We start from the raw sequence: 144,179 nt of genomic DNA, 5'->3' as shown, positions 1-144,179 counted from the left end.
ACCAGTATTACAGAGGAGAGTGAATTATACTATTTAACTGATGTTGGGATTGAAAGTAAGTCTGTTACTAGAAATAACAATGAGCCATCTGATTTCCTGTCATAATGGCCCAAATATATACATATATATATACCTTGCTCTAAATCACTGAACTATAAGACAGTAAACTGGCTCTTCCACGGGGAATTTCAGCATTCTCACAAGTGGTGGTGAACTCATGGTATTTTATCTTTCAAAGACAAGGTTCCATCTCTGATGCGAATGCTTCTGTCCTCACCATGAGTGAGACCACTATAATTCCTGGTCTATTTACTGTCTTATAGCTCAGCTGGTTTAGAGCACGGCATGAACTGATTCTAGCAGTAGGCAGAGAACAGAGGCAGGTTTACAAAATCTGAAAACTCAAGTCAATCCTTCATGAAGTCCTTGGTGCAAATCCTGAAAACTATTTCAGGAAGCACGATATCAGAGATTTAAGTGATCTTTAATTTCCTCGGTAGTGTTAGGCTCAGAAAAATGCCAATGGTAAGAATGGAAAATGTTAAATATTTGGTTTCTATCAAAGTGTATCACCTGAGACCGGATTTCTACTTGCCCAGTTATCACTCGCCTATCTGGAATGTCTTGGATTCTAATGGACAACCCACTGCATTATCCCATGAAAAATGCATTCAAAGGAAATAGAAAGAATAAGAAACAGAAGATTTTATGACATGAACTGAGGATAAGGTAATATTTTAGAAGCCACCAAAATAGGAAAAGTCACTTCACTTTCCTAAAAGTATGCATATGTAAAAAGAATGACAGGAATATATATATTTTTTTAAATTCAAGTTTCCTTACCTACAAAGTATCTTTGAGAAAGCTGTTTAAAAAATTAAAACATCAGAAAAATCTCTAAACACATGGTAATTAAAAATCACACTCCCAATAATCTCTGGTTAAAAGAAGAAATCTCAAGGGAAATTTTAAAAAATACAATGCTAAGTGAAAACAGAAATATCATATATCAAAATTTATGGATTGCAGCTACACTGTGGCTTAAAGAGAAATGCATAATACCAAATATTAACTACAAGTTAAGGAAGTTCCCAATTAGATAATCTGTTTCAACCCCCAAAAACCTATTAAAATAAATAGCAAAATAAATCCAAAGCAAGTAGAGTGAATGAAATAAAATAAAAGCATTGACATAAGAAAGACAAATTGAAGGCTGAAAAGGAAAAGATAAAATAATCATGATCACCAACAATACTACAATCAATACTATCAATATTATCAAAACTATCACTATCACCAATAACACTACTAAACAATACTATCTATTTTTTGGTAAATACTACTGATTTCCCAAAAAACAGGATCCTGGATCTAGTGAGTTTTACTCTAGCAGGTTGCAGAATTCAAGACTGACACAAAAATCCATCCTATTCCTTATCCTAGCAATGAACAACTGTAAGTAAAGGAACAACAACCAAACACAGTACCATTCACATTTTTCCAAAAGGATGAAATACATAAGAACTTGTCTAACAAACATGAACAAGAAGTGTATGCTGAGAACAACAAAATCCTGATGGAAAAATTCCATGAAGACCCAAATTAAAGGAGAGGCATCTCCTTTTCAGTGGACTGGAAGACTCAAAATAGTAGAGATACCTTCTCATCAAATTGCTCTTTAGATTCAACACAAGTCGTCTTCTACGGAGTTGCCAACAGTGATTTTTGCTCATCTAGACAAGTTTATCTTACAATTTATATAGAAAGCAAAAGAACTAGACTAGATAAAGAGCAATGTTGAAAAGGACAGATGAAGTTGGAGGACTCATATGACCTATATTTAGACTTTCTGTAAAGCTACACTAAATAATAGACTATGGTATGGTGGTAAACAGACATACACATCAATGGAAAGAATAGGAAATGTAAAAATATACTCACACAAATATACCCAACTGCTATTGAGAAAGCAAGTAAAGGAAAAAATAACAGACTTTTTCAAAAAATTCAGGCACAGCGACTGGAGCCAAAACATTTCTTCTCAATGCAAAATTGACTGAGCCACCCAGGCACCTCTAAAACTAATATATGTGAGCTATATTTCAACTAAATTTTTTTAAAAAGTAAAAAAAAATAAACTCAATAGAGATCATAAATATGGTAGTAAAACAAAACTATGAAATTTTCTTTTATAAGGAAACGTGGAAGAAACCTTATGACCTAAGGCAATTCAAAGAGATTGTAGAATTAACACCAAAAATCACAATTCATAAAAATTCTACAAAAGATGGAAAAAAAATTTAACACTTTTGGTATGTGAAAGATACTGTTAAATGAACGCAAAATAAGCAACAAGCTGAGAAAATATTTGCCCATCACATAACTGACAAGACTTGTCTCTTGAATAGGTAAAGAATTCTCTAAACTCAACAATGAGTCAATAAAAAAACCCAATCAGAAAGTGGGCAAAAGGCTTCAACACACATTTCATCAATATATATGGTGTAGGAGACAGCCACTCACCACAATGAGATATCACTTACACATCTATTAAAATGGCTAAAACAGCAAATACCAATAATACTTAAAGCCGGTGAACATGCATCATTGCTGGCAGAAATCGAAACTAAAACAGCCACTCTGAAAATTAATCTAGCAGTTTCTTGGATATTTAAACCCAAATATATTATATCTTCTAGCAATTATACTCTTGTGTGTTTATCTCAGAAGAGGGACACTTAAGTTTACACGTAAAAAAGACTAAGACATTTAGAACTCTGGTAAATAAATCAGAAACTCAATAAAAAATAATATAGGGGGCGCCTGGGTGGTTCAGCCAGTTAAGCATCCGACTCTTGATCTCAGCTCAGGTGTTGATCTCAGGGTGGTGAGTTCAAGCCCCGCATTGGGCTCCATGCTGGGTATGGAGGCTACTTAAATAAGATAAGATAAAATAAGATAAAAAGAAATGAAATAAAATAAAATAATAAAATAAAATAGAAAAATAAATAAATAAATAATAAACAAAATGATGTGAATGAATGGCCTCCAAAGATTGTGATTTTAAGTATATGAGTTAAAACACCTATAATGGGAAGAATATTCTCAAAGTAGTATTACTGATGTAGGCTCAACCTGGGATCAATTAGCAAGATATGGAATGTACTTAAGCCTGTTGACTTCCAAAATGAATGTAACAGTTTCAATATTCAAGATATTTCATAATTATCCATAAAATTTACAGGAAAGGGTTGAATTACAGGCATACTATCAGGAGTTTTTTTTTTCCCTCAATGTAATAAATATTTTGCCTTTGTGGCCATCAGACCACATGCTCAGCAAGAAAGTAGTCACAGACAAAATGCATATGCATCATTTTATTGTACTGTGTCTGTGGATGTCCATCTTGGCGCATTCTGAAACTGATACTTATAAAATATCCCATAGGATGGGCACCATCAGAAAAAATTTCAAGTGGTGGAGAATATTCCATGCAGAGATAGACATTATAATGTTCCACCAGAGGATTATTCACCTATATTCTCTAAGGGTGACTCCCAAACTTTAAACCATTCTTTCTCACCGTTACCCCATGACAGCCATGGCGACAGTCAATCTAATATTTTTTGCCATTTTGTTCACATGCTTACACATGAGAATGACATCAAGAGAACCGCAACATCATCTTCTCCCTCACATCAGAATTATGAACATGGAGAAGAAACTGCTTATGTTTCAACCCAATTTCTCTCCTAGAAAGCCAAAGTTTGAGGCCTTGCCATTCCTGCTCATCATATTACCTCTTCTGCTCAAGTGTTACTGAAAATTGAAATGAATTGATATAATATGCACTCCACACATGTGGGCTTATGCAAAAAGCTGCCTCCTTTTAAGGTAAACTGACATTCTCTTGATATACAGCTATCTAGAAAAATTATGGGCATAATTTATAAATTGGCATAATTACGCCTGTAATTTTTCTAGATGGAATCAGTGGACCATGGCAGCAATTTTAGTATGGGTTGATAGCAGATGTAGTGGACAGAGAGGAGATACAAGCCAAACGCTATGGAAGCGTCTTCATTATTTTTCGTAAATTTTTAAGCTTGTGTCACATTTGGAAACAGCAAAGGTGGTTGTCTATCTCCATAAGACATCTGAGTGTTTCCTAATGTCACTAAGAACACTGGGCAGCTACAGACATTATGAGCATCATAAACATGCTGGTGTTTGGTAATAGCTTAAGATAACCCACTCATAGGATTTTATGAATTCTTTAAGTCGGTGGCTTGGAGTATGACTTTGTTTGGGGTATCTTTTGTGATACCAAAATTTAATTCTTTTTACTGTATTTTATAGCTTGTGCTTTTAAGGAGAGAAAAGTCTCTAAAGAAACCCAAAAGAGGTACACATCTGCTATCTTCTAAGAATTACTATCATTTTGTTTTTCACCCTTAGCTCTTCAAATCACCTTGAAGATATTTTGGGGTATAATTTGAACTAGAATCTACTTTTAAAAATATGGATAGTCGACTGTACAATCCCAGTTATTTCACAGTCTAAGCTCTTTTAATGTATTTCCAATACTGTTTCACTGACCTTGCAAATCTCCTTTTTTTGGTAAGTTTTTATGTTCTTTATTGTATCCCCCCTCTCTCTCTCCTGTGACTACAGAGCTCCTTAACCAGATATTAAGGAAGCTGAAGCCCTAACTTCTTTATGATCTTTGCTTTCTTAGCACATCTTATTAATTGCACTTCACACACATTTGATAAAAGTGAGAATCTAGTCATTCTACATCCACTCATTCTGAAATTTTTTCATGCACACACATATTGGCATGAGACATTCTATATTCATATATTAATAGTTAGTGTTTCCCCATTTGAACATGATTTACATAAGAAAAAGAACTTGATTCTTTGTGATTCTCCATTTAGAGAGTTAGGGCATGCTGGACATATTTTCTGTGAGAAGTTGTTTACATGGTAAAGACTTCTGAGCAGAAACGTAAAATCAGTTGGACAGTCAGGCATGTGCGCATCTTGAGGAAGGCTATCCCAGCAGAGTGAAGAGACCCTATGAAAGTTTTTTTGAAGGACAACATGGTGTCATGAATCAAAATCAGAAATAAAGCTATACTTTAATGAAGAATTTCCAGTCGAATCTCAGAATAGCTAAACTAGGTGGTTACAGAAATTTGGAGCCATTTGGTAGAGGAGGATGAAGAAGATCCGCAGGCATTATCTGAAGCTTTATTAGTTGAGATGATAAATTTACCATAGCTGGAGGTGCCCTGGAGCAACATGCATAGAAAATGATGTATGGCGTTAACATAGTAAGATCTCTGGAAAATGTACCAAACAGGACAATACCACATCAAGTGCCTGGATAAGAATGGTGAAATTATCTCCTGCTGAATTTCAGTCAACTCAGGAAATGAGAGTGATCAATGTTGGATCATTTCCTTCTTCTTCCTTACAACGGGAAATGGCATAGATCAAAATATAAAGGGTATCTTAAAAAAAAAAAAAAAGTCTGAGGGGCGCCTGGGTGGCTCAGCTAGTTAAGCATCTGCCTTTGGCTCAGGTCATGATCCTGGAGTCCTGGTATTGAGCCCCACATAGGGGCTCCATGCTCAGCTGGGAGTCTGCTTCTACCTCTGCCTCCCCCCACTCACATGCTTTCTCCTTCTCACTCTCAAATAAATAAATAAAATCTTAAAAACAAAAAAGTCTGAGTCTGAGAGCAGATGAAAAGAAAATTAGAAGGAAACAACCAGAATGAATATGAGTCTTGGCATTTTGGACAGTAAGGGGACAAGGGATAAATTTAAGCAGGGCAAAACATTATTATTCTGTTTTGTTCTTTGTCTTAGTCCTCTTGGAAGGTCAGAAAATAGATGCATGGAGTGATTCCAAGGCCCTGATGACTCTTTGGAGGAGGATCTTGTGTATGTCAATACTGTGGAATCCTATCCTCATTTCATTTGCAAATTATTCCTCATACAACCATGTCCGTTTCTCACTGAGGAGAGAATGAAACGCTCTTTGCCCGATACTACATGAGACAAAAATAAATAAATAAGCAAACAAGGGCATACAAAAGTAAGGCTGCAAATTATTCTTTTTTTTCCAGTTTCCATTAATCCAACTTGATCTAGAGATAGGGCGGATATTTCTCCTCTTTTAACTTTCAGAAATTGGGGCGATCACACCGCTTTTCACGGTGAGGTGGGCAAAGAGTTGAGTCCATAGTGAGTTGAGTATATAGTGTGTTACAAATTACAGAATCCTGGACTGATGTTCAGGAAATAGGAACATCCACAGAACTTGACTGTATTTCTCATTAAATTCAAAAAAAGTGATGGATGGTGGCAGTGGCACCACGTGACCCCAAAGAGGCTGCTTTGGAGGAAGAAAGAGAACTGTAAATCTCTTCTCCTGAGATCATAGCCTCAATGTAATGATCAAATTTCCTGCATTCATTCATTTTGGTAAGTTTTTATGTTATCAAACATAACATGGGCGAGATGTCTCAGTCTTGACTGAACTGTTAAGGAAGGGAATGGAGAATGCATGGGAAATCATGGAGATTCGTCCAAAAAGTTGGCCATAGGGAACTGCAAGTTTTGTGCTTGTTTTGTTAAAAATGAGTCACTTGGATTGAGAGGCGTCATCCTCCTATTCTTCACATAGACTCAAGAATTCTTTCCTTACATTTAATACTTGTCAAAGCATGAGTAAAGAATCATAAAGACGCTTCGTCCTTTTTAAGAGCTTATAAGGCTGAACAGTAAGCTGATTTATGTGGGAAGAAACGGGCATCCGGGCTTCCCCGAAATAACTTTGTTATTCTTAGAACTGGTTTGCTGGCTTTCCTAATAGAAAATATGTAGCTTTTAGAGGATTTTCTCTCTGCCAAGCATATAATCTTTATATTAGCACTGGAACTAAGTTATATGAGATTATACTATATATATATATATATATATATATATATATATATATATATAGTCTTGGCATTTTGGACATATACTATATATGTGTGTGTGTGTGTGTGTGTGTGTGTGTGTGTGTGTGTGTGTGAACTCATCTCAAACAAAAACAATTAGAAAACCAGGTTTGGGGCCAAACAGAAGGTGGAAACAGAGGCAGGCTTCAACAGAAGGGTCCCCAAAATATCATCTCCAAAGCAGCATACGCTTGGGCAAGCGTCACACTCTGTTCTAACCGTGGTGCATAACTCTAGACTACCTGCTGACTCCCCAGGGCCTCGGCATGGCTGCCTGAATCTGGATGCTGTTCTGGCTCAGGGCGTTCTCCGTTGTGTGTGCCGTTGAGCCAGGAACATAAAGGAGGTGGGCTGAGGCATCTCTCGTTTGTCCACTAAGGTCGTCGGCCTTGAGATCTCTGTCTTGAGAAGGAGTGGAGGGGGAGGTTTGTCAAAAACGGTGTGTACCCATCTTCCTGAGGCACGATGGAATGAGCAAGAACTGTGGGTGTCAGCTGAGACATGCAGAGTCGTTTCCAGCCCAGGACGTGACTCTCGTAGCAGCAACCAGGTAAGAGACTACTCCCGGAGTTAGGATTCTGCAGTGGTCACACAACAGGGCAAAGTGGAGTCAGCTTCACATGCATGTTGTCTCTCAAATCCCAACTGACCTGGATGCTGGAAATGTACCCATGTGTTGAGTGATTTGGTATCTGTCACAAAACCTTTACATTTCTACGCCATGGGTTTTCTTAGCTATGGGGATACTGACCTTTGGAGTTGAACAATCGTTTGTTGGGTTTTCCGGGCAGTGTAGAATGTGGAGCAGCGTGCTTGGCCTTGACCACCAGATGCCGGTGGCAACCAAAAACGTCTTCGGCCATGGCCAAACATCTCCTGGGAGATGGGCCCTCTTGCCCCCCCGTTGGAGGACCCTGCTCTAGTGTCAAACAACCCAGTGTGGTAGCCTGCATTATGGATGGATTCTTGACAGAACCAAGTACCAGAAAACAAAGTAAAACAGAACATCTCTGTTAACAGAGAATAAGATCCAGGGCGCGTGTACACACCGTGATAGGCTTGAGAACACGGACTAAGCAGCCGACTGGGAGTTTCGTGTCTGGCTTTCTGCGGGGGCCGACGCGCCCCTATCCCGTGGTGAGTGGTGAGTATGAAGGCTGCGCACGGGAGCCCTGTGTTCTGGGCTTCGGAAGACCACAGGGGATGGATTGTTGGTGCCTCCTTTCTCACCCAGGAGTCTCTTCACACGCAGCTCTGAGCTTGCCTCCCCACCCTCACCCCAACTGCAGTCCGTCACCGTTCCTGCGTGGACCACCGTCTCAACATTGGTTCTGTGGACAACGGTTTTGATTTCTACCATTCGTCCTGTTCCAGGACTATTTCTGCAGCCAATATTGTGCAAGCTGCTCTCTTTCCAAAGAAACAACGAAACGACGAGAAGCAAATTCAGTTTTTGGATTCTAGTTGTCTAAATGGTACTACTCTTTACCCTTGTTATCAGTATACAGAAGACTCCAGCACTGAGATCTCCGGTGGGATAAACGAATCTGGTCACTGCATCTTTATATGACCTTTTCTCTCCGCTCATAAATCCTGCGTGTCTCCTTCCATTTCTTACAAGTATGCCCGCCATATTGCATTAGGGCCCCACCCTCTGACCCTATTTTAGCTTACTGTCTCACAGGCTCTATCTCCACATATAGTTACTTTGGGCATTAGACAGTCAACATATGGATTGTGGGGGTACAGAGCTCAGCCTGTTGCTGGTGGTCTGTGACAAGCCCATGGTCAAGGAGGAGTCTCTACATGGAATTGACTAATTCCTGGGTGATACTGGGGCAAACTGTCGAACTATCTTCTGGGAAGAGTGTTGCTTTTTCAAAGCTAGCAATTCAGAGAGACAAAGCAAAAGGGAGAGAGGGAGGGAGAAAGAGAGACAGACAGAGAGAAAAGAAACAGCAAGAGAAAAACCTACAAAATTGTACAATAGGAACATGCTTGAAAATAAGTGAGGGACTGGATTGGCCTTTTGCAGTTGCAAAAAGGATCTTGTCTAGAAAGGGATGATTTTCTTCTTCTTGCTGTTTCGTACAATTCTTGCTCTCTCCCTGCCCCAGTGGTTTTGCATGTGGTCAATTATTTTTGGCTCTGATTTCTGTGTAAAACTGAGTTTCAAATCTGGGAGAAGAGTGAACAAGCCACTTGTGCTTTGAATGGCATTTTTCTCAAATCTGTGCAATGTCAACACTAACATCAGACTTATTCTAAAAGTTCGGGAGGATGATACAGGGCATGATGTGTTGATTGGTGTAACCTAATGACATTTTCATGGTTGTATCTGACCGTGAACTTGGATCGGCTTTGTTTTCCGGGGACCTGACGCGTGGTCTGGAAAGGGGCACGGAGGTAACCGCGTAGGAGGCCGAGCGTTATCGTGTTACCGCCAGCTGCGAGTGCACGGTGCAGACGGGGAAGGGCTTCAAACAGGCATCTGCATGGTGGCGTTCCCGTCCAATTTCTACTGTGAATTACAAGGACTAATGTTTCTGGCACAGTCCCGTAATCTTCCAATGACTCATGCTTTCTTCTTCCTTTTCAGAAGGGTGAAGGACGTGACCATTACAGTCCTACGATCTTATTTACTCTGAGTCACTAAGAACATACTCCAGCATAGTCATTTCATTTGATCCTGTGACATAAAATAGAAGAACTTAAAGCCACACTAAATTTTCCCATAATCTAAATAACGAGTCATGCTTTTTCCCTTTCATCACATAAAGAGCTATTACACTAGAAGCTGCATTTTAGGGTAAAATACGGAAGGAATCACTTGATCATTTTTAAAGCTTATGATAATCTTAAGAATATAAAACACGTTTTATATGTATTTGGCACTTTTATAAACGCAGTGAGGCTATTCGTTCAATCTTTCCATCTTTGGTATAAAGAAGATGTAATTATTTTGTGTATATTTCATGGCTAAAATAGCCAGGTCTCCAAACACGTGATAGAAAAAATTTGAATGTGTGCAATGGGAGGTAGCAATCCTTACCACACATAAGAAATTTTAAAAGGTGAAAAATATGCAGAAAATATAGAAAATACATATAAATAAGAGGTATGTCTGACGTTTTGCCGCCTCATCGTTTCATTACATTAAGACCGGTTCTGTTTTCTTATCACCCAAACTACAACTTCACTTCTGTTTTGGATTCTCCTGTTCCTATATTATATTCATACATATATCATATATTATATTCATATATACATCATCACCCTTCTTTAAAAAACCATCTATAGATCCTTTCTCTTATTTTTTTCTCCTTTATCTGGATTTTTGACAGCAACGCAAGGAAGGATGAGCCAGACAATTAGGCGGTGTTTTATTTTGTAAAGATCTTTCTTTTTTTTTTTTTAAAGATTTTATTTATTTATTTGACAGAGAGAGACACAGCGAGAGCAGGAACACAAGCGGGGGAGTGGGAGAGGGAGAAGCAGGCTTCCCGCTGAGCTGGGAGCCCGATGCGGGGCTCGATCCCAGGACCCTGGGATCATGACCCCAGCCGAAGGCAGACGCTTAACGACTGAGCCACCCAGGCGCCCCCTTGTAAAGATCTTTCTTTTTTTTTTTTTTTTAAGATTTTTTCTTTTTTTTTTTTTTTTGAGAGAGAGAAAGAGATAGAGAGCATGAAAGGAGGGAGGTTCAGAGAGAGAAGCAGACTCCCCGCCGAGCAGGGAGCCCGATGCGGGACTCGATCCCGGGACTCCAGGATCACAACCTGAGCCGAAGGCAGTCACTTAACCAACTGAGCCACCCAGGCACCCTGTAAAGATCTTTCTTAACTGGGAACTGCCAACTCCCCAGATCTGTTGGGGAACACGTGATATGGATGAATAAGCTACTCAAACTGAGTCATTGTTGGTAAGAACCCCTTCCATGGGATCTGCCCTCCTGTTGAATGTTCAAGTGCACAATATTGGTAACTGTATGCACGGAGTTGTACACCAGATGTGCATGGAGCAGGCTACGCACCTGCTCATCAGCAGGTACCCATTTCTGTCTCCCCCCTGCCCGGTCCCTGACAAGCACCGTTGTACTGGAATCAGGGTCTCTAGGAGATCTGTGTCCAGTGCAGCGTGACTCACGATAGCCAAGATGTGCTAACAACGTGAGTGTGCCTTGTAGGAGGATAAAGGAAAGGTGCGTATGCACACGATGGTGTATCAATCAGCCTTAAAAAAGGAGATGTGTCTACACATGAAGACATGGATGTAGCTTAAGGACACGATGCTCCAGTCAGAAGGATGGATTCTGCATGATTCCACGTACAAGAGGTATCTAGAAGAGCCACCAATTGCTGTGATTTGTACCAAGATACCAGCCAGATCCAGCTCCGTCCTGCCCATTGAATCATTTCTTCTAGCATCGGACCTCCAAACCCTGTCCTCTATTAAACCACGATCCTCAAGTGTGCATGTTAACATCCCAGAAATTCATCTAAACTGAGGTCTTAGGTGTGCCCAGAGTGTCTCTAGGGACGAAGACCCAGAATGTGTTTGCGTGCAGTCTTTATGCGAGGTTGGGGGGTGTGGAAAACAGACGTTGTGCTCACATACTGCTTGTTGAAAGGATTTCCGCGGAATGAGAGATGGGGGCCCGACTGAAAAGACAAAGTCCAAGGGCTGATCCGTTCAGGGCCCTCACCGTGTGACTCAGAGAGAGACGGATAATGCAGTTGAGCAAGTCAGAGAAACGTTTACCCTCCCATTGCCGGGAGGCAGGTGGATAGCCTGGGTTTATGAGAAATGCAGAAGGCGCTTCTTGTCCCACCCTGCAATACACCCACATGTGGGGAATCGGGAGACTGGTTCCAATGCCCCAGGTTAGCATTGTCAGAAACAAAATCTGCTGAGTACCTATGACCTGATGCCTTCTTTTTAAGCAGGTTATTTTTAAAATTTTTTAAAAGATTTTACTCATTTGACAGAGACAGAGAACACAAGCAGGGGGAGTGGGAGAGGGAGAAGCAGGCTTCCCGCTGAGCAGGGAGCCCGATGTGGGGCTCGATCCCAGGACCCCGGGATCATGACCTGCGCTGCAGGCAGATGCCCAACCGACTGAGCCCCCCAGGTGCCCCCTAGCAGGTTATTTTTATTTAAGGGTAAGTGCATTGTCTGCGTTGAGAAGAGAACAAAACGTGGTGTCTTGTGGAGACTAGCACCCCACGTGCTTGCCGTAGCACCACAGTTCTGTTGCGTTTTCCATTAAAAACGTACAAAATACTCAAAGTGTCACTATATAATATGACATATAAACAGGACGTTCCTGGATGCATAAAGAAGCACCTGAACACAAAAGTCGCCTAGCTGGTAACTAATTGCTGTCCTTGGAAAGTCTAAGACTTTGTGGAGCATCGTCACTCCGTCCGAGTTACGGAGTCACATCGTAACTCCATAAAGTTAACGGGATTCCGAGGAGCGCCATCCGAGGCTGGGATACTGAAACAATGCCTGATGACTCGGTGTGTCTGAAAGCAAGGGAGACTGGGCACCAAAAGGTTAATGGGGCCAACGGCAGCCCCAGACTTCCGTAAGCTCGCCTGCAAGTCTTTACCAGATCGTTTTCCTTCATCTTTCAATCTCCCTGACCCTCCTCGGTGGGGAGGCGGACTTAAGGCATGCCCTCCCCTCTCCTGGTTTGGCTGCCTCTGGAATGCACCCTTTCCTTGCCACATACTGCGGCTCTTTGTGTATGGAACAAAGTTGGGTTGGCTTGTAGAACGGCAGGTCCGAACTGTCCAGGACACATAAAGCACATACGGTCGTCAGGAAAGCATTACACACAGCATCACAGGCATTTGTGAGTATGAAGAATTCAGTGACGCAATTTACAGAATCCTAACTGATATCTGTGCAATATCCTCGGGGCATCAAGTCCTTGCCTCTGTCCAGTGGGTCATATATAGGCTCCTGTTCATATATTTGTTTTCTTGCTGGACTGTATATAGTTTAGGATAACATTCACTGGAACATATCAATATCCTAAGAGTAGAAGTTAGAAAGATCATGCTTTTCCCTCCATAACAATGATTGACTTTGGTATTGTTTTCATATAAACACTTTTTTTTAAACTCCTGAGAGCTAAGTTTATGTCAGGATATTCTAACATATTCTGGCATAATTTAGCATATTCTGCAGGAAAACAATTCTGTAGGATGCTCTTCAAAGAAGTGGCCATTGGTCAAACTCCTCTAGGAAATTCTGTCTATCATATCCCTGGATTGGCCAGCATTCGATCTCTAAATCTTCAAACCCTCAATTGATAATATGAATTATTAGTACATTAGGAGCCTCAGTGTACTCCCAAGGCAGCTGAAAGTTTTTAATCTCCTGATGTAATTTTCCGACGACATGAAATAGGGTAGCTTTCTGTATTTCGAAAGATCATTCTGAGACTCGGAAAACAGCGTTACGCCGATGTCTTCTCGGTTCCTGACTTCACGTGGAATGAAGTAAAGGGATGGCCGAAACACAGAGACCCACGATTGTCTTTTTCCCTATACTTCACATCTCTCCCACCCAGTTCGCAGAGGGGAGTGTGTTCTGTCTTGCTTTGCTGTCCTACACTGTATAGCGAGGTCCTCCGACTTCCCTCGTGAAGTTACGATGAACGGCAGGTAACAACTTACTAGATGCCTAAGCTACAGATGGGCGACCTCACCTCTTGCTGTAGTCCAACTCAGGGCACTGGTAATGCGACAGGTAAGTGCTCCTACTGAGTTAAAGGTTTGATCCTCTTGTACCAGCAATTTGTGCATGACTGCAAGTGAAAAATCCACTGCAATTTAAATAGAAACAAGGAATCCACAAGTGGAGACAGTTTATAGGATCTGTTTCAGATTCAAGTATTAACGAATGTGTGTAGTCCTACAGATCGAATGTCTTCTAACAAGTGTCTTACGAAAATTTATCAGACTAGTGACTTTTGTACTTCTTTAGGACGTGTTTTGCATAAAAGGAGAAAAATGCAACGTGTGAAACTCTTTAGACTCCTGACGTGGTACCATTTCTATCTATCATGGACGCGAAGATAGAAAATTCAGGCTACGGGTCAGACGTACAGCTGTGTCTGTGTGGAGATCACCTAACAAAGCAACACCACGCGTACGAGGTGGAGCATCTCCCCCCTGCAAACCGGGAGGCTGAAAACTGGAGTATTTTGTTAAAAGACAATTAAACTCATTACTGAGTTGGTTTCCACATCACTGGAGCAGGCTTGCAAGCTGTTAGGGATTAAATTCGCAGCGGATTTTTAGAAACATTCTTGCAATGGTACTGACGTCCTAAGAACGCCTGAGATGGTGATTTATTTATTTATTTATTTTATTTTTTTGGTAACTCTGGCTTAAGTATTTCTTCCTTGTTGGCTTCAGCATTGCTTCTGCTGTAAGTGAATAGAAACAAGAGATCGAATATATGGAATATATATGTGTACAGAGGAGAAAACTGGCCAGGGACAGCACCGAAATTTTTGCATTAGCAAATGGGGATTTGGTGTTCAGTGTTTCACCTTTTGGGGGCAATGAGCAGAATCATGGTTAACCAGCAAAAAAAGGCTGAGAGACTCACCTAAGTGCAGAAGTCTACAACTGTCCACCTGAGTGAGGCAAATATTCCCAAAGAATTGCCATACTCAAGGATGATAGCAGACCTCGTGTCTTTGTGCTGGGGTCCTACAGACAGGCAGACACCCTGTCCGGGAACTAGGGGCTCTTATTTCTCATATCACTGAACAGGGAATCAGAGAGGCTGAGCCAGAGTGACAGCACGAGCCAAGTCTATGACCAGGGAAGCCCCCCTTCCCCTCCCACAAACCATCCTAGGTCTTGTCACCAGGAATTTTGTCAAACGTAGCAAAAGGAGGAGTGGATTATACGCCCCATAGAGTGAACAGTGTCATCCACAACTGATTATTTCTCATTAATAATTTTAGCAAATTCCATTGCCCTTCCATCATCTTTTCTGCAGGGGTCTTCCTGTGTTAGAATTTCAAGCAACCATTGCGGATAGTTGTGTGAAAGCTAAAACTACTTTTAACCAACCGGATCTATTCATTGTAGCTCACTGTGTGCCACGGATTGACTTCATCATGAAGAGCTGATCACATTTACTTCACAGAAAAAAGCAGATGCATTGCCCACAATAAGTGCTGAGCTCCTACGTTATATGCTCTATTTGAGAACTAAAATGACCCATATGTTCAACCTCAGTTTCTGCCTCTAAAAAGTTCTGCCCCTTATGCTCTTGTTTTCTCTGTAACTAAAAAGTATTACAACACAGGATGTCAGCCGTCTCTTACTCTACACTGCCTCTGAATGGGTGAGGTTAGCACAGATTTAAACACATTAATTTATCAGGTTGTAGAGATACAGGAAAAAAGAAAGGTACTCAAATAATAAGAATACGAAAGATATTTGAATAGGAGTCTGAATAGTCCAGGGATCAAACCTCTATTTTAAAACTAAGCAAAGTCAATATCATAAGCCATTCCTTAAAAAATGATGTTCAAGAGATACACTGAAGTACCATGAGATTTAAAAATAACTTGGATAAAAACTGATGAAAATAAAATACATTATTGTACTGATGAACTGAGATATCAAAATATTACTATTTCACACATCTTTTTTTTTTTTTTAAAGATTTTATTTATTTATCTGCGAGAGAGAGAATGAGAGAGAGCACATGAGAGGGGTTAGGGTGAGAGGGAGAAGCAGACTCCCCGCCGAGCAGGGAGCCCGATGCGGGACTCGATCCCGGGACTCCAGGATCATGACCTGAGCCGAAGGCAGTCGCTTAACCGACTGAGCCACCCAGGCGCCCAATGAAACTTTATTTGTTATTTTTTTATAAAGATTTTATTTATTATTTGACAGAGAGAGAATGAGAGAGAGAGAGCACATGAGAGGGGGGAGGGGCAGAGGGAGAAGCAGACTCCCTGCCGAGCAGGGAGCCCGATATGGGACTCGATCCCGGGACTCTAGGATCATGACCTGAGCCGAAGGCAGTCGCTTAACCGACTGAGCCACCCAGGCGCCCTCAAATAAATAATCTTTAAAAAATAGTATTCTAACCCTAAATTGTAACCTATGTAGAATTTTTTTTTTAAAGATTTTATTTATTTATTTGAGACAGAGAGAATGAGAGAGAGAGCACATGAGAGGGGAGAGGGTCAGAGGGAGAAGCAGACTCCCTGCCGAGCAGGGAGCCCGATGTGGGACTCGATCCCGGGACTCTAGGATCATGACCTGAGCCGAAGGCAGTCGCTTAACCGACTGAGCCACCCAGGCGCCCAATGAAACTTTGTTATTTTTTAATAAAGATTTTATTTATTATTTGACAGAGAGAGAATGAGAGAGAGAGAGAGAGCACATGAGAGGGGAGAGGGTCAGAGGGAGAAGCAGGCTCCCCGCCGAGCAGGGAGCCCGATGCGGGACTCGATCCAGGGACTCCAGGATCATGACCTGAGCCGAAAGCAGTCGCTTAACCAACTGAGCCACTCAGGCGCCCCGTCCTATGTAGAATTTTAAATGTCCCCGAATGATGTCAATCTCTGGCATTTTGTGCTGAAAATCCACCCACTTTCACACTCAGAGACTGTGTTTTCCACCAGATAGAAACATATTTTCAGTTCAGATGCCACATGCGCATTTGGGTAGACCTCTTCATGCTTTGCGGGTCGCGTCTTCTTCAAATGCCATCTTGCTGGTCTTCAAAGACACGCAGCCCTGCATTTATACGTGGCTTTCCATTGTCCACCGCACACAGGCTGATGATTGCTCTTAAGCTGAGCGACATACACACGTGTGATGCTCCACGCATGTCCTCTCAGCAACAGAGTCTCGCCAGATTTGATGTGCTTTGGGTCATTCTTCCACCGACCCAAAGACTTGTTCGCATTTTGTTTACAGTTGCTATCGGTGGAATGAAACATTTCATACAAGCGAAGCTACTCTTAACCACTTGCAAGACTGATTTCCATTTCAATTTAAAAAAATAAAAAAGCAGAAAGAGTGGAAAATGAAGATATGGCCATTTCTACAATGTGAGAATATAATGATAAGATCCAACAGCCATTTATGATTTGAAAAAAAACCAAATTTTAGGTCATGGTGATAGAAGACACTCTCCTTAATGCAATAAAGAGTGTCTGCAAAGTTTGGTATTCAGATAATTGCAATGAATGGGGAAATATATTTTTGTAAATCACTAAGAAAAGGTGAGCCACTCCATTCATCCATTGATCTAGACACCCTTCTCTATGAAAGAATGCACGGAAAAACCAGTGCTATCCATATATATTAGAAAGAAACGTATAAAAGTTTCACTGTTCAGATGACATTATCCAGTACATAGAAAATTTAAAAGAATCTACAAAGTATTGGAATTATTAAGGATTCTGCAAGATTGTGAACAAGACTATATTTCTATAACCCAGGGAGAAACAATGAGAAATTTCAAAAGACCCTTTTACAACAACGACATCAAAATGATCCCATGGCTGAGGATATATGTGATAATTCTGAAAGAGCTTAAACATTAATGTAATGGAGGGAAATCCTGCAGTTTTGGGTTTGGGAGAATGAACTAACTTGTGCCGCAATCTTTATAATATATGCATATATATATATATATATATATATATGGTGGACATGTGTAAATATATATTTTTGTATGTATATAAATATATATAAAATATATTCCAGGCCACCAGAGTCACTGACCAGGGAAACAAGGAGGGTCCCTGAGGATCAGTGTTTCTAGAGACAAGATTCCTGCTTTTTTTTTTTTTTTTTTAAAGATTTTATTTATTTATTTGAGACAGAGAGAATGAGAGAGAGAGAGCACATGAGAGGGGGGAGGGTCAGAGGCAGAAGCAGGCTCCCTGCCGAGCAGGGAGCCCGATGCGGGACTCGATCCAGGGACTCCAGGATCATGACCTGAGCCGAAGGCAGTCGCTTAACCAACTGAGCCACCCAGGCGCCCAAGATTCCTGCTTCTGCTCTATGTTTTCCTTCCAGTGCAGATCTTGCTATTTGGAACAGGAGGAGAGAGAAAAGTCTGCCTGGCCCGGGCTGTCCGCCTGAACAGTATGTGCATCGCACACACCGTGAGCTCATGCCACCTACCGGCCACTGCCAGAGAGCAGCCCTTCTCAGAACTGGCGCCAATGCAGAGAAGCTTGCAGGATGCCCAGGGGAGAACGCAAGCAAGACCTCCGGGACTTGAGAGCCACACTCAGGAGCAGGAGACTCCGCAGCAACAAGATCTACAGCTGGCATGGGATTCGCCATGAAGGAATCAAGCCGAGGACCCCATTTTGTATCTGGGTTATGCAGCAGACAATGTTTAGCGACTAATGCAAAAACGTAAGCTTGGAAAACTCTGTTAAGAGGTCCATATACAGAGTTGCAAAAGAGACAAGACAGAAAGGACAGGTATACTGAGATTTCAGAATAAGGAAGCCATGTATTGACACGGGAGGCTTAAAAAATGAACTTTCTCAATCTCCTTTTAGAAATAAGGAAAACAGGGAAGCCTGGGTGGCTCCGTCGGTCAAGCGTCTGCCTTCGGCTCAGGTCATGATCTCAGGGTCCTGGGATCGAGCCCTGCTCTGCTGGGAGTCTCCTTCTCCCTCTCCCTCTGTGCTTTCCCCTGCTTGTGCTCTCTCTCTCTCAAATAAATAAAATGAAAATCTCAAAAAAAAAAAAAAAGTAATAAGGAAAGCAACACACATGAAAGCAACAGAATGAAGGTGATAAGCAATGTGACGGGACTTTCTAGATTAGTCTGTAAGCAGACGCACCCTGTACCCTTTCCATTTGCAACCAGATTCATTTTAGAGAGATTGTGACTGTGTCCTTTTTGCTGGTGGAGAAATTTCTCAAAAACGGTAATTATATCTCCAAAGCTGCAACCAGGCTCAGTAACAAGGCAGGTGGTAACTAAATACGTGTGCATTGGGGTATCTCCCCAGAAACATCCTTTCATGGCCCTGAGGATGCACTTATGTAAATGCTCTTTTAAAATATTCTGCAGAACACTAACCTCTCCATATACTCTGCAAGAAAATGTTTCCAAATATATATATGTTCAGATACCCTGCATAATGTATACCCAACATGGGATTTACTTACGTCACCAGACAGACTGAAAGTCCAGAGAAGTTCGTAATTACAAACCTGGTATCACTGATTAATACTTCATTAAAAGCACTTACCCAAACACAGAACGCTATTAATACCCACTCATTTCCCAGATCCTTACATTTCATTTACCAGTAATAATGTTAGTGTTGCTGGGACGGTTCTGTAAATCAAATGAGTCAAGGGACTACTTGCAATTTTTAGGTGAGCTGTAATTACATCTGTCATATACATATAGCACTTACATTATATTTCCTAGTGTTCACTGAAAGTCAGCTTCAAACTAACATTATTAAATCATGATCTATTAAAGTGTCAGATGCTTTGCATGGTTTCAAATCGCCCGTACACGAGGGGGGTCAAAACTCCTTACTAAATTCTCTGTAGTGAACAGGACTCTAATTCCTTGAGTAACTATGAGGAAAGCAGTTTTTGTGAGTGTGTGCCAATTGTCTCTGTTTTGGATTAAAAACTATGGGGACAATTCTGTGGTTGGTGGAAATCGAAAGTTTGAAATGAAAATCATGCACAGCAAACACACATGGTCCACTTTAAAGACGGACTAATGCGTGATTTATGAAGGAGGGATTCCTTCCCACCACAAAGGATTCAGACTTTCTTACACTTGCTACTATGTCATTCTGCAGAAACAGTTACCATGTGGTGAAAAATGTTGTCATTGATACTGTAACGACACGTCCTTGGCAAAAAGGATTCTGCAGAACATTTGCCATTCCTGTCACTGTATTGTGCTACTGAGTTCTGCAAAGAAAAACCGTGTTGATTATGCGGGGTCTATTAATTACTCGAAATGCAGAATATTTTGAATTCGAAACCATATTCAAATGCTCGGAGAGGGGACGGTGGCCCCACATCTCCCAACTCTGAAATTCTTCTCCGTGGAGAAGGGGCAGATAAATCGCTGAGAGACATTGGAAAGTGTGTTCCACCCCTGCATAGGGCTCTCTTCCAGCACACGGAGTTGAGGAGGTCTTCTAGGACTCAGAATTGAAGATAATATGGGGCACAAAGGGTGTGTGTGTGTGTGTATGACTGCATCCTGTGACCTGCCTTCCTTCTGTGGGTCCTCATCATTATGGACACCTGTATTCGTCTTTGTCCAGACCCCACACTACCGAGTCTTCCCAACTGTCCTTGGGGATTAGTTCTGAATGTCCTTGTGAGTCCCTCCGGCTTGGTCCAGCGTGCTGGGACGTTACACGGACTATATGACCAGGACTCCTGTGCTCATGAGGCCCCTCATAACTCTCCCGCCAGAGACCCTATTACATGAGTCAGCAACCGCCTGCGTTCTTGAAGGCCTGACTCATTATATTCAGGTTCTGGGTGCACACATTCTGGCCGATCCCACTTGCTGACTCCTATCGGTCATAGCTGCCTTCCTCGGGAACATGCATACACACACACGTCTGTATTATGTAACTATTGATGTTTACCCTTCCCTATATTATATATAAATACGTATGCACTTATGTGATGACTCTGTAAATAATAGTTACAATTATGCTTATCAATTAATAGATTACATGTTTGATATAATCTTATCTCAAATATCCTGCTTATCTAAACACATTTGACGTATTACATATGCTCTCTCTTGATTCATACATGATAATGAGTATTAAATACATTAATAAATTAAATATACATGACAAGGAGTATTAAATAAATCTCTAGGTTTATACGTGATAATGTGTATTAAATACACCATGGAAGGGGAGCCTGGGTGGCTCGGTGCGGTTAAGTGTGTGACTTGATTTCAGCTCAGGTCGTGATCTCAGGGTCATGACATTGAGCCCCGTGTCAGGCTCCATGCTGAGTGCAGAGTCTGCTTGGGATTCTCTGTCTCCCTCTGCCCCTCCTCCCCCTGCTTTCTTTTACTCTGTCCCTAAAAATAAATAAATAGATAGATAGATAAAATATACCATGTAATATAGTATAATTTTATGGTACAAGCAATTATTTATAAATATTTAAATTAATTTATATACAAATTGCAATGCATACTTGTAAATAATACGTTATAAATGTGTATACAGTTGTATATATGCAATCAATACTTAATGTAATAACAATATATAATCGTACTTATATATACCTAATGTTTAGTTAATTCTGTATAATTAGGGGCAGCAAACAATTAAATTCATCTAAATAAACAAATACACCTGCGCAGGTTTATATACTTCATGCAACTTGTAAATAAATATTTCTTTATTTTAAAGGTTTTATTTATTTATTTGACAGAGAGACGCAATGAGAGCAGGAACACAAGCAGGGGGAGTGGGAGAGGCAGAAGCAGACTCCCTGCCCAGCAGGAAGCCCGACTCGGGGCTCGATCCCAGGACTCCGGGATCATGACCTGAGCCGAAGGCAGACGCTTAACGACTGAGCCACCCAGGCGCCCCATAAGTAAATATTTAAATGTATTTTCCATTCATGTATTACACAGCTATAGAGATAATAGTTATTGATAGCATTATATATGGAATATGGTTTACGACACACCCTAAATTTATCATGTATTATATACAGAGTATCACGCTATTTCCAGTGAGTTGCTAAAGAGAGGGCAGGAAAAGTGACATCCATTGTACTTGTCACTCCCAGAGTCTGATGGCTAATGGATAACCCGGTCCCGTGTCACTGAGACCGAAAGAAACGGTTTGAGCCACAAGCAAAAGGAGGGAGGCGGGAGGGTATGCAATCACAACAAAGCCTCATATAAAGAACTGAGCAGCCCGATTCTGAACACCGCACATCTCAGGGGGTTCCCCAGGGTCCCACTGTCCCCGTTAGACAAACAGTAACTGTCGTTAGGAGAGCGTCCTCTTCACCTCTTCACCGGAAGAAGGGAAGGACCTACACCTGGAAACCAGAATCTCGGTGATGCCCTCAGGCGATATCTCCTCTACAATTAAACGCATGCCTTCGCTCTACCGAATCGAATAAATATCCACACAACAGACTGGCCCACAGGCTTAGTGATACAGCACACATTGCGACTTTTCGTTCAAAAGCCAGGTGAGCATGGTCTAGTGCATCATTTCCCCTCAGGCAATAAAGAACAAATTCGTACAGGCTTCTTGCCCTTAAATTGAGAAACTCCGATGCCAACCGACCTCCTGGACCTCGTTCTGTAAGTCACACCACACTTCCGCCTGCACACAAACTATCCATCCCGCTTGAGTGGACTGAATACTTCATTTACTCTTTGCCTGTTGGCACCATGTTCTTCCGTGTCGTGAGCAATGCATTCTTCATGTCTCTTGTAGTATCTTACCTGTAAATTTTTCTAGTTTCTGTCCTACACAGACTACACATTTCTTAAGGTGAGGAATGGTGCTGTGGGTTCTTTGCTATACAAGTTTTCTCAATGAGACTGAATATTTCAAAGCATTTATTATTATTATTTTTTTTTTTTGCAAGGGAAACAAGAACATTTAAAGTATTCATCGGAACAGAATAGGAGTTTCTTCTCCGTCACTGTCAGCGGCGCCTTATTAATGGTCTGGGATTCCTGCTCTGAATTTCCGTTTCTCAAACTATGCCTATTGTCTGAACATCATTCTTTCGGCTGGAGTGGTCTTCTTCAAATGGAAATCCACAGCAACATTTTAAAATTTAGCATTATGCACGATTTAATTAGTGTATGATCCACATCAAATGCAAAGTACTTTAAAAAAAAAAAATCCAGAATTTGACTTAGGTATCTATGTGCTGTTTTATTCCCTGGATACACTTTGCTGGCAAAGTCTATAGAAACATGTGTACCTTGCACGGTTCCTATCTCTGAGGTCTTGGATGAGGCTGTGCACCCCCATCATTTGAAATCAAGAGCCTAAAGATAGGACGCAATAGGTCACAGGAGAAATGTAGCCAAAACCACAGAACCTAATAACAAATAATGAAGCTTTGCTGATTGACTTAGCCGTGGCCGTGCGAACAGAACCGGAATTCACGTGTTAATCGTAAGCACCGTTTCATTTTGTCTGCGAGCTGGTTCCTCGTTAAAATAGCACATGCTGTCATTCATTTCGTGACAAGTCCAACCTGGCTGCCTCTTACCTCGTTCTTATCACTTCAGAGTTCATCAATCAACATTGAGATAAACTGAACCCAGGTGCAACCGATATCTCTTCTCCAAAATTTGATCGATATACTGTCAATTCAAGGAAGGTCCCTGCAAATAATTTTTGAAGATAACATTTTTCACATGGTTCAGCATCCCTGCCATCTTTAACCATACGGTGTCCAAGGTGGACGTGGTCATTCAAACAGCAACCATATCACTTAAAATCCTTAAAACTATGGTAAGGGCTTGCATCACCGGTAAACTTACAACCATTCTAACTCATCGTTTAATACCAACTGTACAAACCTTGCTTTCACTCAGAGAAAGGTAAATCCCCAGTGCAAACACTTTGAATCACGTGTCTTCCAAAAATCCTTTAAGTTTTCTTTCTTATATCTGTTCATCATAATTGAGGCCTCCACCCCAAAAATTCTAAGTCTTCCCTACCTTTTAATAGAATTAAAAGTATTCTTCCATAGCTTAAATTCAATTTTCTTTTCCAAGGTTTTTGTGTAGTTTTTCGTGTCCCTGATTTAAGCCTTCTAGTCATACATACATTTTTTTTTTTTAAACTCCTAAATTACCATGGCTGTCCTGTGATATGTTAACAGTCACTGTATGGGATTCATTTTTTTGTAATGTAGGCTTCTTTCTCTTTTCCTATACCTCCGCCCAGCTTTATTGAGGTATAACTGACAAGTAATACTGTATGCATTCAAGGGGTATGACATGATGATTTGATAGACATCTACACCATAACATAATCACCACAATCAGGGCAAATAATACAGGCACCACCTCGCACCGTTACTTTGTGTGTGTGTGATGAGAATGTGTAACATCTACTCTTAGCAAATTTCAGCTGAACATGCAGTACTATTAATTATAGTTACCATGATCTTAAACTTGTAGAAGCTTTTTCGGGTAATTACAATTTGAAAAAAAAAAAGTGGGTTTTTTTAATTGAAGTCACGGTAAACTATTTTTGAAGCTGAATGTTTGCTTATGTGGGGTACTCTGCACGTCCTAGGCCGTGACCCCGCAATGATTTATTAGAACCCGCCGAGTTGCTCACACGGTGGGTATCTCGACTACGTGGCTGCCCAAAGAATGCACCCTCATGCAAAAACGATGACAGTTAACACGATAGTCTGACAAGTACTCCCCTGTGCTTTCCATGTGATCTGCACGTCTCCCAGAGTCTTGGGGAAAAGGCTGTTTGTAAGAGGGTGACCTTGGATCTGGCTCAAAAGCGTAGCAAAAATCTCATCTTGGTGTTTCTGATGGCCCCTTGGAAAAACTCCGTAGGAATAGATATTGTTATAATTATCTACATATGTATCAGTTACATCATTTCCACAAGTGTATGAACTGTAAACAGTTTCTGTCTTTGACACTAATTTGTTGAAGGCTGTTCTTAGCATGTCTCAGGAAATTTGCATTTTCCTCCTTAAACATCAGAATTGAATACATATTTTCTGGTATAAGGCTAACTGATCCATTCCGAGGTCAATCTTCTAGAGGCATTAGCTCTCTATTCTAACAAACCAAAGACATCTAATTATAAAATATCCCATTTAGACGTGTTCCAGTGTCTATCAGCAAACGTTTCCGTTTGCTTCACGTTCTCCCCCAACCATTAACTGCTTGCCTGGTTCAAGAGCAAATAAGACTCTGTCAAAGTTCATTTGGCCATCTACCGCAGGTTAGCTCCTTCTGCTAAGTGTTCTCTAAGTGGCTTGTAGAGAAGGCAGTTCGGCAATTAAATTAATAAAAAGCTCCCCAACTTTATAATCCTTTGTGCAGAGCACAGAATCAGCCTGTCAACGGCCGGGATAAAAGACACAGGTTATTTTTTCGTTTTTTGGTTTTTTGTTTGTTTGTTTTGTAATTTGTTATCTCCAGGGTGAACAATCTCTTCCCAGGGTCGTAATAAAGAGAAAGTCAACGAAGAACCAAAAAGACAACAGTAGGTGCCTGATATTTCAAATGTTAGTATGCTTGCTTCCTCCCCGCTCCCACCCTGAGTCTAATTTTCAGTAGCTCCTTGCATTGAAGTCATTGAAAGATATAATTATTTTTAAAGATTGGAAATAACAAATGTTTTGTAAAACATCTCCACTGAAGCCTAAAAAATTAGTTTTTATAGGTTCTCTCTCTCATGCTCTTTGTACTAAAAAAAATGCTCTTTCTCAATAATTTCAGCTTTCTGAAAAATCAAAATTCCTTTAAATTTCTATCAAATTTCCTGACTACTTTATTTTAATTCTGTAGTAAGTCTAGAAAAACGAAGTTCATACAAAGTCAACTGTCACCTAGAGGTGCCTAATAAGTATTAGTGCTGACTTTTCAACTGAGTCAATTTTAGTTAATTAGTGCTGAATTTTCAACTGAGTTACACAGACTTTTGTGTGTGTGTACAACACTTTTCTTTCTATTAGTTTCAGAGGTAGAGTTTACCTAGTTCCTAAGGTCCTAATTTCCAGGAATCTATCAAAGTCTTAATAAACCAGTCTTCCTCAAGTGAAAAAAGAATGTGATACTAGGCAAGCTAGTGTCAGACGATGGAACATTTTCTGTTCAAGTGATTGGGTGAAAACACTTCTACTTAAATGTTCTGCATTTTTCAATTTACGTAAAATCGCTTTAAAAATTTAGAGTCTCTACATCATTCCATAAATCGTGAGTACACTGAAAAGAATTAAAAGGAAAAAAGTATAAAATCTGTATGTGTGTATAAATATGTAAAAGACACAATACATAGACTTATATATATATGCAGGAACAGATAAATGATATATGCATATAATACATGTGTACATACAGGAACGTACATAACATATGTTCTAATATATGTACGTATTTCTATCCCTATGTATGTATATATTTATATAGATAAAAAGTGGGTATTGATATATACACAGAGACATAATATACACAGAAATACATATATATGCATACATATTCCTGTCAAAAAGGTTTAGAATTACACTATACATATAATTTTCCTAAGTTTTATATACTTGTGAAAAGAAGATTTAATATTTAAGATTCATTTTTCATAAACATTATTTAAACATTCCCCGAGGTCATCTTTATTACTCTTCTATTGAGTTCAAAAAACTTGAGTCAATTGAATACCGTACAGAAGTAGGCTATTCTCAAGAAAAATACCGTAATCAAGTGGTTTCTATGTAAATGTATGAGAGTTCTTGCATGCATTCCTGTAATTTTAAATACCCGAAACTCCTGGAATTCAAGAGAAAGAAACACATCAAATATTGTTAATAGTTATGTAAACTATATTGTTGCAAGCTGCAATTTATACGAGATTACTAAACTCAGTTGATACAGAGAAATATCAAGTTCTGTGTTGACTTAGAAAGAAAGTGTCCTCCAAAGTATAGAAAAAGACACATATTGGCTCGGTGTTATTGGAGGTGAGGCTAAGCATGGTGACTGGGTCTCCTGCATACCAATGAGTTTTCAACGGCACCGGCCGCCGGGGAAGAAGCCTACCAGAGTAGAGACGAATCTATTATAAATGAGAAGAATCTGATAACAGAGCGTAAGCTAGGACCTAGGTCACACGGAAAATCTGCTTTCATGCCGGGTTCCAAAGTTTTCACCACGCTGAAATCTCAGGGCAGACCAGCCGCTATAATACTCTTCTTTGTGAATTAAGGGACCTGTCCAGTTAACAGACTTTCACCCTGACGTGGGAGGTACGGGGGGGAGCAACGTTCACGGGAGGAGCAAAGAGAGGAGATGACGTGGTCAGGAGTTCATGCAACAGAAGAGAGAAGACAGTTACACTGTCTGATTCCAGTCACCCTCAGAGATCACAGATCACTTGGAGTTTAAGTCAATGACATTCCAGTGAGATTAAGTCTGGAGTTTCTTTCCTGCTTCCCAATGCAATTCAAACAACATATGTTTGGAGTATTTCTATCAAATGTCATTAAACTTGAAATTATTTTACAACTTCCCAGCAGGGAGTGGGGACGCTGCTGGAACCATGCACAGGGAGCGGGGGGAGGGTCTGTTACTAAAAGCAAGGATGCTCAGTGACCATAAAGAGGGGAGGGGAGGAGGGTCTCATTACTCAGAGCAGGACAGACGTACTTCCTTTTAATGGTCCTTTAATGGTATGAAAACTATGGCAGCAAAAGGCAGAATATCCACCCTGCAAATCGTAATAATGACATCTAGACAGCCAGGATATGGGCAGGAAATGCAGCTTTTTACCTCAATCTTTCATTTTTCTACTCTCATCAGTGCATATTTTGTTTCAGAGTCACCCGGAGGTGAGTTAAAGTGAGTTTCAGGAGTGCTAGATAAGAGATGAAGACAGAGAGAGAAACACAGAGAAGGAGAATATCAAAGGGAGGGTCGAGTGGAGTGTTTTTTTTTTTTTTTTTAAAGATTTTGTTTATTTATTTGACAGAGAGACACAGCGAGAGCAGGAACACAAGTAGGGGGAGTGGGAGAGGGAGAAGCAGGCTTCCCCCGGAGCAGGGAGCCCGATGCGGGGCTCGATCCCAGGACCCTGGGATCATGACCTGAGCCGAAGGCAGACGCTTAACGACTGAGCCACCCAGGTGCCCCAAGTGGAGTGTTTTTTAAATAAACACTGTTCTTCATGTTTTCCCGGTCATGAAAAAAAGCATGTTTTTGATTGCAAATGTATTTTTTTCTTATTTTCTTGAAATAAAACCACAATATTGTATTATAACTCCTACCAATATGACTCATTCATATGAAGTTGTCCTCATTATTCCAAATTCTTCATTTAAAGACATGCTATTTATAAAATACCTATAGACCATGCCTTAGTTATAACCCATTATAACAATTTTTAAAAATATATTTTATATGTTATATGCAAACAATGAATCACGGAACACTACATCAAAAACTAATGCTGTAATGTATGGTGATTAACATAACAAAATAAAATTTTAAAAAATTATTTATAAAAAAACATATTTTATAGATAATCACTACTGTAGCATTAATATGACATTTCAGACGGACTTTTCCCCTTTCCTTTCTTATTTATTATAAAATAATATAGGGGCGCCTCAGTGGCTGAGTCAGTTAAGCATCCCACTCTTGATTTCGGCTCAGGTCATGACCTCAGGGTCATGAGATGGAGCCACGGGTGGGGCTCCAGGTTCAACACAGAGTCTGCTTGAGAGTCTCTCTCCCTCTCCCTCTGCCACTCCCACCTTCCACTCATGCACACGTTCCTTCTTTCGCTAAAAAATAAATATTGTTTAAAACTTAAAAAATAAAATAATATATACCTTCTTTGCATAAACATAAAAGTCACGCAACTGTAAAGAAAAAAACAAGAGTCTTCCCTGCTCTAATGTTCTCAAATCCATATAAACAGTGTGGCTGTTTGTCATCATACAGATTGGAGAGATAGGGACAGAGACGGAGATCATAATGGGCATTTAAATTAAGATTTCTAAACAGATATATATATATTTAATGACTGCAGTTTTACTCAAGTAAACATACACAATGTAGACACACACAAAGATACAGTATGGTAAGTAAGTATGGTAAAATCTGATGAAGATTTTTAAATAAGAAACCAGTCCGGTAAAATCATATTTAGGAAGCATTAGGACAGATGCCATAACATTGAGAGCTATGATCGATTTAAAAGCGGGAAAAATGAAATTTGAGAGTCTATCAAGGCCACCAATGAAGGAGAGGATAAAGGACGTGTCAAGCAATTTAGTCAATGCAAAGTTATGAAGTGACATTTTTCAACAATCTTCACACAAATAGTTCAACTCAGTATTAAAATATAAAAACCATACTATTCTAATCCCGCCTGAAATTCCTCTGGAGCAAACCTTAGCTGTCTTTGACAATGGACTCATTGTCATTTGCAAAGACCCAAGTCCACACTTACGCATTAATGCGCATATTAAATACAGCTTGGGTGATGTTGGAAAATAAGGTCATGCATGTCCTTTACAAATCTTGCAAGGTAGTGTCTTTTTATTTTTAATTGAAGTATAGTTGATATAATATCATATTGCCTTCAGTCAAGGTACCCTCTTGAAAAAGAACATGCTCATATCTCTGAGCCCCTAGATTTATTGTTTGTAGCTTAAAAGGTGTGAAAAACAAGTTTTTATCAGCACACCAAAATTAAATATTCTGTAACATCTTAATATTATTTTTTCTCAGTGACCAAGACGTAGAAAGGACTTCATGTTCAAGGATTAATGGCACATCTGATGAAAGCAAATTTTGACTCAAGATGCTAAGTCCATTGCATGGTATTCTTTAAATACCATTGAAAAAGAGTATGCTATTGATTCATTAGAAGATTTTTTATTACACCTTTTCTAGACGTGAAGTGACACATTTTCTTTAGTCCAGGCCCTTTAATCTTGAGCACAGGACACATAAGACAAAGGACAGAATTATAGACTGTTTTTCTGATCTGGGTATGCAATGAAGCTCACAGATCTCAGACTAAAGTATGTTTAGAAATGCGGTTATGTGTTAGGTTTATGCTCTTTCATTTTTAATCCTCTGTAATATCATACCCCCTCTTCTTTGTGGGTAATTATCTTTTTGCTGGGTATACAAAATGTGTCAAATTCGGTAGATAGAAAATGGAAGAGATTCATAATGAAAGGAAAAGTACTGCCCACAGGCAGATCTACGCCAGAACGTAGATACTTACAAAATTTATTTCTAAAAGATAAAACACCAAGTATACATTGTTAATATTTAGAGGGACATAAACTCTTACGGATTTTTCATTAACGTCTTATCAGTATGCAAGCAGGGAGAGGATTGTGTTTGAAATTAGAAGATAAGGCATTTATATTTGCTATACCAAGATGATTTTTTTTTTGATTAGACTAATTTCAGGTATAGAAGTTCAGACTAATCAGAGGAAATGTGCATGTTTTGTAGTCTCCAATAAAAATCTAAATTTATCCTCACAAAGCAAGAGTAATGCATGTGGTTTCCAGTACATCAATTATGTACACGCAGTCCAATTCTGGTCTTGATCGGTACAAATGAGATAATTTATGTTGCACGTATTCATTTTTTTGTGTGTGTCACACTGCAAAATTGGTATGTATTATTTGTTTCCTGCTTGGCTAGTTACAGAATGTCGACTATATTCCTCATCTCCAAATAAAGTAGTCATGCCCGAGGGTGAGATGGATTTCATTCGTCTTTGAGGCCCTGTATTTCGAGGGCCACGGGAAATAGTCAAGATCCACAGTGTAAGAATTTCTGAAACAGGCTCCACCAAACCTAGCTTCAGAAGGTGTATCATGGGGAGGAAAAAGGGTGCCGTGCACAGATATGCTGGGGAAACACTACACTCCAAATTCCAACCTTGAAGGGCCTTGATGTGTACACCTGACAATAAATCCCAAAGCATCAGAGAAAATAAGCATGTCTGATGGGCACAGCTTGAACCGGTGTTTCCCAGACCCATTTCATTACAAATTACTGAATTTTTTTTCCTAGCAGTATCTATTAACATCTGCGAACACTTTAAGAAACATTGCTTTAATATATTAAATTTTCTAAACTTGGAGTTTAAGTCAATGACATTCCAGTGAGATTAAGTCTGGAGTTTCTTTCCTGCTTCCCAATGCAATTCAAACAACATATGTTTGGAGTATTTCTATCAAATGTCATTAAACTTGAAATTATTTTACAACTTCTCAGCAGGGAGTGAGTGATATGTGAGCCCTGGAAGTGGTATAATGTTTACATATACCAATTTTTTAAAAACACAGATATGTCACTAACATGACAAAAAGGCACATCTTGTTTAGTTTACGATTTACGCTGATTTTGTGCGTGTATGTGAAAATATACATACGCATATGCATGCATACACAATTATGGGAAATAACTGTCAGCAAATTCCTAAGCTATATTTGTTCCTATAGCCCTGTTCTAAAATATCACCTTAATTCCCTTTTTATGTCTTGCGCTTTCATGACAAGGGACAAGGCATTAAAATAGTAACTGAAGGTGGAAATTCAGTAAGATTTTTCCGTCATTCTTAACTAGTATGGGCTGAATTGTGTACCCCCCCAAATGTGTATGTTGGTGCCCTCACCCCCAGGACCTCAGAATGGGACTGTATTTGGAGACGGGGTCTTTAAAGAGGGGATTAAGGTAAATTGAGGTCATATGGGTGGGTGTTAATCCAATCTCACTGGTGTCCTTGTATGAGGGACATAGATACGCACAGAGCCATGACTACCTGAGGGCACCGGGAGAACACAGCATCTACAGGCCGAGGAGGAAGGTCTCACCCCACCTGGATCTCAGCCTGCAGGACTCAGAGGATACGTAGGTGTCTGTTGTCTGAGGCACCCAGTCTCTGCTGCTGCTTATGGCGGCCCCAGCAAATTCACACACTGGATATAAAGAACCATTAAGGAAGGAGACAATGTTTTAGATCAAGACATTATAGTAGGCTTGTGTTGGGGTTCCCTGGGAAAGTCTCTGAGGGGCACTCTTGGATACATGTGAGCCCCCAAGCAACACAGAATCGGGAAGACAGAGGACTCTGTAGAAGCAGGTTTACCAGATGCCCCATCCAACATTATTAATTCTCTACATCTGGAACAAAGCCCCCCAAGCTGCTGATAAGGTTCATCATCACCAAACTCGAGGGGTCCCAACACAGCCACCACCGTGTGTGCAGTGGTACCATTCTTCCAAGATACCGTGCATTGCTTTCGTTTTAAAAGTCTATGATCCTGAGTGTCTCTCCGTAACATCGTTCACATTCTAAGACTTCCCTGTGTTGATCACAGAGGGTGGAACCCCTTTGTCAACCCAGCGGGGAGACCGTGTGTCTCCCTTCTCCCTGGAATGCTTCTTTGAGAAGGAAGCTCTATCCCGTCTCGCACGCAGGGGAGTGCACGACCATGGTTGACAGCGTCTCTGTGTGATACAGCAGAGACTCGATGCTCCGCCAGCCAGTTTCTCCGTGTGCAGACAGAAGGAAGAAGAAGTACCACTAGACACAAGATCCATGCAGAGCATTCTGGCATTGCGCTCCCACTCTGAAAACGTCTTCACTTTCCACTTAAAATGAGAGCCTCTCAAGAACAGAAGCGGGGAACAGTCCTGAGATCGTCTTCCTGCATTGCCTAAGGTAAAACATCCACGAAACAGGATTCCGCACGCCTGAGGGGGTAGGTTGCTGTCTTATCGCCATGGCTTTGGTTCACCCTACGCATGCCTCTAAATACTGCCCCGTTCTGGAGCGTGGCCATGTTTGATTCTCCCAAATGCCCCAATACGGATGCTTGGCCACTACTGTCATCCGAGTGAAGATGCTTATATAACCCTAAGCGTCTTACAGGTAAACCCTTCTATGTACAAGCGCTACTTGGCATTTTCAAATGATTACAAATTACCCTGAACAAGCTAACCACCAATTTTATATTCCAGCAATCTGCCTCTTCGTGTTTATACGACGTCTGAAATAATTTTTACGAGACGGCTGAGTGGTTCCTCGTGTTAGGTCTGTGTGGGTCACGGACTCGTTTTTGAGATATTTACACTGGCAAGAAATTGCAGTCTACCAGAAGTTTCTGCCAGCACAAGAAAGAACCGATATTAATTATCCTTCCTTAAGATCAACAATTTTTAGTTTATTAAGAAATGTAATCAGATTACAGTAACCACTGGCCAGCAATTAGTTCCAAACATCGCGTCTTCTGCATGTAGGATGAACGGAAGACGGGGATATTTTTAGTATTTAACGGAGCGTATTTTCGTGGTTCTTCAGTTCGTAAAGTTCACGCAGACGTTTGCACGTGTGAACAGAGCGTCTGGATAGCATCAACAAACGAGCCTGTGTATTAGTGAACATGAGTGGCCTGCTCACTAACATTCTCACGTGGCTGTTTTAATCATGCGTTGGAACTGGTGAATTTAACCAATTGATGTAATTTGTTGAGTGTCTACCGTATGCTGAATGTTAAATAAATAGAACCAAGCTATGGTCATCTGGGCTGAGTACACAAAAATACCAGAGAGAAGGAGCATTGCCGATTTCACCATAGGAATTTCTATTCCCAAACTACAAGGTTCACAACTAGCACATTCCATTGGCAAAGCAAAAATCTTCATCCTCTTAAGCATTTCTTCTTTAAGGGATTCTTAGGGGAGCCATTATTCTAAAGGACAGAGGGCTTCCGATTTATTTTTCAGAAGGGACTGTTTCCAAGTCATGGTGTGAAAAAATAAGCATCCTTTCTTTTCCTTAAGCTCTTGTTTTTGCTACAAGATTATAATACTCTCTTGAATATTAAACATCATTTTCTACCCCAAATCAAGAGGATTTCTACCATAAAGTTAAGTGAACCTATTATTCCGTATTTACGATATTCCAAAGGAGCCCAAAAAGAGTTGGAACCACTATCTACAATTTGCATTGGCTCTAAATTTTAAATGGTAATCCGTTCTTTAAAAGGTGGGTCCTTAAACGTCTTACAGAGTTTCTGTATATAATATGTACTAACTTGCATGCTGAGGTTTGGAACACACGGGCCGATGCACGTTATCGCTATGTTTCTTGTGACAGACTCTTTGCGTAGAGGTCACAAACACCGTGTGAGGGAGTCCTGGGGGTGTCCCGTCCCTTCTCCTGAGATTTATGCATCTACGTGTTGCAAACTTTTATCTAGTAGTCTCTGATCAGAGTAAAGGATGAGGATACACGTTTTCCCTTTCTTTCCAGGAGAACAGTGCTTGTTAATACTCTTTAGGACAATGGTCCTCTGTCAACAGTGACTCCCAATGTCTACGCTGGGAATGATTCATCCATGCAGTGATTGGATACATTGAGAATTGTGAACGGCACACATGCTCCATCGTTTGAGTCAATGCCAACTCTCCCCCCCACCCCCCAATTTCCTACAGTGCTAATCCATTGCCCTGTGGGAGTGTAACTCTGGTATTACTTTCTGGGGAGAAGAATCCAGTCACAATTTCCAGACTCTCTCTCTCCACCTCTCTCTCCCCATCTTTCTCTCTCTGTGCATTTAATCTCACATCTAGAGAAAAGAAATGATCACTACGCTCTGTTTCATTTCAAAATAGTATAGAAGTTACTTGTTTTTATAAGTCCTGCAGCATGGAGCTTGAGATAATCATACATGAGAGCCCATATGGATTCTGAAATATGAACACAGGACCTTAAATTCTTCCTGCTCCAAACCCACATCAATTCATCCACAACCAACTTCATCGTTCCTTTATCGTGTCTCCGAAAATAGGAAGTGGCCCAGTTCTAGAACCAACAATTTCAGACAAAACACAGACTTCCTAAAAGAAAGTTTTCGAAATTATAAAAGAACGTCTTCTCCCTGAGCCTCCTTATTAATGAACCAACACATGCTCACACCCACCCCCGAAAGACAATAGCTAGCAATACTGAGTTTCCAGATAAGATGATGTGCAATTTAGAAACCTATCAGGCCAACCCCTTTTATCATAATTAATTTTAAATTAGACAAGCACATCCATTTTTAAACCTTAGCTCATTTCCATGCAGATCATATGTATATATATGCGGAATATGTATTATTTCTTTCCACTTCAAATTCTGTTAATTTATAGCAGCATATTTCACTAAGCTAGACTTTTTTTACTCAAAGAAGAGCACGATTCAATTAAAACTCTGCTCTACTCCTCACTAGAATAAGCTTTTGAAAAGCATCCTAAAATCATTCCTACTTCCACTAGGAAGCTAATAAAATATGGATCCAAGACACACACACACACACACACACACACACACACAAATCTAACAAGAAAAATGCTTTAGGAGAAAAAAAAAAGTATTTTTATTACTTTTTGATTAGATTTAATTTCTCCCCTTAGAAGTAATAAAGATTATTCTTTTTATTCATTTTCAAATTTATTTTGCTTTAGAAAAGCACAGACTTCTGTATTTTCATGCCAAGAAGAGATCTTGGTCAGTTCAAAGTGTCATGCAATACAAAATAATTACACTGCATTTGGAGAAAAAACAATATTTATATGATAATCTCCTACCCCGAAAATTCAGCACAAGGAAGATTTCATCCCACTAGCTGCAGGCATCCAATTTTGATTTGGGGGAATAAGCTGTTACAGATATTGTCACTTATTCCAATGAAAACTTTTTACAATCCTATTATTTTTATCTTTTCCTTATTTCTCTGTGTTTAAACTTTCAACCTAAACTCTATTCTTGTATTCTTGAAGACAATAATGGTTTAACAGTGCTTTTTTTTTTTTTTTTTCCCAGAAATCAAGTTGCTCTGAGCAGAAGGTCGGGTCTAAATAACCTGTTCGAGCACATGAAATAGAAGAAAACCCACTGTACTGGGATCTTAGTTCTGTCCATTCAATACAAAGGATTATCATTTCCCAGACACCACTAACAGGAGCTCATGCTCCAATAGGGTTTATCTCCAAAACTGTGTACAGTACATTAATATATTCCATTACCACCTGACCACCCCTGATTTCATTTATAACTTGACGTGTAAAAATAATATACTTGGTAATAGCATCGTGCCCAAAGAAATTTATTTTGTAGCTCTAGTTCTTCTTGAAATACATGGACTGATATAAGCTGCCTGCTTTCTTCTGGAAGCTCAACATGAACTCCTTTGATTACATGTGAGAATCAGGATCTGACACTTCATTTCAGTCAGCACTCATCCACGTTTAGCATGGATGCTACACTTATAGAAGGAGATTCAATAAAACGAATATATGTTTCTGGTCCACATTGTAAGAACTATTGTGTTATGGAGGGGGGCAAGAGATCTATACGTTTTGTGTTGTCTGTTTAACAACAACAACCAAAAAGGGGTTAACCCAAATTACCGTGGGTGAAAAGGGATTACCAGGTTTAATTTCAAGAAATTATGAAATAATGAAGGAACAAATTGGGAAGGAAATTAAGATCCAAGAATATGCATATATTGCATATATTGTCCATAAGACATTAAATTTATTTTATTGATAAGTTATAAATATTTAGAATTTATATTTATACATTATATCATATACAATTATATTATATATTACATATGCAATATGATACAATGTAATATAACAGTGTAATGTATTACATATTATACTTCTAGTAAATATATTACATATAACATGAGTTGTTTGATATACATCATACATATTATATATAATACATGTGTTATATGACATTATGTGTATAACAACAGGTATATGTACAACTACGTGTTACAGGTTATAGTACATGTTACATATTATATGTTACATATTCTATATTGTGTAATAATACTCTATATTATATGTTATATTATATGATATATAATTACATAGCCTATACATTACATATTCTATATTACATATGTTATATAATAATATTCCATTCCATATTCTATATTATGTAATATTTTATATATATTATGTTATATGATATATAATTACATAGCCTGTATGTTACATATTCTATATTATGTTTGTTATGTAATAATATTCCATATATTCCATATTCTATATTATGTAATATTTTATATATATTATGTTATATGATATATAATTATATAGCCTATATGTTACATATTCTATATTATGTATGTTACGTAATAATATTCCATACTCTATATTATGTAATGATAGTCTATATGTGTTATGTTATATGATATGTAATTACATGTAATTACATAATTATAAATATATGATTATATGTTACAACTACAAATTCATTATAAATATATAATACATGATCTAATTATATATATATTGTATAACATACATATGTTGGAAATGTTTTCTGCCTAGGCCTGCTGTCTATCCTTTTTATACAAAATTGACTGATAAGTTATAATACAATAAAGTTGCAGTCAAAGAGTTTGGGACCGTAATTATGCGATAGAGTAAGGAACCGTTCCTTCAGTCTTCTATTACGACGAACATTACAGCAGATTACTACTCTGCATTGTCTACTTGCTCTGTGTGCCTGGAACCCCTGTCCCATGGCTGTATGGTGGGCTAGCTCCTCCTTTTCCTATGGATCTGCCCCAATCCCACCGTCTACATTTCCGTGCAAACATCTCCCCTCCAGGACTCACCAGGCCCTGCTCTACTTGCCCCTTTACTTAGCACACATGCCCTTCAAACACGTGGTTATTGATTACTTACATTTGCTAGAGTTTATTAGCCATTCTGATTTTAGAATTGCATTCCAGGAGGGCAGAACTCTTGGGTTTCTTTTATCCACTCATGACTCTCAGGTTCCAAGAATGCTTCACTATAGTAGCTGTTCAATAAATAACTGTTTAATGCATAATTACAATGGAAAAGAGTCAGTTTCCAAAAACGCACTTGTGAGTAAAACAGCATGCAGAGAGGATTTAAATCCTCACTGCCAATGTTAAGTTCAGGGAATTGGGGGGAAAAAGTCAAGTGCAATTATCACTTGACTCTAGGTAGTTCTCACTTTATTTCCTCTGTAATGCATTCCAGATTGGAGTGCGCCAACGTTTTCTCCATTTTCAGTAGTTCTTCATGTTATTTCAGTTACCCGCTTAATAGCAATGCATATAGGGCTTTCTTTGGTGTCAATATAGCAAGCCTCAGTGCACACACTTCTGTGAGCATGAGCACACTGGTGGTCTCTTGTCTAGCTACAGTTGTATGGCAATCCCCCCCACTACTCAAAGCACTAAAGCTGCTTCTGGGGTGTTTAGACCAGTCTCTGAAATCACGGATTTGCAGGTAGCTAAGTCTTATGTGTCTTAATTAGATGGATATTTCCATGTGAGCACAAACAACGTATCTGAAGAGTAAAACTACTTAAAATGTATATAAAATATACATATATTATACATAATATAGCATAATGCAGAACAATGTAACTAAATATATATATTATATAAATATAAAATATAACTCAATATAAATATAAAATAAATATAACTAAACATATACATATAATATAAAGATATAATATATAAAATACAATATAAATATATAACATATAAAACATATAAAGTATATATTTATGTGTATATAATAACCCTGACTTCTAGGCCATCTCATTATTTGATTCATTTTTACAAGTTGTAGCAATTTGCCCAAATAAACTCATACCTCGATTAAAGAAAAAACAAATTCTGGTATCTAGGAAGATTTATTTCCCAAGTTAAAAACTTTATAAAAATGTTTTCATCTAACAGGTGAGCGGGGTGTAACGGTATAAAGTTGCAGTTATAAGATGAGTAAGTCCTGGGGAATGTGACGGACAGCGTGGTGACCACAGTTAATAATACTGTATCATATACTTGACACCTGCTGAAGGAGGAGATCTGAAACCATAAAAAGATGAGTCATGGTGATGGGGCCCCTGGGTGGCTCATTTGGTTAAGCGTCTGGCTCTTGATTTCGGATCATCATGATCTCAGGGTTGTGAGATCGAGCCCCATGTCGGGCTCCATGCTCAGCACAGAGTCTGCTCAAGATTCTCTCTGTGCCCCTCTCCCTCGTCCTCTCTCTCTCAATACGTAAATAAATAAAATCTTTGAAAAAATAAAAACCATAAAAGGACGAATCATCATGAAATTAAAGCTGAGTGAAGTAACAGAAATGGGCATATGTGCGTATGAAAAGGCGTATATGTAAATGGTCACGGCAGCAATATTCGCAAATAGCCCCAAACCTGGAAAAACCGAAATGTCCATCTACAAGAAAAGACAAATCAATGTTTGATGACTTCATAGAACTGGAGACAAACCGTGAGAATGGATGATAATTAGAATGCACTAAAAATACATATATAAGACACAGATGATTCTCAAAAGGATCAAGATGCATCTATGGTGGTGAAGATCGAAAGTAAGGTTACTAATGGGTAGTTGCTCAGGTGGGAGAAAGGGGGTTTCTCAGAGAGCCTTACTGTTGTGTTTCTTACCTTGGGATGATTTTGTTTCAGAGTTTGGGTGCTTTTTGCTTTGTGAAAACTGCATTCCCTGGTACATCGGTCCTCCTGGTTCAGTGGGGACGATTTCCCTGTTTGCATAGGGTCTCCGTGACGCCTCTGAGGGTCTTGTGCTAATGTTGCCTCTGGTGTTTTCTTTCCAGAAGCCAGAGACGAGGATATGCGAGCGAAATCATGGTGCCCTCCGGATGGAGCTTCACACCTAAGTACCGTCTGAGTTTTGTTCTCGAGCCTGTTTTATTCCTCTCTACCTCGGCTGTCCTCGTCGACACCGTACCTACTCATCTCATAAATGCCACTGGGCCCCAGGGTCCTGCGGCCTCATTTATTTCTTCCTTTTGGAAACGGACGGCATTGTGTCACATCGTGGCCAAGTGGAAGTTCATTGTGGGGCAGTTAGATTTATTAGTAATTAAATGTAAAAACAGAAACTCAGATCAGCTCATTATAAATGGAAGGAAAAGGGGGGAATTAAAAAAAAGATCTCTCACATACGCATTCAGAACACCATTTTCTCCATTCAATATTTTTATGATGCTTATATTCTTTTTTTTTTTTTAAATAAAGAGTTTGGTTTTTTATTCAACAAATGATTTTAAGGTTTACTGATTTGGGTAATTACCTCATTTGTTATTAACTGATTGATCCATTTGAACTCCTTTTATCTATTTATGTTTTTCAAAGACACTGCTTTCCATGCCAAACTTGCTCCTAACAGAGCTGGGGACCATGACATAAAGGATGTTCCTATAAAGGACGTCCTCAGTCTGGATCTGGATAGAACCATCACCAGCTTTCTCAAGAGACAGAAAAGGCAGTGAACCAATGAACTGAAATTTGTGCATCGCACTTTGTGCAGGAAGTGTTCAGCTGGCTCCAACGTCATATTTTTTTTTTTCAATCATGAGTACATTAGAGCAACAGAATAAGTTAACCACCAAGTATCAGCATCATATCATTAAGGAAGGCTTTTCTTTCTTTTCTTTAGTGTCTTCTAAAAAAAAAAAAAATACAGCTACATTTTGAAAAACAGTTGCTTTGTAGAAGGGATATAATGGGCGACTTGCACTCTCCACTGTTTCAACGTGGAGTGGGAGCAAGGAGACAATGTACCAGTTCAAAGGGAACAGGAACGTTGACTATGAGGGGTTTTGTGATGAAAACGTATTCCGCCTTTGAAAGAGCACAGTGTGTTTCCTTGGAAACATTAATGCTCATAAGCAACTGAACGAGGGAGGCAAACCTTGTTTTAATCATTTTAATTCTCACTGTTTTTGTTTTGTTTTTTTTTGTGTGTGTGTGAATGTCTCCTAATTCACTCAAGGGTCGTGGGGATGGAACACTGGTGGCTTCCCAAATTATCTTCCCGGCCAACCTGGGGAGACGGGTTTTACCTGCAGTTTCCCCATCTCAGGATGCTGCAAACAGCTCAGCGTGACACAGCAAGAGAAATTTCAGTCTTAAAAAAGGCACCCATTGCTGATCTAAATACACACAAAAGAGACTTTTGGAGAAATATGGAAACCGCACGTCGAGAAGTGAATTTAGTTGGTTTACCATCCTTCAGAGCATCTAGTTTAGTAGAACGTGAGCTTCTGCCCTCAGTTATGTGTTGACTATTCATGCCTTTCGGGGAGTCTCTTGCTTTCCACCCTATCAACATTTCTATGTGAATTCTGAGCAAATGAGTAGGAAGTATCTCTTGTGGTTTTGCATAACAGTGGCTATCTTGAGGTTTTGATGGAAATAGCATGAATCTAAGCTATATGGTTTTTCATTGATTCGTTTTTCTTTTCCTGAATGGATCATTCATGCACAAGTTAGCAAGTTCCTACTCCATTCTCAAGGCTGTAGTGGGTTTTGGGGTTCTATCAGTGAAGCAAACTGTCAAAAGACATCCATCTTACAGAGTGTACATTCATGGGGATACGGACAGAAGAAAAATAAAACATCAATCAAGTATGCACAAGCTGACAAAATTATTAACTGCTACCAAAATAATAACAATAATCTGGCCTATCCTTGGATCCCGTAATCATAAATTTTCGTAATTTTTCCATAATTTTGTAACATAAGGACAATTTGTGAAGTCTAACATGATACGGTCAAACATTGCTGATACTTCCTATCTTAAAACCCTAAAATGTTTCCTGATAAGTGAGATACATACCTTTAGAACTAGTAGAAGCAACAAATACTACATAAAGCATTTTTTAAATGGAATCCAATTCCATGTCCATAGTAAATGAATTAATGACAAATTAAATTGGCAAATTTACTGTTTATTAATCAGAATTAATAGAGAGTTAGAAATAGTGCTGTAGACTAAATGTAGCTATTCCATCAGAATTGATGTTAAATCCTCGTGCCAAATGGGATGGGAGTAGGAGGTGGGGGCCTCTGGGAGGCGATTAGGTCCTGAGCTGGAGCGTCACGAATGGGATGAGTGCCCTTATAAAAGGCACGCCGGGGAGCCCCCTCACCCCGTGTACCACGTGAGGACACAAAGAGACGTGGGTCATCTATGAATGGGAAGAGCCTGCCCCGGCCGCTGAATCTGCCGATGCTTTGATCTCGCACTCCCAGCCCCCAGAAGGGTGACACATTGATGTCTGTTGCTTAGAAGCCGTGCAAGTCTAGAATATTCCGTTACAGCAGCCTGAACGGACAAATGATGCTGCTAACATTGTATTGCATACTTAAATTAGGATAGGAAACCAAAACGCGCAAGCTGCTTGCAGCTCTGATTCCATACACGTTTAGATGGTGTAATCCACGTTATTGCACCATTCATTTTCTTTAATGTACATGCCAAGAGTCTCTAAGGAGATGCCTTCCAGCCTTAGTGAGACAGAATCCCCTTAAAAACAGCACGTTCCCAGGCCATCTTCCAGATGCTCTATAGGGCTGGGAAATCGCATACATAATCTGGAAGGGATGAGAAAGCCAACAATGGATCCTTCCAAATCTCACACTCTGGACGTCATCTGGAGATCTCATCTGGCACCACTGACTGCCAAGCACTCACATTTTCAAGCAGAGATTTTATTTTTAATTGGATACACCCCACACATAGACCCAGTGGATTTCACGCGGGATTCCCCCGCTCCCCGGCTCCCACCGTGAGCAGCGACCAAATCCTGTCCATTGTGCACAATCTGTGTCTCTAAAGCCTGACGCAGACCTGGGCGTGTGACTGCACTTGGGTCATCTGCACACATTCTGGGAGATCTGTGGGAACTTGAGACCATGAAGGCTGTCTTTGCACCTGACAGTTGAGTGGATATAAAGCTAGAGGTGGTCATGTCACCACACGCAGTTCGGAATAGCTCACCAAAAAGTAAAGCAAACGTTAACAAAGTGCAGACAGACTGACAGGAATGAGAGACGAGCATGTTCTAAGGAACATTTTGGGGGCCACTGGATGGACCACACGTGAATCCAGTGGATTTATTCTTCTCGGTTTGGGGAGGATATCCTCTCTTTCTCTCTGTCTCTGTCTCTCTGTGTCTTTTTCTTTCTGTCTCTGTCTCCAGGTTGAGTGCCTTTTCCCACCCCTGCAAAACCGTCCCGATTAGCCCTGACTCTGCCATGCACGAGGCTACTCCTACAGGGTGTTGCGGGTAATGCAGGGAACATTGAAATACATGGTAAGAGACGGTCCCTGGCCACAGAACAGACACAGAATGAAGATGTCACATCTGCCTGTCACCCATCTGAAGACGGAGGCAGCAGGCAAATCAATCTCAGTGCGATGAAACGGGGCTCAGAGGAAGAAAAGCATGTTATGTTAGCAAGGAGGTAGGAGTGATCCACTCTGCCTCAAGGAATCATAATTAATTACATTTCTCCATTTCCATGACAACATTAAGAAATTATCGAGCCCGATACAGAGCCCTCGAAATAATATTAATTCCTCTGTAATATTTTGGGAAAGAAGGAAGCATTTTTCGTTATTTTAAAGGTAAAGCTCACAGAAGAATAGTACATTATACATATAATACATTCCATATGCATGCATATATGTGCATATATATATTCTGTAATCCACATTTTTGGACCATTCGTTTTCTTTCAAGTGATGCATGTGAGCTTCGTGAAACATGAGACAGGTCTCCACATAAGGAAACGTAAAGTGAGGTTTCTGCAGGATGTAATGTTTTGCACTGCAGAATGCATATTCCATCTCTGGTTCACCGAAGGTACGGCCAGTTGGACGTAAATGGTTCCAAGCGCGAGAAAAACAGAGCAACAACGACTTCACAGATTTCCTTGCAGGTGTGGGGACTCGGGTAACAAAGTGATTATGGCTTGCTTGCAGAAAAAACTGGCCCTCGCTACGGCCTGAAAGAGGAGCCTCTGGTCAAGTACGGTGCATCTTTCTTCTCGGGGCCACGTCAAAACTAGGAGTGGTGCTCACCACTGCACCATCCGACGGGCTAGCACGAGGCTAATCACTCAAGAGCAGGCCAGGACATCACGTCCCTCACACCTCCTTCCGTGACTCCAACAAGACCTCGGCAAACAGACTTTCTAGACATCATCGGCATTCTTTCTCCTGACCTTAGTGGCCTTTTAGGTGACGGATAAAACAAAATAACATGGGTTTATTTCGTATAAAAAATCATTTAAAAATAATGATTGTGGGGCGCCTGGGTGGCTCAGTCGTTCAGCGTCTGCCTTCGGCTCAGGTCATGGTCCCGGAGTCCTGGGATCGAGCCCCGCATCGGGCTCCCTGCTCGGCGGGAAGCCTGCTTCTCCCTCTCCCACTCCCCCTGCTTGTGTTCCTGCTCTCACTGTGTCTCTCTCTGTCAAATAAATAAATAGAATCTTTAAAAAAAAATAATGATTGTATCCTTATGACAGGCTATATTATTCTATCAATATGTTACATGCTATTTATGAATATGATAATGGAATCGTTATACTATACAGTTGACCCCTGAACGACGTGGGGGTGAAGGGTGCCAAATCCCTGCACAACAATCCACGTATAATTCTAACTCCCCAAAAACTCAGCTGTGAATAGCACACTGTTCTCTAGAAGCCTTACCAATAACAAAGTTCGATTAACACATATTTTGTATATGTATAAGATACTCTATTCTTATAATAAAATAAGCTAGTAAAAAGAAATGTGATTAAGAAAATCATAAAGAGAAAATATATTTATAGTACTATATGGTATTTATCAAAACAAATCCATACATAAGTGGGCCGAGCCATCAAACCCATGTTGTTCAAGGGTCAATTGTACATGGTATTGTTTTTTCTAAGTTTACTGATTTTTAGATATTGATCACAGAAAATATTGATAACAGAAAATAACATGGATTTACTCTGTATAAAAATAACTTTTAGGGCGCCTGGGTGGCTCAGTTGGTTAAGCGACTGCCTTCGGCTCAGGTCATGATCCTGGAGTCCCGGGATCGAGTCCCGCATCGGGCTCCTTGCTCAGCGAGGAGTCTGCTTCTCCCTCTGACCCTCCCCCCTCTCATGTGCTCTCTCTCTCTCATTCTCTCTGTCTCAAATAAATAAAATCTTTAAAAAAAAAAAAAAAAAAAAAATAACTTTTAAAATAACATGGATTTACTCTGCATAAAAATAACTTTTAAAATGAGTATATCTTTAATACAGATTATATTGTATTATTAAATTATGTCAATGTATTAACATTATATTAAAATAAAGATATTGTGTATAATATATAATATGTATTAGCATACAACATAATTATTTTAGCATACGCTATTTCTGTATTACTGTATTTCCACACATTTTTTTTTTTTTTTTAAATCCGCAACAAAGTGAAATGCCCTTTTCTTCGGACTTATTTGTTTGAGAGACAGAGCGAGAGAGAGCACTCAGGGAGAGGGGCAGTGAAGAAGGGAGAGACAGACTCTCCAGCAGACTCTGTGCTGAGCATGCAGCCGGGTATGAGGCTCGATCCCAGGACCCTGAGATCATGACCTGAGCTGAAACCAAGAGTCAGATGCTTAACGGACTGAGCCACCCAGGCGCCCGTTAAGTGAGACGCCTTTAAAGATGACGACGAATGCCTCGGGTTGCAAACACGTTCAGCATCACTGTGTTCTTAATGCCCGTGCACATTAAAGAAGAAACTGTTGCTACGTCTCTGGAGGAAAAGTCCCTGCAGCGATGGGGTTTTGCAGCAGCCTCTTCTGACCTGACCAATGCTAACTAGTAGCAGTAAGAATGTGGCCAGTGCCCGCAGCTTAAACCTGACCAGACACCTCTGAGTGCCTTCTCAGGGAAGCTCCCACCTGCCCATGACCGGCATGTGGCCGAGCTAAGTGCCTGCTCGGCCCAGAGACAGACAGGCAGAGAGGTACCAGCTGTCTTGCAGCTGATTATGTAGGAGCTGGTGTGCCGGTTACAGAGGTGGGGCTGGCCATCTAGGGAGGCAGAGGACTCAAAATCCCCACTGCTACTTCCAAAGTCCGCCCTGTAACCTTTCCGGGCACCGTTAAGAGTACGTGTCTGCAGGACTTCTGGGCATCAAGGATTGGTGTGTTCCATCCTCTTAGCTGTGCTAGGAGCAGGCAGAGTGTAATATTTAGGTCCCTTCCCCCCCTCCCCACCTTCCTCTTCCCTCCCCTCCCATCCTGTGCATTGCCCCTGCCTGCCTGCCTTCTCCTCCCTCCTTCCTTCCTTCCTTCTCCTCCCTTCCTCCTCCCTCTCTTCCTTCTTTCCTTCTCCCCTTCCCTTCCTTGCCTGTCTTCTCCTTCTTTCCTTCCTTCCTTCCTTTCCTTCCTTCCTTCTTTCCTTCCTCCCTTCATTCCTTCTTTCCTTCTCCCCATTCCTTGCCCCTGCCTTCTTCCTTGCTCCCTCCCTTCCATCCTTCCTACCTACCTACCTTCCTACCTACCTACCTTCCTACCTACCTTCCTACCTACCTTCCTTCCTTCCTTCCCTCCTTCCTTGCGTTAGGGTTCTATCTCTTGATAGTTCCTTCCTTCCTTCACTTCTGAGACTGAACTCCCTGAATCGAGATCTGTCCATAACACTTGGAACCAGAAGATATGATATTCCATCAAACTATGTGGATTGGAGGAATGGAAATCGCAGGTCTGGGAGGGATATACAGAATGAGACAAATATACAAATACAGAAAATTCTTGGCATAACATTATGCCAAAATATTACACTGAGAACGAAAATCGCTATGTCATATTTCACCTTGCCATGTCTCTTTGGTCTGCTACATTTTAATTTCATGTGCTAGTGGATTTTATTTTCTGTTATTAAAACAGATGTAGGATTTGCTTTACCAGCATTTCATGAAAATCAGTGTAATGAACATTTGCATGCATTATTCTGGCTGCTTTAAATATGTTAAATCATTTAATCCTTACAAATTTCTTTTTTTTTTTTAAAGATTTTATTTATTTATTTGAGACAGAATGAGAGAGAGAGAGCACATGAGAGGGGGGAGGGTCAGAGGGAGAAGCAGGCTCCCTGCCGAGCAGGGAGCCCGATGTGGGACTCGATCCCAGGACTCCAGGATGATGACCTGAGCCGAAAGCAGTGGCTTAACCAACTGAGCCACTCAGGCGCCCTAATCCTTACAAATTTCTGATACACTGTTGTACTTTCAGAGAGAGAAGACTGGCCCAGTGAGAGGGACTACGTTACCCCAAATCATACCTTAGTAACAACACTTTAAGTCAAAGACGGGATTCCAGAGCCCGTGTTCTATTTCACTATATATACATCCTCCCATTATTATACTGCAAATATAATCACCAACATGTAAGCTTTAGTTCAGATACTAAAGACAAATTTACACATATAAACCTACATATATGTATATATGCAAACACATGATAGATGCATGTTATATAGTCAGTGGTTATGAATTTTTTAAATATTTTAACTCACTTAAAATTATTGATGACAACCCAAAACCTTTTCTTTATGTTAGGGTTATATAAGTCTTGTAGTTACCATAAATTACAAAAACTAAATGTATTTTCCTTAACTCATGTACACATAACAGTAAAAACCCATTACATTTCGGGGCGCCTGGGTGGCTCAGTCATTAAGCGTCTGCCTTCGGCTCAGGTCATGATCCCAGGGTCCTGGGATCGAGCCCCACATCGGGCTCCCTGCTCAGCGGGAAGCCTGCTTCTCCATCTCCCACTCCCCCTGCTTGTGTTCCCTCTCCCGCTGTGTCTCTCTCTGTCAAATAAATAAAATCTTAAAAAAAAAAAAAACCATTACATTTCATCATTTATAACATACTGTTTGGAAAACAACCACATTTTCTCAAATAAGAAAAAGTAGTAATAACAATGGTATCCTGTTTCACTGTGTTAATCTCCTTACTGTTTGTCTTAATAGAAGACAGTTGAATCCCGCTTCTGTGTTCAACCTGTTGCAATATCACATGCCACATGGTTTCTGGAAAACTCCACTGATAGAACTAGATTATAAAAGGCAAATGACATCATTGGTGCAATCATGAAAACAGGCATCATAGAAGTATCTGGGGCGATACTTCCCAGAGCAAATAATCCACTTTGAGAACTGCTAGTTGATTGATCTATTGATCTCCTTATCATCAACAAATATGTCTGTCTAGCTATCCATCTATCCTTCCATCCATCCATCCACCCACCCATCCACCCATCCATTCATCCGTCCATCCGTCCGTCCATCTGTCCATCCATCCATCCACCCATCCACGCATCCATTCATCCGTCCATCCGTCCGTCCGTCTGTCCATCCATCCATCCATCCATCCACCCACCCATCCATTCATCCGTCCATCCATCTGTCCGTCTGTCCATCCATCCTTCCATCCATCCGTCCATCCAACCATCCATCCTTCCATCCATCCTTCCATCCATCCATCCTTCCATCCGTCCGTCCATCCAACCATCCATCCATGCATGCATCCATCCATCCACCTATCCTTCTATCCATCCACCTATCCACTTATCTTCCCATCCATCTACCTTCCCACTCACCCACCCATCCATCAGTCCACTTATCCATTCATCCATCCGTCCATCCGTCCATCCATCCATCCATCCATCCACCCACCCATCCATTCATCCGTCCATCCATCTGTCCGTCTGTCCATCCATCCATCCATCCATCCACCCTTCCATTCATCCGTCCATCCATCTGTCCGTCTGTCCATCCATCCATCCACCCATCCATCCATCCATTCATCTGTCCATCCGTCCGTCTGTCCATCCATCCATCCAGCCAGCCAGCCATCTACCTACATACTGATCTCCCCATCTAGATCTCTGTAGTTATCTACCCAGCTATTCATCTATATCTCTCATTACAGTGATATTTACAATTCTGTTTACATTTAAATGTGTATTTATCATAATATTGAAAGGAACTTTTAAAAAATGAAATTCCAAGGGGATAATAGAGAAGATCCATGGTAAACAAGTAGGCCCACTCCTACCTTTTATCAATAGAGTATATTCTCAGAATTTCTATCCTTTCCTTTATATTTCTCTTCTAATCAGGAAGCTTCTGCAAAAAGTACTGAGGAAAGGTTCCTCGCTTATCTTGACACTATTTTGCACTTTTCTCCGAACATTGTGCCTACTTAAAATGTCACAGATTGTCTCTTTGGTCCAGATATGTGAAGTAAACAATTCGGTGTGCACATTAACTGGTGTAATTCTGAGCCCAGGGGATTATGAGCATGGTGAATACGTTCAGATCTATTCCTCTCAAAGCATTCAATTTGAATTTCTTCTTTTATTTACATGCTCATTCTTTTGCCCGTAATTATTCTGGCCACTGTACTTTTTTCTTGTAAATTCATGGGAATTTCCTATATATCTAGATATTATTTTCTTGGTTGTGAGGTTAGCCAGGGTAAAAATGTTCCATCCATTGATCAGCTCTTTTATCTTCACCCATATTTATCCCGTATTTTGATGGTAAAAATATTGGTCAATTTTTCCATCCTATACTTTGCATTTTTTAAAAAAAATGCCTCCATAACCACAAATCACTTGGATGTTTTCCTGTGTTTTCTTGTATTAATTTGTAACCTTTTCACACGCAGACCTATGTGTTTAGAGTCCAAATACATCCGTGGATACAGAGAAAGATGCACTATAATTTCTTACACAGATGGAGCTAGTTTTCCCAATGCCACATACTAAATGGCTAGTCTTTCACCATCGTCCACGATGCCACCTGGACTGCATGTTACGTTTCCATATAGTCACAGTTCTGGAAATTTCTGCGCTGCTCTATGACTCTATTTCCAATCTTTGGACCATTAACACAGTGTTTTTAATGTCATGTGTGCTTTATATAAAATATTTGTCTAGTAAGACAGCTCTATTCATTCTTAATTTTTAGTGTTAACACACCTATTTTATACTTTCTATTATCCATATAAACTTACTCTATAAATATGTTAATAATTTTGTTTAGTGTTTGCCTTGATAGTATGATTACATTTGGAGAATTTATATTAACATATTAGTCATGCTAATCATCTCTCTTGATTATTTTCCTTTGTTGACTTCGTATATTCTTAGATAATTCCTAGATTTTTAGTATTTTCAAATTGATGTCTCAATAAATGTTATTTGCATTATACCTCGAACTTCACTACCATGGAATAGAAAAGAACTACTGAATTTTTAAAGTTAATCTCCTTAAGTTAATCTTTTATTTAATAATCTTGCCGGGCTCCCTTATTAAATCTGAGTGATATATTTGTACATATATATTTTTTCTCACATAGGTGATGACACCTTTTACAAGTAGTGGCAGTTTTAACCATTCCCTTCCAATCTCTATTCAGCAAATTTTTTTCTTTATAGTACTTTATAGTACTATAGATTGGTAATATGACATGCGGTAATGATCTTACGTCTGGGTGCGTATCATGACCCATGAATATATATAAAATATGTATGATGAACCATATATGTCAAATCCCCATACGGTGAATACCCTTAACATAAAAGTCATACCCGTGAGCATTTAAGCCTACACAGAACAAAGTGGATCAAAACAGAATTCTGAATAATATGTAGGTGATCATATTTGGGTAGGCGTTGATAATCAACAATAATCAGGAGCCATAAAGAAAATAACTGATTTATAGAACTATGTACAAGTTAGTTTAAAAATTTCTCTGTGGCAAAGGACCCCAAATCAAACTCAAAAGCAAAGATGACACCCTAAATAGTGCTGGGAAGGTTTCTCTGTAAAGGGCCAGATGGTAAATATTTTAGAATTTGTGACCATATGTTTTCTGTAGCAACCAAACTGTGTCATAATAGCTTAAAAACAGCCACAAATAATGTGTAAAGATTCAGCAGCACTGTCTTCCAATGAAACTTTATGTACAAAAAAGAAGGGTTCGTTTGTGGACACCTCCGTTAGAATAAAATGTTTGGGACTGACATAAAGCACAATGGATGGATAAGGTTCATACTCTAGGAAACGTTCACAAACTGATCCAGGACAAAATTCGCCAGAGGGTATGATTTAAGGGAATGACCATTCTTTTTATATATGAATACGCTATTCTTTCCATACGAGTAGGAATGCACAGCACAAGATTTTAGTGTCTCAATATTTGGGTGACTGTCAGAAAACATTGGACCTTATGACAAACTCTCTATTTTTTGCTTTTTCTTCTCATTTGCTTTTGATTACTTTTTCTCTTAATCAACCTGATAAGATCTGCCTAGGTACCAAAACCTACAATGTGTTGTCTTGGTGGGGATAAGTTTAGCGATGCAACACGGGAAACCAGCCCCCGTTCACGGAAGCTGGTTCATCGTGTATTTGGTGAGCACGTCCAAAGTGTGGGGCACATGTCCTTCCGTCTTGTGCGGAGTCAAGCTGACAGAGGCTTTCCATCAAATCCCCGCTGCACACGACAGGTGTGATGAAGGACCCCGAGTCAGCTGGGGTCATCAGGGGGCAACATTCACCTGCAGCACCACTGGTCTGCTCACCTGTTGGACCTCTGCAGGTCTCGGACCTCTGCACATCTGGGTCTGGGGCACGCCACTGATTTCGGTCCATTTGTCTTTCTTTGGGCTCCCACGGTGAGCGTCCCATTTGGTTACTTGGCACACACATACGTGAAGTTTCACGTGCCCTGGAAGGAAGTGTTTCCCGATATCCCCTCTGTGACCCTGCATCCTGCACCGCCGAGGAGTGGGCCGGTGAACCAGATCCTGTGCCTGGGCTGTTTCCAGGTGTGTGGGAAAGGTCGAGACCTCTTAGGAGCAACTATGAGACATTAGAAACCAGGACTCTGTGGACCGATAGCATCACAATGCTTTCCCCTGGGGACCCCATGCTTGTCCTTTAATATAGACTTCACCAGGCCGGCTGGAGTGTAACCACGTGTGTTTGCTCTCGGAGAGAATAAAGTTAGGAACACAGATGAAGAGTAAAAGGGGAAAGAAGGATTAGAACGTCTGTCTTCATTATTACGCAGTCAGGCCCCTGAAAAGTATACGCACCCATCTGATTTATATTTTAAAGCTACAAGTATAGTGATTATTGGTATTTAATTAAATGGCATGAGAGTTAATTCACATGATGTATAAACTCAATCCACGCATTTAACATTTATTTACTCTGTTGCTTTTGGCGATGTATTACTTCATTCTGACACTCTGCACTTTGCTTATTATGTAAAAGCACGTTCACCCTCAAACTGTTTATTTGCATGGAGACACAAATGTCAGTCCATTCCGTAAACTGATTTTAAATGAGAAAAATCTAAACAGACGGGAGGGAGGGAGGCGGGAGCAGAGGGAGGGAGGAAGAAGGCTGGAGGAAAAATAAATCAGGTTTTGATTTGTTTTTCAGAAGAAAACAAATGGGGGCGCCTGGGTGGCTCAGTCAGTTAAGCGTGTGCCTTCAGCTCAGGTCATGATCCCGGGGTCCTGGGATCGAGTCCCGCATCGGGCTCCCTGCTCGGCGGGAAGCCTCCTTCTCCCTCTGCCTCTGCTCCCCCTGCTTGTGCTCTCTCTCTCTAATAAATAAATAAATAATCTTCAACAAACAAACAAACAAACAAAAAAAAAACCAAAGAAAACAAATAGAAACATCACCAAAAAGAGGAGAAAAGGCCTAAGAAAGTAGAAATGTAACGAGCAGGATGGAACAAGAGTTCTCCTCCCCTACGTACCATATTTGTTTTCAGGACTTGCGTTCTACATTATAACCCACGGTTGCGATGTGCGCATTTCCCATTTCTTTGTGAGACCACTGATGCACAATGGAGCCTGGAATAACAGGGGGGCCGACCCCCAGACACTCTAAAGTCTGCGCATAACCTCGGACTCCCCCAAAATCTTGACGAGCAACAGCCCACAGTGGACCGGAAGCTTTACCGGCAACATAAACACATATTTTGTATGTTACACATATAAGGTACTGTGTTCATACACTCGAGGAAGCTGGAGAAAATGTAAGGAAGAGAGACTACGTTTATAGGATCATACTGCGTTTAACAAAAAGAACCCACGTCTAAGTGTCCCTATGGTGTTCAACTGTATTTACGTGGCACCGTAACTAGGTCATCTAAGCCATAAAAAGGAGCACTTTGCAATTCTGGGCACACACGCTTTGCGAAAGAGTATCGTGAGCCATGACCCCCCAAAGACGGCCGTAGTCTGGATAGTAGCAGGACTCAGAGGGCGAGACGTGGGTGGTGGTCTTACAGATGTGACTACCATTACCCTGTTTTACAGACATTACACCAGCACACTATTTTGGATGCATGCAAATTTCTTACGTATTCCTCGTATTTAGGTATTCAGGTTTCTGCTACACAATTCAGCCATTTTACTGACAATCCATACTTTTATAAAGGTGCATTACGTCTAAGAAAAAAACCCAATTAAGATGACTTTAACCCATTGTGAATTTTCAAATCCTAACCTTAGGTTTTAACTGTGAAGTTTAAGAAAATAACTGTAGGGGCGCCTGGGTGGCTCAGTCGGTTAAGCGTCTGACTCTTAATTTCGGCTCAGGTCAGGATCTCATGGGTTGTGAGGTCGAGCCCCGCGCTGAGCTCCGTGCTCAGCGTGGAGCCTGGTAGGATTCTCCCTGTTCCTCTCCCTCTGCTCCTTCCCAGTGCCCCACTCACATGCATGTGCTTGAGTGCTCTCTCTCTCAAAAAATAAAATTGAATAAAAATAAATAAAAATTAAATTAAAAAAACTCCATTGCAATTTTGATGAAAGAATTTAGCATTTTTTGTTAAGATTTTATTTATTTATTTGACAGAGAGAGAGACAGCGAGAGCAGGAACAGAAGCAGGGGGAGTGGGAGAGGGAGAAGCAGGCTTCCCGCGGAGCAGGGAGCCCGATGCGAGGCTCGATCCCAGGACCCTGGGATCATGACCTGAGCCGAAGGCAGACGCTTAACGACTGAGCCACCCAGGTGCCCCCGAATTTAGCATTCTTAAATGTTATCTCTGTATAGAAGCCTAATAAATAATTACTTTAACTAAGGTGGTTAATTGACGTAAAACTGATTAATGTATTTGGAGGATAAAATTTCTGAATCTACATTATTACCGAGCTATTTGTTTTCGTTAAACTGTGATAAGTATTTTCACTCGATGGAATTAAAATGGCATTCTCATTTTGAAAATGTCTTGGATCTGGGATTCCGTTTTTGTTAATATCACACTTCTGCGGTGCTCATATTTAAAACAATTTGTTTATTCTATGTCCACATCACCAAACTGAGTGTGAAATGCACTCGATGATGTGCTTTGGTATTTTTATGGCATGTGTATACAGATATTAACATTTGCCCCCTCCGAGGGCTGTGTGTGCGTCGGGATCAAACGCATTTTTACGTGCAAAGTACCCGGCATGTGGTCAGCTCTATGTAAGCTTTGCTGGTGTTATTATTATCGTAAGGAGCTGACCAGATACATAGTGTGTGTATTAGGTTTTTTAAATTCCCTAGTTGCAGGTGCCTGGGTGGCTCAGCCCGTTAAGCGTCTGCCTTCGGCTCAGGTCATGATCCCAGCGTCCTGGGATCGAGCCCCGCATCGGGCTCCCTGCTCGGCGGGAAGCCTGCTTCTCCCTCTCCCACTCCCCCTGCTTGTGTTCCTGCTCTCGCTGTGTCTCTCTCTGTCAAATAAATAAATAAAATCTTAAAAAACAAAAAAGACTGACTTAAGATCTCATGACACGACTGAGCTTTCTGTGTCCCTTCTTGGGTTTCATCATCAGTGATGGGTTGTGAGGTCGAGCCCCACATCGAGCTGGGCTCCATGCTGCTTTGCAGGATACGAGTGGAAAGGTAAGAAAACAGTGTTCCTGTGTGATGAAGAATCTGATCCTTGGTCGTGAACTCGCTCCCCGGAAAGTTGACGAAGGCAGCGCCGTACTCACAGGCCGCTTTGTTGAGGTAACGGGCACCTGATTGGAACAGGGCCTTGGGCTCTGAAGAATGAAGGGGGTAGCCTCCAGGGGCCATGGGCCTGGAGCTCCCCTGAGGGTGTGACTCCAGGACTGAGTGTGGTCCCTGTAGGATGCACTGATCCTTGCGTCTGGGATGGCTACAGGCAATATAGGTTCCTGTGGGGTAGGATGTCCCTTCCAAGCTAGGAGGAGAGGCCATGATGGCGCCCGTGGGCGCGCCAGGGTTCCCGTCTTGTGCTTGTCTCAGTGAGCTGCTGATAGCGTGTGTGGTGTGTGTAGGGTCTGCAATGACTTTTGTGATGCTTCCCCATTCGGGAGCACCGCTAACCCTGCAGAGACGGCCCGCCCCTTCCAGGCCTAGCCGATGTGCAGAGATAGCAAACAAGTCGCTCCAGACCGAACTGTTCAAACGCCAGCCAAGCAGTGCAGAGCCTACACTTCAACCACGGTGTCTGTTGGCTTCTTAAGATTAAGGCCGCCTGCCTGAATCTCCCAGAGCCAGATACTCAACAACTCAGGACAGCCTCTGTATCCTCAAACCCACAGGCATGATTCCAACCACCCATCCAAAGCCGGCCTCACCCGTCCCTCCCCATGGAAACCACAGTAAACGCTCCAGCCCCCGGAGGCTCCTTCTGCGTCCTGACCAACCCTGGTGCTTCTAAGTGTGGCCTGCTGCGGCGTGTCCCCTCCTCTCGTGAACCATGGGTAACAAATGACCTTTGCAATGCTGGGCACATGCTGGCCTCATCTCCATACCTAAAATGTTCTACCGATAAGTTGTATTTTAAAATACAGCCCCGGTGGGTTTTATGCATCAGAATGCTTTGGGGACTCCAGGAGGCTCTGTGGTTGGCAATGTCTGGGGTGACTGGCAGGTTTCAAGGAGACAGACAGACAGACAAAACTGCACCTGCCATAACTCCTGATTGAGGGCAGTTCTCCAAAAGACAGACTGAATGCACCATCCAAACAGGCAAAAGCTGATTGCCTTGACACTCAGTCTTGGTAACCTCCAGTCCTGTTGCGGTGAGGTGACTCTAAGCATGAACAGAAAAAGTGCGGCATGTCTCTTCCTTCTTTGGGGCATAATTACAATAAAACCTCAGACCCAGTTGTGTCCAGTAACTAGCCATGTGCTTTTACCATCCATCGGTAGGAGGGCAGGGCTGAATGATGCCCTCCTTTCAACATAAAGGAGGAGAATGGTTTCCACAGTCCGGGCTGGGCATGACCAAGAATACTGCAACACGTTCGGTTCGAAAGGGCAGGTTTCTGGGATTCGATCTCTTCCATTTTCTTGCCTTGCAGGATTCTGGTCACGTTGAGAACAGCTATAAATACCAGTGGGTTTTTTTTTTTTTTTTTTTAATGCAAATGCATGCCTTGGTTTTTAAAGGTCCCTTCTCTGCTCGTAGGATATTTAACACAGTGCATGTGAGCAGCATGGCGATTTACAATCTCATCCTACTAATCGCCCTATTTTGATGTATTTAATAAAACTGTTGCCTAATATCAGAGAGTTGCAAATAGCTTATTTCAGTAGCAGCAAAGAGAAGAGGGAAGAGGGAAAAGGGATATTCACACCGAGCTTACCTGTGAGGGCAAAGAAATAAACCCAGGGGGTTGATAATTGCCTGACCTCTTTGGGAGGGGATGTAAGATGCGGAGATGGGGTCAGAGGCTCTTTGAGGGGGTCGCTCTGTTGCAGACTGAGGTGTCCTTGCATTCAGCTGTGCTGCAAGGTGGTGAGAGGCACCAGGGCTGCCAGAATGGGAAGCCGAGACAGACACAGAGTGCCAACCTCCCGGACACAGTGATGTCAGTAGGTTCTGTTAACATAGCTCATTTAACTGTGTGCTTTAATGCCCACATCCTTTCCTAGCCGCAAGGATAATCCGGGCTCTCTACATGTGGAAACTGCCAAAACGACATGGGGGACTGCTCTCCCCCCGTGCACAAAACTAAAGAGAGGTACTTTCTATCGCTGCAGCGAACCCTAACCCTCTGTATAGTTAACTATGTCTGCGGAGGGCAGTCTTCAGAACATTGTATTATGTTTAGGGTGAGTTGGGAAAGTTACAGGGACTATACAGGGGGAAGAGTGAAGCTTACCTCTTTGAAAGAAAAAAAATTTTTTTAAAAGAAGGCCTATCACTAAACAGATGCAACTGCATGCGGAAACCCAGCGTGAACTCTGATTTGGTGCTTGTCAGTATTCATGCTCGGGCCTCGGGCGGGGCAGGGACCTCGGCCCAGGCGTCCACAGGTAGGACTCTGTGGACTGCCCTTGACAATGAGTCCTGGGAACTCCTTTCACCCACCGGATACCCAGACACTATCTTGGCTGCCTCTCCGAGTTCTCTTATTTTTCCACGGCCTTGAGAGTCTTGAGGAATAGCGATGCGATATTTTGTAGAACGAATGTCCCTGAGCTGGGCTTGGCCTGATGTTTTTCTCATAATTGGACTGGAGTTGTGGGTTTGGGGACGAAGGGCACATAGGCGATAAGCCAACGTAACGTGACCATCTGCAACTTTTCTGCATGGGAGAATTCTCATTGTTGTTGTTTTAAAGATTTTATTTATTTATTTGAGAGAGAGAACACAAGCAGGCGGAGGGGAGAAGCAGGCTCCCCATTGAGCGCCGAGTCCAACGCAGGGCTGCATCCCAGGACCCTGGGATCATGACCTGAGCTGGAGGCAGACGCTTCACCAACTGAGCCACCCAGGGGCCCTAAAATAAACAAACACTATTTTACTAATATGAGCAGCTTCAGATTTGTTTCTGAAGATGGGTCTAATTCCCCTGCAAGAGGGGACGATGAAAGGCAGACAAAACCAGACATGGTAGTGGGGAAGGGGTATCCCAGAGTTCTAGGACACACAAAATTCACAAATCTGCATCATAATATAAAGATCACCCGACTTCAGGTTCTGTGTTCTGAAGCCCCATTAAAGTTATTTTATTATTTTAATGCTGTAAATAATGAATGAATGTCAGATTCAGAATAGGGAGGTAGGTAGATCACTAATGAATTATTGATCAAATAGGAGAACCGGCTTGGATACAGCCAAATGCACGATTAATCGAGAAAACGTTTCACTTCTAGATTAAGAGAGATGACAGACTTTCCACCCTGATTTTCTTTCAGACTAGTAAAGGTTTTACAGAAATATAAAGTTACAAGTTGCACTATTTTTTTTTTATACAATAGGAGATGAAGAACACTAGCAAGACTTCTTTAGATCAAAATTTATCACAACGTGGCTGAAAGAATTTCCTAGTTTGAAGACTACCGGGCTAAAAAAAGTAGTTCCTCATCACTCCAAAAAAAAAAAAAAATATATCTTTCAGGCAAATTTATTCTTTCTGAAAGGGTTTGATGCTGTAGAAGACAAGGCAAGTAAAATACATTTGTGGGGAATGAAATTGTCTAAAACACTTCAGTAGGTTTTGTTTTAATATTGTCCGACCATGCAGGACAATAAACCTAGTAAGACTGCACCTAGTTAGGTTAACCCTATTTTGTGCCTTACAAAACAGAGATTAACACAAACTACTAAATGCAATGTAGAACAGCAGAAATATGATGGGATTGTTTTCTCCCTTAGGAATTATAATTGCCGTTTGGAGTAGTTTTTCCCAAAGAAAGCTGTCTACTTGATTGACTGGTTACTTTATAGGTTAAAAAAGCAATAATACTGTTCCTTCCGTTCATTGTACCACCAGGGTAGACCCCTAAAAATATAAACGATGGATATCTAGTACATCCATCAATTGGTGCAGAGAACTTTTATAGAAAGGTTTTGTAAGCTGTGAAAGAAGGTGCATGATTTTCAGAGACAGAAAATACATGTGTTAATTCTTCTTAATGAGAATTTTCCTAACTTGCCAACACTAAAGCCGTTATTAAATAGGAATACCCTGCTGGTTCCCTCTGCAAGGGGAGGGTTCGCACGCACTAAGAGTACTTAACATAAACAGCAAAGAACTAACCGACACGCAGTGTTCTCTCCAAGGATGCAGGACGGGGCACAAGGGGATGACAGAAGATGCCCAATGCCTCCAAAATCCATGGCGGGGAGATTCTGGATTTTCTCTGCCCTCAACCCTACTTTTTCATTCAAGGGTAAATGAAGACTAGGTCTTCCAACCTTCTCCTCAGTCCATTACCTCTTCAGATCCCATTGCTAAATGCTATCCAAAGCCAAAGAGACTTCTGGTAAAGCAGAGGGTGTGGAGGAAATGGAATGTTTGGTTCTATTTTGCTTGAGGGAGTGTGTGTTTGTGTGGTGTGCATGAGTACTCGGGCACCAGCTCTCGCTATCGGTGGAGAAAACCATGAAACGGCCAAGACCAGATGCAGGTCATAGGGGATGTGAGGAAGGAAGTCTCTGGGCTTGTTTCTATCTCAACTTACTGCTCCCACCTGACCCGCCACATACACCAGGGTAGGCGAGTTCACAGAAATCTGGTAAGGAATTGCCCATTCCCCAAATGGTCTTCAGTGCCCACGGACACACGGTTGGGATGCTAATACATCACAGCTGAAGGCATGTTTTATTTTCTATAACTTTCAATTCTAATCCTTCTAGAACATGACTGACAGTCTAGGTTGCTTCAGAAATCACAAAGCGACAACACGAATCTGGTCAATTTGCTCTTTGGTCTTTTAGGAGTCAGGATGTCATGGCCATCATTTTAGTTGCCCTGACAAAATCCTGTGGAATATAGCTTTACTGACTGAGTAAAGAATAAGTCACCTTATTTTGTTTAGCAACTTCTATGAGTATTAAGGATACACTGAGCACTTTTGTTGTTGACTCACCTAAAACATTAGATGTATAGACACTGGTCTTATAAAATGGACTTGTTTCTATTGAATTAATTTAGACATTCTAATGCATGGAAAATGGTACTAGTTTTAGATAAGCGAAAGTCAGGCCACACTGAATAGTATAGACAATGGACTGCTATATACATTTATGGAGAAAACTAAGTAATCATCTCAAAAACATAATTTATTTTTAAAACTTTATTTCTTAAAGTAGAAACTTACCCATGAATCAACCAGCAAATAATTTTGCATACATTTAAATCAGAACATAGCAAGTAAAATTGATAAGGTATGGTTTTGTCACTTGCTTACTAATTTAAAGTAAATATGCTACAAAAACATTCTAAAAAGTAAGTTTTAAAAGGAAAAGTCGGGAGTTTTAAACATTTTTTTAAAGCTGTTTCAAGTTACATTTGTTTTTATAACATCTCTCAAATCTTTCTCAGCGGTTGCACAATGCCATTATTATAATTACATATATCGAACTTGTTTTGTTCAATTAGGATATAAAACTACTGTCTTGTTTGTTCATACTCAAGCATTTCCGTCACAACCCAACTAAAACTCATTACTCTTTATGTGTCATCGCTATTTTCCTCCAGCTATAAAATAAGGGTGGTGAATAAAATGATCACCAAAGTATCTTCCGTTTGCAACATCCCTTAATATGGTCAAGGTGCAGATGCATTCACACGCTTTAGGGGATGGGCCTGAGCTGGCCTTCGCTTAGATAGTAAAATGCAACAAAGACAGTACGCTCATTGTGTGAAAACGTGAACTGAAAGTATTTGATTACCCTAAAATCAAGAACCTTAAGAAGTGGGATTCAGTGGTACAGTTGGAGAGCTCCTTCCATCCAAGAGGAATATCCAGCACATAATAATAACATATTAACATAATAACAGCACGACGTCCTGTTTCTTCCCTTAGCTCTGTTTTGAACGTCCACCCTTCCACACGGAGCAGCACTACATAAATCCCCATCCCCATCCGCTCAGGAGGGCACCCAGTACGTTTTTGCCAAGTAAACAGAAGGTGCTCTCGGCGCTGCAAGGAAGAAACGTTTTGCTGCAGACACAGAAGCTCACGGCACTCAGAAGGGAAGAGAGAACCTGACCCAGAAGGGAAGGCAGATTGTGCATTTCTCCGGGGAAGCCCCCGGCAGCCCCTCTTTCGCAGCGTCAACACCTCCCACCGGGAACTTCACCTGGCGAAGGCAGTCCTTACTATTGTCTCTGTGAGGAGGATAGAGCGCTGGGCGAGAGGGATGTTGAGCTGACGATGGAGCATCGAGCAGCAAGACCCTCAGGCTATTGGACTAACGTGGCAGAAAAATCTGTTGATTTCCCAACAAGGCAGCCTTGGGCGTCTGAATGTTCTACGGCAAAGACCGACTATCAAGTTTGGAGTCCGGTGTCCTGCAGACACTGCAAATGTTGCACAAGGCAATAGACGAGGGCTTCCATGAAGATGGGAAAGCAGCAGTTACTACACACAGGCCAGAGAGAGACCTTTGCTCTGCCTGCCCAACATGACCCCTCCCCAGCAATGCGATCTGTACTGGAAGCTGCAGCCTACGCCCCGCACTGCGCATTCTCTCTGCTCACCGAACATCAAAGCCTCAGACCCTTGCATTTCAGGAGCTACTGAGTGGTTCATGTTGTTGTACATACACAACTAGGGATTTATTTTTTTTAAGATTTTATGAATTTATTTGAGAGAGAAAGAGAGAGCACAAGAAGGGGCAGAGGGAGAGGGAGAAGCAGGCTCCCCGCAGAGCAGGGAGGCTGAAGCGGGGCTCATCCCAGGACCCTGGGATCACGACCTGAGCCGAAGACAGACGCTTACCGGGCTGAGCCACCCAGGCACCTGCAACTAGGGAATTTTAAAAACCTAATACACACACTATGACCTTAAAAATAATTAGTAATTTCAGGGCACCTGGACGGCTCAGTCAAGTTAAAAGTCAGTCTGACTCTTGGTTTCAGCTCGGGTCATGATCTCTGGGTTGTGAGATCAAGCCCCCACGTCGGGATCCCGGCTTGAGATTCTCTCTCTCTCCCTCTCTCTTCCTTTGCCCCTCCCTCCCACATGCTTGCTCTCTCTCTAAAACAAATAAAATCTAAAACGAACAGAAAACTATTTAACAAAATAATAATAATTATTCACTTCAATCATCAACTCCGTTATAGAGAAACTAAGCTTCCAGAGAACACTTTAACACTAACTTAACACACGCTCCTTTTTTCGCTTAATTTTTCAAAGTTTTAAACACTTGTAAGCCACATTTTTATATTTTATATGAAATACTGAACTTTGTTTCTGATGGAAGACTATTACCTATCCATTGTGGAAATGCTGGACAGGTGGAATAATTTAATTAGGAAGGTAAAATATAACCAAAATCTTTATTCAGAAGCGGAATCAGTACCAGTGGTATATTCCAATGTCTGCTCTCCGAACTGTAACAATATATATGGAGTATTTTACCTCCTCGCTGCTCCATATGTTAACAACAGAGCAAAACTGAAATGGCAATCTACACTGTTACTATATTTTTAAATCATCATTTTCCTTTATGGTTTTATCTTGTTGAAGTGAGCCTTTCTTTTCCTACGTCCTATGTGTATTATTCATAGATTGTTTCACACATCTTAATTTTGTTCATCACGTTTATGTTACTAATGCACTGGCATTTATTTTAACATATGACACGTTACAGTGTTTCCATATGGAAGGCGAACGGAGACAGTGTTATTTCCTACACAGTAGCTAACCTGACTGAGGTGGAAATATCCCACAGGGACCTCTTCCAAAATGGCAGCCTCATTGGTCTACTGGGTATGTGCAATACAGCTAATGTGACTAAATATACCGAATTTTTAAAAACGCATTTATTTTTAATTACATTTCATTAGCTTCTGAATGTTTATTTACACGGTCTGCACCTGAACAGTCTGACAGTGGTCTTCCTCTGTGTGCTCATGATTAAATGCGTGATCTGCTTGAAAAATTGGAAATCAGCATAAACCAATGCATCATCGACACAGTGATGCTCGCCCTTCCACGGCAAGCAAAAGCATGTATTTGTTCAACTTCAGGCTCACTCTGGTAATTGTGTGACATATTGTAGGGACTTGATGACTGACCCAGGGCCAATGCTTTTACGGAAAGACAGTTCTGGGAAAAGCAGAGAGCCCTATTTTAGGAAATACATCGTTTTCCTTCACAACAGAACAGTGACTGTTGCTCAGCTCAATTAATTTGCTAAGTTTTTTTTTTTTTCCTTTTCTCTCTCGACTGACTCACACTGATTCTTATATATGGCACTTTCACTTAAAAATGTCTTTTGGGGCAAGAGCGACTTCTCCATTCTTAATGTTTTTGGAGATAAGAAAGTATCATTTAAAATGATAGTGTCTGGGGGCGCCTGGGTGGCTCAGTCAGTTAAGCGTCTGCCTTCAGCTCAGGTCGTGATCCCAGGGTCCTGGGATCGAGTCCCTCGTCGGGCTCCCTGCTCCGTGGGGAGTCTGCTTCTCCCTCTCCCACTCCCCCTGCTTGTGTTCTTTCTGTCAAATAAATAAATAAAAACTTTGAAAAAAATAAAATGATAGTGTCTGATACCACATAATACCATCTCTTAAAATATTAGAATTCTCCTTCTCTTTAATTGTTTGTACATGTTTTGAAAAAATTAAAATGTTTTGACAAAAACAGCTTTGTGTGCAGATACGGATGTATGTATGAATATAAATATATATATATATATATATACACACACACACGCGTGTGTATATGTATATATATGGGTATATATGTTTGGACATGTATGCTTTTCTCCGGTTCATGAACTTTATAACTGTACAAATGAATGGAAGCTGGTGGTACCTTTGGTCACAGGGAGGTTTCAACTCAATATATCAAGAGGTAAAATGGGAATGCTGCTGATGCACTTTCTGGCATGGAAAACATGTTTCAGAAATGCCCCACTGACAAACGCTTGACGCATAGAGATGCGTAGAAATGCTAAAAGGGATTGCCAAGCGAAACCCTGTAAGAACCTGGGCATAAGCAAGCCAGAAGGCAGGATGGCTCGAGGACGCTCTATGTACCACGGAGGGCGATGCGGTTGAACATCCCGAGGTGTGGACGGCGAGCTGTCACCCGGGGGACCCACACCCCGGGTCTGCCTTACAATCACACAATTAGCAATGACTGCCATTTGCAATGGGATCCACAGAGAGTAAACTAAGACAGAGAGGTGGCAGATGTCTCACATTTAGCCAAGAAGCAGGACGACAAGTAAAGAAGGAATTCTGCACGTCTAAGGAAGAAGTTTGTTTGCCAGCCGCGCGGGGCGTATACAAGTGCTTGTGAGCTCTTCTGTTTAAAACTGGGTCGTGTTCCTCAATCGCATCGCTTATGGAAGAATACTAACATTTGTAAATACAATAGCTAATTTTAACACATTTATTTATTTATTTTAAGAAAGCATGCATTTTTACCAGGATGAACTCTGGGTGGAGAAAGCTATGGAATAGAATCCATCAATGGGGAAAAAGAAAATCCTCAGGTGTCCTAATATTTGTATGTCATGTAGCCCCAGAACCTCAGGTCCACAAGGAGCTGGGACGGGGGCAGTGTGAGCTCAGTGGACTCTGCGGGTGAAAGTGGGCTTCAATTATTCAAAGGGCCATAAAAAAAATGATCGAAATGTGTGTCTGTGAACCACAGCAGCACGTTTCAGAAACAGGCAGCTCTTTGCCCACGGTGATCACTACATGCCCACGCTGACTTCAATGACAGGAGACCGAAGACGCTGACTTCGTGATCTTCGCCACCTTCCCCGGACCGAGACCTCACCAGTTTCCTGCCACACTGCTTTATTCATTTCCTGTTTTTTGACATTCTCCCAGGGCCACCCACGAATTTCGGTCTGCTTTGGGAAAACAGGTTCTTACTGAGACTGCGGCAGAGACACCGGCACTGAGAACGTGAGTGCGTTCTGTGAGGTTCAGGCGGGGACTCCCGGCCAACGAAAGCGCCCCTTCCGTAGCAGCAGGTGACGGACAGACAGCGCCGCCGAATGCCCGCACTCATCGCCACTCCCGCGTGCCATGCCAGGAAGGAGCGGTGAGATGCTCCGACGGCTGGTTTGCAGGGGGGCCGGGAGCCCGCAGGACTTTTCTTCCAAGAGGAGCAAAAGAACTCCTGCTTGGCGTTGTGAGGACAGGCACGCATCGCTCCACGTTGGGAAGCTTTCTGTACGCGGGCCTGGGGACATCGGTCAAGGGCAGAAGGGCTGCTCTCTTCACGGTCTGTCACAGGCCAGGCAAAAGGCTTCCCTTGGAAGGCAGACAGGTTTCTGTTAGGGCTGTGTGTCTGCTCGCAATCCCCTGCCCTTGCTTGTGCTCACTCTCTCACTCTGCAGAAATGAATAAAATCTGAAAAAAGCATTTAACAAAGTAGAGACGCCTTACCAAATAGATGTGGTTGATGCATCAACACGGAAGTCAGAGGCAAAAGCGGCGTAACTCAAGCCTGAATGAAGCTTATCTAACGCACATATGTCCTGCGAACAGCACATCCCGGGCTCCCTGCACCGAGGAGCACGAGACAGCGCTTTAGCACTATGCTTGGGGGCTGTTCTGCACAGTGCCCTCCGCTCCCCACCGCCCCCAAAAAGTAGAGCAGCGGGAAATATGGGGCACCAGAGTGACCTTGGAAAAGATACTTGTTTCCAGGAGCAGAGCTGAAACACAAAGACACTGTGCAAGCTCGGAGGACTACGATGTTTCACCGCTCTGCACCTGCCCTAGACGGACGGACAGAGAAAATGCAGTATTGATTGCTTTGGAGTTCCAAGGAAAGGCCAGCAAGTGAGCAAAGGGACAAACTTGGAATCTACAAATAAGGAGGACGGAGTATGTAACATGGCCTCAAAACGATTTCGCGGCGGGGATGGGTGTATCCCTACGCCTACGTCCATTCTTACCTCTGTATTGTTGTTACAAAATGGTTTGGAGGCCCAAAGACTCAAACATTTGATACTGAGGGGCATCTCGGTGGCTCAGTGGGTTAAGCATCTGCCTTTGGCTCAGGTCATGATCCCAGGGTCCTGGGATGGAGCCCCACATCGGGCTCCCTGCTCAGTGGGAAATATAAAAATATAAGAAGAGTGGATCTTAAATGGCACCAACAGGAATTCAGATTAGTCACATCTGCTGGAATATAAATGATGTGCTAACCTTTCTTGGGAACCGTGCTCTCCTAAGCCACCCTCTTCCAGAAATTTGGCTCAGCAACAAAACCGGCGTTCTTCTCTTGAAGAGCAAAAACCCCAGAAGTTAGACCCATGGGCCACAGGCTGCCCTTAACCCAACACCACACACTGGGGACGGTGTCCTACGTGCAAGGCTATTAGAGTAAGGACACAGGAGATACGGACCACAGGGACACATACTCGCCCCCGCCTTGGCAAGGAGACAAGACAACCAAGTTCGTATTAATATGCATATTTTCCCATGCACTCTTCCTTCCTCTCCCTATCTACTATCCTCCATTCTATTTTATTTTAATTTTATTTTTTTGAGAGACAGCGCATGAGAGGAGGGGAGGAGGGGCAGAGAGAGAGGGAGAGAGAGAATCCCAAGCAAGTTCCACACTCAGTGGTACTCAGTGTCAAGTTCTCACGACCCTGACATCATGACCTTGAGCTGAAATCAAGAATCGGACACTCAACCAATTGAGCCACCCAGGTGCCCCCATATCCTGCATTTTATTTTATTTTTTATTTTTTATTTTTTAAAAGACTTTATTTATTTATTTGTAAGAGAGAGAGCACAGGCAGGGAGAGAGGCAGGCAAAGGGAGAAGCAGACTCTCCGCTTAGCAGGGAGCCCGGTGCGGGAATCGATCCAGGACCCTGCGATCATGACCTGAGCCGAAGGCAGATGCTTCACCGACTGAGCCACCCAAGCATCCCAAATCCAGCATTTTAATCACATCTCCAAATCTATTTGACGATAATGCTGTGCCTTATTCCTACCTTGCCACATAAACTAATTTGGAAATGACATAACCCATTACCCTATTCATATTCCCTTACTCGTTACTAACCATCTTCCAACCTTTATAATCTTTGTGAAACTCTAAACACTAAATATACTTGGTCGTACAGAAATATATGGTCATCAGCTTATTTGGTCATCAAATGCCAGCAGTAAAATAAAGGTAAAGAAATGTCAAGATTGCTTTCCAAAAGGATGAGGTCGTTTTTATATTATTTGATGTAATGAATAAAACAGCAGAGCTGATTCAGTAGCCTCACTCAGCAAAGTTTTGAAAAGCAGTGAGCAGCGTAAGAAATCCTTTCCCAAATCCTACTATCTTACGAGTGGGCTTGCGCCCTAGTTTTTAATTGAAATGAAGTTTTAGTTGAGGTATGTATTATTCATGAGATTGGAGTCCTCGCTACAAATCATCGTAATAACGAGGCAGGAGGGAACAGAGATTTCCTATTATGTGCTTTTACGGGCCACATTTAAACTCCTTTACCTTTACATTATTTAAAATATAGTAGCAAGAGTAATTGTGAAACACAATCCACCTATTCCAGCAACGGCGCCAAGTGACATTTACATCCACTCAGGTTCTTCGGAAGGCGGAAGGGGCGCAACAATGAGTCATTGCTCCGTTTCAGAAGGCTCATTAGGGGCTGTCCGGCCAGGAAGCTGAGGGCCGGGCTGATGGGCATGCGGAGATGGAAAAGTGAGCCAGTTAACTGCCTCCTCATGTCAAATTTGAACGGGGCAAGTCATGGGAAGCCGTAATTATAGGAAAAAAAAATTTTTTTTTTTTTTTAAAAGAACATTTTCTTGGGTGAGTGAAAGCGTCAGCTGGGTAAAATGTGAGTGATATTGCAGATGTTGTTGGAAATTCCTTGCAGTGTCTCCCACTTGGCTCTATGGATATTTTGGACGGGGGTGGGGGTGGGGGTGCTGTCCTGTGCCTGTGGGATTTCTAGAAGCATCTCTGGCCTCCACCCATGGTGTCAGCAGTACCCACTCCCCCAGTTAGGACAACTCACTCCCTCAATTTTCCAACTATCTCCAGAGGGGCGAGATAACCCCGCTTGAGAACCGCTACCAATGATAAGATGAAGGATGGAGCTTTCAATCTATAGGATACCTGATAATTCATAATTCTACATCCTCAACAGGCTATTGCTGTAGCTATGGTAGACATTCTGTGCATCTCCATGTGGGTCTTTAGTGTAATATATATATTACTATATATATATATATATATATACTCTGTACTCGGATAAGACTGTGCTTCTACAATATGTTAAGAGGCAATTTTTAAATTTGGAGGGAAAACCATGGATATTTTTACCACAATACTCAATATGTGAGAAAAGTCTTAGGGACTTGTGAAATGAGAACCAATAGGATTTATCCATTTTTATGGACTGAATTGTGTCTCTCCTCCCCAAAATTCACACGTGGAGGCCCTAATATCCTCAGCACCTCAGAATATGACTGTGTTTGGACATGGGGGTTTTTAAAGAGATGATTAAGGTAAAATGGGGTCCTAAGGGTGGGCCCTAAATCAATCTGACCAGTGTCCTTATAAGAAGAGGACATAAGGAGTCAGACAGGCACAGAGGGACGTCCACACGAGGACACCGGGAGAACACGATGTCTACACGGCAAGGAGAGAGGCCTCAGGAGGAACCAGCCTCGGCCCCACCTGAGCTCAGACTCCCAGCCTCGAGGACGGTGAAAAAAACAAATTTCTGTTGTTTAAGACACTGACTCTGTGTTACTTTGTTATGACAGCCCAAGCAGATTAACATACCCGTGTTCCACATTAACAATGCTTTTTGATAAATTATCTAGGCTTAATTTGAAATAAATCAGAGGGGGAGACGAACCATGAGAGACGATGGACTCTGAAAAACAAACTGCGGGTTCTAGAGGGGAGGGGGGTGGGGGATGGGTTAGCCTGGTGGTGGGTAGTGAGGAGGGCACGTTCTGTATGGAGCACTGGGTGTTATGCACAAACAATGAATTATGGAAACACTACATCAATAACTAATGATGTATGGTGATTTACATAACAATAAAAAATTAAAAAAAAAACAGAAAGAATACAATATTTTTTAAACATAAACATCTATTTCCTGTCCATCAATGATTCTTATGAAACGGAAAAAACACAGGCATAAGGAAGTATTCTTGTTCATGTTATGTTAAATTTAAATATATCTGAATTAATTCATGGTCCCGATAGTTCAAAATACTTTCTCCTCACATTCACAACTGAAAGAGCGTTCCCTCCAAGTAAAGCTGTTCCCATTTCCTTCACACCCTTTATTAATCATGTTTAGATTTGGTTCCTGTCTCTAGTTAGCGATTGTAAAAGCTCGCTGACAGGATGCCAGACGATCGTATTTCAACATCCTAATAGAAAAAGACTTGAGCTAAACATTGAACTAAAACCTTCATTGACTTCAACTCTCTTTCTGTTTATGAATTCTGCCCGTAAACAGTTTAGAAAACAAATGTCTACACGTGTTAATGGATTTCATTTACACACATCATGTGCTTGCCGTGGTTTAAGTCGATAGAGAGTTCTTTTCACCTCGAAACATGGAAATGAGTGTCAGTTTAGACTTTCCTGGATGAGGGCCATTATAGGCTCAGGAAAACAGGAAGATTTAAAGGACGTTAATGTCATGTTTATCATTATCAGACAAGCAAAATTTAAAAGAATCAAACATCTTCCAAAATGTTCGTGTAGCACTAAAAATCAGCATAAACCCCATAAAGTAATGCATTGACAGAATGGAGGGACAGAACAGAGAAAAATAATGCCCAAGTCATCATGCTAGAGATTTTCCATTTTGGAAGCACAAGCGATGCAAGGAGAGGGAATTCCCTTTATCGTTATAGAGATTAAATGCTTTGTGAATACTATTGGAGTTTCTGGTGAAGAGTGCTTTATAGTAATTAAAAAGGGAGAAACTATACTCAAGTCAATGGATTTGATCAAGATCTAGAATCTCTTCTACATCCTAGCACACTGGGGCAGAGTGGCAGAACTACTCTATCCAATAAGTTGGTAATTGAGATAAATGAGTATGCAAAATAACTTAGTGTTTACGCATGGCACACGGCAGATTTTCTACTTTGTGAAGGGAGATTCCCTCCAGGTTGTCAATGTACATGTGAACATGAGTTTGCCAATGAGTCAACGGACATGTCCCCACTATCACAGGAGAAATATTCACGGGGAACCCCACGGTACCGTCCGTCAGTCATTTGAATGCGTGGCGGAAGAGAATCATTTATGTTTTCTCGAAGTCAGTGTTTGGTTTTACTTGAGGTCATTGGAGATTTTGGTGAACTCCAAAGTTCTGAGTTGACTGTCCTGTTGTGGGTTTTAGAGACCACCCTCAAGTCTGATGATTTGCTGGAAGCACTCAAGGACCAGAAAAGCTGTTACAGGCGTGGTTATGATGGATCCCAGTGAAAGGATACAGATTAGGTAAAATGATTAGCATCAGACTAATAATTAAGGAGAATCAGATTAATAGGTTAATGAATAGAATCAGCAGAGTTCGGAGTCCAGGAGAAATCAGGTGCACATTGCCCCCTTTCAGGGGAGTTGTATGGAGAGTGCTCAGTGCTTCCAGCAACCATGTGTGTGACGAGACCAAGGCGGACTGCAACTAGGGTGAGTCACCCCGACTCACGGTGTTGAGGAGTTTTGTTGGGAGGCCAGTCATGGTGGCAGGGAGAACCTACCGTGAGCTGTCCTGCTGGTTCTCTGGCCTCTTCTCCTGTGTCCCCCAGCCCCCAGCCTCCCTAAGCATCCAGCATTTGCCAGGAGGCATGTCTTGTCTGCACGTCTCCTCACGCACCATTCCCTCTGCTAGGATGTTATTACAGTGGACTCTCCACCATCACACTCGGCGTATTCCCTTCTGAGAACAAGTTCTTTGGTGCTTTCTGGAGAAACCGTGCTCCCACAAGCTCCTTGAAGGAACCTCTAATGCAGCTGTGTCAACTGTTAATTGACTCTCCACCCTGTCCCTACCACCAGACGGCAAATAACTTGGAGATGAGATTACGTTTGACTGGGTCTTGCACCTACTTTAGAGTAGATGTTCCACAGGTGTTTGCTGAATCAATCAGTATAATCAGAAACCTTCACGTGCTTTTTGCTTTTCGGTCCTACGTCGGGGTTCACATGTAAAACAAATTTATTTCTGAATATTTTTGTCAAAGAGATCACAGTAGACCGCCATGTCGGTTTTTCTCAAGTTTGGGGTTCCCCTCTTGAGGACACATCTTTGCCAGCATCGGCACCAAAAGCAGTACTTTTAGGTGAGTCTCTTAAAGATACGGCATGGGAAAATTTTCAGACACATGGTACGATGTGACCCCTCCTGACACTCACGGTTTCCCTCAGGGTCAGAATCGCAATATGAGTATCAAGCGTGGGGTTAGGTGATTCTTAAACGTCGGTAACACTCTGCCATGGATTATCCTTACCCAGCGTTTTTGATCTATAGCATGTTTTATTAATTATTCCTTCACGCGCTCTCCCTGTAAACGAGCTTCAGTCTTCGTTCCCTCCACTGTGATTAAGGCGGCTCGCATTAGTGCTTTCCTTGGCCACAGCCGGCCGTGTCCCTCCACGTATATCATCCGTGGAGCACAGCTGTGCTTCCCAAACCTGAGCGTGCACCAGGGTGGCCTGGGCAGCTTGGTAAGCCACAGGCTGCAGGACGCCACCCCCAAAATTTCTGAGGGGTAGCTGTGCAAGAGGGCTGTGAATTTACAGGGGCTCAGCACCCCGTAACTTTGCAGCTGATGTGATGTGGGTGGGTTGCAGAGCTGTGTCCCAGGTGCCACACTTTGTCCCCGCCTGGACGCTGTTTCCTGGCAGACTGAGGGTCCAGGGAATGTGTCTGCTTGTCTCGCTCTACGTTTGAGACTCCGTGCTCACCCTGGTGGTGTTGGCTTGCCTGCCTATGGGGATCTCGTCCCACACCTTTTGTAGGCTGCGGGGTTTGCCGGCTCTGTGCCAGTCAGTCTAGCGTCCCGGCTCTGGCATTCCTCGGTGTCCGAGGGGCTTGACTTCAGCAGGCACCCCAGGCTATGTCCTTCTCTGTGTCTCAAACACGGACTATTTATGCAATTGAACGGCTTTGTTTGTTGCTGCATCGATGGCTGAGGCTCATTCTTTCCCTTCTTGGTTTCTCTATGTATTTCTAGACCCCTCAACCCCAGCCTCCATCTCTGTCCTGCCCCCGAGACTAGGTGCTTTTTTCACATTCCCTATAGTGTTCCTTTCCTGGTACGATCATGCAGCTGGGCTGTAAGGGTCTAGTGCCATCTGGGTATGTAGCTTAGGTCAAGTAAGTAAACTGCAATCTCCTGTGGAAGCCTGGGTCACTGAGGTCTCTGGTCTTGTTACTCAAAATGTAGCCTGTGGGGCCACAGTGTTCAGCCTGTTAGGGGAGCTTCTTAGAAAAGCAGAACCTCAGGCCTCACCTCACACTTCCTTAGAATTAGAATCCACGTTGTAACAGGAGCCCCAGTCGATTTGTAGGAAGGAACTCACGGATGGCAAGGCTTGTATAGGATGAATCGCCCTCACCCGAGACGAATCCTGCCTCAGGGTCTTAGCACGTCCCTCCTTTCCGCAACTTATAACCGCGGATGATCACTACGACCCTGTGTTGGGTGAGTTTCCGACTGAGACCATGAACGATGACTACCTGTGATTCTGCAGGGAACCAGAGACTGTGTGTGTGTGCTTCTGACATTTTTCGTTTCCCGGGACAGCTCTCTGGCAGGCCGTTTTCAACTGTGTCAACGTGAAATCTTTCGTGCGTGCTTCCTGCCGTGATCTTCTGTGGGGTTGGATGAGCGGCAGACTGAGGGTCCAGGGTACATGAACGCCAGGCTCAGTCTTGCATTGCAGGTACCTGCTGTAATGCTGGCCCACGGGAGGCGACTGGACATCCATCCCCACCATCATCATGGGCCAAGTGGATCCGGCTAACTCCACTCTGGGGCCTGTGAGGTACCTGGGGGGCCAGCAGCAGTGATCTGGACCGTGACCGGTCAATGGCCTTGTTGCCAGAAACCCCCATCTCAGGAATCAGAACACCAACCAGTGACTCAGTCCAGAAGTCAGGTACACACATTGCGGGGAGACTGCCGAGGTTCGGGGTGGGGCTGTAACCTGGAACCCATAATCTGGGGACTCGGGTGGAAAAGCCCTTCTTCGTAAGCATGGCAATACAAAGAACATGGGTTCTAGAATCCACCTTGGGTCTGGATCACACGCCTGCCTCCTGCCAGCTGTGTGGCCGTGAGTAACGTAACCTCAGGTGGCCTTCCTAGTCAAGTAGGAATGCGTGTCGTGGGCCTAACGGAGGGCCTCAAGCAGCAGATCCTTCATTAGTAGTTGCTGTTCTGCTTGCTAGTATAATTAGAGGGACTCCTCTTCTTATGTGTGCATTCGGAACTCAGGGCTCTTCCAGGTTCTTGGAACTCCCAAGCTTAGCGGTAAAGCCCATTCCGGCCTGATTGGCTGGAGGGCCGGGCGGCTAGTGTGCTTTCTTGCCGGCCAGGGTCTGGGCGGAACGGGGCATGCGTGCTCAACGCCCAAGTGCGTGTGGTTAGGTAACCGCCAAGGATTATTAATGTCAGCTGGACAGCAGAAAAAATCACGGAGAGCTCGTGTGGCGCTCCTGGTCATCGGGAAGGCTGCATTCTACTACATGTGGGCTGCTCTTGACGTCTGTGGTTGTTCGACAAGTAGGTGTGTTACTCTGGGCCTCAGTCTCTGCGTCTGTATGTAGGCAGAATGAATCCGATGCCCCCGCAGAAAACAGGCAGTTCAAATTCTTGGTGGTCATTCTGCTGTAGGCAGGCATTCAGTGGGAGTCCTCTGTGTTGCCAGTGAATCTGAATACTTTTCAGGATTGTGTGTATTATTTAAGTGTGGCTATTTAGAGACGTATGTCAAAAGTCAAGGAGAGCCCAGCCTATGACCTCAGGTCTCTAGGCAATCGGCGAGGTGGGGCCGTGGTCACGTCAGAGACAAAGGTCAGCTGAGTCCCATCCCTGGTCTGGAATGAGCCCCTCAGATGTCAGGAGCAACCAAGCTGAAAGGGACGACCGATCCGTTTCTGAACAGAAATCCTACAGCTGAGGGTTTAAGTCTGAGAGTAGATCAAAGTGCTTTGTTTCGTGTTTTGTTTACAATTCTTACACGTGCAACAGGCCTCTTCATGAGCAGGCTCTGCCTGTAAGGGATGTACTTTGCTAGTGAAGTTCCCTGTATGAGCAGCAGAACCATGTGCCAATAAGAGGAGACCGAATGTCCCCCCAGGACCAGCTGGAGGCCCTTCAGGTCTTCTGGTGCCCAGTGCATCTTACTGGGGATGCTGTAGAGACAGCTCTGATTCGTGCTTCTCATTCTCAAGCTGGTGCATCACCATCACCTGAGGTGCTTGTGAACTCCTGAGCCCCATCCTCAAGTTTCAAGGTTTCCTGGCATCTCCAGCGAGCTCCCCAGTGATACGGGTTTGGTATGTGGACCCTGTGTGTGGAACTGTTTGCCGTGTCATTTTCTATAGGCTCAGGGTCCTTCAACTTCTGGTGGCATGGTGTACACCGGTCAAAATTGGTCGTCTTTTTCCCTTAAGTGCCCCCACTAAGGTAAGGGATGAAAGTGACCCTCCTGTCAGCCTGGAATGGGTTTATTCCTTATGATGGAGGTCCCATGGCTTGGATGCCTTTCTGGACAGGCAGTTTTGGTCATGGAAAGTGAACAGGCTTGTGTATGCCAAAAGGAGTCTCTCCTAATACCCTGGAAGCTAGGGGAACACTTCAACAGACACCCCAACAACCAGATACTTTCTTGACTGGTTACTCTCTCCTGGAATCTTTTTGTGAGACCCCAAATTAGGAATTAAGAGTGACAAAGCTCAAAATTCAGTCCTGCAGACTTTCTCTTCCAGATGGATCTTCACCTAGAGACACAGCTGGTGCTGCCCCAGTGGGAGCTCCCAGGTGGGGTGGGATTGAAGGCTAAGGAATAGGCCATGGTGATGCTCACAGCCATGAGTCCTTGGAGAGGCCATCTCCTGAGGTCCCCAATGCATCAGTCTGGGAAGATTCCTCACTGCCTCATGATTCTCTGTGGTTAGCAGATTCCAAAAGCAAAAAACATGGGCCCTAGAGTTCAGGCACCACTTTGGATGGCTTGTGGGACCTTGGACTGATGTATTCATCTCATAGGCCCCATTTTCTCCGCACATTCTGGGTCTCAATCTGAGCCGGGGTGTTAGACGCCTTCGTCCCAAGCAGACACGGAGGTGGTGAGCTACAGGGAGATCTGCTTCCTACCTGTCCTGTGTATCTCAGGGCCAAGGCATTGTCTAGCCCCACTGTCAAGGACAGAAGTTAGAGCTAAGGGTCCCCTCATGTTGGGGAAGCAGAAAGCCTGAAGCCCCGTCTAGCACAGGGGGAGGCTTCTGACCATGTGTCCTGTCTCCAGAGGATAGCAGCTGAGCAGACCCAGCCAACTTGGGGCAAGTAAGAAGAGCCTAGAAGCTCTGGGATGCTCGGAAATTTCAGAAGCCAGAACTCAAGGGGTTCTTCCAACCTCTCCCCACCCCCACTGAGATCAATACTTCCAAGAGTTGTCAAATGTTTTAAAGACCTCTTTAGGTTGGCTCTGTCTACCAAGACCCTATTTTGACTTCCAGACGACAGCAAATTGAGCAAGGAATTAAAAGTCCTACCTACTGGCTATTGATAACCACTTATCAATATGGATCTGTCTTGTTTCAGAGGCTTTAGATTCAATTCCCCAGACTGGGTTTACTTATGTCCTAAGTAACAAATATTGAACAGATGTTTTAAACAGCTTTTAAACTTAAAATATTAATAGGGTGATTTAAATATAGGAGTATATTTAAAAGAGGACTCTGGATTTTGTTCCAACTGTGGTGCAGAAATGGATCTGTACGTGTATGTTCTGATTTTGATTCTGTCCTCTCCTGCTTTTTCCTTCCAAAGACTACTTTAAAAGGAAAGAATTTAATCCCAGGATGTTAATGACACGTGGAATTAATACAAGCCCATGACACTCCTAATTTGAGCACAAGATAAGGAGTGAGCAGGACTGGTTGAAGAGCCATGGGTAAATCTAGTGAATGGCTGTGAGTCTAACCTTTAAATGCAGCTCTATTCTCCAGAGATAGTGCTGAATCGATCTTCCAAAACACATCGAGAGGAAAAGCTAAGGATACGGCAAAAGACAAACTTCCACTGGGGGGCGAGACCTAGGAGAACACTAACTGTTCTCTCACTGCCCACCCACTGCCTTCTTCCCTTGCCTATGCTGCTCCATTGCTTGTGCAAAATAGACAAGCACGTGCACACAGGTACGAAAATACCATCATATGGAAATCTGTCCGCATTATGCAGGAAAGTCATGGTCAAGCTGCATAATTCCTTACACGATTCTTCATAAATTATTTGCTTAAAATGTAAAGACTTCTCCTTAAGGACTCAACGACCAAAATCCACACGTGTGCCCGTGAGGTGGGTCCTATCACAAATTTTTCTTAAATCAAGGCCTAACTTGTATTGGTTTCAACAACTCTAAATGTTTAGGGGGCGCCTGGGTGGCTCGGTCGGTTAAGCATCTACCTTAGGCTCAGGGTCCTGGGATCAAGCCCCACATTGGACTCCCCACTCAGCAGGAGCCTGCTTCTCCCTCTCCTCCACGCTCATGCTCTCTTCTCGCTGTCTCTGTCTCTCTCTCTCAAATAAATAAAATCTTTAAAACAAAAAAACAAAACTCTAAATGTCTAGAGATTTTCACGCTTGGAATCCGTTCTTATGGTCTAGATCATATGCTCTGTGGGGGTGACATACCCAGTTTACAAAGTTTAGAAGAATCTGTAAGAAATCCCATTTTTAAAAAGCTGTATTGAATACTTAAGAGTGAGAGAAGCATTGGGATTTCAAGCTCTCCTAGCAGGGGCCACCTGAGTCTGTAGGTTCTGACTGTCTTGCTGCCACATAGCCTGGGTGTTAGGGGCTCTACAGGATTGCCTCTCTGATCTTGGAAGACTGCTGGTGGTCTTCAGCCTGCCTTAGGATAGAATACTGCATAATTTTATGTGATCACTAGAGTGTTCCCAAGGCTTCCTGAGTCCACCAGAAGGCTGTTTATTTCTTTTTCCCCAGAATTTACCACCTTCCTTACATTTTTAAGCTGTATCCCTGCATTTTAGGTATTGGAATCCCTCTTATTCCCAAAGCTCAGACATTATCAAAGTAGCTGCTAATACCTTCTCTAGGAACGTGTACTTTATTCTGTGCCAAGATCTCCTATCCTTACCATGACCTGTGACTTCTGTCTTTGAATCATTTTGGTTCTGAGGACTTATTTAAAAAGTCTTTCCTAAGGGCACCTGGGTGGCTCAGTCGGTTGAGCATCCCACTCTTGATTTCAGCTCAGGTCATGATCTCATGGGTCGTGGGATCAAGCCCCATGCCGGGCTCAATGCTCAACGGGGACTCTGCTTGAGATTCCCTCCCTATGCCCCTCCCTCCACTCATGCACATGTGCTCTCCCTCTCAAATCTTAAAAAAAAAAAAAGTCTTTCCTAACTAAAATCAACTGTCACTTGTCATTCTATAAGTTTCAACATCCAGTCCTTCAAACAAATCTACATCTGTCTCCTTGTAGCTGGCTGGTCAGATCCAAGGAATTAGTAGGAGACTACAATGTACCCGCTGTTTTTCTGGGGTAGGGGGAGGAGAAAGAGTTTCCTCTATGACCAGACTATGGATTTTTGCTACTTTCATTCACTCATGCCGGTCTGCATCAGTGCGCTTGAGCCTTTAGCTCTCAGAGTTGCATGCTGCTCCCGTTTACCTATAGCCCATTTTCCAATGGAGAGAGCCCAATGGGAATGGCCCACCTCGTGATCTATGGCTGGAACTCCAGATCTAAGTGTGCAGCGTGGCTACCCACCCCCTGCCCTCTAGAAGTCTCACTATCTTGCTGGCCATGCTCCCACTCTCGAGGAGTTGCCTGCTTCTAATTCCAGAGCGTGAATCCAATGATTGTTGCATAAAAGCTGTATTTGACGTCCACAGAATCCTGCAAGCTGCCAGACGCTGGACGGCAGACCTTTGCCTCTTACTTGTGAACTCACGGTGGTCTCTCTCTTCAAGCTATTTTGTGAAGACCAACCCATCCTGGGGACTGGGGTAGAGAGAAGTCTGTTTTCTTATGCTCTCAACCATATTTTTTTTTCCCTTTTAATAACTAGAAAAAGTCTTTAGGAGGGAGATGCAGGACTTAGAAAAGTAGGCCTCCTATATATTCTGAGTACAAGTGGGAATATAAACTGGTATAATGTTATCTGGGAAGAAATGTGGCAATCACCCTATCTAGTAATTCCTTTTATTTTAGCATCTTGTCATAAAATTCATATGAATAAAGCTATCTGTACAAGACTGATTGTATAAATAGTAAATAGTCTAGCAAGAAACAATTATTTGTTGCTTATGAGGAAGGAAGTGGACTCCTGACTCTCTCCTTGTCCATTCTCATGCTTTTGCTGTATGAAAATAGTCTTGGAAGGTCTCCATGGAAGGAGCATGCAGGAGCCTCAATAGGATGAGCAGAAACCAACGGCAGACTGTGTTACAAGATGTGCCGCGTATGTTCACTTTCCCCACCCTGCTCTGTGTCCACAAAGCGGACCTGTGTGTATCCACATAATCCTTCGATTTGAGTTCCATGTGCACTCAGTGGAGGAAATCTAAGAGAAGTTTAAAGGGTGTAGGAGTTGGAGGGTAGGCATCTGCTTCACTGGCCGGGCTAGCAGTGTCCCTGGGCCAATGGTCACTGGCCCTCTCAAGGTGACCATTACTACCTAGCCTCTTAGTTACGGGTTGTTGGTAGATGACTCCTCTTGGGTCATTCATGTGTTTGCATGTCTTGTAAGCAAGGCAGTAGCTCTTGTGTTCATTTTTCTAAAAGGATATTTTATAGAGAACACTTCTGGAAGGTGGAGTAGCACCTCCCTATAGGGAAGATTACAGATCTGTTTGCCATCCAGGACAGTGAGCATAACCTCTCCTTCGGGATAAATACATGGGAGTGTCCCTGGCGGGTATCTTGTAAGAACGGGCATTTCCTAAGCTTGGTTCTTAACTTGTAACTCAACCCAACTCTGCAGCATCCACCTGGACCTGTCCCCTCATGGCCACCAAGGGATGTGGGACTTGGGCCATGTAGAGCATAACCGACTATGGTGATGAAGTCCTTGGTCTCTCAAGCCTTCGGTCTTCTGCCAGCAACTCTGAAACTGGCTGGCTGATGCGTGAGCTTGCAAGAAGGGTAAAACGTCACACCCTTCACGTTTCTACACCATAACTACTGCCTCCCCGCATTGCGTTGAGCCTGAGAATGGTTTTGTCTTGACCATGCAGAGAACCCAGGATTCCTGACCAGCTCTTGGAGTTCCCACGCCACCGTCTAAATGAACCTTGTGTGTAATATTCTGACTATAAGGTTTCTCCATCTCTGGATGTACTAGCTGACGATACAGATGTAACACTGCATGGACCTTTAGCGTCCTGACAGAGAGCATGGAGCAGAAGGAGCAGATACAGGGGTGGTAAGGAGGCAGAAGTAAATGAAGAGTAACAGGAGATGAGGTATGAGAGCTGCCAGACGGGGTCACAGAAGCCGTGGGACTCTGACCGGGAGAAAGGTCGCACCATCGACTGGGTTTGGAATGTCAGAAAAGCCGTGCAGGTTGAGGGGCAATCCAGGGATAGGTTTGGAGCACAGAACATATGTCATGTGGGCACATCCCGGTGTAACTCCAAAAGCATTCTCGTTACACTGCCATGCATACGTTTTATTCATGAATACAGAGTTAGCATTCTCTTCCTCAAGACATACTTTCAGTGATTCGTGTTTTAATCCTTCTAATGAGCTAGAGACTAAGAGAATCCTTTCTAAAATTTTCTAAATACCTTACATATTATATGGTTTATTACCTCTGTGGTTTATACAACTGAGAGGTCTCTCAAATATGTCAAGCCACAACAAAAACTGGCATGATGGTTTCCTGACCTAAGTTTATGTTATTTTTTTAAAGCCCCAACGTGGGGCTTGAACTCATGACACTAAAATCAAGACCTGAGCTGAGATCAAGAGTTGGACGCTTAACCAACGGAGCCACCCAAGTGCCCCCATAAGTTTATTTTAAACTAAACCCAAATGGATGAGGACAGAAATACCCTAAAGCTGTCTTTCCACTATAGGAAAGGGGAAGGCAATCACTATATTTTGAATTTGTCTTTATGTGGAGCCATTTTTAAAAGCCTGGTTGACAACTTTTAGAAATAAGAACAGATACCACCCTGATACCTCTGGACACTTCGGGCAGCATACAAGTATATAACCTGCACCATTTTAGTAAAAAGTCATCAAAGAGAATGCATATAAATTGAGAGAGTCCATTTTTGGGAAAAATAAAATAAAAATTACACACTTCATCTAAAAACTGTAAGGATCTTTTAGCAAACGGAACACAGAAAAAGAAATTTCGGCCAGTGGCATATATATGCAATGGGTTAATTCCAACAAATAATAAACAACAATAAAGATCCCTCCATTTAGACAACAATCAGATACCACCACACACATTTTGAATGGCGAAAATCTAGAACCAAGACCAAGAGGATGTGGAGCAACAGGAATCCTCATTCACCGTTGGTGGGAATGCAAAATGGCGCAGCCACTTTGGAAAACAATTTGGTGGTTTCTGACAAAATTAAACATCTTACCACAAGATCCAGCAATAGTGCCCCCTGGTATTTACCCAAGGGAGCTTAAAATGTATGTCCACATGGAAACCCACACACGAATGTTTGAAGCAGCTTGATTCCTCACTGCCACAACCTGAATGCAACTAAGGTGTCCATCAGCAGGTGAATGGATAAATAAATGGTGGTCCATCCAGACAATGAAATATTACTGAGCACTAGAAGGAAATGAGCTACCAAGCCTTGAAGAGACATGGAGGAAACTTCAATGCACACTACTGAGTGAAAAGCCAACCTGAAGATGCTACATCCTGTAGGATTCCAACTCTATCAAATTCTGGAAAGGGCCAAGTTACAGAGACAGTAGAAAGATCAGTGGCTGCCGAGGGTTAGGGGGAGGTAGGGATGAATAGGTAGAGCACAGGGGATTCTTAGGGCAGTGAAACTACTCTATGTGATAATTATAACAATGGATGCCGGCCATTATCTATTTGTCCAAACCCAGAGCATGTACAAGTGGGGAGTAAACCATCATATAAACCGTGGACTCTGGCTGGTATGTCCGTGTAGGTCCATCAATTATAGCAAATGTGCGACTCCCGTGGGATAATGATGGGGGGTCATGCATGTGTGAGGGACAAGGCATATATGGGAAATCTTAGCTCTACCTTTCAAGTTTGCTGTGAACCCAAAACAGCTGTAAAAGAGTCTTAAAAAAAAAAAAACCCTCCACAAACATCCCCCAAAACTTGGAAATCATAAATATCCTATTTAAATACTAATGTCTTTTTAAACAGACCAAGATAACTAAAACAGACAATGATTTATGGTGCGGTTGTGAGTATATGCCACTGCAAGGAGGTGGGGTGGAGACCTCGAATCCCTGAACATGTTGTGTGTGTTCAAGCCTAAAGAAATGCGGGCAGAGTGAGCTGCCTTGTGGCATTCCCTCAAAAAATTAAAGATTTTTAATTTTGTATTTAATTATGTGTGTATTTAATTTGTATTTAATTACGGCATTCCCTCGAAAAATTAAAGATTTTTAATTACATGTTACCATGTAATCAGTTGCAGGTATGCACCCACACAAACGGAAAATAGGGACTGAACAGGTATTTGCACACTCACGTTCATAGCAGGATGTACAGCAGCCAAAAAATACGAGTGTCCACGGCGGCTGAATAAAGAAACAAACTGTGGTTCGAGCATACCAATGGAATATTGTTTGCCCTTAAAAAGTAGGGACGTTCTGACGCCTGCTACAATGTTGGGGGACGTGGAGGACAGGATGCTGAGAGAAATTAGCCAGTCACACAGAGTCCAGGATTCATTGTAGAGGTACTTGGAGGAGTCAGATTCATAAAGACAGTAGAGAGTGGGTGCTGGGAGCTGAGGGGAGTAGGCAGCGGGGAGTCCGTGATTAACGAGGACAGGGTTCTAGTTCTGCAGGATGAAAAACTTCTGGAGTTCGATGGTGCTGATGGTTGCACACAATATCAGTCTGTTAAATGCTCTTGAACTGTACACCTTGCACTGGTTAAAATGACCAATTTTAGGTTCTGTTACAATTTTTTTTTTTTTTTTTAACATGAGCTGCCCCCCAGGGATCCAGAAGTCTGAGATTGTCAGCCCCATGCAGTTACCCTGTCTGGGGACGGGTAGATGAGAAATAACTAGGCTTCCAATCAAACGCCCACAGAAGGTATTTCAGACATAGGGGGACTTAAAAATAGATATGCTGAAAAAGATACATTTTTACACGGGAGGTCGGCTAAAAAAAGACTCACTATAAAAGCTTTATACCTTGCTCTCCGTTAGGCACGAAAAAGGTCACGCGTTTAAAAGGAGAAAATGCCTCATTAGCATTTCACTGGGACTACCCTGATTATAATTGCCACAGCATTGGTTCTTTTGAGCAGTATATTTTATTTAATGTTATTTAACGTGCTAAAGTTTCACCAAACCTGTGGTCACTGACCTTCAAAAAAATTGCTTAATTAGAAAGTTAACCTAAAACAAATGTTAAGGAAACCGTGTGAGAAGAACATAAAAACATTTCCTGTTGTATTCTAACTGAAGCAGGTGAGCCCATTAACCAAGTGTTGCAATATTTCACTCACGGTGTTTGTGCAGAGAATAAGTTGTTGTGCGCACTGCATGCTTGTCCACGTGGAGGTTTTGCCAGTGGGACAGGGACTAAATTAAGCCTCTTTAACAGTCAACGTTATTTCCTTCCTTCGAGTGACAATATGAGGTCTTGTCCTCTCCCGCAACGGTAACAGGTCCCCTCCTTACGATGCAGGCGAGCCTGGGGTCTTCGCGCAAAGCACAGATGACCACCATCATGCCCAAGGCAGAGTGGAAGTTTGCAGGAGGCTAATTTCAGACCGCCTTCCAGAGGAAGGGTAAAGCAACTATTGTGTTTTCCAAAGGCTGGTAGAACAAGTCACACATGCAGAGTGGCTTTCAACAACAGAAATGTTGGTTCTGGAGGTCAGGAGTCCAAAATCAAGGTGTTGGCAGGGACCTGCTCCCTCTGAAATGTGGAGGAGAGGATGCTTCCTTGCTGCTTCTACCTTGTAGCCTGCGGTCCTTGCTGTTCCTTGGCTTTGGTAGCTACAGGATTCCAATCTCTGCCTCCGCAGTCCTTCACAAAGCTCTCCTCTCTCCTAAGGCATCACCCAGTCTTCCCTCTGGGCAATCTGAGTCCTAATCTTACAAGGACATCAGCCCTATTGGAGTAGGGTCCCACCCTGATAAGCTCATCTTGATTATATTGGCAAAGACCCTATTTCCAAAAATCAGCATCCTAAGTATGAGGAGTTCAGACTTCAACACCTTTTCTGAGGCTACAATTCCGTCTCTAACACCACCCATTAGCAGCTTGGGAGGGACCCGGTATAATAACTTGGGATCCTGCTGCCCTATAACCAGTGAGTTGATTCAGGGGGTATGATGCTATTCCAGGCTCATCCGTGAGGGAACTGGGGCACATCCTTCAAAATGTCATCTATACAAGAAAGGGCAGCACTGAAGGATAAGGTGGGATTAGTGGAGAACACTGTCCTTGATTTCTTTGACTCCTACCGTTTCCTTACTCTCGTCCCAGCCCCATCAAATCCTCTTCTTATCTGTAATTTTGATGCTTTGCTCACCATGGATTTCTCTGCATTGATTTTTGCTTCCTGCAAACGTTGCTTTAAGGTATTCATCCTGACAACGGAGTATGCAGAACCCCCTTGAACTTTGCTTCCCAGAGGATGCCTCCTACCCCTTCACCCTACCCTAGCCCTGCAAATGGTTGACAAACCTCTCCCCTGACATAAAATACAAGCTCTGTAACCAACCCAGTGTGGTGCATTCTCTTCTCTTAGAAAACATAAGTCCTCTCAAGGCTCAAATCTATTGGCTGTCTTCTACCCACAGCAATTTACAATCTGCTTCCACACATGTTTTATTAGTTCAAATAGATATTTAAATAATTTAAATCGGCATCTCAATAATTCATTGAGAACCAGATCACCGATAAGGGGCAAAGGAGAAAAATCAGAGACTTAGATCCTCTTCTGTATGATTTCATTTTTCTTCCCACCTCAGCATGTTGAGCTTCTTCTAAAACAAGAGGGTGAGGAGTTGGAGGTCAGCCCATGAGGATGTTTTCCTGAACCCAGAGGGGTCGGGGAATTGACATTTCATGTTTAAAATCTGTAGTCTGTCTTCGAGGCACAACTGTTATCTCGATCGTAATTCCTTTCCCATCTCTGGAAGAACTCCCAGTCTTGTCTGTACCGTGAGAGTTCGGTTGTTCCACAACACTGACAGAATAACAAGGAAGCCTCATCCGATGTAGGACCTCCAGAAGCTGTAAGATGCTCTATCCTACAAAAACAGATGTCCCTTAGGGAGGACATACCGTTCAGTGAATCCCAATACATGTATTTCCCATGTGAACTAACACGGTAGTCAACAAGGAGGAATGCTCAATAAATTATCGATAGATGAACCATCAATTTATGCAATTCCAGCCCCAGAATTAACCAGGACCTCTTTCTGCCCAGCAATGAAGGTTTTTCTTCAGCTGTGGACTGTAAATATGTGAGCAGGAACGGTGATGCATATCAGAAGAGGGGACATGGAGAAAGCATTTTTAACCGGTTTGAGGATCCGTTCCATTACCTTGCTTCTGAAAAGTGCAGTCCACGGCAAAAGGGAAAATAAGATTTGGATGGTCTTTGGCTAGCTTCAGGTGTTCTGAGGTTCAACTTCAGAATTTTACACACTTGTTTCCTACCCATCAGATGCTTCTGAAGGACAATTTGGAAGCTTGTGCCCTGGGAGTTGCTACATGACTCACTTCTGTGACTTTGTAGGTCACACAGAAGCAAGTAGAATGATTAAATATAATTATGCTTCCATACAGTGGAATGAAAAAAGAGCAATCACTGTAACCAGTTTATGGTTTTCAGAGAGGGTTTTCTATTGTCACATAAAGATTAATTCTGAAGCTCATCTTATTTATATTGCAATGAGTTGAGATGTTTTTTGTAATATAAATGTAATACAAGGGCATTCTGCAGCCAGCAAAGATGCATCCCAAACTGAATACGATCTGCCATTTCCCCAAATGGTGAAAGAAAAAGTGTTTGGAGGTTCATGGTACCATTTTAACTAGAAACAGCCTGAAACCTGCAAGATGCAAAGGAAAACTGGAATGGTATCATTTGGAAAGGTAAAGACTTAAAAAAAAATCCCTTTTGTCATAAAAGAATACTTGCAAAATTTATCAAAACCCATTATTTAGGACCATTGAAATCAAAGCTAGCAATAGTCCATGGAGCTTCTATTCAAGAAAAATAGATGAATCTTAGTAAGAACAGTAAACTGCAAGGTCTCAAATTGCCTATTCTCATCCCAAGTTCCATGATTACCTTGATGACCAAGCTCCCACAACCATGGGGAAAACCAGTATCCTAAGAGCCACTTTAGAGACCAGAAGCCCCGTCTGCAGATATTACATGATCTGTCTGGAAGTTCCCTGGAAAATCCCACTCACAAAGTTGTCATTATTTGGCCTGACAGAGCCCACCCGCTGGGAGGTCCCCTTCCCTGGGAGAATTAGTAAAAACACAATCAGAGGCAACTATTTAACAGTGCAGTTGCCTGATGCAGTGAAAAAAGGCTGGGGCAGATGATCTATTGAAAACTTCTTAAAAGCTGGAAAATCAGATGTCCTTGGCAACTTGTAAAAGCTCTGGCATAGTCCTGGAAATGCAGGTCTTGTGCACGCAGTGTGCACGCATGCTCAAAGATGTACGTGTGCGGAGGAAAAACCTAAGAAGGGCCTAAGCTCCCATGTCTGTCTGACCTTGAAGCATTCCACTAAGAGGAACTGAAAGCTAATGCAACAATGCCAACTAGCCCTGGAAATTCACAAAGATTTGCAAGAACGGAAAAAGGATGTGCTCAAGAAAAAAAAAAGGCTGAGGACTCTGCCTGAGTGTGCAGATATAGACCAACAGGTTCAGGGAGCCCCTTGCCTCCCCAGGAGTTTCCAGTTGTTTAAGCAAACCTGTCTGTCTTATTACTGGCTGAACACCAAGCTAAGAGAGCAGAGACTTCAGTGGAAAAACACAACAGGGAATACAGGCTTTACAGAATTAGTTCAGGAAATTCATTAAACAAATGGCAGTGGCAGAAATGAAAAAGAGCAAGCCCCAAGGAGCTAGGAGAATCTGATTTTCACAGTAGCTGAGTTACGTAAATTGCCCAGTTTTCAGCAACAAAAAATACGCAAGACCTACAAAGACAAAATAGGATCATAAATGTCACCCAATCAAAAGAGATCGGCAGAATGGATTTTAGAAAAAACCAGCAACAGGCTACTAACAAGAGATTCATTTTAGTTCCCCAAATACAAAGGATAGCTATAATCAAAAAGACAATACAAGCGTTGGTGAGGATGCAGAAAAGTTGGAACTTGGTCAACAGTGGTGGCATTATAAAACTGTGCAGTCATTTTGCAAAGGAGGCTGGCAGGTCCTCAAAAGGTTAAAGACTGAGTTACCAGATGACGTAGCAACTCTGTTTTTAGACACAGATGTAAGAAAATTGAAAGCGTGTCCACACAAAATCTGTACATGAATTTTTATAATAGTATTATTCATAATAGGAATGGCTAACAGTCCAGGTCTCAAATCAATAAACAAAATTTATAGCGAAGTATTATTTACCCACAAAAAGAATATAAATCTATGCTACAATATGGATGAACCTTCAAAACCTGCTAAGTGAACATATCTAGACATAAAAGTCCATACATATCATAAAAGTCCATTTATATTCAGGGTCCGGAAAGATAAATCCATAGAGACAGAAGACAGATCAATGGTTGCCAGAGACTGACGAAAAAAGTGGGGAGTAATGGGTATGGGTATCTCTTTTTGCAGTGACAAAATACTGTGGGAATTACACATTGACAATGATTATAAAATGTGAGTATATGAAAAGCCACAGAACTGTATACTTTAAAACTATCTGCATTATACCTTACTAAAATAAATTTTAAAAATTCCATGATGAACAAAATCAGCAAGAGTGTAACAGGACACCTTGAGACAAAAAAAAAAAAATAATGAATAATGATGATCCTGTCATTATCTGAAATGCCCATAATTTGTTCATCATGGATTTTTTTTTGCAATAACTTTGATTTTTTAATTTTAATTTTTTTTATTTTTATTTTTTTTTAAATTTTATTTATTTGCGAGAGAGAGAATGAGAAACAGAGAGAATGAGAGGGAGGAGGGTCAGAGGGAGAAGCAGACTCCCTGCCGAGCAGGGAGCCCGATGCGGGACTCGATCCTGGGACTCCAGGATCGTGACCTGAGCCGAAGGCAGTCGCTCAACCAACTGAGCCACCCAGGCACCCAACTTTGATTTTTTTAAATACGAAATTTTCAAATTTGTTTATTCAAGTTTAGTTAACATTCCAATGATGCAATAATTCTATACATTTCTCAGGGCTCATCAAGATCAAGTGTACCCTGGGGACGCCTGGGTGGCTCAGTCAGTTAAGTTTCCGACTCTTGATTTCAGTTCAGGTCATGATCTCAGGGTTGTGGGATCGAGCCCCACATGGGACTGCACACTCAGCTTGGGGTCTGCTTGAGATTCTCTCTCTCCCTCTGCCTCTGCCCCTCCTTGAGCACACTCTGTCTCATAATAAATAAAATCTTAAAAATACAAAGATGTGAACCCTTAATCCTCTTTATTTCACCCACCCATCCACCTCCTCTTTGGCAATCACCAGTTCTCTGTATTTAAGAGGCTGGGTTTTTCTTTCTCTTCTTTTTTTTTCCCCCCTCTATTTTCATTGTTCATTTGTTCTGTTTCTTAAATTCCACATATAAGTAAAATCATACAGTATTTCTCAGCTGTGGAAAAGAATAAAATCTTGCCATTTGCAACCATATAGATGGACCTAGAATGTGTAAGACTAAGTAAAATAAGAGAAAGGCAAATACCTTAAATTATCATTTATTCTGAAACACAAAATTGTGTTGTGAATGGCAGGACAGTGCCTCAGTGATCCTAAAGTTACTGTTATGTATAGGTAAATACATGCAATGGCTGTTTTTGGCTCATGATTATGTAGAACCCAGGGTATTTCTAGTCAGAAGGGTATAAAAGTGGAAAGTCAAAAGATGGACCCCTTCCATTTCTATTCTGCTTCATTAGTTAAGGAAGTGAGTATTTGATTGGTTCCCTCCTTTCTCCTTTTTCTCCTGTTTCTTTCTTTGAATAAAGTCCTACTTAGGTGCCAAGTGCTCTCTTGTGGTATAAAACCCAGAGTGCTTCTCACTAGAGGGCGATTGTTGCTATATCTTGCACTCAGTGCGGGGGAAAAAAATCTAAGTTCACCTGCTCTTGGCCTTAGCAATAAGAACTGATACAGACAAAACTTGTTCTATGAATGATATATATGGTTTTCTTTTCCATTCAAGACAAGTATGGTAATAATAAAAATGAGACAGTAATGCTCCTGTCCAAGTCTGTCAGACAAAGATTCTCTGGCTCCCATGTGGCCACTGCTGACTCATGGAAGAACAGAACAATCTACGGAGGGCCAACCATTGGGTGGAACAAAGTAATGTTAGTGGCCATCGGTCCACAAGGGATTCTTTCAACGTTAAAAATAGAGGTACCCTACACCCCAGCAATTTCACTACTGGGTATTCTTTTTTTTTTTTTTAATTTTATGTATTAATTTAGAGAGAGAACATGAGCGGGGGGAGGGGGAGGGAGAGAATCTCAAGTGGGCTCCATGCTGAGCATGAAGCTTGACAGGGGGCTCTACCCCACCACCCTGAGATCATGATCTGAGCTGAAACCAACAGTCGGATGCTTAACGGACTGAGCCACCCAGGCGCCCCCTTTCAAACTCTTACATCTGAAAACATTGGAAGATGCAGGAGAAATTTTAAGTGTATTCTATTAGGCTCCTAGTCTCAGTAGCTATGTAGTTTTGTGGTAGAGAATGAACATCTTCACCAATGTATTAACTTTTCTTTAAATGTTTGGTAGAATTCTCCTGTGAATCCATCTGGTTCTGGACTTTTGTTTGTTGGGACTTTTCTGATTACCGATTCAATTTCCTTACTAAAAATAGGTATGTTCAGGGGCACCTGGGTGGCTCAGTCAGTTAAGTGTCAGACTTTAGTTCAGGTCATGATCTCAGGGTCCTGGGATTGAGCCCCACATTCAGCTCCCTACTTGGTGAGGAATCTGCTTCTCCCTCTACCTCTGACCCTCCCTCTTGCTCATGCTTGCTCTCTCTCTCATAAATAAATAGAATCTTAAAAAAAAATTGGTATGTTAGGATGTTTTTTCTCTATTCCTGATGCAGTTTTGGAAAATTGTATGTTCCTAGGAATGTATCCATCTCTTCTAGGTTTTCCAAATTGTTGCCATATAATTTTTCACAGTATTCTCTTATAATCCTTTCTATTTCTGTGGTGGTTACCCCGCTCTCATATCTGATATCACTTGGGTCCTCTTTTTCTTATTTATTTTTTAAATTTTTTATTTAAATTTTAGTTAACATGCAGTGCAATATTGGTTTCTGGAGTAGAATTCAGTAATTCATCACTTACATACAACACCCAGTGCTTATTACAAGTGCCCTCTTTAATACCTGTCCACCATCCAACCCATCCCCCACCCACCTCCCTCGATCAGCCCTCAGTCTGATCTCTAGCCTTAAGGGTCTCTTGCCACTGCCCAGGTGGCACAGTTGGTGAAGTGCCCGACCCTTGGTTTCAGCTCAGGTTGAGACCTCAGGGTCGTGAGATTGAACCCAGCGTGGGGCTCCATGCTCAACATTAAGACTCTCCCTCTCCCTCTGCTCTTCCCCTCCAAAATAAATAAATAAATCTTTTAAAAAAATAGTCTCTAATGGTTTGTTTCCCCCTCTCCTTTCTTTTCCCCTTCCCATATGTTCATCTGCTTTGTTTCTTAAATTCTACATATGAGTGAAATGATATGGTATTTGTCTTTCTCCAATTGACTTATTTCGCTTAGCACAATACATTCTAGCTCCATCCACATCATTGCAAATGGCAAGATTTCATTTTCCGATGGCTGAATGATAATCCTTTGACTAAAAATAGAACTACCCTATGACCCAGCAATTGCACTACTAGATATTTACCAAAATGATACAAAAAATACAGATTTGAACGGATACAAGTACCCCAGTGTTTATACCAACATTATTAACAACAGCCGAACTATGGAGAGAGTCCAAATGTCCATCAACTGAAGAATGGATAAAGAAGAGGGGGTCCTCTCTTTTTCTTGAGTCTGGCTAAAGGTTTATCAATTTTCTCTTTTCAAAGAACCACCTCTTAGTTTCATTGATCTTTTCTACTGTTTAATTTTAGCTTCTATTTCATTTATTCTTTCCTTCCAACGTTTTTTAATTTCCAGTATAATTAACATACAGTGTCATGTCAGTTTCAAGTGTACAATATGCTGATTGAACACTTCCATACATTACCCACTGCCAATTATAAATGTACTCTTAATCCCCTTCACTTATTTCACCCATCCCCCTACCCACCTCCTCTCTGGTAACCGTGAGTTTCTTTTCTATATTTAAGACTCTGTTTTTTGTCTCTTCTTAAACTTGTTTTGCTTCTTAAATTCCACAAGTGAAACCATGGTGTCTTTCTCTGACTTATTTCACTTAGCCTTATTCCCTCTAGATCCACCTATGTTGTTGTAAATGGCAAGATTTCATTCTTTTTGATGGCTGAGTGATATTTAATTATGTATAGATGTATACACACACACGTATCCATACATAGGTATACATGTATATATATCCATGTATTCATATATATGTATACCACATCTTCATCCGTTCATCTATGGATGGAGACTTAGGCTGCTTGCATAATTTGGCTGTTGTAAATAATGCTGTGACCACACAGGTGTGCATTTATCATTTTGAATTAGTATATTTGTATTGTTTGGTAAATACCCAAGAGTGGAATTACTGGATCATATGCTATTTCTATTTTTAATGTTTTGAAGAACCTCCATACTGTTTTCCACAGTGACTGCATCAGTTTGCATTCTCACCAACAGTGCAAGAGAGTTCCTTTTTCTGCACATCCTGGTCAACATTTGTTGTTTCTTTTGTTTTTGATTTTATCATTCTGACAGATTTGAGGTGATATCTCATTGTAGTTGTTCGTTTTTTTTTTTTTATTCAAATTAGTTAACGTATAGTGCAGCACTGGTTTCAGGAGTAATATTTAGTGATTCATCTGTCATTTTGATTTGCAATTTCCCTGATGATGAGTAATGCTGAGCATCTTTTCATGTGTTTGTTGGCCATCTCTGTCACCCTTAAAGAAATGTCTGTGCATGTCTTCTGCCCAATTTAGTTGGATTATTTGTTTTTATAGTGTTGAGTTGTATAAATTCTTTATGTATTTTGCATGTTAATCCTTTATTTGGTATATCATTTGCTAGTATCTCCTTCCATTTAATAGGTTATCTTTTCGTTTTGTTGATCATTTCTTTTCTGTGCGGAAGCTTCTTATTTTGATGTAGTCCCAATAGTTTATTTTTGCTTTTGTTTCCCTTGCCTCAGGAGACATATCAAGAAAAATGTTGCTATAACCGATGTCAGAGAAATTACTTCCTGGGCTCAGTTCTGGGATTTTTATGGTTTCAGGTTTCACATTTAGGTTTTTAATCCATTCTGAGTTTATTTTTGGGTATGGTGTAAGAAAGTGTCCAGTTTTCCCAACATCGTTTGTTAAAAAGACTGTCTTTTCCCATTGCCTATTCTTGTCTCCTTTGTTGAAAATTAAGTGACCATATAATCATGAGTTAATATCTGTGCTCTCTATTCTGTTCCATTGGTCTGGTCTTTATTTTTGTGTCAGTACTATACTGATTACTATCGTTTTGTAGTATATTATTAAATCTGGATTATGATACCTCTAGTTTTGTTCTTCTTTTTCAAGATTTCAGTGGCTATTTGGGGTTTTGTAGATCCATACAAATTTTAGAATTATTCTACTTCTGTGAAAAAATACTGTTGGTGTTTTTGGTAGGGATTGCGTTCTGTATATTGCTTCGGATAGTATGGATAATTTAACAATATTGGTTCTCCCAATCCACGACCATGAATTATCTTTTCCATTTGTTTGTGTCATCTTCAATTTCTGTCATCAACACTTCATACTTTTCAGAGTGCAGGTCTTTCACCTCCTGAGTTAAGTTTATTCCTAGGTATTTTATTTTTGGTGCAATTGTAAATGGGATTGTTTACTTCTCTTTCTGCTACCTCATTAATGTAGAAATGCAACAGATTTCTGTATATTGATTTTGTATCCTGCAATCTTACTGAATTCATTTATCAGTTCTAGTAGGTTTTTGATGGAGTCTTTGGCATTTTCTATATATAGTATAATGTCATCTGCAAAAAGTGAAAGTTTTACTTCTTCCTTACCAATTTGGATGCCTTTTATTTCTTGTCTGATTGCTGTGGCTAGGACTTCTAGTACTATGTGGAATAAAAGTGGGTGAAAGTGAACATTCTTGTCTTGTTCCTGATCTCACAAACGAAAAGATCTTAGTTTTTCACCATATAGTATGATGTTAGCTCTGAGTTTTTCCATATATGGCCTTTATTATGTTGAGGTTGTCCCCTCTAAATCTACTTTGTTGAGGGTTTTTATCATGAATGGGTGTTGTGCTTTGTCAGATGCTATTTCTGCATCTACTGAAATGATCGTATAAATTTTATCTTTTCTCTTATTGATGTGATATGTCACGTTGATTGATTTGCAAATATTGAACCACCCTTACAATCCAGGAATAAATCCCACTTGATAGTGCTGAATGATATTTTTAATGTATTACTGGATTTTGTTAATATTTGGTTGAGAATTTTTACATCTATGTTCATCAGAGATACTGGCCTATATATATATATATATATATATATATATATATATATATATATTTATTTATTTATTTATTTATTTGTAGTGTTTTTATCTGGTTTTGCTATCAGGGTAATGCTAGCCTCATAGATTAATTTGGAAGCTTTCCTTCCTCTTCTATTTTTTGAATCGTTTGAGAAGAATACCTATTAATTCTTGAAATGTTTCGTAGAATTCAACTGTAAAACCGTCTGGTCCTGGACCTTGTTTGTGGGGACTTTTTTGATTACTGATTCAGTTTCATTGCTGATAAACCATCTGTTCAAATTTTCTATTCCTGATGGAGTTTTGGGAGGTTATGTTTCTAGGAATGTATCCATTTCTTCTAGGTGTTTCAGTTTGTTAGCATATAATTTTTCATAATATTCTCTTATAACCCTTTCTACTTCTGTGGTGTCAGTTATTTCTCCTCTTTCATGTCTGATTTTGAGTCCTTTTTTCTTTTTCTTTTTGAGTCTAGTTAAAGGCTTATCAATTTTGTTGACATTTTAACAGAACAGCTCCTGGTTTCACTGATCTGTGCTATGTTTTCATTTTTATTTTATTTCTGCTTAAATCTTTACTATTTCCTTACTTTTGCTAGTTTGGGGTTTTCTTTGTTCTTTTTCTAGCTTCTTTAGGTATAAAATTGATTGCTTGAAATTTTTCTTGCTTCTTGAAGTAGGCCCGTGTTGCTATAAACTTCCCTTTTAGAAGAGTTTCTGTGGCATCCCAAAGATTTGGGACCACTGTGTTTTCATTTGTTGCCATGTATTTTTTTTTTTTTTAATTTCCTCTTTGATTTGTTTGACCCATTCATTGTTTACTTAGCATGTTATTTAACCTCCATGTATTTGTGTTATTTCCAGATTTTTTTCTTACGGTTGATTTCTAGTTTCAGTGTTGTGTTCAGAAAAGATGCATGGTATGATTTGTCTTTTTTAATTTGTTGAGACAAATTTTGTGATCTATTATGTGATCTCTCCTAGAGAATATTCCATGTGTACTTGAAAAGAACATGCATTCTGCTGTTTTAGGGTGAAATGTTCTGAATATATCTGTTAAATCCATCTGGTCTAATGTGTCATCCAAAGCCACTGTTTCCTTGTTGATTTTCTGTCTGATCTATCCACTGATGTAAGTGGGGTGTTGAAGGACCCTACTATTATGTATTACTATCAACTACTTCCTTTATCTTTGTTATTAGCTGCTTTATGTATTTAAGTGCTCCTATGTTGGGTGCATAAATATTTGAAATTGTTATATCTTGTTAGATTATTCCCTTTACAATTACATAGTGTCCTTCTTTGTCTGCTATTACAGTCTTTGTTTTATAGTCTATTTTGTCCGATATAACTATTGCTACCATGGCTTTCTTTTCACTTCCATTTGCATGATAAAATCTTCTCCATCCCTTCATTTTCAATCTGCATGTATCTTTAGGTCTGAAATGAGTTTTGTAGGCAGAAGACAGACGGGTCTTGCTTTTTTATCCATTCCTTCGCCCTGTGTCTTTTGATTGGAGTGTTCAAGCCATTTACATGCAAAGTAATTATGGATATGTATTTATTGCCATTCTGTTACTTATTTTACAGTTTTTGTAGCTCTTCGATGTCCCTTTTTTCTCTTCTCTTTTATGATTTGCTGGCTTTCTTTAGTGCTATAGTTTGATTCCTTTCTCTTCATATTTTGCATTCCCATTACTGGTTTTTGATTTGTGGTTACCATTAGAGGATATAGAGGAATATGTCCCAAATGAGAGAACAGGACAAAGTCATAGCAAGCAATATATGTAACAGCTTATGCATACAGCAGTCTTTATTAAGTTGATGGCCACTTAAGTTTAACCCAATTTAAAAGCACTAACTTTTTTTACTCCTCGCCTCCCAATGTTTTAGGTATATGGTGTCATAATTTATGTTTTATTTTGTGAATCCCTCAACTGATTTTTACAAGTCTACTTAATTTTAGTGCTTTTTACTACTTACTTTTCTTACTCCTGCTAATGATCTTTCCTTTTCAAACATTCCTTGTAAGGCTGATTTAGTGATGATGAATTCCTTTAACTTTTGTTTGGGAAACTTTATCTCTCCTTTTGAACGATAACCTTGCTGAAGACAGAGTATTCTTGGCTGCAGGTTTTTTCCTTTCAGCACTTTGAATATATCATGCCACTCTCTTCTGGCCTGCAAAGTTTCTGCTGAAAAGTCCGCTGATGGCCTTAAAGGGTTTCCCTTGTATGCAACAGTTTTCTTTTCTTTTACTGCTTTTAAAGTTCTTTATCACTACTTCTTGCCATTTTACTTATTATGTGTCTCGGTGCGGACCTCCTTCGGTTGATTTTGTGGTGAGTCTCTGTGCTTCATGGATTGGATTGCTGTTTCCTTCCCCAGATTTGGGAAGTTTTCAGCTATTATTTCTTCAAATACATTTTCTGCCCCCTTTTCTCCCTCTTCTTTCTGGATCCCTATCATATGAATGTTACCATGCTTGATGGCGGTGTTGAGTTCCCTTAGTCTATTTTCATTTTTTATTATTACTTTTCTCTCTCTCCTTTACAGCTTGATTACTTTCCATTATTATGTCCTCCAGGTCGCTGATCTGTTCTTTCACTTTCTCTAGTCTACTATTTATTCCATCTAGTGTATTTTTAATTTCAGTTATTGAGCTTTTATCTCTAATTGGTTTTTATCTCTTTGTTGAGGGTCTCATTGAGGCCCTCCACTCTTAATTCCGGTATCTTGATGACCATTGCTCTAAATTCTGTATCAGGCATATTACTTACATTTGTTTTATTTAGCTCTCTTGCTATGACTTTGTCCTATTCTTTCATTTGGGACATATTCCTCTATATCCTCATTTTGTCTAAGTCTCTGTTTCTGTTTCTGTGTATTAGAAACATCAGCTACATCTCCTGCTCTTGAAAGTAGTGTCCTTATGAAGAAGAGGTCCTGTGTTATCCTCTGTTCATGAGAACTGGTGCTTCAGAGATGTCTCCTATGTGTGTTGTGTGTGCCTTGCTGTTGTGGCTGAGCTGTGTTTGCCTTCAGTTCAGTCTTCTGCAATGGCTCCTTTTCCCTGTTGTGGGCAGAATTTGGTCCCCGTGTTGCTAGTGGGCCAGTCTGGGGCCACTATGGCCTTGACTTGGGTCAGCCCGGATGTTTGCAGTATCACTGACCTACAGGATGTTTTGCCTGTATTGTCCCACAGGGTCTATTTCCCTCCCTACCACATCTCCACCCTTCCTACCCTCTTTGATGTGGCCTCTTCCCCACACATACCTGTGGTGAATCTGTTTTGCCAGTCTTTAGGTCATTTTCACTATTTACACCCATGTGGGTGTTATCTAGGTGTATCCATGGTGCAAGATGAGCCCAGGATCCTCCTACTCTGCCATCTTCCCTGGAAGTCCTAAAGTCTTCCTTCTTCTAACTTTGGACTTTGCTTGTTCTTTTCTGCCTCTTTCTTATAAGAATCACTTGAACTACATGGGTCCACCTAGTTAATCCAGGACAATACCCCCACCCCAGGGTCCTTAATTAAATGTCATCTGCAAATTTCCTTGCTCATGGTTTCAGGGATTATGATGTGGACATCTTTGGGGAATCGTTATTCTCCCTACCCATTGTGAGTTAGCATATGAAAATCTTAGCCATTATTCTACCAACCAATAGCCATGCTGCTAAAGTATCAGTCAATAAAAATGCTGCCCAGTGAGTCAGATTCAACTGGATCATGTAAAAATTGCTGAATCTTATTTAATTCCAAAGCATTTTTATAGAGAGTCCATTCTTTTATAGTAAATATTTTGCTTTTATTTGTAAGCAGTCCAAATTCTATAATCGACCTCCTTTCTGGCCTAAATCATAAAATCTTAAGTAAACATTTCCTTTCAGACATTCCTTTATCATATAAATGATCCTTCATATGTGAAGTACGGCATTCAAATATTTGATTGCCAACATCCAATACACATAAGTTATTTTTAAAGGCTTAGTTCTGAATCATTTTCTTTTTTCCTGAGGGCCTTTTCTCCATAAAAGAAATTCTTTCAAAGTTCTCCTTCAGCAATTGAATTTCAGGAGAAGGTAGTTTTAAACTGCACTTATACACACAGTGAATCATTTTCAGTGAAGTAACAAAGTTCTCTGATCTTGATATGTGTAACTCAGAGTCTTGTTCCACCTCTGCCTCTAAGGAGCCATCTCTTTCAACAGGTGTTCTCACCTGTAAAATAACAGCATTGACCTGAATACCCTGAATACCATGTACCACCTTTTCCATCTCTCATTTTCTTATGAAGTAATATTCGGATGATTCAATGACTTTTCTGTCGTCTTCATCTGCCCTATCACATTTCACAAAAGGGAATCTTCAATGATGAATTACATAATGCCTGTGCTTTTCAAGGTCACTGGGGAATCTACATCATAAATGCAAATCAAGACCACCCATGTTTTACTGTTAACTAAAGGGCCAGTCAAGTGAACTTTCCTTCCAACAGTTTATGACTTTCCAGTGTTTCCCTGACAAATTCCAGTAGTTCCTTAAGAATGACTGCCTGAATATAGGCCACGGTATTTTTCAGTTTGCTATTTGTGTGACTTACCCATTTATGTAGTTTCTTGTTCAAGTCACTGAGATGAGACATTTAGAATCATGCCCAGGGTTTCAAGTTTACCATACCCAACATAGTGCAAGAGTTCACAAAAACTGCTCTGGGTCTCCTGGATACCGGGTGTGGTTTGGAGGTGGGATGAATTTATATGTCAATGTTCTGAGCCTACGTGAGTGTTAACAGTGACAAACCTCACGTTCTGCTCCTGTTGTGTTCTAGTGCTGTTTCGGGACAGATGGCTGATTTATTCTGTCTCACTGAGGGCTTTTGGGAAGCAGCTGTGCAATCCTTTTCTTAGGACCTTTTGTCCAAAGTGTCTTACAGAACTGGCAGAGGCACAGGCTTTATTTAATTATTGTGAAATTGGGGAGCAACACAGAGCTTTATCATATAGAAAAGGAAATGCTTCTGAGCAGACAGGCATCAATTGTGCAAAGGTCAGGGTAGCAGGTAGCAAAAGATCCATTGTGTTTTCACCATCCTCTTGGCCATGCAATTTAGAAATCTTGAATAAATCTCCCCATCCTGGGGCAGCCATGTCCACTTCTAATCTAGCTGCATTGAGGGGGCTGACAGCTCTGATCGGATAGCAGAGGGACCTGAGATTCATTATATTGAAAGAAATGTTGGAACCAGATGCAATTTAAAAAGCAGAAGAATAACACCCAAAGAGACCCTCAAACACACAGAGGAATCCACACATAATCATGTCATAAAAACACCGTATTAAGCTTTTCAGATCAATCTATATTTGTCAGAAGAGAAAACGAAAGGTGGATTTCAATGTGTAAGTATGCGCATGTGTCTGATACATATATAGGATTAAATAGATACTTTTATACATATATATTAAATAGCCTGATCACTCAGGAGGAGGAGATCAACCCTATTTTCCTGATCAGGCAGATGAAAGCACCAGCTAATTTTTTATGAGTTACCTAGATAATTCTCACTCATGTTTATTTCTTCCCTCTGTGTGGACACAGCCTGACGATGACAGCAGTAGAGCCAAGAGTGCAAGAAATAGAAGGATATCGTTTCTGTAACATTGAGTTTTCTTGTTTTAAATAACAGGTTAGATCAGCGCTCAGACTATTCCCTATGTGAAATTCACTTGCCTTCAATAATAAATGGTACATGGGATTTCTTTTTTGTTTGAAAGAAGGGGTATAACATTTCATCTGATGAGTTAAGAATCATAATTTTACACAATAATTCTCATGCTAGCAATATTGCCAATTCTCTGCTTTTTGTCAAGAACTGTATCCGTTCAGTGGGATCATAGCGATAATGTCACACAGGCTAGGGTTTTTATCTCCTATTTTATATACATTTCATAAATAAAACTGAAACATGAGTGTTTTTGCTTTGTATCTAATCACTATCAAACACTGAGCACAATGAACAGAATATAAATAAGTGACCTTGAGGAAATATTTTAATGCACGCAACATAGGAGGTTTTAGAGTCAGTCTGAAAACATCACATATCCCAACACGAGTTTATAGTTGCATGCATATTCTCAAATAATTAAATATTACCAGGTAGAATTTATGTATTAGTCCACTGAGCCTATAAGTGTAAAAAAATTATTTTTGAGTCCAACTTAATTTCACATGTTATATAAAACATGCTTCTGGATAAAGGATAAGTTTTCAAAAATCCTGAAATAAATACATTGAAGAAATCCTGTTTTGAAATCTGATGCTTTGAGATTCTTTAGCATGAAATAAAACTTATTTAATAAAGAACCAGACTTAAATGAACAACAACAAAAGTAAATAAATATCAAAAATGACAATAGAAATGAGTAATAAAAACAGGCAACGTGATTTAAAGATTTACCATGTGCCTGGCAGTTTAAAGCATCATGCAGGAGATTCATCATCACAATTAGCTTATTATGGAGATACTTTGTTTAATTGTACACTTTATATGTTTATTGTGGCATAACTGACATATAACATTGGCTTTAGGTGTACAACATAATGATGTGATATATTTATGTATTATGAAACAATCATCACAAGTGTAGTTCACATCCATCACCATAGTTACAGAAAAAAAAAAATTTTCCTGTGATAAGATCTGTAAGTTATACTCTCTAGCAACTTCCAAATATGCAAAAGAGCATTATTAACGACAGTCACCATGCTGTGACTTAATTATCCCATGACTTAATTATTTTGTAACAGGGAAGTTTGTACCTTGTGACTCCTTTCACGTTTACCTCACCAACCCACCACCTGCCTCTGGCAACTACCAATCTATTCTCTGTTTCTTTGAGTTCATTTATTTTTGTTTTGTTTTAAATTCCATATATAAGCAAGATCATATGGTATTTGTTTTTCTGTGTCGAACTTATTTCACTTAGCGTAGTATCTTCAAGTTCCATCCATGTTGTCAAAAACGGCAAGATTTAATTCTTACAGCTGAACAATATTGTGAATATATACACCACATACTCATTACCCATTTAACCATCCACGGACGGTTGGGTTGTTTCTGTATCTTCACTATCATAAATAATGCTGCAATGTACATGGTGTGCATATATCTTTTCAAATTAATGCGTTTCCTCAAATGAATACACAGAAGTGGAATTGCTGGATCATAGGGTATTTCTATTTTTAAATTTTGGAGGAACCTCCATACTGTTTTCCACAGTGGCTGCAACAATTTACGAATATTCCCACCAAGAGTGCAAGAGGGTTTTTTATATCCTCGCCAACACTTGTTTCTCTTTTTGATACCAGCTGTTCTACCAGGTGTAACGTGGTATCATTGACTTTGATTTGCATTTCCCTGATGATGAGTGATGTTGAGCATCTTTTCATGCGTCTTTTGGCCAATGATAGGTCTTCTATAGAAAAATGTCCATTCAGATCCTCTGCCCATTTTTTAATTGAGCTGATTTTTTGCTTGACTGACTTGTATGAGTTCTTTATAGATTTCAAATATTAACCCCTTGTCAGATACATGATTTGAAAATATTTTCTCTCATTCAGTAAGTTGCCTTTCATTTTTTTGATGGTTTTCTTTGCTGTGAGAAAGCTTTTTTAGTTTGATGTAGTCCCATTTATTTTTGTCTTTCGTACCCTTTGCTTTTCATTCGGATCCAAAATAATCATAACCAAGACCAATGTCAAAGAGCCTACCACCAATATTTTCTTCTAGGAATTTTATGGTTTCAAGCATTACATTCAAGTCTTTAATCCATTTTGAGTTAATTTTTGTGTATGGCATAAGATAGTAATAGTCTGGTTTTATTCTTTTGCACGTGACTGTCCAGTCCTCCTGGTACCATTTATTGAAGAAACTGTCCTTTCTCAAGTATATTCTTGCCTTTCTTGTAAACTAATTGACCATGTGTGTATGGGTTTATTTCTGGGCTCTCTATTCTGCCCCATTGATCTATTTTTATGCCAATATCCTACTGTTGTGATTACTATAGCATTAACGTATAGTTTCAAATCAGGGAGCATGATACCCCAAGCTTTATTCTTTATTTCTCAAGATTGCGTTGGCTATTTGGGATCTTTTGTGGTTCCATACAAATCTTAAAACTGCTCTATATCTGTAAAAAGTATCATTGGAATTTTGATTGGGATTGCATTGAAACTATAGATGGTCTGGGGTAGTATGGACATTTAACAATATTCTTTTGCTTAATGAGCACAGAGTATCTTTCAATTTGTTTGTATCGTCTTCAGTTTCTTTCATTGATATCTGATAGTTTTCGGTGTACAGGTCTTTCGCCTCCTTGGTTAAATTTATTACTAAGTATTTTGTTTTCGGTGCAATTGTGAATGGTATTATTAATTCCTTTTTCTGATGGCTCATTGTTAGTATATAGAAACAAAACAGATTTTTGTGTATTAATTTTTGTACTCTAACTTTGGTGCATTCTTCAATAGTTCTAAGTTTGTGGTTGAGTCTTTAGGGTTTTCTATATCTAATGCCATGTCATCTGTAAATAGTGACAATTTTACTTCTTCCTTTTCAATATGGATGCCTTTCATTTCTTTTTCTTGCCTAATTGCTCTGGATAAGGACTCATAATACCATGCTGAATAGAAGTAGTGAGAGTGGATGTCCTTTTCTTGCTCCTGATCTTAAAGGAAAAGCTCTGTTTTTCCACCATTGAGTAGGACATTAGCTATGGGGTTTTCGTAGATGGCCTTTATTATGTTGAGGTATGTTTCCTCTAAACCAATTTGGCTGAGAGTTTTTATCATAAATGGATGTTGAATCTTGTCAAATTCTTTTCCTGCATCTACTAAGATAAGCATATGATTCTTATTCATTTTGTTAATGTGATGTATCATGTTGACTGATTTGCAGATGTTAAACTATGCTTGCATCCTTGGAATAAATCCCACTTGATCGTGATGTATGATTCTTCTCAACTATCGTTAAATTCAGTTTGGTAATATTTTGTTGAGGATTTCTGCATCTATCTACATCACAGATATTGGCCTGTACTTTTCTTGTGGTGTTCTTGTCTGGTTTTGGTATTCGGATAATGCTGGCTTCATAAAGTGAGTCTCACAGTGTTCCCTCCTCTTCTATTTTTTGGAAGAGTTTGGTCCTGGACCTTTGCTTGTTGAGAGGTTACGATTACTGGTTCAGTCAGGGAGCAACTGATTCTGCTAAATGTAGAGAAGAGGAAATGGAGGAGATTGTGATCTCACCCCACCTGGGCAGCAAGGGGACAGCTGGATACAGATCTCTGTCTGTATTCAAGCTTCAGCCTCCTCCCCCATCATCCACACCACACTGCCTCTTAACTGGACACTTAAATCCATGAACAGCTTTTCCCAGATGGAAGAATTAGAAGAGTGACATCACAGAGTTTGGTTTTAGCTAATAAAAGTGAGGTTAGACCAAGAAAATGAGAAAATAGACATGGCCGAATTCACTCTTTTGCCTAGACCCAACCCATTCAGTGGGTCACTCCAAAAACGTCCACGTCAGAGATCACGTTTTCCATATATCTTAGACACTGTTTTCTTATTTTTGGTTTCCATAATTACATTACATATTTATGTCTCCGTCTTTCCACAGTAAGATTAACAACATCTTTACTCACCAATGCAATACTATAAAACCCACAAATAAGGGTCTTGCCCATGTTGGTTCACTGTTGTTGTTTTTTTTAACAACCTTATATTTTTTGATAAGTGATCATAGTTGACATAATTCTTATACATATTTTGACATATTGCAGAGAGTACTGGTTTTGGTGATTTTTTTTTTATAAATATTGATGCTGCTTCTGGGTTAGGCAGAAAGCATCCTCCATGAAAAAGAAAATCTATTTAAAATCAGTGTTCATCACTTATATTTTCCTTACATTTTTTCATTATGAAAATGTCACTGACCATTTTCTCCCTGAGATAACATTTCATACTTATTTCGTATTATCTCATTAAGATCAATCCCTGAGTTTGGTATATGAATTGGCAATAGTCTACCGAGACAATTTATCAAAGAATGGAGAAATTTCTTTTACATAAGTCTCACCTGTGGGCTATATAAAAATACAATATAATAAATCCTGGGTAGGCTCAAGGTTTGTATCATGATATCCTTTACAGGAAGAAATTTTGATATAATATGAAAAATGACCACTATTTCATAGTTGTACAGATTATTTATTCATGCATATTTTTTCCTGAGCAGAATATGAGGATATAGCAACAGGGAATTTGAATACTTAAATCACCTGCATGTCTCAAGGGAATCAATTTTTCTGAACTACACACATATGCACTGGTACCAACTGTCCTTGTCAAGGATATCCACAGCAATGTCTCCCATCTCATAGCCCCTTCTTATAAAGTGACCTTAAGATGCCTCCCAGACAGAAGAGATCCCTATAACCCCCACTCTTGAATATGGGCAAAGTTGTGAAAAGAGAAGTGAAGCTCTATGTCCAAGCTGAGGCTGGATCTGAGAAGGTTATACAGTGCCCCTTGGCTTTCTTGGGTGATCTGCTTTTGGAACTAAGCCACCATGCAGTGAGGAAGTACAAAGAGCTACATGGAGGTGCAATGTAGAACTATTCCATCTGAGAGCCCAGATAGGTCCCAGATGACTGCTGGCTTTCATCCACAGGCAGAGGAGTGAGCAAACGTTGAGCTCATTCTAGCCCCGGCCATAGAGTGACCCCCAGCCTGTGTAAATTCCTACTTGAGGTCCCAACCATTGTGAGAAAAGACAAGCCACACCCAGTGAATCCTTTTAGAATTCCTGACCCACAGAGTCCATTAGCATAATAAAATGATTGCTGTTTTCCGAAATTAAATTAAAAGTGACCTGCTACATAGCAGCGGATAGACACCCAGGGTACAGACAGAGACCAATGCTAAATTCAGCTGAAACCAAGATTAAACAAGGTATCCAGTGTATGAGCAATTGTTTGCAAAACTATCTTAATAGCATATTACCAAAAATTCTTCTCTTGTTTCTTAATACATATATATATATTTTTAAAGATTTTATTTATTTATTTATTTGAGAGAGCGAGAATGAGAGAGAGAGAGTACATGAGAGGGGGGAGGGTCAGAGGGAGAAGCAGACTCCCTGCCGAGCAGGGAGCCCGATGCGGGACTCGATCCCGGGACTCCAGAATCATGACCTGAGCCGAAGGCAGTCGCATAACCAACTGAGCCACCTAGGTGCCCCAATATATATATATATATATTTTAAAGATTTTATTTGAGAGAGAAAGAATCTCCAGCAGACTCCACGCTCGGCACAGAGCCTGACGCAGGGCTGCATCTCAGGACCCTGAGATCCTGACCTGAGCCGAAACCAGGAGTTGGAAGCTTTACCAACTGAGCCACAGAGGTGCCCCTTAATACATGTGTTTTTATATACACCCTGTGAATCAACATTCCTAGATACCATTCATGTTTATGGTGTAAACTGAGCAAATTCACAGTTTCTAAAAAGAGAAGACTTTTTAAAACTATATAAGTGATTATAATTTATGTCATTCAAATTCTGTAGGTGGTAATCCAAGTGGCGTTCCTCACAGTTATAAAGCTTTTCCTCCTGTGGTGTGAACACTCAGTATAATACTGAGCAACCTACTTTGAAACAAGTCTGGCTCCTTCAGAAATGACATATTCCAGCAAGGAACTTTTCAAGCATCAAAGACATTTTTTACTGACAACCATGAGAGAAACTAAAGAGTAGGTGCTGTGTCATAGCAGCATTCGACTAAGCTAAAAGAGGCTTTTCAGTGCCTTGTTCCTACATTTTTGCAAATATTTACTATTTCTTCTGTGAATCAAGCTGAGTGTCTAGTGGAGTATCAACACTTAATTAGAAAATAAAAGTGTGCATCACTGTCAATTTGCTTCTTGATTCCAATACTTAGTTTGGAAAAAAAAAAACAAAACAGTAAATTGAGGTGGATGACAGGAACATCTGCCCCTTGGTCTTAAACAAAAAGCCTAATTTCCGCAAATGAGGAAAATCTGAAAGATCAGTAAACCTACATATATTCTGATCCACTAGAAACGAAAACTTACAACAATGAAATGGAACTTCACAGCCACTAACTTAGCAAAAATTTAAACATCTACTATATGCATTGTTGGGAAATTGTAGCAAAGGGGAATACTACAGTATTCTGGGAAGCAATTTTGCATTTTCTAAAGAGGACAACCTCTCATCCTGGCACTCAGCAATACTCTTCAACATAAAAGCAGGACATGGTTAAGTGCTGGGTTTTTTGGACAAACTGAATTTGATCTCAACTTTTCTGCTTCCCAGCTATTGAACCGAGAACGCCATTCCTGGGCCTTCGGTTGCAATTTATAAATCAGGAAGACTGGAATTTTGCTGAGGACATCTGAGTGTAGTATTTACAAAGACCATGAAGGAACTAAATATCCCAAAGAATTGCCCCCATAAAGAGGTGCCTGGATGGTTCAGGTCCTGATCCTGGGGTCCTGGGATCGAGCTGGAATTGGTCTCCCTGCTCAGCCAGGAGTGCTTCTCCGTCTCCCTCTGCCCCTCCCCACTGCTCACGCACACACTCCCTCATATAAATAAAACCTTAAAAAAAAAAAGAAATGCTTTCATATGTACACACAAAAAAAGAACTGACAGTGTGTTCCTTTCCGTATCATTGTAAAGGATGGATACAGGAAAAGGACTTAGATCCATAAGAGGAGTGAATACAATCCAATGTTAGCAGACAAGGTGTACTCCACTGTAGTTTAAAAGAATTGGCTGGATCTACGCATAACAAAAAAAAGAATAAAGAAATTTGCAAAAACATGCATACATTAATGTACTTCCAATGTGAATTTTAAACATATGCACTACATACTAGACAGTAATAAAATTGTATTTTAGAGATTCCATGAGAATTTTCTCTACCTAACTACATATTTTATTAAAACTGCTCATTCCTGTGGATATTTATCACCAACCCAAAAACATAAACATTGCACCATGACAAATTATTTTTTTTTTTGGTGTAGTCGACACACAGTATACAAAATAGTGATTCAACTTGTCTGTGTGTTGTGTTATGCTCATCCCACTTGCAGCTACCATCTGTTACCAGACGACCCTATTATAATACCCTTAACTATATTCCCTATACTATGCCTGGTGTTCTATGATCTGTGATCTGTGCCTCCCACTCCCCTCCCCCATTTTACCCATCTCCTACATCCCTCCCCTCTGGCAACCATGAGTTCTATTTATGGGTCTGCTTCTGGGGGTCTCTTAGTTCTTTTGTGTTTAGGAGTCCATGTGTAAGTGAAATCATAGGGCGTTTGTCTTTGTCTCTCTGATTTATTTCACTTGGCGTAAATACCCTCTAGGTCCATCCATGGCGTTGCAAATGGCAAGATCTCATGTTATGGCTGAGTAATGCACACACGTACACACATAAAATATCTCTATCCAGTCACTAACCTTGGACTCTTGGGCTGCTTCTGTATCTTGGCTATTGTAAATCATGCTGCTATAAACATACATCTTTTCAAATTAGTGTTTTCATTTTCTTTGGATAAATACCCAGTAGTGCAATTGCTGGATCATATGGTGGCTCTATATTCAAGTTTTTGAGAAACCTCCATACTGTTTTCCAGAGTGGCTGCACCAGCTTGCATTCCCACCAACAGCGTAGGAGGGTTCCCCTTTCTCCGCATCCTCGCCAACACTGGTTGTTTCTTGTGTTGTTGATTTTAGCCATTCTGACAGGTGTGAGGTGGTATCTCATTGTGGTTTTGGTTGGTATTTCCCTGATGCCGAGTGATGCTGAGCACCTTTTCATGTGTCTGTTGGCCATCTGGATGTCTTCTTTGGAGAAATGTCTACTTTTTAAAGCATCGGACAAACATCACCTCTGCAGACGGACAGAGTTGGATGGCAGTGAGCAAACTTCAATTTCATCAATAATAATCTGACTCAATGAAAAGATCTAAAGCATATTTGATCTTTTAAAAATTCTGAGCAGTGGGACTGGGGGCGGAGCAAGATGGCGGCAGAGTAGGAGACCTGGATTTCGTCTGGTCTCAGGAATTCAGCTGGATAGGGATCAAACCATTCTGAACACCTACAAACTGACAGGAGATCAAAGAAAAGAATAGCAACAACTCTCTCATCAGAAAAGCGACCACTTTCTGGAAGGTAGGACGTGCGGAGAAGTGAATCCGAGGCGATATTCGGGAGGATAGACGGCGGGGGAGGGGCCTGCGGCGGCCGCTTCTGGCAAGTGATAGAGCCGCGGAGCACAAAATCGGAACTTTTAAAAGTCTGCTCCGCCGAGGGACGTCACTCTGGTGGCTAAGCGGGGGGTGGAACCCTCCGGGACAGTGTGGTCTCAGGACCCACGGGTCACAGAAAGACCGGGGGTGCCTGAGTGCGGCAGAGCTCCCAGGTAACGGAGCAGGGAAGCCGGCTGCAGAGGCGGAGCCCAGGCACGGGCTCTCAGCTCGGGGTTGCCATAAACCGTGATCCGCGGCACAGTCGGGCCCCTGCTCCTCCTGCAGGGACCCAACAAGCGGCAGATCCGGGGAGACTCCCCTTCCTCCCCCGGGAGGAGCCGCGCGGGAGGGCACTGAAGGGATCTGCTGGGTTTGGAGACTCCACCCGGGGTCGGTGCCAGAGATAGAAACGCGCGGTCACAGGCCGGGTGAGCACGGAGTGCGGCTGGAGACCGGGGAGATGGGAGTGACTGACGGCTTTTCTCTGGGGGCTCACTGAGGAGCAGGGCCCCGAGTTCTCGGCTCCTCCGCGGCGGAGATTGGGAGGCCGCCGTTTTCACTCTCCGCCTCCAAAGCTGTACGGAAAGCTCGCAGGGAACAAAAGCCCCGGAGAGCAAACCCCAGCAGATTACTTAGCCGGGAGGGGGCAAGGGCGGGGCAATTGCGCCTCCGGCAGAGACATTTGGAAACCACGGCAACAGGCCCCTCCCCAGAAGATCAGCGAGAACAGCCAGCCAAGACCAAGTTTACCCATCAATGAGAACGGCAGAACTCCAGCTCTAGGGGACTACTGCACATAGAATTCATGGCTTTTTTACCATGATTCTGTAGTCTTTCAAAGTTAATTTTTTTTTAACTGTCTTTTTTTCTTTTTGAATTTTTCTTTTTCCCTTTTTCAACCAACATCTTATCAATCCCTTTTTTTAAAAAAAAAACATTTTTATTTTTCATTTTTAGAGTCATATTCTATCCCTTCATAGTAGTTACCCGTATTTTTGGCTTATATATATAAGTTGTTCTCTCTTTAAAATTTTGAGATAGTTTCTTCTAACAGATCAAAATATACCCTAAATCTCTAGTATATGGTGTTTTCTATTCCCCTGCCTGCTCACATCCTCTCCCTTTTTTTTTTCTTTTTTTAAATCCTCTTCTTTCTTTTTTCAAACAACTTCTTATCAATTCCTTTTATAAAATTTTTTATAATTTCCATCTTTACAGTCATATTCCATCCCTTCATCATATCAACCCTTATTTTTGTACATATATAAGTTTTTCTTTCTTTAAAATTTTGGGAGGCACTTTCTTCTAAAAGACCAAAATACACCCCAAATCTAGTGTGTGGCACTGATCTATATACCAGCCTGATCATATTTGATCACATTCTGGTTTTTTTGTTGTTGTTGTTTTGTTTGTTTTTGTTTTTATCTTTATCTTTTTCTTTTTTTTCTTTTTCTTTTTTCTCTCTTTCCCTTTCTTTTCCCACTGCTTCAGGTTTTTTCTGATTTGTTTAGAGTATATTTGCTGGGGACGTTGTTACTCTGCTAGCATTTTGTTCTCTCATTAATGTATTCTCCTCTGCACAAAATGACAAGACGGAAAAAATCACCTCAACAAAAAGAACAAGAGGTAGTACCGACTGCCAGGGACCTACTCAATACGGACATTAGTACGATGTCAGATCTAGAGTTCAGAATCATCACTTTAAAGATACTAGCTGGGCTTGAAAAAAATATGGAAGTTATTAGAGAAACCCTTTCTGGAGAAGTAAAAGAACTAAAATCCAACCAAGTAGAAATCAAAAAGGCTATTAACGAGGTGCAATCAAAAATGGGGGCGCTAACTGCTAGAATAAATGAGGCAGAAGAGAGAATCAGTAATATAGAAGATGAAATGATGGAAAATAAAGAAGCTGAGAAAAAGAGAGATAAACAACTACTGGATCACGAGGGCAGAATTCGAGAGATAAGCGATACCATAAGACGAAACAACATTAGAATAATTGGGATCCCAGAAGAAGAAGAAAGAGAGAGAGGGGCAGAAGGTATAATGGAGCAAATTATAGCAGAGAACTTCCCTAATTTGGGGAAGGAAACAGGCATGAAAATCCAGGAAGCACAGAGAACCCCTCTCAAAATCAACAAAAATAGGTCAACACCCCGACATCTAATAGTAAAACTTACGAGTCTCATAGACAAAGAGAAAATCCTGAAAGCAGCTCGGGAGAAGAGATATGTAACCTACAAGGGTAGAAACATTAGATTGGCAACAGACCTATCCACAGAGACCTGGCAGGCCAGAAAGGACTGGCAGGATATATTCAGAGCACTAAATGAGAAAAATATGCAGCCAAGAATACTCTATCCAGCTAGGCTGTCACTGAAAATTGAAGGAGAGATAAAAAGCTTCCAGGACAAACAAAAACTAAAGGAATTTGCAAACACAAAACCAGCCCTACAGGAAATCTTGAAAGGGGTCCTCTAAGCAAAGAGAGAGCCTAAAAGCAACATAGACCAGAAAGGAACACAGACAATATACGGTAACAGTCACCTTACAGGCAATACAATGGCACTAAATTCCTATCTTTCAATAGTTACCCTGAATGTAAATGGGCTCAATGCCCCAATCAAAAGACACAGGCTATCAGACTGGATTAAAAAACAAGACCCATCGATATGCTGTCTGCAAGAGACTCATTTTCGACCCAAAGACAGCCCCAGATTGAAAGTGAGGGGGTGGAAAACCATTTACCATGCTAATGGACACCAAAAGAAAGCTGGGGTGGCAATCCTTATATCAGACAAATTAGATTTTAAACCAAAGACTGTAATAAGAGATGAGGAAGGACACTATATCATACTTGAAGGATCTATCCAACAAGAAGATCTAACAATTGTAAATATCTATGCCCCTAACATGGGAGCAACCAATTATATAAGCCAATTAATAACAAAAGCAAAGAAACACATCGACAACAATACAATAATAGCGGGGGACTTTAACACCCCCCTCACTGAAATGGACAGATCGTCTAAGCAAAAGATCAACAAGGAAATAAAGACTTTAAATGACACACTGGACCAAATGGACTTCACAGACATATTCAGAACATTCCACCCCAAAGCAACGGAATACACATTCTTCTCTAGTGCCCATGGAACATTCTCCAGAATAGATTACATCCTAGGTCATAAATCAGGTCTCAACCGGTACCAAAAGATTGGAATCATTCCCTGCCTATTTTCAGACCACAGTGCTTTGAAACTAGAGCTCAATCACAAGACAAAAGTCAGAAAGAACTCAAATACATGGAGGCTAAAGAGCATCCTACTGAAGAACGAATGGGTCAACCAGGAAATTAAAGAAGAATTTAAAAAATACATGGAAACCAATGAAAATGAAAACACAACTATTCAAAATCTTTGGGATGCAGCAAAGGCAGTCCTAAGAGGAAAGTATATAGCAATACAAGCCTTTCTCAAGAAGCAAGAAAGGTCTCAAGTACACAACCTAACCCTACACCTAAAGGAGCTGGAGAAAGAACAGCAAATAAAGCCTAAACCCAGCAGGAGAAGAGAAATCATAAAGATCAGAGCAGAAATCAATGAAATAGAAACTAAAAGAACAGTAGAACAGATCAACGAAACTAGGAGCTGGTTCTTTGAAAGAATTAACAAGATTGATAAACCCCTGGCCAGACTTATCAAAAAGAGAAGAGAAATGACCCAAATCAACAAAATCATGAATGAAAGAGGAGAGATCACAACCAACACCAAAGAAATACAAACAATTATAAGAACATATTATGAGCAACTCAATGCCAGCAAATTAAATAACCTGGAAGAAATGGATGCATTCCTAGAGATGTACCAACTACCAAAACTGAACCAGGATGAAATAGGAAACCTGAACAGACCTATAACCACTAAGGAAATTGAAGCAGTCATCAAAAATCTCCCAAAAAACAAAAGCCCAGGGCCAGATGGCTTCCCAGGGGAATTCTACCAAACATTTCAAGAAGAATTAATACCTATTCTTCTGAAACTGTTCCAAAAAATAGAAATGGAAGGAAAACTTCCCAACTCATTTTATGAGGCCAGCATTACCTTGATCCCAAAACCAGACAAAGACCCCATCAAAAAGGAGAATTACAGACCAATATCCCTGATGAACATGGATGCAAAAATTCTCACCAAAATACTAGCCAATAGGATCCAACAGTACATTAAAAGGATTATTCACCATGACCAAGTGGGATTTATCCCTGGGCTGCAAGGTTGGTTCAACATCCGCAAATCAATCAATGTGATACAATACATTAACAAAAGAAAGAACAAGAATCATATGATCCTCTCAATAGATGCAGAAAAAGCATTTGACAAAGTACAGCATCCTTTCTTGATCAAAACTCTTCAGAGTATAGGGATCGAGGGTACATACCTCAATATCATAAAAGCCATCTATGAAAAACCTACAGCGAATATCATTCTCAATGGGGAAAAACTGGGAGCTTTCCCCCTAAGGTCAGGAACGCGGCAGGGATGTCCACTATCACCACTGCTATTCAACATAGTATTGGAAGTCCTAGCCACAGCAATCAGACAACAAAAAGAAATCAAAGGCATCCAAATTGGCAAGGAAGAAGTCAAACTCTCACTCTTTGCAGATGATATGATACTTTATGTGGAAAACCCAAAAGACTCCACCCCAAAACTGCTAGAACTCATACAGGAATTCAGTCAAGTGGCAGGATATAAAATCAATGCACAGAAGTCAGTGGCATTCCTATACACCAACAACAAGACAGAAGAAAGAGAAATTAAGGAGTCAATCCCATTTACAATTGCACCCAAAACCATAAGATACCTGGGAATAAATCTAACCAAAGAGACAAAGGATCTGTACTCAGAAAACTATAAAATACTCATGAAAGAAATTGAGGAAGACACAAAGAAATGGAAAAACGTTCCATGCTCATGGATTGGAAGAACAAATATTGTGAAGATGTCAATGCTACCTAGAGCAATCTACACATTCAATGCAATCCCCATCAAAATACCATCCACTTTTTTCAAAGAAATGGAACAAATAATCCTAAAATTTGTATGGAAACAGAAAAGACCCCGCATAGCCAGAGGAATGTTGAAAAAGAAAAGCAAAGCCGGCGGCATCACAATTCAGGACTTCCAGCTCTATTACAAAGCTGTCATCATCAAGACAGCATGGTACTGGCACAAAAACAGACACATAGATCAATGGAACAGACTAGAGAGCCCAGAAATGGACCCTCAACTCTATGGTCAACTCATCTTTGACAAAGCAGGAAAGAATGTCCAATGGAACAAAGACAGTCTCTTCAACAAATGGTGTTGGGAAAATTGGACAGCCACATGCAGAAGAATGAAACTGGACCATTTCCTTACACCGCACACAAAAATAGACTCCAAATGGTTGAAAGACCTCAATGTGAGACAGGAGTCCATCAAAATCCTAAAGGAGAACACAGGCAGCAACCTCTTTTACCTCAGCCGAAGCAACTTCTTCCTAGAAACATCGCCAAAGGCAAGGGAGGCAAGGGCAAAAATGAACTATTGGGACTTCATCGAGATAAAAAGCTTTTGCAAAGCAAAGGAAACAGTCAACAAAACCAGAAGACAACTAACATCATAGGAGAAGATATTTGCAAATGACATATCAGATAAAGGGCTAGTATCCAAAATCTATAAAGAACTCATCAAACTCAACACCCAAAGAACAAAGAATCCAATCAAGAAATGGGCAGAAGACATGAACAGACATTTTTCCAAAGAAAACATCCAAATGGCCAACAGACACATGAAAAAGTGCTCAGTATCGCTCGGGATCAGGGAAATCCAAGTCAAAACCTCAATGAGATACCACCTCACGCCAGTCAGAATGGCTAAAATTAACAAGTCAGGAAACGACAGATGTTGGCGGGGATGCGGAGAAAGGGGAACCCTCCTACACTGTTGGTGGGAATGCAAGCTGGTGCAGCCACTCTGGAAAATTGTATGGAGGTTCCTCAAAAAGTTGAAAATAGAGCTACCATATGATCCAGCAATTGCACTACTGGGCATTTACCACAAAGATACAAAAGTAGGGATCCGAAGGGGTACGTGCACCCCGATGTTTATAGCAGCAATGTCCACAATAGCCAAACTGTGGAAAGAGCCAAGATGTCTATCAACAGATGAATGGATAAAGAAGATGTGGTATATATACACAATGGAATATTATGCAGCCATCAAAAGGAATGAGATCTTGCCATTTGCAACGACGTGGATGGAACTGGAGGGTATTATGTTGAGCGAAATAAGTCAAACAGAGAAAGACATGTATCATATGATCTCACTGATATGAGGAATTCTTAATCGCAGGAAACAAACTGAGGGTTGCTGGAGTGGGGGGTGGGGTGGGAAGGATGGGGTGACTGGGTGATAGACACTGGGGAGGGTATGTGCTCTGGTAAGCGCTGTGAATTGTGCAAGACTGTTGAATCTCAGATCTGTACCTCTGAAACAAATAATGCAATATATGTTAAGAAAAAAAAAAAAGAAGAAGAAGAAGGTAGTGGGAGGGGAAGAATGAAGCGGGGGAAATCGGAGGGGTAGACGAACCATGAGAGACGATGGACTCTGAAAAACAAACTGAGGGCTCTAGAGGGGAGGGGGGTGGGGGGACGGGTTAGCCTGGTGGTGGGTATTGAGGAGGGCACGTTCTGCATGGAGCACTGGGTGTTATGCACAAACAATGAATCATGGAACACTTCATCTAAAACTAATGATGTAATGTATGGGGATTGACGTAGGAATAAAAAAAAATAAAATAAAAATTCTGAGCAGTGTATAGAACTAAAAAAAAAAAACCCCACTAACAGTGCATATCTTTTAAACATTTTCCAAATTAAGATCTATTCTCTATCCTATCCACCTATTTTCATTGCATCCTGTTTGGCTTCCACAACATTCAATTGCAAAAGGAAATATTTTCACTTAAGTTAAATAAGCACCTTAAGGGAAAAAGGTGTCTTTAGGACAAATGCAGAAGTTATATACCAATTAGTGATTTGAAAGTAACCTATTATATATCTCCTTTTGAAATTGCAAATCTATAAAATGTGTCTTGTGTCGCTGGAGGTTTAGAAATTACCAAGACAAGACTGCCTAGATGCTGACACCCTATTCAGAATGCCGCACCCATTTTCTGAAATTCTAAAATAGAAATGAGGTTTTGGGTTTGAAAACTTGAAATACAGAGATGACATATAAACATGAAAACAGCATTAAGATTGTACCACAATTCTACTAAACACAATTACATACATATACAAAGATACAATTTACAAATGGTTGTATGTATATATACTTAACATATACATTTATGTATATGTGCTGTTAAGTTTTAAATGTACATTTTAAAATCATAGTCATGTTAGAACTTATTTTTGTATTTCTATTGAGCTTAATAATGTTACAATCTTTGCACTGAAAAAATCATGTGTGGGAATTCAAAAAAGGGGAAATCTATCCTAGACAGCCACATCTAGCCACCATACATATATTAAGAGTTTATTTATGGGCACTTTGGCAATTTCAATGTCTTCTTTTAAGATTTTATTTATTTATTTGACAGAGAGCAGGGGAAAGAGCGAGAGAAAGCACAAGCAGGGAGAACAGCAGAGTGAGAGGAAGAAGCAGGCTCTTCACTGAGCAAGGAGCCTAATGCGGGGCTCCATCCCAGGACCCTGAGATCATGACCTGAGCCGAAGGCAGACGCTTAACCGACTGAGCCACCCAGGAGCCCCAATTTCAATGTCTTGTAAAAACATTCCAGGAAGTGTTGGAATGTTTGTTCTGCTACAGGCTCTCCAATCTCTGAAATGGGCCACCATTAAATCCCCTTGCAGATGACACAGCTTCCTTTTCAGTAAGTTGCCCCAACAAGAATTTCCTGGAAAACGAGATATACTGCTTAGAAAAATTCATGCTGTAACACCAAAGAGCTCGCAGAGAAATTTTTGGTTCAACTGGAAATCTCCTTGTAGAACCAGAAACCTTTCGGAAAGAAATAATTGGCAGGTACTGTCAGAAGAAATGTTCTGTAATCCTGCGGGGAAGTCAGAACATAATTCTTCCATTGACACTTTCATCAGGGCTGAACTCCCAGAGAAAGGAAAAAAAAACAAAAAAAGCGGATGCCCCCTATGGATCGAGTTTTACACATCCATATGTTTTACTCTTGCCTGTAGCAAGAGGGAAATGCTGCACTTGGCACGGAGATTTACTATCCTGAATCCACTCTGTGCATCAAATATTCATGGAACACTGAGCTATTCCTATTGAGCCAAAGTGACAAGAGGAGGAAATGCCCAGATTCTGTAGCTGGAGGGCATGAAACATTCATGCCACTGGCAAGAACTCTGGGTGGCTTTCTCAGGTCTATTTTAAGGCCCCAATTCTTGGAGAGCGTAACCCATAGTGACCGGAAACTGAACGGCCACCTCACTTCAGCTTTGGTGTTTTCTCCTGGCCCCGCCCAACGGGCAACCTGAAGACAGGAACGATCCACACTGGAGATACCTGAGCCAACCTTCATCTATAACATCTGAAAATGTGGGTGTAAACGACATCTACAGTTACTATCAAACTTTGTGCAAATGCTCTGTGTCCCCGCTGGGCAAGGAGCCCCATGTGGGACTCGATCCCAAGACCCTGGGATCATGACCTGAGCCGAAGGCAGACGCTTAACTGACTGAGCCACCCAGGTGTCCCTCGATAGTAGATTCTTTACCTTAGCATATGCAGGGGCTAACTTGGACCAAATCCTGCCCATTATCTGTTTTTATAAATAAAGTTTTATTGAAACACAGCCACACCCATTCATTTTTGTATTCTGTGTGGCTGCTTTTGTGGTACAATGACTCACTGCAATAGAATCTTTGTAACTCACAGGGCTGAAAATATTTACTATTTGACACTTCCCAAGAAGGGGCTGCCAACACTGTTACTACTGTTAACATGACTAAAATAGAAAGCTTTTTCCATTCTTCTGTCTCTCAGCTTCCATGGCTTTTTTTAATTTGCTATTTAATGTTCTAATTAAAATACTTCATCGACATGATTTTTATCTATACATTGTAAAACACTAGCTTTAAATTCCAGTATCAGATCGTTTATATTGTATTCAGAATGACTGGAATTACACAATCTGGATTTTCTAGCACATGCCTAGAATAAATATTTCACTCTTACAAAAACCATGGAAACACAGTATAAGACTAACTCAGCTGATTGTGTTTCACTGTTTTTTTTTTAAAGATTTTATTTATTTATTTATTTGAGAGAGAGAGCACATGAGAGGGGGAGGGCCAGAGGGAGAAGCAGACTCCCCGCCGAGCAGGGAGCCCGATGCGGGACTCGGTCCCGGGACTCCAGGATCATGACCTGAGCCGAAGGCAGTCGCTTAACCGACTGAGCCACCCAGGCGCCCGTGTTTCACTTCTTGATACAGAAATGCTCTACCAATACTCTACACTCTACCAACACTCTACTGGTGAGTAAGGAAGGATGAAGTAAAAAGGAATTGTGGGTTGCCTGGTGTTTGCCTTTCCTTCTACATCATCATCTTTAGTGTAAGTAGATGCCGGCTGAAAGAGTCACACGAATATGGAGATATGATAGTCTTTTTTGGTTGTTTGGATTTCTTACAATCAAATCTGGTTCCAACAGAGAGCATGGCCACTCTGAACTGCCAGAGTACCCCTTAGTCACAGATATAACATGCTTACCCTGTTTTCACTTTGATTCTCACCAAAATCCATACATTTAGGGTCCAGACAACTACTGTGCTCATTCATAGGGCACCATGACCCATAGATTCTAGTGCAAGACCTAGCAAGGATCTTGCCAGAAATACATGTAGCATATAGCTCCTCTGATCATGGGTATGGTTCATTTGCCCATTAGACTCCCCTTACAAAACACCAGTTCAAAGTTTGAATTTTCCAGGGTTTTTAGACAAACACAGTAGAACATTCAAGTCTGAGTACCTTCTGAGAAACGGACCCTGGATACCCACGACAAAAGTCCTGACTTAAGAAATGCAACAAGTTACTGAATGCCAACAATTTCTTCTTATTTTGTTTTGTTGTCTCCTCATTCCAGTTATAGTTATGTTATTTTCAGGTGTATAATTCCATAATTCCATACACTACTCAGTGCTCATCGTAAGTATCCTCTAAATCCCCTTCACCTATTCTACTCATTCCCCCATCCCCCTCCCCCCTGCTAACCATAAGTTCTCTATATTTAAGGGTCTGGTTTTCACTCTTCTTTGTTCATTTGTTTTGTTTCTTACGTTCCACACATGACTGAAATCTTATGGTATTTGTCTCTGACTTATTTCACTTACCATAATACCCTGTGGAACCATCCAAGTTGTTGCAAAAGGCAAGATTACATTTTTCATGAGTGAGTAATATTCCATAGTGAATGATTTTTTTTTTTTTAATGTATTGCTGGGATTTGGTTTGCTAATACTCTGTTGAGAAGTTTTGCATTTATGTTCAAGAAGATATTTTGCATTCATGTTCATAAAAGATAGTTTTCATTTTCCACAGCGTCTTTATCTGGTTTTAGTATGAGGGTAGTGCTGGCTTCACAGAGTGAACTTGGAAGCTTTTCTCCTTTTTCTAGTTTTTGGAATAGTTTGAGAAGAATAGGCATTAACTCTTCTTTACATCTTTGGTAGAATTTAACTGTGAAGCTGTCTGGTCCTACACTTTTGTTTATTGAAAGTTTTCAATTACTAATTCTATTTTATTGCTAGTAATGGTCTATACAAATTTTCTATTTCTTCTGATTTGGTTTTGGATGGTTATATGTTTCTAGTAATATATCCATTTCTTCTACATTGTCCAATTTGTTGTCTGATTAATTTTTCATAATCTCTTATAATTCTTTGTATTTCTATGGTTTTGGATGTTATTTCTCCTCTTTCATTTCTGATTTTGAGTCCTCTTTTTTTTTTTTTTTTGATGAGTGGTTAAAAGGTTTATCAATTTTGTTGATCTTTTCAAAGAACTAGCTCCTGGCTTCACTGATCTGTTCTATTGCTTTTAGTCTCCATTTATTTCTGCTCTAATATTTTTCTTTCATTTTTTTTTGATGAGTGGCTAAAGGTTTATCAATTTTGTTGATCTTTTCAGAGAACCAACTCCTGACTTCACTGGTCCGTTCTATTGCTTTTAGTCTCCATTTATTTCTGCTCTAATTTTTTTTTTCTTTTTTGATGTCTGATCTTATTTGTCACTCTTAGAAAAATCTCATTTTTGACTGGACTCAGACTTAGAGGTAGAAGGTCTCAGAGAGGACAGCCTCTGAATCTGTTCCTGGCATTTTTCTTTGGCCTCCTTCATTCTCTTGGCCAAAAGTTTAGCATATTCTGCAGCCTCTTCCTTATTTTTCTTAGTGCGCTGCTTCTTCAAAGCAATACACCAACATTTGTGCTGGAGGACACGTGGAGTAACAAGACGCTGAATCTTAGGCACTTTGGTTCTAGGTTTTTGACCTTTGTTTCGGGGCTTTCTCACAACATACTGGCAGACATCTTCTTCTTTAGAGAGACTGAAAAGTTTGCAGATTCTGCTGGCTCTCTCAGGCCCCAGGCGACGAGGCACAGTAATATCAGTGCATCCAGGAATATCTTTCCCCCCTTTTTTAAATGATGACCAAGTTGAGAACACTGAGATTGGCATCCACATGCAACCCTCTAATATTTATTTCTACTGGCTTTGGATTTTATTCTTTTTCTAGCTTCTTATGTATGAAATTAGGTTGTTCATTTGAGATTTTTCTTCTTGTGGTAGGCCTGTATTATCTTCCCTATGAGAACAGCTTTTGCTGTTTCCCAAAGATTTTGGACTGCTATATTTCCATTTTCATTTGTCTCCATATAGTTTCTGATTTCCTCTTTGACTTGTTGGTTGACCCATCCATGTATTTATGTTCTTTCCAGATTTTTTTCCTTAGAATTTCTACTTTCATATCATTGTGATTGGAAAGAGATGCATGAAATGATTTCAGTCTTTTTTTAATTTGCTGAGAATTGTATTATGGCCTAACATGATCTATTCTGTAGAATATTCCATGTGCACTGGAAAGGAATATGTACTCACTGTTTCGGAATGGAATTTTCTGTTAGGTCCATCTGGTCCAGTATGCCATTCAAAGCAACTGTTTCCTTGTTCATTTTCTGTCTAGATGATCTATCCACCGATTAAGTGGGGTATTAAAGTATTATTGTATTACTACTGGTTTCTTCCTTTATGTCTGTTAATAGTAGCTTTACATATTTGGGCACTCCTATGTTGTGTGCCTAAATCCCTACAATTGTTACATTCACTTATTGGATCGCTCCATTATGATTATGTAGTGTCCATCTTTGTCTCATGTTACAGTCTTTTTTAAAAGTCCATTTTCTCTGACAAAAGTATTGTTATCCTAGCTTTCTTTAAGATTTTTTATTTATTTATTTGACAGAGAGAGATATAGCGAGAGCAGGAACACAAGCAGGGGGAGTGGGAGAGGGAGAAGCGGGCTTCCCGCTGAGCAGGGAGCCCGATGTGGGACTCGATCCCAGGACCCTGGGATCATGACCTGAGCCAAAGGCAGACACTTAACGACTGAGCCACCCAGGTGCCCGGGTCTTGCTTTTTTTACCCATTCTGTCACCCTATGTATTTGATTGGAGATGTGGTCCATTTATGTTGAAAGTAATTATTGACAGGTATGTATGCGTTATCTTTTTAATTTATGGTTGTTTTTGCAGTTTTTCTCTATTCTCTTCTCTGGTGGTTTTATAGCTTTCTTTAGTGCCATGCTTAGATTCCTTTGTCTTTATTTTTTGCATATCTATTATAGGTTTTTGATTTGTGGTTACCATTACATTGATATATAACATACTATGCATATAACAGTGTATACTACGTTCATGGTTACTAAGTTTGAACCTATTCTAAAAGGAAAAATTTTTACTATCCCCCACGTGTTTTGTGTATATGATGTCATAGTTTACATCCTTTTATTTTTGCAAATCCCTTGGCTCTGAATCTGTTTTTATAGATAATTCCTCGTACTGCTTTTGTGCTTTAACCACTGTACTGGTTTTATAAGTGATAAAACTACTTTTGCTTGTACTTATCTGTGAAATTTTTACTTTTCCTAATTTTCTTACTGCTGATTATAGCCTTTTCTTTCCAAAGAATTCCCTTTAAGGTTTCTTGTAAGGCTGGGTAACTGAGAATGAACTCCTTTTTAATTTCTGATTGTCTGAGAAACTCTTTACCTCTCCTATTCTGAATGATAGCCTTGTTGGATAATATTCTTAGTTGCAGGTTTTTTTCCTTTCAGCACTTTGAACATATCATGCCCTTTCTGTCTCACCTGCAAAGTTTCTTCTGAAAAATCAGCTGAAAACCTTACAGGGTTTTCCTTGTATATAACTGATTTTTTTTCTCGCCGCTTCTTAAATTTTCTTTATCATTATGTTTTGCCATTTTAATTATTATGTATCTCGATGTGGACATCCTTAGGTTGATTTTGTTGGGGGCTCTCTGTGCCTCTTGCATCTGGATGTCTGTTTCCTTTCCCAGAATTGGGAAGCTTTCAGCTATTATTTCTTGAAATAAACTTTCTGCTCCATTTTCTCTCTTCTTCTGGGATTGCTATGCTGCCAAAGTTATTACACTTGATGGCGTCACTGAGTTCCTTAACCTATTCTCAGGTTTTCTCTTTTTTTCAAAGTGGCTGCTTTCCATTCCTGTCTTCCAAGCAGCTGCTTCATTATTCTGCTTCCTTTCATCTACTGATTCCCTCTAGTGTGCTTTTAATTTCAGTTACTGAGTTTTTCATGTCTGATCGGTTCTTTTTTTATATTTTTCTCTTTGTTGAAGATCTCACTGAGATCGTCCATTCTTTTCTCAAGTACAGTAAGTATCTTTATAACCATTACTTTGAATTCTTTATCAGGCACATTCCTTTTGCTGATCTTCATTTCATTCAGCTCTTTTGCTGTGGTTTTGCCCTTTCCTTTCATTTGGACGTAGTTCTCTGTGCTCATTTTGCTCTGCTTGTTTCTATGTATTAGGAATGTCAGCTCCATCTCCTCTTCTTGAAAATAGTGGCCTTATGAAGAAGAGGCTCTGTGGTGCCCTGCAGTGCAATCTCTCCCTGTTCACCAGAAACAGGTAGTCCAGGGGCTTCTCCTATGTACGTTGTATGCACCCTACTGCTGTGGTTCAGATGCATTTCCATTCCGTCCACTTGTCTGCAATGGCCCTCTTTGCCTTTTGTGGGCAGGTTTTGGTCCCTGTGCTGTTAAGGGGCCTGAGGCCGCCTTGGGCTTGAGTTGGTCAGACCACCTGCCTGCCCTCCGCCCTTCTGCCAGGACTATAGGGCAGTCTCCCTGCATTGTCTTGAGACGTGTTCATTGGTGGGTGGTACCTTCAGTCAGATAACGTGTACCCTCAGTCCGTCTGCTGGGGCTATAGTGACCTGGAACTACAGGCCTATCTGTGCTGCCCTCTGTGAGGTTTCTATTGTGGGTGGGGCCAGCAGTCAGATCAGATGTCTGCTGGCAGCCTACTGCTGGAGCTGGAGTAGAACTGGTGTGTGTGGTTATCTTCCCCTCTATCCTGAGCGGGAGTCACTTTTGAGTGGTGCTGGCCCGTATCAGGGCTGCTTGCAGAATGAAATAAGTCAGGCACTGCTTTGGAGAGACTCCACCCTCGTTGGGGAGGGTTGCATGGGACAGATCTGCAGGAGAATGCAGGGGTGAGTTGCATGGTGTTAGCAAAATAGGCACTGGTCCCTGGTCACAACTGGGGCTGCTTGTAGGGTGAGATCTGGCCAGAGCCAATTTGGAAGGACTTCTGCTGAATGGAGCAATTTGGATGGATTGGATTCACAGGAGAACAAGAAGGGTGGGGTGCTCAGTGTTAGCAAGCTAGGTGGACAGTGGGCTGGTTTATACGCGCGTATCTGTGTGTTTACCTGGGGGTGTGGGAGCAGGGAGAAATAGCACTCACCAGCTGTTTTGTTCTTAGAGAAGTCTCTTAAAGGTTCCCTGCCCCTTAAGCACACATTCTGAGATGAGTAGTAAATCCTCCTTCCCATATACCCAGGCAATTTTCAGACTGCTTCTGTGCTGTATCTCTGTGGGGTTGTTTGTTGTGCTCTTTAAGGGCAAGGACTCTTTCCTGTTGCCCTCTTGGCTCTCCCTGAAACAAGTCTGCTGATTTTTAAAGTACCAGGGTGAAGCCCCGCTGATTGTAACAACATGAAGTTAAGCCCCACCGGCTCTCAAAGGCAAATATCTGGGGACTCATTTTCCCAGTTCTGGTCCCCCATGACTGGTGTGCCTGGTGTGTGGTCTACCTCTCTCCCTTCTCTGTGCTTTCTGTGTCCCTCCCGTTTGTGGTTATTCTTGCCAGAAGTCTTGTTTCAACAGAGTATCTGCCCCTCCTACCATTTTCAGTGTCACCTCCTCTCTACAATTAACTGTGGAGAGCCTGCTCTGCCAGAGTTTGGGGTGTTTTGTTGGCTGTCATTTAGGTATATCCGTGGGACGAGGTGGATTTAGGATGTTCCACTCTGCCGTCTTCCCAGGCGTCCCCACTGAATTATTTTAGCCAAATTGTTTTCCATAATCGGGGGATACCACTGTCCTGAACTGAGGGCTAGGTTTTCCAGTATTCTGTTGTTAGGAAACATTCTCAACTGTTCACTGATTTTGAATATTATACAAAAGAACCATACTGTGTATGTCCTCTTTTGGTTTTTTAACATTACGTTTTCAAAGACTAACCCAGGATGATTTATACACATGCAGTTTATTTTTCTTTGCTGTAGCATTTCTTTGTTTTAGTATGACACACTGTTCAAGCATTCTGCTTTACTTTCACATATTTCTTTCTTTATGGGAGTGCAGTTGAACACACATTGTTACATTAGTTTTAGGTGTACATCATACTGAGTCAAGTTTGTATATTCAGTGCTCACCACAAGTCTGGCTACCTTCTAAAGTTTTCCTTTTATTCCCATGACTTACTCATTCCATAACTGGAAGCCTGTGCCTCCCACATCCCTCCACCCATTTTACCCAATTCCCATTCCCCTACACTTTCGCAACCACCAGTTCTTGGAATTTATGGGTCTGTTTCTCCTTTTGTTCATTTATTTGTAAGATCCCACAAATAAGTGAAATCATCTGTATGTCTTCTTTGGGAAAATGTCGGACTTATTTCACTTAGCATCATACCTTCTAGGTCCACCCATGTTATCGCAAATGGCAAGATCTCACCATTTTTGTGGATGAGCAATAATACATCCTACACACACACACACACACACACACACACACACGACCCGCCATCTTACCCATTCATCTAATGATGGACATTGAAGTTGTTTCTGTATGGTGCCTATTGTAAATAATGCTGCAGTAAACACAGGGGTGCATATATCTTTTCCAATCAGTGTTTTTGTTTTCTTTGGGGAAAATACCCAGTGGCAGAATTACTGGACCATATGGTATTTCTAACTTTTTGTTGAACTCTTTTTTACAGTGGCCACCACATTTTACATTCCCACCAACAGGACATAACGGTGCTCTTTTCTCCACACCCTTGCCAACAAATTTCTTTAGATACTAACCATTCTGACAGGTGTGAGGTGGTATCTCATGATGGTTTTGATTTGCATTTCCCTGATGATTATAATGTTGAGAATCTTTTCAAGTGTCTGTTGGCGATCTGTATGTCATCTTTGGAAAAATATCTATTCAAGCCCCGTGCCCATTTTTAATTAGCTTATTTGTTGTGGGGTTTTTTTTGGCATTATGAGTTTTTTTTTAATATATTTTGGATATTAAGCCCTTATCAAATACATCATTTGAAAAATATCTTCTCCCATTCCTAGGTCGCTTTTTCGTTTTGTTGATAGTTTCCTTTTGCTCTGCAAAAGTTTTTATTTTGGTGTAGTCCCCATAGCTTATTTTTGTTTTTTCCTCCCTTGCCTGAGGAAACCTATCTAATGTTTCTAACGCTGATGTCAAAAAGATCACTGCCTTTGTTTTGTTCTAGAATTTTTATGGTTTCAGTTCTCACATTTAGGTCTTTAACCCATTTTGAGTTTATTTTGTGTATGGTGTAAGAAAGTGGTCCAGATTCATTCTTTTGCATGTTGCCGGCCAGTTATCCCAACACCATTTGTTGAAGAGACTGTCTTTTCCCCATTATATACTCTTGCCTCCTTTGTTATGGATTAATTGACCACAAAGGTGTGGGTTTATTTCTGGGCTCTCTATTCTGTTACATTGATCTCTGTGTCTGTTTTTGTACCAGTCCCATACTGTTTTGAGGACTATAGCTTTGAAGTATGTCTTGAAGTCTGGGATAGTGATATCTCCAGCTTGGTTCCTCTTTCTCAAGATTTCTTTGGCTAATATTTTCAGGATTATTTGTTCTAGTTTTCTAATAAATGCTACTGGTATTTTGATAGGGATTGCATTGAATCTGTAAATTGCCTTGTGCAACATTTTAATAATATTCTTCCAATCCATAAGCATGAAAAATCCTTTCCCTTGGTGTCATCTTCAATTTCGTTCATCTGTGTTTCATAGTTTTCAGAGTACAGGTCTTTCGTCTCTTTGGGTACGTTTATTCTTAGTTATTTTATTTTTCTTGGTGCAGTCGTAAACAGGGCTGTTTTCTTATTTTTCTCTTTCTCTACTTCATTATTAGTGTACAGAAATGTAACTGATTCCTGTTTATTAATTTTATATCCTGCAACTTTACTGAATTCATTTCTTCTTATAGTTTTTTTGGTGGAGTCTCTATGGTTTTCTCTCTATAGTATTATGTCATCTGCAAATAATGACAGTTTTACTGTTTCCTTACAAATACGGATGCCTTTCATTTCTCGTCTGTTTGCTGTGGCCAGGACTTTCAGTACTATGTTGAATAAAAGTAGTGCAAGTTGACATCCTATTATGTTCTTGATCTTAGAGGAAAACTTTCTACCACTGACTATAATGTTAACTTTGGGTTTGTCCTACATGGCCTGTATAATATTGGGGTATATTCCCTCTGAACCCACTCTGTTGAAATGATCATATGGTTTTCATCCTTCATTTTGTTAATGTAGTGTATCATGGTGACTGATTTGCAAATATTGACCATCCTTCCATCCTCATAATAAATCCCACTTGATCCTGGCAAATGATCCTTTTCATGTATTGTTCAGTGTGATTTACTAATATACTGTTGAGGATTTTTGCATCTACATTCATCACAGATATTGGCCTATAGTTTTTTTTGTTTGTTTGTTTTTAAGATTTTATTTATTTATGTGACACAGAGAGAGACAGCGAGAGCAGGAACAGAAGCAGGGGCAGTGAGAGGGAGAAGCAGTCTTCCCGCTGAGCAGGGAGCCCAATGTGGGGCTCGATCCCAGGACCCTGGGATCATGACCTGAGTCGAAGGCAGATGCTTAATGACTGAGCCACCCAGACGCCCCCTGGCCTATAGTTTTCTTGTACTCTCTGCCTGGTTTTGGTATTAAGGGTAACGCTGGCCTTGTAAAATGCATTTGGCAGCTGGTTCTACTTTTTTTTTTTTTTTTGAGTATTTTAAGGAGAATAGGTATAACTCTTCTTTAAACATTTGGTAGAATTCATTTGTGAAGCCACCTGGTCCTGGAATTTTGTTTGGGGGATTTTTTAGTGTCACTTTAATTTCATTCCTACTAATTAGTATTCAGATTTTCTATGTCTCCCTGATCCAGTTTTGGAAGACTATATGTTTCTAGGAGTGTATCCATTTCTTTTAGGTTGTCCAATTTGTTGCCATATAATTTTTCATAGTAGTCTCTTCTAATACTTTATGATAGTGGTTACTTCCCTTCCATTTCTGATTTTATTTATCTGGATCCTCTCTTTTACTTGAGGAGTCAGTCTAAGGCTTTATCAGTTTTATCTCTGCAACGAACCAGCTCTTTGAGCTTTTCTATTGTTTTTTTTTTTAGCCTCTATTTCATTTATTTCAGCTCTGATCTTTATTATCTTCTTTCTTCTATTAACTTTGGGCTTTGTCCTTTTTTTAGTGCTGCTCAATGGAAGGTTATATTGTCTTTGAGATTTTTCTTGTTTCTCGAGGTGGGCTTCTATCATTATAAATTTCCCTCTTAGAACTGCTTTTGCTGCATTGTAAAGATTTGAGTCATTTTTTTTCATTTTCCTTTGTGTCCATTTATTTCATCTGATTTCTTCGCTAACCCACTGGTTATATAGTAGCATGTTTTTTAGCCTCCATGTATTTGGTTTTTTTCCACTATTTTTCTTATCATTGATTTCTACATTTATACTGTTGTGGTTGGAAAACATGTTTTATAGGATTTCAATTTTCTTAAATCTACAGAGACTTCTTTTGTGGCCTAACATGTGATCTAACCCAGAGAATGTTCCATGCGCACTTGGAAAGAATACGTATTCTACTGTTTTCTGGGTGTAATGTTCTGTATATATGTGTTAAGTCCATCTGGTCTAATGGGTCACTCAAGGACACTGTTTCCTTGTTGATTTTCTGTCTCGATGATCTATCTACTGATGTAAGTAGGGTGTGATAGTCCCTACTGTTGTTATATTATTGTCCATTTCTCCTAGTATGTCTTATAATTTTAAGTCAATTTTTTTCTGATGTAATTGCTACCAGCTTTTGTTTTCCATGTACATTTACATGGAATAACTTTTACCATCCCTTTACTGTCAGTCTGTATCTATTTTTAGGTCTGAAGTGAGTCTTTTGTAAGCAGTGTATAGATGGGTTTTATATTTTTCTTATCCATTCAGTCACCCTATATCTTTTATTAAAGTATTTATACCATTTAAATTACTACTTATAGGTATGTACTTCTTCCTACTTTGTTTTTGCTGGTTGTTTTTGTACTATTTCTGTTTCTTCTCTTCCTCTTTCCTTGTTATTTACCTTTATTTCCTCTTTCCTTATTTATTGATGACTTTCTTCAGTGTTATACTTGGCTTTCTTTCTATTTTTTTGTGTATCTGCTATAGGTTTTGAGTGTGTGGTTACCATTTGGTTCTTATATAACACCTTTTATATACATACATGTGTATGTATATGCATAGCAGTCTACATTAAGTTGATGGTCACTCAAGTTCAAACACACTGTAAAAGAACTTCATTTTTACTCTCCCTTCTACATTCTATGTATATGTTGTCCTACATCTTTTCATTTCTAGTCTACTTAACAAATGTTTAGTTCTAGTCTACTTAATAATTGATTTTACTACTTTTGTGTGAAGCTATTATGAAGGTTAAAATACAAGTGATTGCTATTATACCTTTACTGTATGTTTGGTTTTACACACGAAAATTTTCCTTTCATAATTTTCTTCTAGTTATAGCCTTTTCCAGTTAATATCCACCCTTAGCATTTGTTGTAATGCTATTTAGTGTTAATGAACTCCTTTAACTTTTGTTTGGGAAACTCTTACTTTCTCCTTCAATTCTGAATGATAACCTTGTTGGATAGAGTATTCTTGGTTGGGGACTTGACTATATCATGCACTCCCTCCCGGCCTGCAAAGTTTCTGCTGAAAAATTAGCTGATAATCTTACAAGGTTTCCCTTGCATATAGCCAGTTGCTTCTTTCTTTCTGCTTTTAAAATTCTCTATCTTTAATCATTGACATTATTATGTGTCCTGCTGTGGGTCTCCTTGGGTTCTTTTTTTTTTTTTTTTTTTTTGGAACTCTGCGCTTCCTGAACGTGGATATCCTTCCCCAGATTTGGGAAGTTTTCAGCTATTATTTCTTCAAATTGAGATCCCTGTAATATGAATGTTTCTTTGCTTGATGTTCAAGAGATCCCATAATCTATCTTCATTTTATAATTTTTTTTTTCTGTTCAGCTGAGGTGCTTCACATTACTCTCTCTTCCAGATCACTGACCCATTCTTCTCATCATCTAATCTGTTGATTCCCTCTATTTTCATCGTATTTTTCTTTTTAGTGATCATATTTTCATCTCTGATTAGTTCTTTTTTATATTTTCTATGTTTGTTCAAGTTCTCATTAAGCTCATCCAATCTTCTCTCCAGTGGGTGAGCACACTGTAATCATTACTTTAAACTCTCGATCAGACATATTGCTGATCTTAGTCCTTTTTCTGAGGTTTTGTCTTCTTTCATTTGGACCATATTCCTCTATCTCCTCATTTTGCTTGATTTTGTGTCTGTGGATTAGTTGGAATAGCTCCTTCTCCTAAGCTTGAAGAAATGTCCTTGTGTATGTTCATCCCGTTAGAGTATGTGTGCCTGGTGACTTTTGCTGGCTGGAGCTGGCATGGGCTGTGGGTCCTGCAGTGCTCTGTGCTAGGACAACCTTGATATGGAGATAGCATAGGTGAGGGCAATCCTAGGGCTCTCCACACACAGAGGATTTCCTGATAGGACAACTAAAGCTGAAGTGAGTGCAAGCCAGGGCATCCCAGGTCTCTCTGTGCAGAGGACATCTTGGCAGGACAGCTGAAGCTGAAGAGGGTGCAAGCTGGGAATCTGAGGGGCCCTGCACAGGAGATGCCCTGGCAGGGCAGCTGGGGCTATGGCAGGTATGGGGCAGGGAAGGCATCTTGGAATACTCCACACAGGATGTGCCCTGGTGGGGCAGCTGGAGCCAAAGTTGTGCAGGTGTGGAGTGTTCTGTGGTGCTTTGTACCTACGTCACCTTGGTGAGACAGCTGAAGCTGTAGTGAGCACTGACAGGGGGAGTTCTGGTGTGCACCGTCCTGTGGTCACCTTGGTGGGATGGCTGGAGCTAGCGCAGAATAGGGGCACGGTTCTCACTGAGGTGACAGGCTGGATAGGGATGGCTGGAACATGCTCTTGTCCACACTATGAAGGTGGGGGTGGGGAACCTAATCTGTGGTGCTTGCAAACCCCCCTGACCTGGAAAGAGCTCCAGCAGATGTCCCACTGTTGGTAAAAGAGCCAGCCCTAGAACCGTGCCAAGGGAGTTGCTCGTTTAAACCATGGCTTTCTTTCTGGGCCCCGGATGAATCTGCTCATGGTCCCTGCATCCTGTCCCTCCCTACTACAGTTTACAACACCGGGGTGGGGGTACCCTTCATTACCGTGTCTCTGTCTCCCTTGCCACTCTTTGTGATCTGTTATTGTGCAGAAGCTGTTCAGGCAGCTCTCAGGTCTTCTTTAGGGGGAATTGCTCAATAATAAATAGGTATGGATCTGGTGTGTCCACGAGGAGTTGAGGTCAGGGTCTTCCTACAGCACCATCTCGCACCAGGACTATCTATATCACTTTTGCTAGATGTATGTGTCTTCCAGGATTTTGCTCTTAGAAAAGCTGCTATAAATTTCCCTTTAGGTACTTCAAGGTCTCCATATACCTGAGATAGCTATGCTATATGCATTCAAGCAGAACTGTGGGTTTGTGAGTAATTCTTAACACTAGATTTTCTGCAGTAACACCAAACTGTATTCTGAAAGCATGATGACAATTCATAATCCAAGCAAATGTGGGCAGAGTTTACAGTGACTCACAGCCTGACCTTTACTCGCTATTTTAAGTACACCGTTTTGGCCAACTTTATGGGTAAGACAGGATGTCTCTTTAAATTGATAATTAAATTTTTATTTTACTTATAGCTCATATTTTATGCCTTAACTTAAAAACCTTTCATGTTTGAGTTCTAAATAATTATCTCTGAGCTACCCCATTTCTAATTTTGCCCATTTATATACTGCAGTATGTGCATGTGTATATTATATGTTTTTATATTTGCTGGTTAAATAGATTGAAAATTCTCCAAATTAGATTCTTCATTTAACTACCTTTAGCATAGAATGGACAGAACTTTTTAGTTGAATGAAACTTATCTTTCGTTTTAGTTTTTGATGCATTTCATAATCCTGTCTCAAAAGTTCAAGAGTTTTTATATTTGTCCTTAAATTCTTAAGCCTGTAACTATCTTTAAGTGGTTCATGAGTTTACAAGTATAATTTGCACAGTCTGTTCAAGCACAAATGTGAATTTTATTGAGTCAGTGGGTTAATTAGGAGAGAACTAGCATCCTTATTTACGGAGTCTTATATATACTATGACAAGGAAATAGCTTTGATGTTGCACTATAAACTACATGCTTGTTCACATTTTCTAAATGATTATTACCATTTCACGGAAAGAAATTGCCTTTTGTAAGTTGATATTGTATCTACTGGGTCTTTGACCAGCTATCTGTAGAATCCTGTAGGTTTGCTGTGTAGTATCACATCACTGATAGGACAATTTTCCCTCTATTCAGTTCATAAAACTTACTTTTCCTTTTCTAACCAGCAGAATATAGAGCAGAGGCGATGACAGAAGGAATCAGGATTTCTCCCTTTCTAAGCATCATAGGTATATTATTTGCTGCAGGTTTTCTCAGTGCTCCTTTCCCTTGTTAAGAAAGCGTCTTGGAATTCCAGTTTCCTGGGAGGATCTGTTCATGAACATCTGTAGAATTCTATTGCTTTTTTTTTTTTTTGCGTATGTTAATTGTACATCTATGCTGATAAGTGAGATTAGAATAAGCTAGAATAAGCTATTCGGCCACACTCTTTCTGAGTGATCCTGAATTTCACAAACGATATCTCAACCCAGCACTGCAAACACTCACAACACACAGCTGGGGCAGATATTAAATGTAACTGAAATTCTAAGCTGGTGTCAGAATAAATCATTTCTAAGGTTTCCCCTTAAGTTGCTCTGATTCTTGATACATTTTTAAAATCAGTGTACTCAGGTTTATTATTGTCATCATGACTGAATTTGTATGTTTTGTAAAATAATACATTTTGAGACCAAACATTTAACAGTGCAGGTTGGTTCATTTCAATTATACTTCAAAGAACACTTTATAATACTTGCTTAAGGAATCATTACGTAGGGAGACTGTTGATCAATGTTCAGCTAACTTTATACGATTTTCTATTAAAAAAAAATATTGGTGCTTTGGTTTACCTTTATTTCAGTGATGACCTCTCAAAGATTTAACAGGTGTTGTTCTAATTATTACAGTGAGATCCAGGGATGGGTCAGTCAGTAAAGGTGAAAAACTTGTTTATCTTTTAGTGATTAGGGCAGTTTTAGGCACAGAATATAGAATGCAGACTATGTAAAATCTTCTTGAACTGAATTCAACAGAAAACTTTTGTGTGTGTGATTTGATACTGAACTCTGGGTGTTTCCCAATTATGGAGGCCCTGTGATTGTGGGTTATGAATTATACCCCAGATAGTTACTACTGTCTTAATTCCATCAGCCAGAATATACAAAAGTTAATAAACAGCTCTTTGTAACAGCTCTACATAGAGAGAAAAGGGACATTTCAATCTCAAAATAGTCTTCTTTATTGCACTCTACATTCTTCCATTTTTTGTCCTGTGTGTGGGTATAGCTTTTCTCACTCTGAAGGTTCCGGGGACCAACGTAATTCTTATGACTCACTGCTCACATGGAGTAAACCGTGTCATTTAATTAAAGAAACGACTAATACTGATGGGAAATGCATTGAGATGTAGAGAAGAAAACATTAAAATCTAGCTCTAAATTATAGAACTAACGGTCTACACCTACTTCATCATCCATGTAAACGTGCCAAAGCCCTGATGAATGTCACATACTGAAGTTACGTTTGGTGGAGTGAGTCAGAAACTTTACATTAAGCTTTCATTGATGTACTAAACGTCTATACATATCCATAAATGTTCAAATGATGTTTACATGTATCATAAATAGATTTGCCTCACATAATTTGGTGATTCTGGTTCAGCGTGTAGTCACAAGAGCGCTTTGTTTCTTTATGTCAGATGGTTAAATGGTTTGAAACGTGTTCTTGTTCTCAGCTGCTAGGCAACTTTTCATGGTAAAAACAAAGCTGAAACAGTAGTCTTATGAAATAGCCCAATATGGGGCGCCTGGGTGGCTCAGTAGTTAAGCGTCTGCCTTTGCCTCAGGTCACGATCCCAGGGTCCCAGCATTGAGTCCCACGTTGGGCTCTCTGCTCAGCGGGGAGCCTCCTTCTTCCTCTCCCTCTACCTCTCCCCCTGCTCGTGCTCTCTCTCTCAAATGAACAAATTTTTAAAAAATCTGAAAAAAATTAATAGCCCAATACAAAACCATGGGGTACTGTCTCAAGTCCTTAATGTCACCCCTGAGATTTTTTTTAACACAGTAAAAGTAAACATCACTGGGTCTCAGCTTCCTCAATCATTAAGTAGACAAAATTACCGAAGTACAGTGTTGCTTTAAGATTTAAAAAAAGCATAACTGTTCTTTGTAAACAGATGTGAATTATGAATTTCACTTTGGATAGATCAGTTTATTACTTCAGCCACATGAACTTTAGATGATGAATAAAGACTGAGACGAGTATTTCCAATAGTAGTGAATCTGTGCAATTCTTAAAAATGTAGAACGCACTCCAGTCGACGCTTGAACAACACAGGTCCCCTCATACACGGATGTTTTTCAATAAATAGAGTACCCTAAGTGTATTTTCTCAACATCCCTTCCCTAGCTTATTTTAACAGCACAGTATATAATACATATAAAATACAAAATCTGTTCATTGAAAATTATTGGTAAGGCTTTTCAACAGGAGGCTGTTACAAGTGTGTGCTTTATAGATAGATGAAACTCTATATATGGAAGTACAGCTAACACAGATTAGTTTCAGGTGTGCAACATAGTGATTCCACAAGTCTGTATGTTATGCCATGGTCACCACCGGTGTACCTACCATCTGCCACCATACAATGCTCACTAACTATATTCCCTATACTGTACCTTTTTTTTTTTCCCCCAAGATTTTATTTATTTGAGAGAGAGAGGGAGAGTGAGAAGCAGACTCCCCACTGAGCAGGGAGCCCAACACGGGGCTCCATCCCAGGACTCCAGGATCATGACCTGAGTCGAAGGCAGATGCTTAACCAACTGAGCCACCCAGGTGCCCTCTGTGCTGTATCTTGTATTTTGTGACTTATTCATTCCATAACTGGAAGCCTCTGTCACTTACCCCCTAGCACCTCCCCTCTGGCAACCATCAGGTCTCTGTATTTACAGGTCTATCTCTGCCTTTTGCTCATACATTTGTTTTGGTTTTTAGTTTCAGTGAAATCGTAGGGTATTTGTCCTTCTCATTTCACTTAGCATTGTACTGTCTAGGCTCATGGAGATCATAGCAAAGAGCAAGAGCTCTCTTTCTTTATGCTTGAGTAATGTTCCATTATGACTGTGTATCAGTCCTTATCCATTCATCTATGGATGAACACTTGGATTGTTTCCATAATTTGGTGATTATAAATATTGCTATAATCAGCACAGAGGTGACTATATCTTCTTAAATTAGTGCTTCTGTCTTCATTCCATAAATACCCAATAGTGGAATTACTAGGTCATATGGTATTTCCATTTTTAACTTTTTGAGGGAACGCTATACTGTTTTCCGGAGTGGCTGCATCAGTTTGCATTCCCACCAACAGTGTAAGAGGGTTCCCCTTTCTCCACATCCTCGCCAACATCTGTTGTTTCTTGTGCTGTTGATTTTAGCCATTCTGACAGCTGTGACATGATCTCTCTTTGTGGTTTTCATTTGCATTTCCCTGATGATAAATGTTGAGCATCTTTTCCGGATGGCCATCTGTATATTTTCTTTGGAGAAATGTCTATTCAAGTCCTCTGATCATTTTTAATTGGATCTTTTCTGGTGTTGAGTTGTATGAATGTATATATTTTGAATATTAACCCCTTATCAGGTATATCATTTATAAATATCTTCTCCCATTCGGTAGCTTGCCTTTTGGTTTTTTGATGGTTTCCTTTGTTGTGCAAAAGCTTTTTATTTTGGTGTAGTCCCAAGAGTTTATTTTTCCTTTTGTTTGCCTTGACTAAGGGACATATCTAGAAAATGTAGCTACAGCCAATTTCAGAGAACTGACTGCCTGTGCTCTTTTAGGATTTTTATGATTTCAGGTCTCACATTTAGGTCTTCAATTCATTTTGAGTTTGTGTATGTTGTAAGAAAGTGGTCCAGTTTTATTCTTTTGCATGTTGCTGGCCAGTTTTCCCAGCACCATTTGCTGAGGAAACTTTTCTCCATTGCATATTCTTGCCTCCTTTGTCACAGATTAATGGGCTGTATAAACATGGGTTTATATCTGGACTCTATTCTGTTCCATTGATCTATAGGTCTATTTTTGTACCAGTACCATACTGTTTTGATTATTATACCTTTCTAGTGCATCTTGAAATCTGGGAGTGGCACACGTGCAGCTTCGTACTTTCTCAAGATCGCTTCGGTCATTTGGGGTCTTTTGTGGTTCCATACAAATTTTATGATTACTTCTATGAAAAATGCTGTTGGTTTTGATAGGGAATACACTGAATCTAGATTGCTTTGGGTAGTACGGACATTTTAATGCTTCCAATCCATGAACATGGAATGTCTTTCCATTTGTGTCATCTTCAATTTCTTTCATCAGTGTCTTATACTTTTCAGAGTACAGGTCTTTTCACCTCCTTGGTTTATTTCTAAGCATTTTATTCTCATGCAATTGTAAATTTCTCTTTCTGTACTTCATTATCACTATCTAGAAACACAACCAATTTCCGTATATTTATTCTAATAGTTTTTTGGTGGAGTATCTAGGATTCTCTATGGATAGTATATCATCTGTAAATAGTGACAGTATAAATTCTTCAGACAAGACTTCCTTGTCTGACTCCTGGGGCTAGGACTTCCAGTACTATATTAAATAAAAGTGGTGAGAGTGGACATCCTTGTCTTGTTCCTGATCTTTAAGGTAAAACTCTGATTTCGCCACTGAGTACACGATACTACCTTTGGATCTGTCACATGGCCTTTATTATGTTGAGGTATGTTCCTTCTAAACCACTTAGTTTTTATCATGAGCAAATGCTGAATTTTGTCAAATGCTTTTTGGATCTATTGAGAAAATCATATGATTTTTATCCTTCATTTTGTTTATTGAACCATCTTACATCCCTGGAATAAATCCCATTTGATTATGGTGAATGATTCTTTTAATGTACTAAATGTGGTTTGCCGGTATTTTGTTGAAGATTTTTGCATCTATGTTCATCAGGGATATTGGCCTGTTGTTTTCTTTCTTTGTAGTGTCCTTGTCTAGATTTGCTATCAGGGTAGGCTTGTAGATGTAGAATGTGTCTGGAAGTTTTCCTTCTTCTTCTTTAAACATTTGGTAGAATTCACCTGTGAAGCCATGGGGTCCTGGACTTTTGTTTGGGAGTTTTCTGATTACTGATGTAATCAGTATGTTCAGATTTTCTATATTTTCCTGATTTGGTTTCAGAAGGTTGTATGTTTCTAGGAATGTATCCATTTCTTCTAAGCTGCCCAATTTGTTGGCATATAATTTTTCCTAGTAGTCTCTTACAATCCTCTGAATGTCTATGGTAGTAGTTGTTACTGCTCTTTCATTTCTGATTTTATTTGGATCTTCTCTTTCTTGCTGGGTTTGGCTAATGGTTTATCAATTTCATCTTTTCAACGGATCAGCTCTTGTTTCATTCATCTTTTCTTTTCTTTTCTTTTTTTTTAAGTGTCCGTCCCTGCTCTGATCTTTCATTTCCTTCTACTAAACTTGGGTTCTGTTTGTACTCCTTAACTCTGCCCCTAATCCCTGCACTGTTCAAAGGCCAACTGCACTTATTTACTGCCATACAAGTTAATACAGACAAGAGAGGCTCCCTTATATAAAGACAGGATCACTGGACTCTGAGTCACCCTGCCTTTATGATCTGCTCTAAATTAGTAAGCAAGGACCAGCTGTTATGGGAAGGGAAACTTAGACTACATGCCTCACATTTGCGGACCTCATTGATGATATATTAAAATGCTTGCAATGAATTGTCTTTTCCTGCGCAGAATTTATATTTTTTCAGAGTCCCACAGGGGTACAAAGCCATTTTCAAGAGGAGTTTTCAGAAAGAAAAGGAATAACTAAGACCCATTTAGGTAAATGAAATTTAAAAAGTAGGAAGAATACATCTCACACTTCAACATATCCAGGTAAATTTTCTGGACACCACACAAAAAAGCCTATACATTCTAGGAGTATTCACACAGAAATAAGAATACACAAAACTCTTAAACTATTAAACATTAGTTATAATGAGAATCAGTTGAGATAGAGCTTGTGATTTAAATCTATTTTTTAAAAAGACAGTGGAAGTTCAATAGCTAGAATTATATAAGAAGCTAGACACTCCTGGAAGGTGTCAGAAAAACACTTAGCTCTACCAACTCTATTATCCCCACTGTTTACATCTCAAGGATATACATGGACAAGAAGTTAGTCTAATAGTTATGGAATATAGGGAAATAGAAGTGCTTCACAAGGAGTGATGAAGAACAAATCTTATAATGTTAAACTAAATGTGTGAGGATAGAATGAGTGGGACTTCCATAAAGGCTGGAGAGGTAAATATGAGAAAGGGTTGTCACACGTACACCTTCCAAGTCCAGATTAAGAGAGGTGGATGCAAACCAAATAGAAATGATGAATCACAGAGAATGAACACAAAATAACAAAAAAAAAAATACATAGTCTAAGATTGTGTATTCTCTATAAGAAGACAGATTTCCATAGTTATTAAAAATTTAAATCAGGGTCCTCTTGAACCTAGGCAACAATGCTGTTCCTTGCATAGCAATCAGTTTTGAGAGGAAGGCTCTGCATTTTTTTCCATCATGGGAGAGAAGGCAGACTATAAGAGAAACAGCCCGAGCTTCTGGAACACGCTTTCCATCTGTACCATAGATGGGACTGGCTTTCTGCCTTCTCATTGAGTGCAGGTAGAGGCTGTGCTTGCAAACAGAAGACTCTAAGAAGAGTTAAGATTACCCTAAAGCAAAATTATTAGGAAAATGCCAAACAATGTTATGGATGTAAGTGCAAATTTCAATTACACGCTGTTGAGAAAAGAAATCCCCAAACAGCCTTTGAGTGAAGAGATGATCCAAGAGATGGTGCTTACCTAGGCTCTGCCAGGATAGTGCTATTGTTTCCCCGTCCCTCTTAGAGTTGTTGGTGGTGGTCTCTGGGTTCCTGGACACAGAGTAAGATGCACTGCATCTTCACAAGGCTGTCACCTGCCAAAGCACCAAGTGGGAGCTTTGCTCCGTGACTTTGAGTCATTGCCAGGCACCAAAGGTTTGAAGACGGCAATGACGCAGGCACAGACCTCTTTAAATAAATGGATGGTGGGAGTTCAATGGTAAAACATTACAGAAAGTAATGAAGGGGAGCCTAAAAATATTCCAAATGCATACATCTTTGACTCAATTTTATTGAACCAAAACCAGTAACAATGTGTGTATATCCACGCATGAACAGAGATGTACACAGCTTTTCTCTATTTATGTATCGTATTTTTTCCATCTATTCATCTCCCCACTATCCACACACACACATCTGAGATGTAGCATATCCAGAGATTAAGGATTTTCAGGTGAAAGGGAAGAGGCAGAAGTTTGATGCCTTTTTCCTAGAAGGACCCTCCCAGGACTTCCCACCACACCTGTTTAAACATAACTGGGTGACACAGCTGCAAGTCAGGGAAGACTGAGCGTTTGCAATAGTTTCTTTCAGAAAGGAAGTGAAAATGGCTGGAGACTAGATTTAGCACAGTCCTTCCACAGTGCCTGCCAAACATACTAGCTTAGCTTATATAATGTTAGTTGCATGGTTTCATCCAATATATGCTCAAGTATTATTATTTTTGGTTGCATTTTTTTCTATTGTACAGAAATGCAGCCCTCTGACTTTACTGGAAGTTCTAGAACATAAATTCAGTAGAGGAAGAATAAAGGAAAGTATTGCCTTTTTCAGCCTAAGTCTAGGCTACATATTACAGGACAATTTTCAGTAATTTTACTCATTTTCTGAAAGAAGCCTAAGACAAACTACCATATGCCTTGGTTATCCATCCATTATTTCATGGTATAAAGATCATTTTCCTTTAAAGATAAAATGATTGTAATTCTGAGACATGATGGAAAAACTCTGATAAAACCTATTTTCATGAGCAAGGAAAATCAAAACATATAGCCTAAATAATTCATTTTTCTAAAGTAGTTTGATATTTTAGATCAATAAAATTATGCCAACGTCTTGATACATGAAAGCTGAAAATACACTGTGAATTTAATGCATTGTTTCAAAAACCCCATACTTAAAGAGTTGTGCCTTGGTCATTATTTTTTTTTTTCCATACTAAGTGATTGCTTTCACATACATCCCAGCCATGTCGATGACTGCCTGTGTATGTTTTCCACACCCATCTTCAAACCTCAACTGCCAAGATTTAAGGGCATTGAGAATCATAGGAACTGCTACTCCCCTGTATTTGAAGGAGATTTTCCACCCTCCCTAATTTATTTTTGGAGAATTATTTGAATGGAAGAATTATGTAGGGAAAGAATACAGCTTCATGGACACCATATACTAGTTGGTCACTGATTACGAACTTTCACATCTTGTTTGGAAAAGAGGGTGCCAGAAACTGGTGACCACAACTGCCACTTCAAACATTTTTGTCCTGGTTGTCCCACCTATGTATGGTTTGGCAACTTAGCAGACCATCCTTGAGCAACTGAAGTCTTGACATTTAGATAGATGACTCAGTTGTTAGGATTCCAACAAAACTTTAAAATCCTCATCCCCTGAATGGCTGACATCAAAATACTGCAAAACTTCTAGCCAACTCTAGAAACGAACAGTGGTGACTTTCACCAGAATTTCCTCATTATCCTGGAAAGTGATTACCATCCTTCCTCATGGGACTTAATATTCAGATACCCCCTTTTCTACCTAGGACAAAGGCCACATAGAGACCCTCCAAATTCCCAATGTCTCAAATGATTAACTGAATTGTTTTCCCCCCACTCATCAATGGAAAAAAAATGCTTGTTAAACTTTGGTAAAAAGTCTTTGTCCTTCCCGTAGTCATGAACTCTGGCCCATCATCAGTCTGAGCTAGCACACCCCACCTCTTTGACTGTCCAGCCCGAAGAATAAGCTGTTATTAGTATAAAGCATCCTCTGATCTACTTGTTGGATCAGTCACCATTACATCCCACACCTCCCCACCCAGTTAACTCCTCCCTATAAAAGAAAAATTCCTTCCTGCCCAACCTCTGAGATGCATGCAGATGTCAAGGGGAGAAAGGCTGCTGCAGTAGGTAGAACATTAACCCTATCTCAACAGAGTCCCCCTTCCCTTTCAATCACCCCCCCCAGGAAATAGTTCATCTCCTTCTCCAATATGGCTCCCCCATGCCAACTCTTGGCCTGTGTCTTTCGTTTGTACACCATCTTGGGGATGAACGATTTATAAGATGCCCAGTAGGACCAAAATATAGTAGTTAAAGCTCTGCACCACTCTTTTAGCTGCATTATAATTCTCCCCTGATAATCGAGCCATCTTCTTTGGCTTAAGATGGACTTAGAAGGACCCGGTTTACCCTTCTGACTGAAACAACTAAAGCAACAAAGCAGACAAGATACACCAGAGCCTGGATTTCAAGACCTAACTAGACAATCCAATGACACAGACAATCTCTGAGCACTGGGTATAACTGGTAAGAAGATAAAACTGTTAACGAAAAACCTCATGATCAGAAAACAGTAAACACTGAGTTTTTTAAGGTCAGAACAAAAACAATGAAAGAAGTTACTCAAAGAATGGAGAGAAGCAAAAGGGGATTGAGTGCACAATCGGCTTGTGTGAGGACACATGAAAAAGTAAACAATGCTCAAAGCTCTCAGGAAAGAAAATGAATCTTCCCAAGTACAGATACATTATTTTCCAAGAAAAAATAAAGCTCAACCTACATTAAACATATCTTTATATACAAATATCACAATTATTAATTTATATAAAAATTATATTAAGATATGTTTACTGTTTAATGTTAAGACTATATATTTGGGCATATACGTGATATATATTTTTATAATTTATAAGTATGTATTTATAAATACATGTAAAGCTTAAATACAAGTTAAACTATATAAACCTAAGTGTATATAAATCATATGTATTACACTATATACAAAACATCTTTGGGACACTTGGGTGGCTCAGTCAGTTAAGCATTTGACTTAAGCCCAGCTCATGATCTCAGGGTCCTAGGGACTGAGACCCTAAACGTTAGACTCTCTGCTCAGTGGGGAGTCTGCTTCTCCCTCTGCTCACACACGCTGTCTCTCAAATAAATAAATAAACATCCTAGAGGCAGATGAGCATCGTGGCCACCATCCCTCTATAAATCATCTAATCAAAACACCAACAGGAAAAGTAACTTGTGAAAAATACCACAGCCAACCAAGAGAAAAAGCAAAATAATTTACAACTGATGAAAATGTCCTTTAAAGAGGCAGTGAACTTTGGATTCACTGAAATAACAGAATTTAAACAAAGTACACATAATGCACCTTTACATAATTTGGGGGTATGGGTGGAGAAACTGGGAGAGGTTTTAGAGTTACCGCTTTGTATTTTTTTTTTTCAACTGGTGTAGAACAGAGCCTAGTGTTGGGGAAAAAAAAAAAAACCAAAAAACAGCCAACTGTCGTTCAGCACAAAGTCATGTCTAAAAATGGTACTGACATTACTATGCATTACAATCATATCTCAAAGACGTGTCCTCAGAGTCTGAGTAGCTGGTCTCCTGAATTGGAAAGGGCTGTTTTCAGCTACCTCCAGTGGTTTTCCTTTGCCTCTTTTTGAAACACAACCACATGAGCCAAATCCTTACTATGGACATTTCAATTACCAAAAAAAAAAAAAAAAAAAAAATTGCATACACCCCCACCACCACTCACACACCCAAAGAGTCTCAAATAAAGCTGGCAAATGAGGAAAAGATCATAATATTTAAAGTAACCCAAGACCGCATCAAAATTTGACACTTTCTCAACAAATGAACTTTAAACTTATAGACTCAACATATCTAAGTCCCCCCTGTCAGAGTTGATAATTAAAGGGCAAAGCCTTTGTGAAAATAGAAACAAAATTAGAACTGGCAAGAGCAGGCAAATATGAATCAAAGAAAAATATCATTGAATGGAAACCTTAAAGTGCAAAACCATCAGGGCAACAAAAACACCAAAGGACATAGAGCCAACTTCCCTGGGAATCCATGATGGTTCCTCATTTCATTAACGTGCTGATAGGACCCTGAATCTTGGAACACACAGTCTGTCTCCTCCTGAGGCAGAGCAATTTGCTGAGCTCTTTATTTCTGCTGGTAGGTTTAACCAACAGGGCTCCTGTCTTGCTCTCAGGCTGGTGCTCCCCATCAGGACTCCTGAGCCCCAAAGGCAGAACTTGCAAAAGTATGCTTGGTGAATGGCAGATGGGATTAAAGAGAGTTTGGAGGTCAGGCTGTCAGAGATGGGAGCCCACTCCAGAGAGCGGTTTCCGAGCCGTGAACATGAGACGTGAAGTAAATACAAGATTACCGTTGATTCTGGATAGTAGGACGGAGCAAAGATCCTTTTCTCTATGCCTGACGCCCCCCCACAGAATCAGGAGAAACCTGGGGGTGCTGGGACAATCAGAAGTCTGAGACTTACAAGGATGGATGTTGCTGTGATCTCGGAAAATAATCCAGATGCATACAATGCATCATAATGACTGCTGACAGTGGTTTACTTTGGAACACAGTGCTGAGAGGCTGGGGAGAAGGCATTTTCTTTCTTCACTGATTGCCTGATTATACCTTTTTAAAATTATCATGTGTATACTAGCATTGAAATAAAGATTTTAATGCTTTGAATAAGTGCGTATTCTATATCATTGTGTGCCTATCAGCCTATGATTTGCACAGAACCCACAATGAAATTGTTGGGAATATAATGCACGTTGTAAAGCCGCTGAGGAATTAGCAGGTTTCCTTCTCTCTCAGAAAGAGACTTTTTAAAAAATTTTAAATCAAAGCAACAGTCCTTGAAAGGAGTGCCTTCTGAACATGATAAATGCTGTTGTTCAAGAATGTGAGCAAATTAAAGAAAACAGTTAAGCAGGTGCCGGGCCTCACGGAGGTACAAAGGCTAAATTCTATACATTCTTTAGCGTGAACTCTCGGGAGAGAGGACACAAACTCTCTGTTTCTACCACCTATCATCATGGCATCCGTGGTCTGGGGCAGAAGCACTGATTAAGATGACTTTGAAAACCAAGTCCTGGGAATAGATCATCTACAGCACGGCGACGATACTGAATACTGTACATCTGAAAGTTGCTAAATTTTAACAGTTCTCATCCCAAGGGAAAAAATGTAACTCTGCATGATACCTGATGTGAGCCAGCCTTAGTATGACCACTTTGCAAGATGTACCAATGCTGAACTCCGTTGTACACCTCGAAACTAATGCTATGTGTCAACTAGACTTCCATAAAAAAAATAAAACGTGACTCTGGTTACACATCAGCACGGTCTTGCAAACCAGAGAACCGGGAGGGCTAAGGGAGAGGGAACATCTTTTGGAGGCTGAGCACACAAGTCATTTAGCACAGGGATGATTCTGATCCTCACAACGGCAGACGTGAACTCGTGATCTCCTCTTTCACACAAGAACAGGGAGTCCTGACAGTCTTTTGGAAACTTGCTTCTATGAGGTCTTATAAATAGCAGGACTGAACCTGTGGGGTAGGCAGAATGATTCTCATTCCCGACTCCCACCCCAAATGTCCACATCCTCATCCCTAGAATCTATGAATACCTAACCTTAATGAACTTGGCAGATGTGATTACATTCAGGGTCTTGGGATGAGTAGACTATCTTGGATCATCCAGGTGGACCCAGCATAATCACAAGGGTCCTTTACTGTAGAGGAGTGAGGCAGAGGAGTTAGAACCACAGGTATGGGTTTGTGGGGAAACACCTGACCAGCCATGGTCAAATGAAGGGTGTCCCATGTGCCAAGGGACACTCTGCCTTGTCTCCATGACACCATGTCAGATTTTGGACCACCAGAGGAGTAAGAATGGAAGTCTGCGTTGTTTTAAGCCACTAGGTTTGTGGTACATGTGGGTCAGTTCCAGACCACCAAAATAAAGCAAATATTGCAATAAAGCCGGCGCCTGGGTGGCTCAGTCAGTTAAGCATCTACCTTCAGCTGTGGTCATGATCTCAGGGTCCTGGGATCGAGCCCCATGCCAGGCACCCTGCTTAGCAGGGTGTCTGCTTCTCCCTCTCCCTCTGTCCCTACTCATGCTCACTCACTGTCTCTCTCTCTCTCTCTCAAATAAATATTTTTAAAAATATTGCAAAAATGCTGTTTCCCCAGTACATATAAAAGCTTTGTTTATGTTATATATAGTGTATTAATCATGCAACAGCCCTGTCTAAAAAATACCATTATCTGAGTCCTAATAACAGATCACCAAAACAAAAATATGAGAAAGTCTGAAGATGTGAGAATTACCAAAATGTGACCCAAAGACAGGAAGTAAGCACATACTGTTGGAAAAAAATGGCACCAAAACCTCTTTACGCTGTGTTGTTACAAACGTTCATAACAACAAAAAGAAACACACTATCTGGGAAGTACCATAAAGCAAAGAATAAAACAAGGTATGCCTGTAATTTGTTACAGCAACCATGAGAAACTAATA

Source organism: Neomonachus schauinslandi, chromosome X (genome assembly GCF_002201575.2).
Source record: "Neomonachus schauinslandi chromosome X, ASM220157v2, whole genome shotgun sequence".
Classification (NCBI taxonomy): Eukaryota; Metazoa; Chordata; class Mammalia; order Carnivora; family Phocidae; genus Neomonachus; species Neomonachus schauinslandi.
Note: the sequence above shows the minus strand (reverse complement) of the source record.